General features: G+C 48.3%; 1 protein-coding gene across 1 annotated transcript; it reads left to right on the top strand.

The window, feature by feature from the left end:
* Positions 1–30,285: 30,285 nt before the first annotated feature.
* On the top strand, positions 30,286–106,728 carry LOC139269136 (uncharacterized). Its single transcript, XM_070888237.1, has 5 exons — positions 30,286–30,384; positions 65,623–65,853; positions 73,274–73,432; positions 91,192–91,355; positions 106,645–106,728. Exons 2-5 carry the CDS (start codon positions 65,652–65,654, stop codon positions 106,726–106,728), a joined length of 609 nt encoding a protein of 202 aa, XP_070744338.1. The 5' UTR covers positions 30,286–30,384; positions 65,623–65,651.
* Positions 106,729–119,515: the final 12,787 nt, after the last annotated feature.

Raw genomic sequence — 119,515 nt, forward strand, 5'->3', positions numbered from 1 at the left:
TGTCTTCGTCGGGACATTCATTTTTTGTGACCAATTGGTGGAAAACAGAGAGCTACTGCAATGGGGCCTGTCCTTTCTCACCCTCTCTTGATGACCAATTACATGCAGCAGACTCGAGATCGCCGAAGGTACGCTCCACAGCATTATATGATCAATGTAAGATGTGCCAGACTGATGAGGAGGACCAGACGTTACACTCCCCGCAAGTAGAGGGAGAAGCATACTTACCTCGACTTGCCCGACACCACCTGCCTTCAGAGACTGTGCTTCCACAAAGAGGTTATCACTGAGGCATGCCAGCTGATAAGGGGAGATCTGCAGCGTGCCAGCACCATCAGTACTGCACTGTCTATCAAGGTCAAAGTCACCGCAGCACATTCATTCTACGCCTCAGGTTCTTTTCAGGCCTCAGCTGGCGACATTTGTGGACTTTCTCAGCATGCCACACATTGCTACATTAGACAGGTCACTGAAGCCCAGTACACATACAGGAGGGACTTGATCAGCTTCCCTATGGCCAGGGAGGCACAGAGTGAGAGGGCTCTAGGATTCTCCAGAATTGCAAACTTCCCCAAGGTGCAGGGAGCAATAGACTGTATGCACATCGCGATGCGGGCACCTTTTCAGGATGCAGAGGTTTTCAGGAACCGCAAGGGATTCCACTCCCTGAATGTCCAACTCGTTGTCGACTACCAGCAAATTATACTGGCGGTGAATGCTCAATTTCAGGGCAGCATCCATCATGCTCACATCCTGTGTTCGAGCACTGTATATGACTTGTTTAACAATCAGCCACAAGGTCAATGCTGGATGCTTGGTGACAAAGGATATGGCCTCGTCACCAGGCTGATAACCCCCCTGCATGACACCCACACCGAAGCCAAGAGGCGATACAATGAGCGCCACAGAGCCACTCGCAATATCGTGGAGAAAACCATTGGAGTGCTCAAGCAGTGCTTTAGATACCTGGACCACTCAGGAGGTGAGCTCCAATACTATCCTGAGCAAGTAGCTCAATTCGTGTTGGTGTGCTCCATGCTTCCCCAGTTGGCTATCAGGAGGGGCAAGAATTGCCTGATGAGTCTGACAGTCCACCTCACCAGAGAGAGGAAGCGGAGGACAAGGAGGTGGACGCTGACATTGGCCCAGACAATCAGGCTGACGCTGAAGCCATGCCCCCGCCCCCCTGTAGACCACATGAACGGGACAATGGTGGCATGGTAGCTGCAACAGCCTTACATCAGGAGCTCATAGAAACATAGAAAATAGGTGCAGGAGTAGACTATTCGGCCCTTCGAGCCTCCACCACCATTCAATAAGATCATGGCTGATCATTCACCTCAGTACCCTTTTCCTGCTTTCTCTCCATATCCCTTGATCCCTTTAGCCGGTGGGCCATATCTAACTCCCTCTTGAATATATCCAATGAACTGGCATCAACAACTCTCTGTGGTAGGGAATTCCACAGGTTATCAACTCTCAAAGTGAAGAAGTTTCTCCTCATCTCAGTCCTAAATGGCCTACCCATTATCCTTAGACTATGTCCCCTAGTTCTGGACTTCCCCGACATCGGAAACATTCTTCCTGCATCTAACCTGTCCAGTCCCGTCAGAATTTTATATGTTTCTATGAGATCCCCTCTCATCCTTCTAAACTCCAGTGAATACAGGCCCAGTTGATCCAGTCTCTCCTCATATGTCAGTCCAGCCATCCCAGGAATCAGTCTGGTGAACCTTCGCTGCACTCCCTCAATAGCAAGAACGTCCTTCCTCAGATTAGGAGACCAAAACTGAACACAATATTCCAGGTGAGGCCTCACTAAGGCCCTGTACAACTGCAGTAAGACCTCCCTGTTCTTATACTCAAATCCCCTAGCTATGAAGGCCATAATACCATTTGCCTTCTTCACAGCCTGCTGTACCTGCATGCCAGGTTTCATTGATTGATGTACCATGACACCCAGGTCTCGTTGCACCTCCCCTTTTCCTAATCTGCCACCATTCAGATAATATTCTGCCTTCGGGTTTTTGCCACCAAAGTGGATAACCTCACATTTATCCACATTATACTGTATCTGCCACGCATTTGCCCACTCACCTAACCTGTCTAAGTTACCCTACAGCCTTTTAGCGTCCTCCTCACAGCTCACATCGCCACCCAGTTTAATGTCATCAATGATCGCTTTGCCTGAAAGAACATTGGTGTTATTTACAAATCTGACACACTGCTGGGTGTGCAGGTGATACATCAATGGTGGGCATCACCTTGGTGACAGTTAAAGTTTAAGTTGATTGAAGTTAAGTATCATTATACCCTTTGCTGTTAAGGAATCACCAGCGTGTAACATGGCAGCTATCTGAGCCAATGTGCAACAAGGTTTTGTTAAATAAAAACATTTAAACTGAACATTTGTCTGAAATCATCAGTATTTCTGTAAAAACTAACCCTCCCCCCCCCCACCCCTCCGGCTCCCCCCCCTCCCCCTCCGCAGCTGCAGAGATACAAGAACAAATTGTTGAGTAAATGGCTACAGAAGGGAACCAGCAGGCATCAAAGCTCTCTGATGCTGCAGTAGAGGCCTTGGTGCAGGCAGTGAAGATGCGGAGGTGCATCTTTTTTTCCCCTCAGATGGCCAGATGCCCTCCAGGCATCTACTCAGAAGGCAGTAGGAAGGGATTACTGAGTATATCAATGCCAGGAGGATTGCACCAAGAGCGTGGCTGCAATGCCTGAAAAAAAATCAATGATCTAACTAGAATTGTTAAGGTACTCCTCATGCTCACACACTCACAACTATTACAACCCTCACTTACCCTCAACTCACATCTCACACATAGGGCTAGATTTTCCATTATTTTTGCATGCATAATGCCCACTTAATGCCCATTTTACTGCTGAAATAAGGTGTACCACTCAGATATCGCCCATTAAGCCACAAAATGGAAACTGATGCCCATTTTCCGGACACTGATCGCTGAGCATTACTTTCCCCATGTACGTAATGCCGGGAAAAAATAATACCATCCGGCCACTTTTTTGGGGCGGAATCATCAGAATGGGCGAAACCAATGCCCATAATATTGCCCAGCATTACTTTCCGCGCGTAATTAACGCCTAGATTCAATAATAATGACCGCCCACTTAATTTTGTCGTAAAGTTCAAATTTGCCGAAACTAACGCCCAGGATATTGCCCAGCATCACTTTCACCACCTCGCACACATCTCGCACACATCTCACCCACAATATCGCTCGCCCAAAACGCCGCTCAGAAAAAGTGGAACTGTTCTAAACGAATCACAGTGGCGTGGGCGCCATTTTTCAAATCGCAGGTCGCTTCATTCAGGAATTTGGATTGACTCTGGAGTTCTTCTCAGGTGAAGTGACCATCTCAACAGACATCTTTTCAGACTCTGGATGATTGGGGTTTACTGTAGGTGTATTTTAGTGTAGAAATTCTTGCTTCTGATCAATCGCTATTGTACTTTCATTGGAATGGGGCCAGCCATTTCTCAGCCTGCATCAATTAATACGCAGGCGCAATTGGCACAATGTCTAATGCACATGATTATGTGCCCAATTTAAGATGTGCCAGAATGAGGAGGACGTCCAGACCATACACACCCCGCACTTACAGGGAGAAGAGGTCTTACCTCGATGTGTCCGAGCACACCTGCCTTCGGAGACTGCACTTCCGCAAGGTGGTGATTGTCATGTTTGTAACTACAATGTAACACCATTGTATTACTGTATACACTCAACTCAGATGCACACCTTGATCACAGGGGGTGAACTTGTGGGAGGCACTCCTTACCTGATCACACAGGTATGTAAAGGGAGGTCCCACGCAGGGTCACCATTTCTGGAGTCCTGTAATACCGAGTTAAGGTCACAGAGTGGCCTTGTCCTTGGAATGTGCCTCGTGTGGTTTCATGCTGTAAAGTAAGGACTTTACAGTGATCACTGAAATATACGAGCTCATCAGGCCAGATATGCAGGCTGTCATCAGGAGGTCACTGTCGGTAGAGGACAAGGTCAACGCGACACTGTCTTTCTATGCGTCCGGTTCCTTTCGGGCCTCCGCGGTCGAGATTTCCCCTCTGTCTCACCATGCCACACATCACTGCATTAGACAGGTCATGGAGGCCCTGTACGTGCGTAGGATGGACTTTATCAGCTTCCAGACCATGGGGAGGCTCAGACTGACCTGGCTGGAGCATTCTACCGCATTGCTAAGTTCCCCAGGGTGCAGGGAGCTACACAGTGCACTCACATCACCATGCGGGCATCTTCTCAGGACCCAGAGCTTTTTCGTAACAGAAAAGGATTTCACTCCCTGAAAGTCCAACTAGTTGTTGACCACAACCAGATCATAATGACAATGAATGCCAAATGTCCGGGCAGCTTTGATGAGCTCACATCCTGCGTGAGAGCACTGTCTCTGACATGTTTAAGAGTCAGCCACAAGGACAATGCTGGATGCTTGGTGACAACCGATATGGCCTAGCCACCTGGCTGATGACTCCCCTGTGTGACACCCACACCGAGGCCGAGAAGCGATACAACCAGAGCCACAGAGACACACGCAATGTGGTCCAGAAAACAATTAGTGTGCTGGAGCACTCATGAGGGGAGCTACAAGACAACCCTGAGCAAGTAGCTAAATTCGTGGTCGTGTGCTTCATGCTGCACAACCTGGCTATCAGGAGGGGACAAGAATTGCTTCTGGAGTGTGGCGATGCAGATTCCTCGAAGTCCGCGCTCTCATCCGTGGAGAACAGACCCAGCAGATTGACGGGCGAGAATCAGAGCTCCTCAGCACCAGATGTGGGATCGTCCGGAGAGTCGGGCCCCGCGCCCCCACCTTCTGGTCTCTGTGGTCTTGCCTGGGGCCGTGCTGCTGGCTGAGCTGCAAAACACGAATGAGGTTATTAGAGGAGAAGCGGGTGCTAGGGTCACAAGGTGATTCTAGCACTACACACAGCATATGCACAACAAAAGCACCACCGTTATCAAAGTCATCACAGACATCACATTTCATGACCATCAACACATTCTGCATTGCAATGATTTTCATTAGGCCAGCATTATTTATATGACAATTTTAGAAATCATCTATCATATATTACTGTTCGGATATGAGTGGGTGTGGCATCTATTGAATTTACATCACACAATGGTGTAAACGTTACTCACGTCGCAATACTTCAGCGTCTGCAGATGCTTGCATGGCTGTCCGGGGGTGCTTCCCCATGAGTGCGAGCACCCGCTCCTCCATCTCAGTGATGTCGCTGGTGACTGGTGGCCCCCCACCCATTCGCCTCTGCATGGACCTCATCGTCAATAGCTTCTTCTGTAAAAGGTAACAGGACGACATGGCAAGAGAGCATTGCGTGATATCATTGCTAGGTACTGTCACAGAGAGATATAATCATGATTATGATGATAATTATCATTCTTTACCTAAAGACGTATACCGTGACCGCAGGCTTTGAGTGCAACATTCCCGGTAAAAGTGAAACACCTCCCATCTGATAGTCACTCATGACTCTTACAAATCAAATTATGCAAATACATAAGTACATGTAAATAAATGTAATAATCTTGCGGATCCGACAAGGTCGTTCCATTGCTTGCGACATTGGTTGCCCTCACGCTCCTTGTTGGTCGCCGACGAGACCACCTCTGCTATCTCGGCCCATATCTTCTGGTAGGCCTTTGGGGTGAGCTTCCGATGCCCTCACTGGGTCAAATCACCCAGCGTGACTCGACCTCCTGCAGAAGGGATGCATTTACCTTGTCCAAGAACCTCCTCGCTCTTTTGCGCCCTCCAATGTGCTCCTCTTTCAGCTCATTGCTCTCGCCAATGTCAGTCTGCACAGCGTGCAGTGTCACCTCCTCCTCTCCCTCCATTATAGGCACCAAATTTGGGCAATTATGTGGCTGGTTGCTCTAAAGCTCTAAACTCACCCTCCTTCCTCCCAAAGCAGCTACACCACACCCACACACGCCTTCACTCCCTCTCAGCTCCCTCTCTCTCTGTCTCCTCTTCTGCTCATGTCATGATTGTTAAGTATGAAAGAACTCCATAAGACTGAGTACTGTGACCTAAAACTGATGTGATTTTAGCCTCTTTAATACAACTCCAGAGTGCCTAAGCAACATGGCAGACAACCTTTTATACTCCATTGCACGAGGTGTGCAGGTGACATTTGGGCCTCCAACAGTTGTGCCGTCTGGTGGCAAGTCTTACACAGTTATAATATTTACATCCATAACATCACTCCCCCCAAAGTCTTTGATACAGATTATTTACAAGTTGAGACGATCCGGGGCCCTACGCTCCCTGGTTGATCGTCTGAGTTCAACCTCAGGCATGGGTGAGTTGGTCGGACCATTGCTGCACTGCGGCGCGGCTGGTCTGACAGGACTGTTGGGAATGGTGGGTTCATCCTCTTGATTGACAGTGAGGTCGATTGCGGTTGGGTGTGTGTTGGTGGATCGATGATGTCCTCTTCAGGTTGTTCCTGGTTGTCAGTGAACCACAGTTTGGTCTGATCCAAATGTTTTCTGCACGTTTGTCCATTCAGTAGTTTGACTATAAACACTCTATTCCCCTCCTCAGCCAAGACAGTGCCAGCAACCCATTTAGAACCATGACCATACTTCAGGACAAACACAGGGTCGTTAACATCAATGTCACATGATACAGCCGTGCGATCGTGGTATTTATTTTGCCGATGACGCCGGGTTTCCACATGATAATTTAGATCTGGGTGGACGAGGGAGAGCCTGGTTTTGAATGCTCTCTTCGTTAACAATTCTGCAGGGGGAGCCCCAGTGAGCGAGTGAGGTCGTGTCCGGTAGCTGAGCAGAACCCGAAATAAGCGGGTCTGCAAGAAGCCTTCCATCACGTGTTTCAAGCTCTGTTTGATAGTTTGGACTGCCCGTTCTGCTTGACCATTGGATGCGGGCTTTACCGGGGCAGACCTGACATGCTTGATGCCAGTGCAGGTCATACATTTGAATTCCAAGCTGGTGAAACACAGTCCATTGTCACTGACAAGGACGTCGGGCAAGCCATGAGTAGCGAACATAACCCGGAGGTTTTCAATGGTGCCAGTGGATGTGCTGGATGACATGATTATGCATTCAATCCATTTAGAGTAAGCGTCCACTACAACTAAAAACATCTTTCTGAGAAAGGGGCCAGCAAAATCTACGTGGATCTTGGACCACGGTTAGGAGGGTCACGACCACAGACTCAATGGAGCCTCCCTTGCTGCATTGCTCAGTTGTGAGCACGTGTTGCACTGGTGTACGCATAACTCCAAACATGCGTCCTGGCTATAGCCTTCATCATGACTATGCCTGGGTGGATATTGTGTAGGTCGCGTATAAATGATCCCCTGTCTTTTTTTGGCAAAACCATGCGATTACCCCATAAGAGACAATCCGACTGGATGGACATTTCATCTTTGCTTAATTTCATCTTGCATTTCCCGGGAATGGCCGACCAGCTCCCATTGAGGACGTAACTTTTTACAAGTGATAGCACAGGATCCTGGCTGGTCCAGGTCCTGATCTGGCAAGCAGTGACCCCTCCCTCTCAAAAGCATCCATGACCAGAAGCAAGTCTGCGGGCTGTGCCATTTCCACCCCGGTAGTGGGCAATGGTAGCTGACTGAGGGCATCAGCACAGTTCTCCGTGCCTGGTCTATGGTGGATAACGTAGTCATAGGCGGACAATGTTAGCGCCCATCTTTGGATGCGGGACGAAGCATTGGTGTTCATACCTTTGCTTTCTGAAAACAGCGAAATGAGAGGTTTGTGGTCGGTTTCAAGCTCAAACCGAAGTCCAAATAAGTATTGGTGCATTTTCTTAACCCCATGGACACATACTAACGCCTCTTTCTTGACTATACTGTAGGCTCTTTCAGCCTTCGACAGACTTCTAGACACGTAGCAAACGGTTGAAGTTTTCCCGATACATTGGTTTGTTGTAACACACAGCCGACCCCGTACGAAGATGCATCACAAGCTAGCACTAATCGTTTACACGGGTCACACAGTACAAGCAACTTATTAGAACACAGTAGATTTCTGGCCTTCTCAAAGGCTGTCTCTTGAGATTTACCCCAAACCCAGTCGTCACCCTTGCGTAGCAACATGTGCAACAGTTCCAGCAAAATGCTTAACCCGGGTAGAAAGTTACCAAAATAGTGAGGAGTACCAGGAACGAACACAGCTCCATCACATTCTGTGGTCTGGGTGCATTCTTGATGGCCTCTGTCTTTGAGTCTGTGGGTCTGATGCCGTCTGCCGCAATCTTTCTCCCCAAAAATTCGACCTCTGGCGCCAGGAAAACACATTTGGAGCATTTCGGCCTGAGTCCCACTCTGTCTAGTCGACTTAGAACCTTTCCAGGTTGCGCAGGTGTTCGGTGGTGTCACGACCGGTGATCAGGATGTCGTCTTCAAACACAATGGTGCGCGGAACTGATTTCAGCAGACTCTCCATGTTCCTCTGAAAGATAGCAGCAACGAAGCGAATCCCAAAAGGGCACCTGTGGTATATAAACAGTCCTTTGTGCGTGTTGATGCACATCAATCTTTTAGAAGGTTCAGCCAGCTCTTGTGTCATGTAGTCAGACGTTAGGTCCAACTTGGTGAACGACTTCGCCCCTGCTAACGTTGTGAACAGGTCATCTGCCTTGGGTAGTGGGTACTGGTCCTGTAACGAGACTCTGTTGATCGTTACCTTGTAGTCTCCGCAGATTCTGATTGTGCCATCGCTTTTCAACAGCGGAACAATCGGACTGGCCCACTCGTTGAACTCAACTGCCGATATAATTCCTGTCATGTATTCAACTATCATTGTAACCCATGTATAAGCTGACCTAAGTTGTACACCTTGAGAACACTGACCACAGGGGGGAACTTGTTGGAGACACTCCTAACCTGGACTTTCCAGTATAAAAGGGGAAGCTCCACCCACCGTCTGTCTCTTGAGGTCTTGGCAATAAAGGTAACTGGTCACAGAGTGATCTTTTCTCAAGTATGGGCCTCGTGTGCATTTATAATGTATAGTAAGGACATATTATTGGCGACGAGAAACTGGGATTTAAACCACGCAATCATGGCTACTAGCAGCACAGAAGAGAGGTACTGTGTTGGTGATGATGTGACGACTTTATTGAGAGACTACAGCAAAGTTTTGTCACTAAGGAATGGTTGGGACAGGATTCGGCCGACAAACGCAGGGCTCATCTCCTGACGGTTTGTGGATCCAGAACGTACTCCCTGATGAAGGGCCTTCTAGCGCCAGAGAAGCCGGCGGACAAGACGTTCGAAGAGCTCAGTAAGTTGATTGGGGAACACCTTAAACCGGCGAGCAGCATGCACATGGTGAGACACCGGTTTTACACGCACCGGCGGCGAGAAGGGCAAAGCGTTCCTGACTTCGTGGCAGATCTCCGGCGACTGGCGAGCCTATGTAAGTTCCCAGATGCATGCAGAGCGGAGATGCTGCAAGACTTTTTTATTGAGGGCATTGGGCATGCTGGGGTTTTCAGGAAACTGATTGAGACCAAAGACTTGACCTTGGAAGCGGCGGCACTGATAGCCCAGACAATTATCTCAGGGGAGGAAGAGACCAGAATGATGTATGACAAAAATCTTGGCTCAAATGCGGCAAACGACCAGGGAGTCAACATTGTTAACGCAGCACACAGTTCTCTAAGCAGATAAGGGCATGCCCGAGCATGTAGTCGAACCCAAAGGGGGAATTCAACAGAGACAATGGCTAGCTGAACGGCGATTCATGCCATTGCAATGGACAATGCGGCCGGTAATGGGGCCATCAACACCTTTTGTTTCCAACAATGGGGCCTCTAGCTCATGCTGGAGGTGTGGAGGCAAACACCCAGCCAGAGCTTGCAGGTATCAGCAATATACCTGCATAAACTGCAACGTCAGCGGTCACTTGGCGCGTATATGCAGGAAGCCTGCAGCCAGGTTGATGTACGAGGAGGACGGGTCCGATGTAAGCCCTACGAGGCCAAATGAATACTGGAGGAAATCGCTGGAAGCTGAAGTTCAGTGAGTTCATGTGGAGCACGTATACAGTTCATATACCAGGACGCCACCGATAATGATGAAAGTGCTCCTCAATGGCATCCCATTATTAATGGAGCTGGACACGGGGGCCAGCCAGTTCCTGATGAGTATCAAACGGTTTGAAATGTTGTGGGTGTGCAAGGCCAGGAGGCCAAAATTATTGCCGATTGACGCACAGCTACGGACATATACAAAGGAGATCATTCCGGTGCTAGGCAGCGCCACAGTAGTCGTGACCCACAAAGATTCGGAGAACAGGTTGCCACTCTGGATTGTCCCGGGGTACAGTCCCGCACTACAGGGAGGAGTTGGCTTGCTGTCATGAACTGGAAATGGGGCGATGTTAATGCAATTTCTTTTGTGGAGCAAGTATCATGCTCACAGGTCCTGGACAAATTTGACTCATTATTTCAACCCGGCATCGGCACTTTCATGGGGGCCAAGGTAGTGATTCACATAAACCCGGACGCCAGGCCAGTACACCACAAGGCCAGAGCGGTGCTGTACGTGATGCGGGAAAAGATAGATTGCGAATTGGACCCCCTGTTGAGGGAAGGCATCATCTCGCCAGTCGAATTCAGTGACTGGGCGAGCCCAATCGTGCCGGTGCTCAAGGCGGATGGGTCGGTCAGGATATGTGGCGATTACAAAGTCACCATCAATCGGGTGTCACTCCAAGACCAGTACCCGCTACCGAGAGCGGAGGACCTCTTTGCGACGCTATCCGGTGGCAAGCTTTTTTCAAAATTGGACCTGACCTCAGCTTACATGACTCAGGAGCTGGCGAGTGAGTTGAAGAAGCTGACCACCATCACGACACACAGGGGGTTGTTTGTGTATAACAGATGTCCGTTCAGGATTCGTTCGGCCGCCGCAATCTTTCAGCAAAATATGGAAAACCTCCTCAAGTCGATTCCAAGGACGATGGTTTTTCAAGACGACATCCTCATCATGGGTCGCGATACTGAAGAACACCTCCACAACCTGGAGGAGGTGCTACGCAGACTGGACTGGGTAGGGCTGCGACTGCAAAAGGCGAAGTGCGTCTACTTAGCTCCAGGGTAGAATTCCTGGGGATGAGGGTAGCAGCAGACGGGATCAGACTTAATGCGTCCAAAACGGAAGCGATCCAGAGAGCACCCAGACCCCGTAACACGACAGAGCTGCGTTCGTTCCTGGGGCTCCTGAACTATTTTGGTAACTTTCTTCCCAAATTGAGCACGCTGTTAGAGCCGCTACACGTGTTCCTACGCAAAGGTCGCGATTGGGACTGGGGGACAGCCAGGAAAGGGCTTTTTATAGAGTACACAACTTGTTATGCTCCAACAAAATTTAACCTTATATGATCCGTGTAACAAACTTGTTTTAACGTGCAATGCGTCATCCTATGGGGGCGGGTGTGTGTTGCAGCATGTGAATGCCAATGGCCGGTAGCTTATGCCTCCAGAAGTCTGTCTTGGGCAGAAAGGGGCTACGGGATGGTAGAAAAGGAAATGCTAGCATGTGTATATGCAGTAAAAAAAATGCACCAGTACCTGTTTGGCAGGAAATTTGAGCTGGAGACAGATCACAAACCCCTAACGTCCCTTTTGACCGACAACAAGGCCATAAATGTGAATGCATCAGCCCGCATACAGAGGTGGGCACTTACGTTAGCCGCCTATGACTACACAATTCGGCACAGACTGGGCACTGAAAACTCCCCCCACTGAGGGGGCAACTGAGCATGATGCTGAGATGGTCATGGCTTTCAAAAGCGAAGGCTCACCTGTGACAGCCTGTCAGATTAAAGTCTGGACAAATAAAGACCTGTTACTGTCTTTAGTTAAGAAATGTGTCCTGAATGGGGACTGGGCAGCCACGTACGGGGCTGAGGAGTTTAAACCATTTCATATGCGCAAGGATGAACTCTCGATTCAGGCCGATTGCCTACTGTGGGGAAACCGAGCAGTCATTCCCAGAAGGGCAGAGAGGTGTTTATCAGAGAACTCCACAATGAGCCCTACAAAGCCGCTTATCATGCCTCCTGTTGGCCAATAGATCCCGACCAGACCCGCTCACAGGGGTTCCACCCGCAGAGCTGCTAATGAAAAGGATGCTCAAAACCAGGTTATCCCTCATACAACCTACTATGAAATAAATTGTTGAGAGCAGGCGTCAGTCACAATGTGACTACCCATGACAGGAATGCGAGGATGCGATGTATTGATGACAATGACCCTGTTTTTGTCCTTAATTACGGTGCGGGGCCCAAATGGCTTGCAGGCACTGTGATTGCCAAAGAGGGGAATAGGGTTTTGGTAGTTAAACTTACCAGTGGACAAATCTGCCGCAAACACGTGGATCAAACTAAAAGGCGGTTCAGCAATCCCATAGAAGAAGCAGAGGAAGAACACGACGTAGAGTTTACTCCACCACAGGTGACCGAACACCGGAACCAAGTGGAGGAGAGCCCAGTCACTGTGGGCAGCCCGGACAGGCCTGAGGCACCGCAAACAGCAGACACTCAGGCCACGCCCAACAACCGGAGCCCCAACTCAGGCACTTTACAAGGGAGCGTAAACCACCAGAGAGACTTAACCTGTGATCCCAATAAGACTTTGGCGGGGAGGTGATGTCATGTATTCAACTATCATTGTAACCCATGTATAAGCTGACCTAAGTTGTATACCTTGAGAACACTGACAACAGGGGGCGAACTTGTGGGGGACACTCCTAACCTGGACTGTCCGGTATAAAAGGGGAAGCTCCACCCACCCTCTGTCTCTTGAGGTCTTGGTAATAAAGGTAACCGATCACAGAGTGATCTTTTCTCAAGTATGGGCCTCGTGTGCATTTATACTGTATAGTAAGGACATATTAATTCCCTCTTGTTAAAGTCTGTCCAGTTCGATCTCGACTTTCTCCCTCATCATATATGAAACCGCTCGAGCCTTGTGATGAATGGGTCTTGGATCGAGGACTAGCTGGATCTGCACCTTGGCGCCTGTGAAGTTGCCGATGCCTGGTTCAAACTTGCTCAGCCCTTGGGCACACGAGACATCATCCACTGAAAATAGTGCTTTGATGTCATCCCAGTTCCATCAAATCTTTCCCAGCCAGCTTCTGATAAATCATGCACAGCTCCATTGTACGATACCTTATGATTGGTATGAGCTCTTTGGTGTAGGTGCGCAGCTTTGTCTAAATCGGGCTCAGTTTGGGCCTTTGTTGCTTGTTACCCCACAGTTTCTCAAAAGTCTTCTGGCTCATAATTGACTGACTCGCCCCCGAGTCCAACTCCATTGATACCAGAATACCATTCAATTTGACTTTCAGCATAATAGGAGGGCACTTGGTGGTGAAGGTGTGTACCCCATACACTTCTTCCTCGGGTTGAGTTGCCTCTCTTGTTTTCTCTGCGTGATCCACGCTGGATCGATCATCCTTTGCCACGTGGTGAGCCGCAGCACTCTTGCACATTCGCTAGAGGTGCCCCATTGTTTCGCAGCCTTTGCACACGTAGTGCTTGAATCGACATTGATGGGCTTGATGATTACCCCCGCAGTGCCAACATGGTGCTAATGGATTTGCATTCACACCCAATGGCGGACTCTGAGTCATCCTAGGTCTTGCAGCTGCAGACGTGTACAGCCTGCTAGCGACATTATTTTCTGCACAGTACTTGCTGGTGAGCTTCGATGCTGGGAAGATATCTGTCTGGTATTATCGCTTGTGGATATGAATGCCTGGGCTATCGTGATGGCCTTTCTCAGGTCTAGGGATTCGGCAGACAGCAGCTTGCGAAGAATGACCTCGTGGCCGATGCCAAGCACAAAAAAGTCCCGCAGCATTTCCCCCAATAATCCAGCAAATTCGCAAGTTCCTGCAAGGCGTCTCAGGTCGGTGACATAACTCGTAACGTCCTAGGCCTCGGAGCGGTGGTGCGTGTAGAAGCGATACCTGGCCACTAAGGCGCTCTCCTTCAGCTTAAGGTGTTCCAGAACCAGCGAACACAACTCTGTATATGTCGTCACTGCTGGTTTCTCCGGTGCTAGCAGATTCTTGATGAGTCCGTATATTGTGGGAACTTGCGAATTTGCTGGATTATTGGGGGAAATGCTGCGGGACATTTTTGTGCTTGCCATCGACCATGAGGTCATTCTTCACAAGCTGCTGTCCGCCCACACATGTTGAGGAGAATTGCCCTGCGTTTGATCGCTGTATCGTCCCCATCTAGTTCGTTGACCACGAAGTACTCGTCAAGACGCTCAACGAAGGCTTCCCAATCATCACCCTCTACAAATCTCTCTAAAATACCAAAGGCAGCCATGATGGTGTGAAAGTTTGTAATCTGTTACTCATCGCCAATTGTTAAGTATGGAAGAATTCCACAAGACTGAGTACTGTGAGATAAAACTGATGTGACCTTAGTCTCTTTATTACAACTCCAGAGTGCCTAAGCAGACAACCTTTTATACTCCCTTGCACGAGGTGTGCAGGTGACCCTTGGGCCTCCAACAGTTGCGCCCTCTGGTGGCAAGTCTTACACAGTTACAATGTTTACATGCATAACAATGTTGACCCTTGATCTCCTGAATCGCGGGAATCGAGTGTTGCCATGCTGTTGCTAAGGATGGCGACACTTTACGGCAGAAATTCAGAGAGATTTAACACTACCGGCCATTTTATATCACTAGCAGTAACGCCCAATTTCAAAAATGGAGACCAAGGGCTTTAAGAATGGGTGACAAGCCGGCGATCTGAAACCCCATTTTTACCGCCCACGCCAGAAATACCACCCATTTTTGGGCGATCTGCACAAAAGCGTAAAATCTAGCCCCAAATGAATTCTCTGAACCCTGCTTAGTATTTGCGTCACATTTCAGATAAGAAAATTGGTAAAATAATTTCTGCCAGATTTTTGCTTTGTTTCTCAATTGATTTTTTTAATGAAGATTTGTTAAACATGCATAACTGCAAGTACAAGAGTCTAACTAGAAATAGAAATACAGCCTCAGCTTTAAAACTTGTCCCATGAACAAGGTATAAACTGAATAATGGTACTTCGTCCCCAAAAAACCCATTGGGAATTAGATAACTTAGAGCACTAATTTCTTTTTCTATTGCGAAACCCAGGTGATGGCCAAGGACTGTAGTGCAGGGCACCAGTAATTGAAAAGAGTAGGAGAAAAAACAAGGCAAATCGAGAAGTAGTGGTTAGATAATGACAAGGTTGAGTTATTCACAGTTTATAGATTATAGGAGAAAGTGAATACTGAGGGAGCTGAAGGGTTGCATGGTTTTGAAGTCCTGCGATCTCCTTCTCAGCAGTCAAACTTAACTTTCCAGTGTCAGAACATATGACATTCAGAGATTAACCAGCAGCCTGAAATGACAAACCATCAACTAACCTGTAATTATGCCTGATCCCTTTAAATAGCTCTGTCAGCTATGGCTCAGTGCATAGACCTCTCATGTCTGAGTCAGAAAGTTGTGGGTTCAAGTCCCACTCCAGAGACTGGAGCTCCAAAATCTAGGGAGTGCTGCACTGTCGGAGGTGCTGTCTTTTGGTGGACGTAAAAGATCCCATGGCACTATTTCGAAGAAGAGCAGGAGAGTTATCCCCAGTGCTCTGGCCAATATTTATCCCTCAGTCAATATCACTAAAGCAGATTATCTGCTCATTATCACATTGATGTTTGTGGGAGCTTGCTGTGCTCTAATTGGATGTTGCATTTCCTACATAAAAACAATGACTAAACTTCAAAAGTACTTCATTGGCTGTAAAGCTTTTTGGGACATCCCAAGGTTGTGCTATATAAATGCAAGTCGAGAGCTGGCACGGGCTTGACGGGCCGAATGGCCCTCTTCCGTGCTATAACCATTCTATGATTCTATGAAGCCTTTCCTTCTTTCTCTGGTGATGGGTCCTTTCTGCCTGTCAGCACCACGAGCTGACATCAGTTGTAGGCAAAATGCTAGAATCTATTATTAGAGACGTGGTAACAGAGCACGTAGAAATGTGTAATATGATTAGGCAGAGTCAACATGATTTTATGAAAGGGAAATCGTGTTTGACAAATCTGATAACAAATGAGTTTTTTGAAGATGTAACTAGTAGCACATAAGAACATAAGAATTAGGAACAGGAGTAGGCCATCTAGCCCCTCGAACCTGCTCTGCCATTCAATAAGATCATGGCTGATCTTAGGATGGATAAAGAGGAACCAATGGATATAGTGTATTTGGATTTTCAAAAAGCATTCGATAAGGTGCCTCACAAGAGATTATTACACAAAATTAGCACTCATAGGATTGGGGGTAATATATTGGCATGATTCAGGATTGGTTAATGGACAGAAAACAGAGAGTAGGAATAAACAGGGCCTTTTCGGGTTGGCAGGCTGTAACTAGCGGGGTACTGCAAGGATCTCAGCTATTTACAATGACTTAGATGAAGGGATTGTCTGTAACCTATCCAAGTTTGCTGATGATACAAAGTTAGGTGGGAAAGTAAGCTATGAGGAGGCACAAAGAGGCTGCAGAGAGATATAGACAGGTTGACTGAGTGGGCAAGAACATGGCAAATGGAATACAATGGGGGAAATGTGAAGTTATCCCCTTTGGTAGGTAAAACAAAAAAGCAGCATATTTTTATAATAGTGAGAGACTGGGAAATGTTTGCATTCAGAGGGATCACAGAGGGATCACATTGCATGAATCACAGAAAGTTAACATGCAGGTACAGCATGCAATCAGGAAAGCAAATGGTATGTTAGTTTTTGTTACAAAGGGACTGGAGTATAAGAGTAAAGAAGTCTTACTACAATTATACAGAGCATTGGTGAGGCCACACCTGGAGTAATGTGTACAGTTCTGGTCTCCTCACTTAAGGAAAGACATACTTGCTTTAGAGGGAGTGCAACGAAGGTTCACTAGACTGGTTCCTGGGATGAGGGGATTGCCGTATGAGGAGAGGTTGAGTAGACTAGGTCTGTATTCCTTAGAGTTTAGAAGAATGAGAGGTGATCTAATTGAAACATATAATGGTATTAAGGGGCTTGACAGGGTTAATGCTGAGAAGATGTTTCCCCTGCTTGGGGAATCTAGAACACGGGGTCACAGTCTCAAAATAAGGGATCGGCCATTTAGGACTTAGATGAGGAGAAGTTTCTTCACTCAAGGGGCTGTGGAACTTTGGAATTCTCTATCCCAGACAGCTGTGGATGCTCAGTCGTTGTTTGAGTATGTTCAAGACAGAGGTAGATACATTTTTGGGAATGAAGAGATTTAAGGGATATGTGGATAAGGCGAGAAATTGGAGTTGAGGTAGAAGATCAGCCATGATCTTGTTGAATGGCAGAGTAGGCTCGAAGGGCTAAATGGCCAACTCCAGCTCCTATTTCTTATGTTCTTATGAGCTGCTGGGCAAGTTTAACATGTGGCGAGTCAGGCAATGGGCCATACTGTACTAAAATCAGACAAGGGTCCTCCAACAAGTGGAGGAACTTTATTTACAAAAGTTAAGTTCTGGCGTGCATCTGCATCTCTGCAGAGAAGCCCAATCCAGGTTTGCGGGTAGAGCACTTACGGCTTGAAATGAGAGCACGTTTCCTACCTGCCATAATGGTGCCCCTCTGACTACCTTTTATTGTGTTTCTGAACCTTCCTATATGAACCCCTTCACCTTTCACCCTGTAGGATTTGTCATATTTCCTCATTATTTCATTGATAATCAGTTTGTTTATCCTTTTAGGGGCATAGTCTCAGGATAAGGGGTCAGCCATTTAGGACTGAGATGCGGAGGAATTTTCTTCACTCAGAGGGTTGTGAATCTTTGGAATTTTCTGCCCCAAAGTGCTATGGATGCTGAGTCATTGAGTATATTCAAGGCTGAGATAGATAGATTTTTGAACTCTAGAGGAATCAAGGTATATAGGAATTGGATGGGAAAGTACAGTTGAGATCGTAGGTCTTGTTGAATGGTGGCGCAGGCTTGAGGGGCTGTATGGCCTACTCCTGCTCCTAATTCTTATGTTCTTTCGATCTTAATCTTGTCTGAGATCCATTATCCTTCCTGCACTCTCTCCTCGCATATGTAGCTTAAATAATTCTCATTAGCTGCCTCAATGTTCCTCACAAGTCTCATTTTTCTGCTTTGTTCAGGTGCAAAACATTTCCTCTCCCAGTCATTTTTGTCCTGAAAATATTTCCCAGTTACTTAGTAGCATCATTATTTTCACACCAGGTTGCAAGCCATTTATTTACTTTCTCAATTTTCTTGCTACGTTTCTCTCCTTTACCCAGCACCAGAGGTTTTCCAAAAGCGTTAATTTGCAATCATTTATCTTTGACTTTTGAGATGATCCTCACCTTTTAAATTCCCTATATTATTTCTCCCTCTGTCTCGGGTTTCGCCTCCAGTCTGTGTTGAATTAGCTGAAGTCAGCTGGGGCAGCAGTGATATTATTAGTCCTTGGTTTGGGTGAGGGAGGGTTCCTTCTCCTGATCGCTATCCAGTGACCAGCACTGGAAAGTATGTCTATGTATGGAATGTGGATTGAGCTCTGATGTGATGCCTTCACAGTCGAAGTGCTGCCAAGACTCACTGTCAAGGCTCAAAACTGAAAAATAGACACTTGGATGAGGTACTGGAGAGCTGTTGGGATTGTGCCCCAACAAGAGGCAATGTCTTCAGACAAGGACAGAAGGAAAGGAAGAACATTGAAGAATTGATGATGTATGAAAGAGTTTAAAAGGTCATATTCTCTGAGATTAAGCTTGGACTTAACCCTGGAATCGTTGCTATTTGTTTAAGACTCCTTCAAGAAGCAAGGGAGGAAATAGCAGAGGCTCTGACCATCATTTTCCAATTCTCTCTGGCTACGGGTGTGGTGCCGGAGGACTGGAGGAATGCTAACGTTGTACCATTGTTTAAAAAGGGAGAAATGGATAGACCGAGTAATTACAGGCTAGTCAGCCTAACCTCAGTTGTAGGGAAATTATTGGAAAAAAAATCTGAGGCACAAATTAATCAAGGACAGTCAGCATGGATTTGTTAAGGCAAGGTGATGTCTGACTAACTTGATTGAACTTTTTGAGAAATTAACAAGGAGGATCGATGAGGGTAGTACATTTGATGTAGTCTACATGGATTTTAGTAAGGCATTTAACAAGGTCCCACATGGAAGACTGGTCAGAAAAGTAAGTGACAGGAAGCAAAATGTAATGGTCAACGGGTGTTTTTGTGACTGGAAGGCTGTTTCTAGTGGGGTTCCGCAGGGCTCGGTACTTGTCCCTTGCTTTTTGTGGTATATATCAATGATTTAGACTTTAATGTAGGTTCTTAATTAAGAAGTTTGCAAATGATACAAAATTGACTGTGTGGTTTATAGTGAAGAAGAAAGCTATAGACTGCAGGAAGATATCAAAGAACTGGTCAGGTGGGCAGAACTGTGATAAATGGAATTCAATCCAGAGAAGTGTGAGGTAATGCATTTGGGCAGGGCTAACAAGGCAAGGGAATACAGAATAAATGGTAGAATACTGATAAGTTTAGAGGAACAAAGCGACCTTGGAGTACATGTCCACAGATCCCTGAACTGTATAAAACTCTAGTTAGGCTGTAGCTAGAGTACTGCGTACAGTTCTGGTCACCACATTACAGGAAAGACGTGTTTGCACTAGAGAGGTCACAGAGGAGATTTACAAGGCTGCTGCTAGGACTGGAGAATTTTAGCTATGAAAAAAGATTGGATAGGCTGGGGTTGTTTTCTTTGGAACAGAGGAGGCTGAGGGGAGACTTAATTGAGGTGTATAACATTATGAGGGGCCTAGATAGAGAGCATGGGAAGGACCTATTTCCCTTAGCAAAGAGGCCAATAATCAGGGAACATAGATTTAAAGTAATTAGTAGAAGGATTAGAGGGGAGTTGAGGAGAACCTTTTTCACCCAGCGGGGGTCTGGAACTCACTGCCTGAAAGGGTGATAGAAGCAGAGACCCTCATTGCATTTAAAAAGTACTGGGATATGCACTTGAAGTGCCGTAACCTATAGGGCTACGGACCAAGATCTGCAAAATGGGATTAGGCTGCAAAGCTCTTTTTCGGCCGGCACAGACACAATGGGCCAAATGGCCTCCTTCTGTGCCATAACTTTCTATGATTCTCTGAAAATAACTAAATATCCTACCAACTGTCAAAACCCCCCACAAACATTTAGTTACCAAAACTAAACTTTTCTCCAGACAACTTGTTTACATGCTTATATTTATATTGATATAGTTATTAACTTGGTGATAAAGAAGTACCTTTAATTTTGTTTGGCACACAAATCTATTAATTGTTTTAGGAGCAAAAGTTTAACTTGTTCTGTTTAGTTTGTACCCATGTAGGATCCTCCAGATGACTTTACTAAGATGACTAAGATATTTAAAGTGAAAGCTCAAGATTTATGTGGAGAGGTTAGAAAAGGGGACTCAGTGGTGTTGAGACACAATCTGGGCTCTGACATGACCTGATGTGATGGGATGTGGGTTTGCCTTTATGGTCCCTTCCATACGCCAATTTATTAATCTCAGTCACACCACTTGCTAAGATGCCGAGCGGAGGTGAAATCAGTGGGAGGGTAACATTCAGGCACTGCCTCCGCAGGGCATTTGCAGGGCATTTGGAGCAGGCTGCCCATCTGCCCACTTCTTGCTCACCGATGGTCCTTGTCATGGGGTCAAAATAACTGAGAAAATAGTCTTCCCCTCAGTAAACAAAATGCAAGCAGTCTCCATTTTTACATCTCATTTCTGATGCTGAATTTACAGTTGTTTCCATAACGTTCCCCTCCCTTTCCTTTCCGTTAAATTCCCTTGCCATTCTATTACATTATGGGAATTCCTCTTTGCAGCGTGTTGAGGCACTATGCCAGTCCCATCATTTAATCTGTGTGTGTTTAACTATGTCAACCCTGTCCTACAGTGTCAGGACTAATTCCACCTCTGGAGATTTTTTAAATTTCATTTTTTCGCACCCTGGGAACAGTTCCATGGGCAATAGCTGTTCCTTGTGTTCAAACCATGGCACTGAATGTTAAAAAGTAGGAATATCGCAGCTAATCCTGTCAAATGCACATTTTCCAGCAGGAGTTGCTGGATAGCAGTCCGGAGTGCTAACAATGGCTGACCCCCCTCCCTCCCCCTATCCTGGCATACTGAGGTCAATTATAGCACCTTTTTTGCTGCCCTGGTTTACAACAACCAACTCGGCAAATACCAGGGGATCCATACTGAGACTTTCTTCAATTATGTACCATTGAGGAGGCATTTGCTCAGGATCATAATGGGGGTCATTTTAACCTCAAAAATGGCTGGTTTTGGTTCCGGTGGATGGTTAAAAAGCCAGGAGGAGTGTGAGTGTTTCCATCAGGCCCAACAAGCTAACCATGTAAATCCCCCTCCCCACTGCTCCCCACCCCGCCACAATCGGATCAGGTGAGTGGTGAGGGGGGCGGGGACTGGGTGCGAAGGCAATCGAGGGGAGGGAGATGGAGAGGAGTTGTGGGGAGCTGTGATTCAGTGTATTACTCCAGATTCTGTATGAACAGCACTATCAGTGGAAGTTTATCTATTGAAATGCCCCTATAATCCTAGACATTGTAATAGATATCTCTACACATCTTAATGAACTCTTGTTGCCCCATTTTATGTTTATAACTGGTAAGCAGACAGCTTGGGAACAAAATGTTTGTGTAGAATTTTGGTGAATGGGAAATTCTACCCACAATGTTAGCTATTAATTAGATAGTGATTGTTAAATTAGTCTGAGTACTACCTGGAAACAATTTCCAAATTCATTTAAGTAACTATCGGTAATAACTTCTCAAACTCACTATCAGCTAGTTGCAACTGCTGAATAAGTTTGATTGTTAACTTGTAGCAAGCAATGATTTGGGACCAAGCATCATCAAACTTGTGGCAAATAATTTTTGTATACACATACATTAGTTACACAGCCAGTGTCCATACTTTACCTGATAAGACAACAGCAGACAAGTATAGGAGTGAGTTTCAAATGGGAGGAAATTTGAAATATCCGTGTGTGTTGCCTCTGCTCAGAAAGGAGGGAGACTGTGGGAGTTAGACTGTGTAATTTTATCACCATCCAGTGAATATTGTTAAAAGTTACATTAAATTAACTTTACTGCTACAATTATCTGTCCTAATATTTCTGACTCCAAGAACAGGAACATTTTCTGCAATCCAATTTTCACCTTTTATGAAACAAAAATGAAATCAAGCTGCTGAACAGATTTGTTTCTGTTCCTGTAGCAGGTTAATACTGCTACTGTATGGTGCTGTGCTATCTCTAATAAACCGTTCTCATAACTCAGAGTCCTTGCTATGGACTGATTTTTGTTACAAATGAATTCTTTCATTGATAGCAGAAAATCACTTTTATCAACCAAAGTTCCCTCTCCTCCTGCGGAGGTTTGATTCTTAATGGGTAAACATTCGTAGGTGTTGATTAACGAGAAGGTAAGGGCCTCAAAATGATGTTGTGGCCTTACCACCATGTTAACTCCAACACTCCAGCAGCCTTCATTTTGCAAGGGGCCTACCCCAGGGTGGATGGAGCACCTGCCTGAAACAGGCCTCTTTCCTATGCAAACTGGGGTCTTTACAACATAGCTCGGGACCAGATTGCAGTTTTAAAGGCCACATGAGTAGAGCTTACATTGTGCACACTTTGCCCATGTGCATTGGCATTCCAAACAGGAAATGGCCTGATAAATTAATTGTTTTGTGGAACCGGATGTAATGTATGCACCTGTGAGTATGCTCACAGGTTTGTTGAGTGGGAGCACAACTGTAACCTCCTCGGGGAAATCCCCTCCGTGCCTTTCAGTTCTGCGCGGAGGGGTTTCCTGTACGGGCTGCTCCTGCACACTCTCAACCTTGCCATCCTCGTCTGCTGTCCGGACACGCCATGACGTACCATCTTGCCGTCTGGAGGAGGCGGGGGTCCCCGATGGAGTGCACTCTACGCGGGAGTCCTCCCACTATTTATCGGGGACTTGGCCTGGAGGGTGGTGCACGGAGCAGTCCTGTGCAATAAATTTTTAAGCCGGTTCACGGGCTCCCAGGCCACCTGCAATTTCTGCGGTCTGGAGGAGTCAGTGTTCCATGTTTTTATGGAATGTGCGAGGTTGCAGCCCCTGTTCAACTATTTAAAGAGGCTGCTCCTGAAATTCTGGTTGCACTTCAGTCCTGATCTTTGGGAACCCTGTGTGGAGGGGAGCGGGTAGGTCCGAGGGCTTCCTCGTAGGACTGCTCCTGGGCACAGCCAAGGGTGCCATCAGCCGGTCCAGGCAGCGGGCGGTCGAGGTGTTCGTTCAGCCTGACGGCCTGCCTCTCTTCCGTTCGTACATCCGTGTCAGGGTGTCATTAGAGATGGAGCACGCTGTGTCCACCGGTATGCTCGTGGGCTTCCGCGAGAGGTGGGCGCCGGAGGGACTGGAGTGCATCGTTACCCCCGGCAACCAAATTTTAATTTGATTTTATATGTTTTAAAGTTTAATTTGTTTTAATTGCCAGTTTTAGTGTCCCTCTCCCCTTTTATAGGGGGCACTTGTGAATATATGGGGCCAAGTTTCGGCCTGAGTTGCTCCTGTTTTTTTGGAGCAACTGGTTTAGAATGGAGTATCTTAGAAATTTGAATTCTCGGCATTTAGTTTGCTCCAGTTCTAGTCAGTTAGAACAGTTTCACTTTGGAACAGAATTTTTTTTTCAAAACGTGGCGTGTCCGGCCACTTACACCTGTTTTGAAAGTTTAGGCAGTGAAAACTTACTCCAAATATAACTTAGAATGGAGTAAGTGAAGATTTTTGTACGTTCGAAAAAACCTTGTCTACACTTTAGAAAATCAGGCATAGGTTACAAATTAGGCGTAGGGAATTGCGGGGGGGGGCGGTTTAAAAGGGAAGTTTACAAACATTAAACACTTCAGTTTTACAAATAAAGAGCCATCATCAATAATAAATGATAAATACATCAATAAATCAACCAATAAATCAATCAAAAAACATTAATAAAAAATTTTAAAAAATTTAAAAATCAATAAATAAAACATTTTCTACTTCCCGACTGCAGCACCGGGAGTCCTCCAACAGCATGCTGGGACGGCCCCCCCCAGTGTGTCTCTGTCAGTGTCTCTATCTCTCAGTCTGTCTGTGTGTGTGTCGCTCACTCTCTGTCTGTCAGTGTCTGTGTTTCTGACAGCGAGAGGAGGGGGAGAACGGGGGTGGGAGGGGGAGGGGGAGAAGGAGGAGGGGGGGGAAGGGGGAGGGGGAGAAGGGGGGTTGGAGGAGGAGAGGAGAGGGGCGAGGAGAGGGGGGGAGAGGGGGGGAGAAGGGGAGAAGGGAGAAAGGATGGAGGGAGGGAAGGAGAGAGGAGGGAGGGAGGGGAGGAGAGAGGGAGGAGAGAGGAGGAGGGAGGGAAGGAGAGAGGAGGGAGGGAAGGAGAGAGGAGGGAGGGAAGGAGAGAGGAGGGAGGGAAGGAAGGAGAGGAGGGAAGGAAGGAAAGCTGGGAGGGAAGGAAGGAGAGGAGGGAGGGAAGGAAGGAGAGGAGGGTGGGAGGGAGGGGAGGAGAGAGGGAGGGAAGGAGAGAGGGAGGGAAGGAGAGAGGGAGGGAAGGAGAGAGGGAGGGAAAGAGAGAGGAGGGAGGAGAGAGGAGGGAGGGAGGGAATGAGAGAGGAGAGAGGAGGGAGGGAGGGAAGGAGAGAGGGGGGGGAAGAGAGAGAAGGTGGCTGAACGGCTGGGCCCAAAGGTGGAGTCGGGTCTCGGGGTGGGGAGTTGTGGAGGTCCGGGGAGGGGGGGGGGGGGGGAGAGTCGCGGAGGTCCAGGGGGGAGAGTCGGGGGGGGTGAGAGAGTCGCAGAGATCCGGGGGGGAGGGGAAGAGAGAGTCGCAGAGGTCCGGGGGGGGGCGCGGAGGTCGATTCGGGTCGGGGGGGCCGGGAGCGGAGGTCGGGTCACCGGGGGGGGGGTAGAGCGGGGGTAGGGTCGGGTCCGGTCGGGTGGGAGGAGCCTTATCCACGCAGCCCCAGTGAGGCCATTCGGCCAGGGCTAGGGGCTGCATGCTTTGGGCCCCTCCCACAGTTTTGGGCGCCTGGAGCTACTGCACATGCGCGCCCACTGTAGCGCGCATGTGCAGAGGTCCCGGCACTGTTTTCAGTGCAGGGACCTGGCTCCACCCCCCACAACTCGTACTGCGCCGCGCCCAGCTCCAGAGGACCTGCAGGGAGCCGGAGAATAAGTACGTTTTTTTTAGGCGCACTTTGTGGCGCGAAAAACAGGCGTCCAGGTCCGGGCTGCCGCCATTTTAGGCACGGCCCGAAACTTGGGCCCTATATATCTGTGGTTTTACTGCCCCCAAAAAAACTAAAAAAACATAAAAATCACCACAAAAAAAACAAAAAAAAAACAACAAAAAACCCCCCAAAAAAGGGCACGTGAAAAGTGTTTGGAGTGTCCCCCAGATTGGGGGGCACGATTTCATGTTTATTTTGCTTCCCTAAAAGAGTTGTTGAGTAGGAGCACAACTGGAGCCTCCTTGGGGAAATCCACTCCGTGCCTTTCAGTTCTGCACGGAGGGGTTCCTGTACGGGCTGCTCTTGCACACTCTCCACCTTGCCATCCTCGTCTGCCGTCCGGACACGGCATGGCGCACCATCTTGCCGTCCGGAGGAGGCGGGGGTCCCCAATGGAGTGCACTCTACACGGGAGTCCTCCCCTTTTTTATTGGGGACTTGGCCTGGATGGTGATGCACAGAGCAGTCCCGTGCAATAAGTTTTTAAGTCGGTTCATGGGCTCCCAGGCCGCCTGCAATTTCTGCGGTCTGGAAGAGTCTGTGTTCCAAGTTTTTATTGAATGCGCGAAGTTGCAGCCCCTGTTCCATTATTGAGGACCTACCCGCTCCTCAATTTCTGGCTGCATGTCAGTCCCACACTCCTGATCTTTGGGCACCCTGTGCGGAGGGGAGCGGGTAGGTCCGAGGGCCTCCTCGTAGGACTGCGCCTGGGCACGGCCAAGGGTGCTTGAGCCGGTCCAGGCAGCGGGCGGTCGACAGGGTCGTTCAGCCCGACTGCCTGCCTCTCTTCCGCGCCTACATCCCGGCCAGGGTGACCCTAGAGATGGAGCACGCGGTGTCCACCAGTACGCTCGTGGCCTTCCGCGAGACGTGGGCGCCGGAGGGACTGGAGTGCATTATCACGCCCGGCAACCGAATTTTAATTTGATTTTATGATTTAAAGTTTAATTTGTTTTAATTGCCGGGGTTTTTTGTGTCCCCCTCCCCTTTTATAAGGGGCACTTGTAAACTTTATGATTTTATTGCCCAAAAAAAAATCACACAAAAAAAACAAAAACAAAAATTTAAAAAAAAAGAGGGCAGGTATAAGTGTCTGGAGTGTCCCCCAGATCGGGGGGCACTCGATCTAATGTTTGTTTTGTACTCCCTAAAAGAGTTGTTGAGTGGGAGAGCAACTGGAGCCTTCTCGGGGAAAGCCCCTCCGTGCCTTTCAGTTCCGCGCGGAGGGGTTTCCTCTACGGGCTGCTCCTGCACACTCTCAACCTTGCCATCCTCGTCTGCCGTCCGGACACGCCATGGCGTACCATCTTGCCGTCCAGAGGATGCGGGGGTCCCCGATGGCGTGCACTATACGCGGGAGTCCTCCCACTGTTTATTGGGGATTTGACCTGGAGGGTGGTGCACGGAGCAGTCCCGTGCAACAAATTTTTAAGCCGGTTCATGGGCTCCCAGGCTGCCTGCAATTTCTGCGGTCTGGAAGAGTCCGTGTTCCATGTTTTTATTGAATGCGCGAGGTTACAGCCCCTGTTCCATTATTTAAAGGGGCTGCTCCTCAATTTCTGGCTGCACTTCAGTCTCACACTCCTGATCTTTGGGCACCCTGTGCGGAGGGGAGCGGGTAGGTCCGAGTGCCTCCTCGTAGGACTGCTCCTGGGCACGGTCAAGGGTGCCATCAGCCGGTCCAGGCAGCGGGCGGTTGAGGGGGTCATTCAGCCTGACTACCTGCCTCTCTTCCGCGCCTACATCCGAGCCAGGGTCTCTCTGGAGATGGAGCACGTGGTGTCCACCGGTACGCTCGCGGCCTTCGTGAGAGGTGGGCACCGGAGGGACTGGAGTGCATTATCACCCCCTGCAACCAAATTTTAATTTGATTTTACATGTTTTAAAGTTTAATTTGTTTTAATTGCTGGGTTTTTAGTGTTCCCCTCCCCTTTTATAGGTGGCACTTGTAAAATGTATAATTTTAATGCCCCCCAAAAAAATTTTTAAAAACACAAAAAAATATATATATAATAAAAGAGGGCAGTTAAAAGTGTCTGGAGTGTCCCCCAGATCGGGGGGGCACTTGATCGGATGTTTATTTTGTTCCCCCAAAAGAGTTGTTGAGTGGAAGCACAACTTGAGCTGCCTCGGGGAAATCCCCTCCGTGCCTTTCAGTTCTGAGCGGAGGGGTTTCCTGTACGGGCTGCTCCTGCAAAATCAGGCGTAGGTTACAAATTAGGCGTAGGGAATTGGGGGGGGGGGCAGTTTAAAAGGGAAGTTTACAAACATTAAACACTTCAGTTTTACAAATAAAAAGCCATCATCAATAATAAATGATAAATACATCAATAAATCAACCAATAAATCAATCAAAAAAAATTAATAAAAAATTACAAAAAATTTAAAAATCAATAAATAAAACATTTTCTACTTACCGACTGCAGCACCAGGAGTCCTCCAACAGCGTGCTGGGACGGCCCCCCCAGTGTGTCTCTGTCAGTGTCTCTATCTCTCTGTCTGTCTGTGTGTGTGTCTCTCACTCTCTGTCTGTCAGTGTCTGTGTTTCTGACAGCGAGAGGAGGGGGAGAAGGGGGGTGGGAGGGGGAGGGGGAGAAGGAGGAGGGGGGGAAGGAGGAGGGGGGAAGGGGGAGGGGGAGAAGGGGGTTGGAGGAGGAGAGGAGAGGGGGGAGAGGGGGGGAGAAGGGGAGAAGGGAGAGAGGATGGAGGGAGGGAAGGAGAGAGGAGGAGGGAGGGGAGGAGAGAGGAGGAGAGAGGGAAGGAGAGAGGAGGGAGGGAAGGAGAGAGGAGGGAGGGAAGGAGAGGAGGGAAGGAAGGAGAGGAGGGAGGGAAGGAAGGAGAGGAGAGAGGGAGGGAGGGGGAGGGAAAGAGAGAGGAGGGAGGGAGGGAAGGAGAGAGTGGGGGAAGGGAGAGAAGGTGGCTCAACGGCTGGGCCCAAGACTTTGGGCTGGATTTACAGGTAGGTGGCGTCGGGTCTCAGGGTGGGGAGTTGTGGAGGTCCGGGGAGGGGTGGGGGGGAGAGTCGCGGAGGTCCGGGGGGGAGAGTCGCGGATGTCGGGGGGGTGGGAGAGTCGCGAGGTCCGGGGGGGGAGAGAGAGTCGCGGAGAACCGGGGGGGAGAGTCGCGGAGGTCGGGGGGGGTGGGAGAGTCGCGGAGGTCCGGGGGGGAGGGGGAGAGAGAGTCGCGGAGGTCCGCGGGGGGCGCGGAGGTCGAGTTGGGTCGGGGGGGCTGCGAGCGGAGGTCGGGTTGCCGGGGGGAGGGTGAGCGGGGGTAGGGTCGGGTCCGGTCGGGTGGGAGGAGCCTTATCCACGCAGCCCCAGTGAGGCCATTCGGCCAGGGCTAGGGGCTGCATGCTTCGGGCCCCTCCCACAGTTTTGGGCGCCTGGAGCTACTGCACATGCGCGCCCACTGTAGTACGCATGTGCAGAGGTCCCGGCACTGTTTTCAGCGTAGGGACCTGGCTCCGCCCCCCACAGCTCGTGCTGCGCCGCGCCCAGCTCCAGAGGACCTGCAGGGAGCCGGAGAATAGGTAAGTTTTTTTTAGGCGCACTTTGTGGCGCGAAATACGGGCGTCCAGGTCCCCGCGGCCCGAAACTTGGGCCCTATATATCTGTGGTTTTACTGCCCAAAAAAAAACCTAAAAAAACATTAAAATCACCACAAAAAACCCCCAAAAAATCCAACAAAAAAACCAAAAAAAAGGGCACGTGAAAAGTGTTTGGAGTGTCCCCCAGATCGGGGGGCACGATTTCATGTTTATTTTGCTTCCCTAAAAGAGTTGTTGAGTGGGAGCACAACTGGAGCCTCCTTGGGGAAATCCACTCCGTGCCTTTCAGTTCTGCACGGAGGGGTTCCTGTACGGGCTGCTCTTGCACACTCTCCACCTTGCCATCCTCGTCTGCCGACCGGACACGGCATGGCGCACCATCTTGCCGTCCGGAGGAGGCGGGGGTCCCCAATGGAGTGCACTCTACACGGGAGTCCTCCCCTTTTTTATTGGGGACTTGGCCTGGATGGTGATGCACAGAGCAGTCCTGTGTAATAATTTTTTAAGTCGGTTCATGGGCTCCCAGGCCGCCTGCAATTTCTGCGGTCTGGAAGAGTACCTATTCCATGTTATTATGGAATATGCGAGGTTGCAGCCACTATTCCAGTATCTGAAGGGGCTGCTCCTCAAATTCTGGTTGTACTTCAGTCCCACACTCCTGATCTTAGGGCACCCTATGCCGAGATGAGCGGGCATATCGGAACGCCTCCTCGTAGGACTGCTCCTGGGCATGACCAAGGGTGCCATCAGCCGGTCCAGGCAGCGGGCGGTCGAGGGGGTCGTTCAGCCCGACTGCCTGCCTCTCTTCCGCGGTCACATCCGAGCCAGGGTGTCCCTGGAGATGGAGCACACGGTGTCCGCCTGTACGCTCGTGGCCTTCTGCGAGAGGTGGGCGCCGGAGGGACTGGAGTCCATCATTACCCCCGGCAACCAAATTTTGATATGATTTTATATGTTTAAAGTTTAATTTGTTTAATTTGCTGGTTTTAGTGCCCCTCCCCCCTTTTAGCCAGGGGGCACTTGTATAATTTGTGTTTCAGTGCCCTCAAAAAAAAAAACAAGGGGACACTTGTTTGAAAATGTTTGGTGCCCCACCCCCCCCCCTTTAATCAGGGGGCACTTGATTTAATTGTATGCAATAAGATAGTTGTAGAGTGGGAGTGGCTTAGCCACTTGGGAGCTGTGAGCCTGTGGAGGAAATGTTGCAATTGCTGTCTGCCTGCAACCAGAGGGACAGTGAGTCTACAGGAGACCTACTGATATCAACACCTTGAGAGGGAGGAGAGGAAGAGCTACACTACTGCTACAGAGTTTGAGAGAGGGGAGAAACAAGCTGCATCATCTGTGTGGAAGGAGGGAGAGCCATTTGCAAGATCTACAGGTGGGTATTTTGGTGCACTCTCCCAAAAAGACGTTGATTTGTAGGGAGGAGGGGGGGAGGAAAGAAAAGACAGAGAAGGCCGGAATATCGTGTATGTGTATACGCACTAGGCCCCACACACTACTAAAAACAACCCTCCCCCATTGCCTGGCCCGGGACAGCTGAAACTGCCTGGGTGAAGTCTAACACATTAATTGACATTGTTAAGACTTGGTGGAGGACAGTGTCTGGGTGGTTCCCGCTATCCCGGGTGAAGAAGTCTTCTCCCCCTGCCAGAAGATTATAAAGACTTTGTTTTTGCCATCAGGAGAGTGCACACCTGCAAGCATCCACCCAACACTGTGAGCCCTCACCCCTCTCTGGTCCTCCTCTCTCTCTCTGAGAGGCCCCTCCTTCTCTTCTTTTTACTGATAAATTAAATTACTGAGCAGAGGGAAAAGGCCCCTTCCCCATTGTTAACAAGCAGGGGAGAGGGGTGCTTCATTAAGTGCTCCTTCTGCTCAATTAAAGAGGTCATTAAGAGCTTTAGGCCTGTGATTTGTGGTGAGTGTAGTTCTTAAAGGGACCCTGATAAGGTGAGTCCACTTCGCCGGTGGTGGGGCCAACAAAAACCTATGCAGGCGTCACAGCCACAGCGGCTGCTGCCGTTCCTGCTGCCCTGCCACCATTCAGGTTATTAACCAAAAAGAATGGGGTCAAGAGCTACACTCACCCCAACATGACCATCGAGGAGTGTGTGAGGGCAGTAGCTGGGGTAGTCGACCATTGTCACTGACTCCAAAATGTACGGGAAGGCTGTGTTGTTCCTGGGGTTGGAGCGGGCGGTGACCCTGGCCCTTAATTAAGGGCTCACGGTGGGCGGGACCTTCCTGCCGGTGGATCCCCCCGAGGCCACCGCGCAGAGACTCGTTATTTCCAACGTCCCGCCCTTTGTTCCCGGTGAGCTCCTCCTCCCCCACCTACGTCAACTGGGGGAGGTGAGGTCAGGGATAAATCTGATCTCGCTCGGCTTCAGGGAGGCCAGCCTCCGTCATGTGTTCTCCTACCACCGCCAGCTTTTTGTTCAGCTGGCGCAGGAGGAGGTGACAGAAGGGGCCTTCAACGTGGTCCACGAGGGGACTGCCTACTGCGTCTTCTGGGTGTTGGAAGGCATGCGGTGCCATGTCTGGAAGGAGGTGGGGTATGTCTGCAACAACTGCCCTGCCTCCAAGGCTGCAAAAACATCGAAAGTGGCCGAGGCTCATGCCATCGCCACTCCTCCTCCTCCCCCCCCCCCCCCCCCGTTACCATCCGCGTGTCGGGAGCCATAGATATGCGGGCGTCGTCGGGGGGGCCAATGCCATCTCGGCCTCTGGCGGGGGAGGGGGGCGGGGAGAATGTCCGCGCGGAAGGAATACGCGGAAGAAAACGAAACACCTACAGGCGAGTCCCCTCAGTGAGCCAAACAGCCGCATCACTGTGCTCGGCCCTATAACCCCACCGGCGAGCGCGGGGCATTCCGTGCCCGAGCCCTTGACCACACATGCTTCTGCGGATGGTATGATACCCACAGTCGGGCTCGGGCATGGGAATGAAATATAGAAGGAGGGAGCGGAGTCAGAGGCCTCGGTAGACATGGAGGTCTCCCTTCCTCCCTGTTCCTCCGGACAAAAAAGGAGGCACCACTCCGGGGAAATGAAGGAGGACCAAAATCCCTCTGTGCAGGAGGAGTTGGTGCCTGGCGTGGGTCCCGTGTCTCCCACCACCGCTCCCAACGTGTGTCGAAGGCGGGGGGGGGGAGGGGGGGAGACTGTCCCTCGGGAGGGTGAGGTAGCCAAGGCTATCCAGCCTGGGCCTCCCGAGGATGGGAAAGAAGACCTACCTGTTGCGGGGACGCCAAAAGAAAATATCGCCGCCGGGTCGAGCGTCCTGGGGACTGAGGCGGGCAAGGCCGAGGGGACTAAGGTGGGCGAGGCCGAAGAGGCCGAGTCCGAGCCCGCCCAGTCAAACCTCAACATCCCCCGGGATCTGCTCGACCTGGCGGAAAACAATTGCCAGGAAATCCCGCCCGCTGGGTCGGAGGGTGGTGGCGGGGAGGGTGAGGAGCCCTAATCTCCGTCCCTGACGTTGGCGTCGGGTGTCTTGGAGGAACTGGAGATGTATTTCGGCCCAGTTTCTCCATTCACCCCGGTGCTTGGGGTGGAGGGGATCCTCCGTCCGCTGCCGCTTCCAGACCCGGCACCCCAGGAGGAGCCCAGGGAGGACTCTGCCGTCGATCCTGGGGGTGTGATTGTGACAGAGGTAGGGCCGGATGGTGCGGCCGGGCTGTTTGCTGCACCCCATGTGGTCGACGGACTGGCCGTTGGTGGCGACCTCCCGGAGGAAGATGGTGGCTCGGTAGTGGGCGCGGGAGAGGATTTAGCTGGCGATGGTTCTCCTTGTGCCCCCCGCTGAGTCCCCCCTCATTCCCGCCAAGGAACTCCGGGACTTTATGGCAGAATGCCAAGGTCGCAGCAGTAAAGCCCAGTTGGCCCTGGTCAAATGCTCCGAGCCGGCGTTGCTCATCAGGTCCGTAAGCGCCGTCGTCAAAACCATGGGCACGGGCAGGGCCTTACCCAAAAAAGACAACCTTGAGCTGCACCGGCTCAAAACTTTCGTCGCTGGGTTGCTGAGGGAATGGAGGTCATCGCACGACTCCGCTCCCTCCCCACAGTAGTGTTAGTTAGCGGTTGCACTATGCTCTTGTCATGAAGATAACCATAGCCAGCCTCAACATCAACCGCGGCAGAGAAGCGCGCCATAGATTTAATAACTTTTCGCTCCTAAGGGAGGAGAAATATGCGGTGAGCTTCCTGCAAGAAACCCACACTATTCCTGGAGACTAGGCCACGTGGTTCCTGGAATGGCAAGGAGAGGTCTGCATGAGCCACCTCACCACCACTTCTTGTGAGGTGGCCATCTTGCTGGCCCCACATTTTCAGCTGGAGGGCGGGGGGGGTGTGGGGGGCCTGGGGGGAGGGGGGGGGTGTGGGGGGGCTGGGGGGCGGGGGGGGGGGTGTGGGGGGGCGGGGGGGGGGGTGTGGGGGGGCGGGGGGGGTGGGTGGGCTGGGGGGTTGGGGCGGGGGGATTTTAGCTGCACCCTCGAGGCGAGGGACCCCTCTTGCTTCGCTTCACTCCGTGTGCGGGTGGGGTCTGCGTACTGGCATTTTAACAACCTGCTGCTGGAGGACGAGCGGTTCTGGGATTCGTTCCATCGGTTCTGGTCCGACTGGAGAAGGAAGCGGGGGGCTTCCCCTCCTTGAGGTTATGGTGGGACATGGGCAAGGCTCATGTCCATCTCTTCTGTCAAGCATACGCGAGGGGGTCGACCAAGAGGCGGGAGGCCAGGGTGGGGCACCTGGAGAAAGAGGTGCTCGACCTGGAGTCCCGTCTCGGTCAAGTTGTCAAGGACCCAGCCCTGTGGACGGTGTACGAAGAAAAGAAGGGCGCGATGAAGAACCTGCAGCTTGTCGGGTCCCGAGGCGCATTCGTGAAGTCATGCATCCGGTTCCTCCGGGACCTGGACCTTGGCTCCCCTTCTTCTACTCGCTGGAAAAAAGACAGGGGGTCCGTAAGCAGCTCTTGACGCTACTGGCCAATGACTGATCTCTGGTCTCGGATCCGGAGGGCATCAGTAACAGGGCCCGAGACTATTATGCGGCTCTGTTCTCTCTGGATCCGTCCAGCGAGGAAATGCACAGTTTTGTGGGAGGACCTGCCAAAGGTCGGCCCGGAGGGCGCCAAAAAACTAGACTTCGCGGAGCTGACTGGTGCCCTTGACCAGCTCTCTAGGGGAAAGTCCCCGGGGCTGGACGGGCTGACCATGGAGTTCCACAGGGCATTCTGGGGGGAGACTATGCGCGGGTCCTGGGGGAAAAGTCTGATGACCGGGGAGATGCCCCTCTCTTGGCGCAGGGCAGTCATCGTCCTGCTGCCTAAGAAGGGCGATTTCTGCCGACTTAAGAACTGGCATCTGGTCTCCCTCCTCAGCATGGATTACAACATTTTTGCCAGGGTTATGGCTGCTCGCCTTGGCGCCATGCTGGACCACATTATCCACCCCGACCAGTCCTACATGGTCCCGGGCCGGACAATCCACGATAACATCCATCTGGTCCACCATTCCCAGAGGGCTGGTTTGTCGGTCGCCTTCCTTTCCCTGGATCAGGAGACGGCGTTCGACAGGGTGGATCATGAGTATCTTTTCAGGACTCTGAGCGCTTTTTGCTTCTGGACGCATTTCATTGCCCGGATCCGACTTTTGTATGCCGTCGCTGAGTGTCTGATTAAGGTTAATGGGTCTTTGACGGTGCCCCTTCGCTTTGGGAGAGAGGTGCGCCAGGGTTGCCCCATGTCCGGCCAGTAATATGCCATTATCTGTGGAATTCTCTGCCCAGGGAAGCAGTTTTGACTAGCTCATTGAATGTATTCAAATCACAGATAGATAGATTTTTAACCAATAAGGTAATTAAGGGGTATGGGGAGCGGGCGGGTAAGTGGAGCTGAGTCCACGGCCAGATCAGCCATGATCTTTTTGAATGGCGGAGCAGGCTCGAGGGGCTAGATGGCCTACTGCTGTTCCTAATTCTTATGTTCTTATATGCGTGGAGCCTTTCCTGCGCCTCTTGTGGAAGAGGTTGACTGGACTGGCCCTGCAAGGGCAGGGCGTGGAGGTCGTCCTCTCTGCTTACGCCGATGACGTGCACCTCATGGTTGAGGATCCCATTGACCTGCGGAGGATGCGTGAGTGCCAGAAGATTTACTCGGCCGCATCCTCCGCCAGGATCAACTGGGAGAAATGTTCCGGACTCCTGGTGGGTCAGTGACGGGGTGGACTCCCTGCCGGAGGAGTTCAGACCTTTTGCCTGGAGCACCACCCATCTATTCTATCTGGGAGCCTACCTTAGCCCCGACGAGGAAGCCTGGCCGGCGAACTGGCAAGAGCTGGAGGCCAAAGTCGCCGCTTGCCCAGGTTGCTGGACAGGACTGCTCCGAGTGCTGTCCTACAGGGGTCGAGCACTAGTCATAAACCAACTGGTGGCCGCTATGCTGTGCTGCCGCTATGCTGTGCTACCGGTTGGTCACTTTGATACAGAAGAAGCTGGTCAACTTCTTCTGGAACAACAGGAAGCACTGAGTCTCTGCTGCAGTTCTGAGTCTCCCACTTAGGGAGGGCAGTCAGGCATTGGTGTGCGTGAGCACCCAGGCTGTGACTTTCCGTCTTCAGACCCTGCAGAGATACCTGTACGTCGACATCCTCCTGGATGGTATGCGCTGACGACGTATTTCTTCTGCCAGCAGTACTGCCTCAATTACGACATGCAGCTCCTGTTTGTGAGCCTGGGAGGTGTCCGGATCGCCATGCGGGGGCTGCCTGTCTTTTACCAGGAACTCATCAGGGTTAAGTATGGAAGAACTCCACCAGACTGAGTACTGTGAGCTAAAACTGATGTGACCTTAGTCTCTTTAATACAACTCCAGAGTGCCTAAGCAGCATGGCAGACAACTTTTTATACTCCCTTGCACAAGGTGTGCAAGTAACCCTTGGGCCTCCAACAGTTGCGCCCTCTGATGGAAAGTCTTACACAGTTACAATGTTTACATACATAACATCACTCCCCCGCCTCCCCCCCAAAATCTTTGATACAAATTATTTACAAGTTGAGACGATCCGGGGCCCTATGCTCCCTTGTTGATCATCTGAGTTCAAACTCTGGTATGGGTGAGTTGGTCGGACCATTGCTGCACTGCGGCGCGGCTGGTCTGACAGGACTGTTGGGAATGGTGGGTTTATCCTCTAGATTGACAGCAAGGTTGATTGCTGGTTGGGTATGTGTTGGTGGATCGATGATGGTAATGTCCTCTTCAGGTTGTTCCTGGTTGTCGGTGAACCGCAGTTTGGTCTGATCCAAATGCTTTCTGCACGTTTGTCCATTCAATAGTTTGACTATAAACATTCGATTCCCCTCCTTGGCCAAGACAGTGCCAGCGACCCATTTAGGACCATGACTGTACTTCAGGACAAACACGGTCGTTAACATCAATGTCATGCGATACAGCCGTGTGATCGTGGTACATGTTTTGCCGGTGACGCCGGGTTTCCACATGATCATTTAGATCAGGGTGGACGAGGGAGAGCCTGGTTTTGAGTGCTCTCTTCATTAACAATTCTGTTATGTATCCTACGTGGCTACTGTTTGTAGTATCACAAGGTGTGCCACCAGAGGGCACAGCAGTGGGAGACTTGTAGGTTACCTGGCCTAGTATAAAAGGCAGGCCCCCAAGTGTGATCCTCACTCTGGAGTTATCAAATAAAGGACTAAGGTCACTACAGTTCAAGCACAACACATTGCCTCGTGGAGTCATTATTGGAGCATCCAAGGACATAACAATTGGCGACGAGATTACGGACTTTCACGTGTAAATGGCTACACTTGGTACGTTGCAGCAGTTCGCCAATGGTGATGATTGGGATGCCTTTGTGGAGAGGCTCAACCATTTCTTCACAGCAAACGATCTGACAGGAAACGACCCGGCCACACTGACTGGCAAGCACAGAGCTATCCTGCTAACCAGTTGTGGGCCCACCTTTCTATAGCCTCGTCAGAGACTTGCTGGCACCAGCGAAGACAACGACCAAGGTGTACAAGGAGCTCGTAACACTGATCCATGAGCAACTCAAGCCCAAGGAGAGCATCCTCACAGCCAGACACTGGTTCTACACCCACCAACGGCCCGAAGGCCAAGAAATCGCGAAATACGCCGCAGACCTCAGGAGGCTAGCGGCAGCATGTGATTTTGGTGACCATCTCAACGAAGTGCTGTGGGACATTTTGTCATTGGAATCGGCCATGAGGGCCTCCTTCTTAAGCTACTGTCGGCGGATACCACAGTCACACTGCAGAAGGCCATCTCCGTGAGGCAGGCATTCATGACCTCGACCTGTAGTTCCAGGCAGATGACTCGCCCTCAGGACTCAAACCCGGCAGGTACTGTGCACAGAGTGGCGCCTTTTAGAGGCTGGACTGTAGAACGCGAACCCTCTCAGGGAAGAGAGAACAGGTCCCTGAGTCCCTTAACTCAGAGTCCGCTGAGGGGGGCTAATCGAGTAGCTCCATGCTGGCGTTGTGGAGGGAATCACAGGGCTCACCAGTGCTGCTTTAAAGACTATGTATGCAAGGGCTGCAGCACAAAGGGCCACCTCCAGCGAATGTGTCAGAGAAATATGTGTCGATAAAGAGTCTGCAGATGGCCATGAATCCAGTGCGGATTATGAAACGATAGGCAGAGAGGCAGCTCAGCCCCACGATGAGGTATATGGCATGTTTACCTGCACCACCGAGTGTTCCCCGTTGAGGATGGAAGTCGAGATAGATGGTGTTCCAGTCTTCATGGAAGTGGACACGGGGACGAGCCAGTCAGTAATGAATCAAGAAGCCTTTGAAAGGCTATGGGACAATCCAAGCTGAATGACCCAAGTTGATCCCGGTTCAGGCAAAGCTGCGCACTTACACCGATGAACTTATCTCAGTCATTGGTAGTGCAAATGTAAAGATACTTCATGATGGCACGGTGCACAAGTTACCTCTGTGGATTGTCACAGGTGATGGACCAACACGACTCGGAAGAAGGTGGATGGAGAAGATCCATTGGAAGTGGGAAGACTTCAACCCTCCAGCGATCGACGTCCTTCGCGTTTGGAGGCACAGCAAGCCCTCACTTGAGGGTGGACCCGGCACCAGAGAGCAGACCAGCACAGCGCCTGAGGCACAGATTGCTCAGCATGACTGCGTGGAGATGATCCAGCTGAGACAACTTTAAGCACCTTCCAGGCTCCAGTGGCAGGACTCCGGAGGAAGAAAATTGGATCCAAAGGCGACTTCCCAGCTTCGGTGGCAGAACCCGGGGAGAAGAGGAGCACCGCAGTCAACATCGTGAATGGAGGAATGATAGTACCCAACCATGAGGTGATGCACTGAAGAAAAAGATGGCCCCTGTAAAGTCCTGTCCCCTCAGTACAGATTCACACGAGGCATGTAGTGAAGTCAAGGTCACTCTGGACCTGCACCTTTATTTCACAGCCTTGGAATGCTGCACTTGCCTGAGACCTGTGCTTATATACTTGTCCCTTGCAAGTGCACCCCCGGTGGTAAGGTATGCTGGTGGTTACAGGTCATATCTTATTACAGTCATGTATAGCATGTTGGGATACAGTTATATATAATAATGTAAGATGCATGACATCACCCTCCCCCAAGGTCTTATTGCCTTTATAAGTTCAGTCTTTCAGGTGGTCTCCGCTCTCGCGTGGAGCGTCTGAGTTGTGGTTCAGTTGTTTGCCTTGGTGTCTGTTTTTCTTTGGGTGTGGTGGCTGGTATCTCGCCTGGGCTGTCTGTTTTGATTGGTGTGACTGTTGTTGACTCGCCTGGGCTGTCCCTTTCCTTGGATTGTTCCCTCTGTCTGTCCACCAGGTGTGGTGCGAGTTCTACATTGTAGTCTGCCTCTGGTTCCGCAGTACTGTTGGTAAATCTGCTTTTGACTTGGTCTACATGCCTCCGGCAGGTTTTGCCATTGTCCATTTGTACTACCAGTAGCCTGTTTCCTTCCTTGCCCGTTTCTGTCCCTGCAAGCCATTTGGGACTCCTGCCATAGTTTAGTACAAACACTTTGTCCCCTATCTCATTCCATCTCCCCCTCGAATTTCTGTCATGGTACTCAGTCAGCTTACACCGCTTTGCCTCAACGATTTTGTGCATGTCTGGGAGGATTAATGAGAGCCTTGTTTTTAAAATCCTTTTCATCAACAGTTGCGCGGGGGGGGATCCCAGTCAGTGAGTACGGACGAGATCTGTATGCCAACAACAGTCGCGACAGGCGACCCTGCAGCATGGGACCTTGGATTTTAAGCATGCCTTGTTTAATGATTTGCACTGCTTTCTCCGCCTGGCCGTTGGAGGCCGGTTTGAACGATGCCGTCCTGACGTGATTTATGCGGTGGTCAATTATAAAGTCTTGGAATTCTGCGCTGGTGAAGCACGGACCATTGTCACTGACCAATATGTCAGGGATTCCGTGCGTTGCAAACATGGTTGCGAGGGTCTCCACAGTGGTGGAGGTTGTGCTCAAGTTTAAAATGGTGCATTCGATCCACTTTGAAAATGCATCTACAACTACGAGGAACATTTTGCCCATGAATGGGCCCGCATAGTATACGTGCACCCACGACCACGGTTTGGTGGGCCATGGGCTCAGTGGAGCCTCCCTGGGGGCATTGCTGAGTTGGTCACAAATGGTGCACCTTCGGACGCAGAGCTGCAAGTCCGCGTCAATACCAGGCCACCAGACGTGGGATCTGGCTATGGCCTTCATGAGAACGATCCCCGGGTGCTCGCAGTGGAGCTCCCGGACAAATGCCTCTCTGCCTCGCAGAGGCATGACTACTCGGCTGCCCCACATCAGGCAGTCTGCTTGTAGTGATAGCTCATGCATGCGCCTGTGAAAGGGTTTTAATTCCTCGGGGCAGGCATCGCGAGCCTCTGCCCAGTCACCGGTTAGGACGCATCTTTTTACTAAGGATAACGTAGGGTCGCTGGTCGTCCAGGCTCTGATTTGGCGAGCCGTTATGGTCGAATCTGTGGACTCGAAGGCATTGATTGCCATGACTATCTCACAGTCCTGTTCATCAGACCCTTCCGTGGTCGCCAGGGGTAGCCTGCTGAGCGCGTCGGCACAGTTGTCTGTGCCTGGTCTGTGACTTATGGTATAGTCGTAGGACGCCAGCACGAGTGCCCACCATTGAATTCGTGCCGAGGCGTTGGCATTTATTGCCTTGCTCTCGGATAGGAGGGACGTGAGGGGCTTGTGGTCGGTTTCTAATGCGAACTTGCCCCTGAAAAGGTATTGGTGCATCTTTATGACACCATACACGCGAGCGCCTCCTTCTCTACCATTCCGTACCCACACTCTGCCCGCGAAAGTGACCTGGTGGCATAAGCTATGGGTTGTAATTTGCCCGCACTATTGACATGTTGCAAAACGCACCCGACCCCATACGCTGACGCATCGCATGTGAGAACTAGCTTTTTACCTAGGTCAAAGAAAGTCAAAACATAATTGGAACACAGAAGGTTGCGTGCCTTATTGAAGGCGCGTTCCTGGGCGTCCCCCCAAAATCAATCGCACCCCTTCCTGAGTAGCACATGGAGAGGCTCCAGCAGCGTGCTTAAGTTCTGCATAAAGTTCCCAAAGTAATTGAGTAGCCCGAAAAAGGCGCGCAGTTCTGAGACATTCCGGGGCTTGGGTGCCAGGTGAATTACTTCTGTTTTGGACTTTGTTGGGCAGATTCCATCAGCGGCAATCCTTCTACCGAAAAATTCAACCTCGGTTGCGAGAAACAGGCACTTGGATTTCTTGACTCGTAGGCCTACCCCATCCAACCGCTTTAGTACTTCCTCCAAATTACGGAGATGGGAGTCGGTGTCCCTGCCAGTGATAAGTATGTCGGCTTGAAATACAACTGTCCCCGGGATGGACTTGAGCAGACTCTCCATGTTGCGCTGGAATATGGCAGCTGCCGACCTGATGCCGAATGGGCATCGATTGTACATGAAAAGGCCTCGATGTGTGTTGATGGTGGTGAGTAGCTTGGATTCCTCGGTCAATTCTTGCGTCATATACGCAGATGTGAGGTCTAATTTTGAGAAAAGTTTACCTCCAGCCAATGTGGCAAATAAGTCCTCTGCTCTGGGCAGCGGGTACTGATCCTGTAGGGAGACTCTGTTTATGGTAGATTTGTAGTCCCCACAGATTCGTGCGGATCCATCAGGCTTCATGACTGGGACGATGGGACTTGCCCAGTCGCTAAATTCCACAGGTGATATAATGCTTTCCCGCAGAAGCCTGTCTAGTTTGTGTTCAATCTTTTCCCTCATCACATAGGGTACAGCTCTGGCCTTGTGATGGACCGCTCTAGCATCCTGTGTGATGTAGATTTTGACTTTGGCCCCTTTGAAAGTGCCCACACCTGGCTGAAAGAGATGTTCAAATCGCATTATAACTGTTGAGCAGGAGGTCTGTTCCTCTAATGACATGGCATGGACATCATCCCATTTCCAGTTTAGTTTTGCCAGCCAGCTTCTCCCCAGCAGTGCTGGGGGGTCTCGGGGGACAATACACAGGGGAAGTCGGTTCACTGTCCGTTTGTGTGTGACAGAGATCATGGCGCTGCCGAGGACTGGTACGATTTCTTTGGTATAGGTCCTTAGTTTGGTGTCGACCCTTGTGAGTTTTGGTCTGTCTCTTTTATGCGGCCACAGTTGTTCAAATTGTTGAGCGCCTATGAGAGATTGACTCGCTCCTGTATCCAGCTCCATGTTGACAGATATCCCGTTGAGTAGGACCCTCATCATTATAGGAGGCGTCCTGTAGTAGGAGCAGCGGCCATTGATTGTGTTGACCCGCTATACATCGGTGTCCCGGGTACTGTCCCCACCATCTTCTGGTCCGCTTTCCGACCCATCTGATTGGTATACCAGCCAAGCTGCCGTTTTTTTGCACATGCGGGCCAAATGCCCTGTATATTCACAGTTCCTGCAAACAGCCTGCTGAAATCGACATTCCCTTGACGAGTGCCCACCCCCACACCTCCAGCACAGGCTGCTTGCAAAGAATGAGCTGCGTCTGGCTGATCTCTCTTGAGCTTCTCTCAGTTTGTAGTTGATGAGGTGTGAACGGCCGTTCCTGTGGCCCTTGATGGCTTCTGTTGCCACTGCTTTCTGTCGAAAGCCTGTTCTGCCGGTTTTGTCTGTGGGGGGTAGCAGCTTTTCTAATGCTGTGAACTCCTTGTTCCATTATTTCGTTAGTTGTCGTACCTGCATTGTAAATCAACCTCGTTTCTTCTTCCCCTACCAAGAATGTCTGTGCAACCAGTGCTGCTGCCTCTAAGGTCAGGTTCTTGGTCTCTATGAGCTTTCGGAATATGCCTGCGTGGCCTATTCCTTCAATGAAAAAGTCTCTCAGCATTTCTCTCCTCAGTTCATCGGAGAACTCACATAAACTAGCCAACCTCCGAAGTTCCACCACGAAGTCGGGTATGCTCTGGCCCACACAGCGTCTGTAGTTGTAGAACCTGTGTCTGGCCATGTGTAGGCTGCCCGCTGGCTTCAGGTGGTCTCTTACCAGTGTGCTCAATTCTTCAAACGACTTGCTTGCTGGTTTCTCAGGTGCCAACAGATCCTTCATTAAAGCCTATGTTTTCGAGCTACAGCTGGTCAAGAGATAGGCTCTTCTCTTGTCTGCCGTATCGTCGCCTAACCAGTCTTTGGTTACAAAGCTTTGCTGGAGCCTTTCTATAAAGTCCTTCCAATTGTCTCCCGCATTGTACTTTTCATCTGATCCGTTTGCCATTCTGTGGATTCTGTAATCCCATAACTCGTCGCCACTGTTAAGTCCTGTCCCCTCAGTACAGATTCACACAAGGCATGTAGTGAAGTCAAGGTCACTCTGGACCTGCACCTTTATTTCACAGCCTTGGAATGCTGCACTTGCCTGAGACCTGTGCTTATATACCTGTCTCTTGCAAGTGTACCCCTGGTGGTAAGGTATGCTGGTTGTTACAGGTCATATCTTATTACAGTCATGAATAGCATGTTGGGATGCAGTTATATATAATAATGTAAGATACATGACAGCCCCGGTCAGACCATGAGGTGCAGCGCTGATGGAATAACACGTGGCACCAAATGGAGAAGAGGATTGGGGTAAAAGAAAGCAAGGTTCTCTTAAAGGAGGCCTGCAATCCACTACAATTAAAGGGACAGTTTCACACACTCGAACAACGTAATAGCAAACTGTAAGTTATAGATAAAATGTGTAACTGATGATCAGAGTTGTGTACATGCAATAAGCAAGGAAAAGTTGTGTGATCATGTAAAATGTGTAATTGATCAGAATTGTGTACATGCAACCAGCGCGGAAAAGCTGCGCGATCTCGATCGGAGCCAGATTATTCACAATAAGTAATGAAAAGTTGTGCGATGTAGGATTTCAACTGCACACAGCCAATGCAGTGGGCAGACACCCATCGGGAGCACACGGGTCCAGTGAGCTACCCAATGCTGTAGCCTGTGTCCTGGGGACCAGAGTCATGCACCATGGAGTGTGGCCACAAGCAGCCAATACACAAAAGCTGCAGAGCAAGCGATCTCAGGAGAGCATCGGTATCGATACCCTGCCCATGATCGGCTCCACCTCTCAGACACCTGATGGCACTAACCGCCACGAGCCTGAAAGAGCAAAATGTGCTCAGGCGCAGCCCCCAGTCCCCATCGCCACCAAGGCCATACCCAGAAACAAAGGGTCACACGCTACAGTCCTCCCAAAGGGGACCGGGACCAGCCAGGATCCTAAACCAAACCAGGCTAGCGAGTCAGCAGTTCCCTGTGCACTGCTAGACGACAGCCCCTTAGGGAGCAGCAGCGACCCAGGCCGCAAAGAAAGGACAGGAAGGTCACAGGCATCTGTGAACCTGCCCGATGCTAGGAAACATGGCAACAGCCCCAAGAGCAGGCAACATGAGCCAACTGGGTTCCCACTGCCAGCACTGGGCACCGCGTCACCACCAGACTGCCTGGACACCATCCAACAGTCCTGGAACTAGTTTCTTCTAGCACACCGGTCACTGATCCCCAGCATGCATCGATAATATATATCACCAGTCTAACGCACCAGTCTCCCAACTGAACCACAAATAAATGCAAACTTGTTTTTCTGAACTTGAATGTATATGAACGCACTGAGCCTCCGGCACAACCTATATGTGGGAGGGGGAGAATGGAGTGGTCAGAGACACACACAAACAGCAACCACCAGCACTCTACTGCACCAACCACTCACCCAAGATTGAAATGACCTGCCAAGGGTCAACCAGATTGACTCTGCTCTGGGCTTAGCTCTATGTAGAGGCAATGTGTACTAAATGCTTGGGGGAAGAGTGATGTCATGTATCCTACATGGCTACTGTTGGTACTATCACAAGGTGTGCCACCAGAGGGCACAGCAGTGGGAGACTTGTAGGTTACCTGTACAGGTGTGCCTGGCCTAGTATAAAAGGCAGGCCACCAGGTGTGATCCTCACTCTGGAGTTATCAAATGAAGGACTAAGGTCACTACAGTTCAAGCACAACACACTGCCTCATGGAGTCTTTATTAGAGCATCCAAGGACATAACAAATGCAGCAAGGGGAACCCCAGTGAGCGAGTGGGGTCGTGTCCGGTAGCTGAGCAGAACCCAAGATAAGCCGGTCTGCACGGAGTCTTCCGTCTCGCGTTTCAAACTCTGCTTGATAGTTTGGACTGCCCGTTCCACTTGATCGTTGGATGCGGGCTTGAACGGGGCAGTCCTGACATGCTTGATGCCGTTGCGGGTCATAAACTCGTTGAATTCTGAGCTGGTGAAACATGGTCCATTGTCACTGACAAGGACGTCGGGCAAGCCGTGGGTGGCAAACATAGCCCGGAGGCTTGCAGTGGATGTGCTGGATGACATGATTACGCACTCAATCCATTTCGAGTAAGCATCCACTAGAACTAAAAACATCTTTCCGAGACAGAGGCCAGCAAAATCTACATGGACCCTGGACCACGGTTTGAGGGCCTTGACCACAGACTCAATGGAGCCTCCCTTGGTGCATTACTCAGTTTTGAGCACGTGTTGCACTGGTGTATGAATGACTCTAAGTCGGAATCAATTCTGGGCCACCAAACATGCGACCTGGCCATAGCCTTCATCATGACTATGCCTGGGTGGGTATTGTGTAGGTCGCGTATAAACATTTCCCTGCCTTTTTTTGGCAAAACCACGCGATTACCCCATAAGAGACAATCCGACTGGATGGACATTTCATCTTTGTGTCGGTGAAACGGATTAATTTCATCTTGCATTTCCCTGGGAACGGCCAACCAGCTCCCATTGAGGATGCAACTTTTTACAAGTGATAGCACAGAATCCAGGCTGGTCCAGGTCCTGATCTGGCAAGCGGTGACTGGTAACCCTTCGCTCTCAAAAGCATCCATGACCAGAAGCAAGTCTGCGGGCTGCGCCATTTCCAGCCCGGTAGTGGGCAGTGGTAGCCGACTGAGGGCATCAACACAGTTCTCCGTGCCTGGTCTGTGGCGGATAACATAGTCCGAGACGGACAATGTTAGTGCCCATCTTTGGATGCGGGACGAAGCATTGGTGTTTATACCTTTGCTTTCTGAAAACAGCGAAATGAGCGGTTTGTGGTCGGTTTCAAGCTCAAACCGAAGTCCAAATAGGTATTGGTGCATTTTCTTAACCCTATATACACATGCTAACACCTCTTTCTCGACCATACTGTAGGCTCTTTCAGCCTTCGACAGACGTCTAGACGCGTATGCAACCGGTTGAAGTTTGCCCGATACATTGGTTTGCTGTAACACACAGCCGACCCCTTACGAAGATGCATCATAAGCTAGCACTAATCGTTTACATGGGTCATACAGTACAAGTAACTTATTAGAACACAGTAGATTTCTGGCCTTCTCAAAGGCTGTCTCTTTGGATTTGGAGTAAATCTCGTCGTCACCCTTGCGTAGCAACATGTGCAACGGTTCCAGCAAAGTGCTTAACCTGGGTAGAAAGTTACCAAAATAGTTGAGAAGTCCCAGGAACGAACGCAGCTCTGTCACATTCTGTGGTCTGGATGCATTCTTGATGGCCTCTGCCTTTGAATCCATGGATCTGATGCCGTCTACCACAAACTTTCTTCCCAAAAATTCAACCTCTGGCGCCAGGAAAACACACTCTGAGCATTTCAGCCTGACTCCCACTCTGTCTAGTCAACTTGGAATCTCTTCTAGGTTGTGCAGGTGTTCGGTGGTGTCATGACATAGAAACATAGAAAATAGGTGCAGGAGTAGGCCATTCAGCCCTTCGAGCCTGCACCACCATTCACTACGATCATGGCTGATCATTCACCTCAGTACCCCTATCCTGCTTTCTCTCCATACCCCTTGATCCCCTTAGCCGTAAGGGCCTTATCTAACTCCCTCTTGAATATATCCAATGAACTGGCATCAACAACTCTCTGCGGTAGGGAATTCCACAGGTTAACAACTCTCTGAGTGAAGAAGTTTCTCCTCATCTCAGTTCTAAATGGCTTACCCCTTATCCTTAAACCCTGTCCCCTAGTTCTGGACTTCCCCAACATCGGGAATATTCTTCCCGCATCTAACCTGCCCTGTCCCGTCAGAATTTTATATGTTTTTATGAGATCCCCTCTCATCCTTCTAAACTCCAGTGAATAAAGACCCAGTCGATCCAGTCTCTCCTCATAGTTCAGTCCTGCCATTCCTGGAATCAGTCTGGTGAACCTTCGCTGCACTCCCTCAATAGTAAGAACATCCTTCCTCAGATTAGGAGATCAAAACTGAACACAATATTCCAGGTGAGGCCTCACCAAGGCCCTGTACAACTGTAGTAACACCTCCCTGCCTCTGTACTCAAATCCCCTCGCTATGAAGTGATGAATGGGCCTTGCATCGGGGACTAGATGGATCTGCACCTTGGCGCCTGTGAAGTTGCTGATGCCCAATTCGAATAGCGACTTGGGTGCACGAGGCATCATCCACTGAAGATAGTACTTTGATGTTGTCCCATCGAATCTTTTCCAGCTAGTTTCTGCCGAGTAGAGTTGGGCCATCGCCTGCTACAATCCACAGTAATAAATCATGCACAGCTCCATCGTAAGATACCTTAACTGCCACACTGCCAATGACTGGTATGAGCTCTTTGGTGTAGATGTGCAGCTTTGTCTGAATCGGGCTCAGTTTGGGTCTTTGCCTTGTTGTCCCACAGTTTCCCAAAAGCCTTCTGGCTCATAATTGACTGACTCGCCCCCGTGTCCAACTCCATTGATACCGGAATACCGTTCAATTTGACTTTCAGCATAATATGAGGGTTCTTGGTGGTGAAGGTGTGTACCCCATACACTACTTCCTCGGGTTGAGTTGCCTCTCGTTTGTTCTGCGTGATCCACGCCGGATCGATCATCCTTTGCCGACTCTGCCACGTGGTGAGTCGCAGCACTCTTGCACATTCGCTGGAGATGCCCCATTGTTTCGCAGCCTTTGCACACATAGTGCTTGAATCGAAATTGATGAGCTCGATGATTACCCCCACAGCGCCAACATGGTGCTAATGGATTTGCATTCACGCCCGATGGCGGTCTCGGAGTCATCCTAGGTCTTGCAGCTGCAGACGTATTCTGCCTGCTAGCGACGTTATTTTCTGCACAGTACTTGCCGGCGAGCTTCGATGCTGGGAAGATATCTGTCTGGTATTATCGCTCCATAGATATGCATGCCTGGGCTATCGTGATGGCCTTGCTCAAGTCTGGGGATTCGGCGGACAGCAGCTTGCGAAGAATGACCTCGTGGCCAATATCAAGCACAAAAAAGTGCCGCAGCATTTCCCCCAAAAATCCAGCAAATTCGCAAGTTCCCACAAGGCGTCTCAGGTCGGCGACATAACTCGTCACGTCCTGGGCCTCGGAGCGGTGTGCATGTAGAAGCGATACCTGGCCATTAAGATGCTCTCCTTCAGCTTGAGGTGTTCCCGAACCAGTGTACACATCTCTTATATGTCTTCTCTGTTGGTTTCTCCGGTGCTAGCAGATTCTTGATGAGGCCGTATATTGTGGACCCACACACTGAGGAGAATCGCCCTGCGTTTGATCGCTGTATCGTCCCCATCCAGCTTGTTGGCCACGAAGTACTGGTCGAGATGCTCAACAAAGGCTTCCCAATCATCACCCTCTACAAATCTCTCTAAAAGACCAAAGGCAGCCATGACCACGTGAAAGTTCGTAATGTGTTACTCATCGCCAATTGTTAAGTATGGAAGAACTCCAAAAGACTGAGTACTGTGAGATAAAACTGATGTGACCTTAGTCTCTTTATTACAACTCCAAAGTGCCTAAGCAGACAACCTTTTATACTCCCTTGCACGAGGTGTGCAGCTGACCCTTGGGCCTCCAACAGTTGCGCCCTCTGGTGGCAAGTCTTACACAGTTACAATGCTTACATACATAACACCACCAAGCGCAGTTCTCTCCCGTCTGGAGTGTCGGCTGTCCTTCGAGAGCTACTGCTCAGGAATCCATACTTCTACGAGCGCGGTTTTAAGTGGCAGGCAGATGAGAGGGCTGTGTTTGGCAAGATGACCAGGGTCAGGGACCTATCGATGGCGGAGGAGCGGGCTGGATGGCGCCTGAGGAGCTGGCATGGCGCCTATCCTGGCCCGACATCCGGCGCAGCCAATGCCATCGAGTCGCTAAAAACAGCACTGGGCCCTGACTCCATTTAGGTGTGTCGAGGATGCTCAAGGACATGGGGCGATCCCGTCCGAACTGACCCCCATCCGGAAGGAATTCCTCATCGGTGCCAAGTCCCGAAACTTCCCTCAGGAGCCGGCGCCTCATAACTTGAGCTTCCTCGGGGAAATACGCCCCGTGCCTTTCAGTTCTGCGTGGAGGGAATTCCTGTACGGGCTGCTCTTGCACATTCTCTACTTTGCCATCCTTGTCTGCCATCAGGACACAACATGACGCACCATCTTGCCGTCCGGAGGAGGCGGGGGTCCCCAATGGAGTGCTCTCTATGCGAGAGTCCTTTCTTTATTTATTGGGGACTTGGCCTGGAGGATGTTGCACAGAGCAGTCCCGTGCAATCGGTTTTTAAGTCGGCTCATTGACTCCCAGGCCTCTTGTAATTTCTGCGGTCTCGAGGCGTCCGTGTTCCATGTGTACACTCTGTGAGGTTGCAGCCCCTCTTCCAATATTTGAAGGGGCTGCTCCTCAAATTCTGGTTGCACTTCAGTCCCACATTCCTGATCTTTGGGCACCCTGTGCGGAGGGGAGCGGGCATGTCAGAAGACCTCCTCATGGGCCTGCTCCTGGGCATGGCCAAGGTGGCCATTAACTGGTCCAAGCAGCGGGCGGTCGAGGGGGTCGTTCAGCCCGACTGCCTGCCTCTCTTCCGCGGTTACATCCGAGCCACGGCCTGGAGCTCGTGGCTTTCTGCGAGAGGTGGACACTGGAAGAACCCCCGGCAACCAAATTTTAAATTAATTCTTGAATGTTTAAAGCTTAATTTGAGTAATTTTGTCGGTTTAGTGCCCCTTTAATAAGGGGGCACTTGTATGTTCAACCAAAAATAGTTGTGGAGCTGTTGACCCTTACAAAAGGGGGCACTTGATTTTAAAGTTATACTTAAAATAGTTGTAGAGCTGTTGCTGCACGGAGGGGATTCCTGTCTGGGCTGCTTTTGCACACCCTCCATTTTGTCATCCTCACAACCGGAACGGGTGGCTGCCGCGTTCCACCTGTCAGCCACCCAAAGGTCAAAATCGGGCCCCATGTGTATATTTGCTGTAATAAAAACAGAAAATGCTGGAAATCTCAGTGGGTCAGGCAACATCTGTGGACAGAAAAACAAAGTTAACGTTTCGGGCTGGCTGTTTTACGATAGGAGGCGACCACAGCTGTGCCCAATCTTGTCTGTACTCAACATCTACACATCTTCATGTTCCGTTACAATAACAACTTGCATTTATACCCTTTATAATGCTTTTAGCGAAGTGAAACATCCAAATGTACTTCACAGGAGCGTGATTAGAAAAAACTTGGCACCGAGCCAAAGAAGGAGACATTAGGGTAGGTAACCAGAGAGGTAGGTTTTAAGTAGCATTTTTAAAGGAGAGGTGGACAAGTGAAGAAGTTTGGGGAGAGAATTCCAGAGCTTAGGGTATAGATGGCTGAAGGCATAGCCGCCAATGATGAGGCGAAGGAAATGGACGATGCACAAGAGGACAGATTTGGAGGAACACAGTTCTCGGAAGGTTGTTGGACTGGAAGAAGTTAGAGATAGGGAGTGCCAAGGCCATGGGGGATTTGAACACGAAGATTTGTATGTTGGTAGGCTGTTTTTTTTTAAAGTTTAAACCATAAATCAAGTGCTCCCTTATTAAAGGGGAGGAGGGCGCTAAAACCGACACATTAAACAAATTAAACTTTTGACAGTAAACTTAATTCAAATTAAAATTTGTGGTAGGCTGTTTTACAGTGGGAGGATATCACCGCTGTGTCCAATCTTGTCTTTACTCAGCAGCTGCATGTATTTAGGTGTCATTAGCCAATAATCAAACTCTGGCTGATTTTGTTCCCGAGCCCAGGAGCATCGGGATCAATTACAACACTGTTGGGGATAGAACCTGGAACCTTCTGAGCCTATTGGCTGAACTACAGGCTGCATTTACCAAATAAACTATCTGGGAAACTCAGGAAAATTACCTTGCCATAAATTGGTCTGAAGTTCCCTGCTACTTTAGTCATTAATGGTTAATAAATCAAAATAATTTTCATTAATGGGATTTGTACATTTAAAAAAAAAGAGGGCTGTCAGGTTGGCTACAAATCAGCCAGCACTAAGCATACACTATTGATGCACTTTTGTAAAGCTACTAGAATACCTCCCATGGTGTTGCTCACGGTACTGGATACAGCGGCCTGGAAATCCCTGCCTCCCTGGGTCCGTACGAAGTTTCTATGGATCCGGGAAGACATTGGAAAAGCTGGTTTTCAGTGCACAATGCAATGCACATGCGCTGTAAACCGGCTTTTCTGATCTGTCAAGCTGGAGCTGTGACGGAGCTTGACAGATGATCTGCATCTCGGGAGCAAGGACATTTGCTTGGGTAAGATTGCGGTATTTATCCAGCTCTTGCCCAGCAAATGTCCTCAAAATTCTTGCGCCTGAAAAAGCTGGCGCATAGCCTACTTTTACAGGCATCAGTGTTTAAAAACATACACAAATATAATTAAATTAAATAATCACGTTTTATTGTTTAAAAACTCTGCCCAAACCTAACCTTAAGGTAAGTTTATTTTTAACCCAAATTACAAAACGTTTTTAAAAATCGGGAAAATATTGTTTTTTTTCTAAGGCATTTATTAACTTTAATTTTAATTATGTGAGGTCTGTTTTTTATTTTTTATTAGTGTGTTTGTTTTTTTTCCCCATTAATAGCAATGAGAACTCGTGGATACGGAGTTCTTATTGCTATTAATGAGAAAGTTGTGGAATACTGTACCTGATTGGCTGAGCAGTCACACGTGACTGTATCTTCTGCGTGGGAACCCTCCGGATGGGAGCGTGCTTCACAGTGCAGGAAGAGAAGGCCTCCCCAACGAAATCACAGGTTCCTCCTGGACCACCAAGTAATTCCGTAGAAATGTTTCAGGTCGGAGGCAATTGCCTGCGGGAAGCCTCCGACCGCAATTTCAGCCCCAATGCCATCCAATACTGCAGTCTATAACTACAATGTCACAAGGACCTATTTACATAGTGAATGATAAATGTTGACATAACAAGTTGCACTAAAAATGGTGACAATAAGTAGTGAGGCTAGTGAACAGGAAATATGATCATACATAAGATTTTTAATATAATAATAGATGTGCAGATAGATTTCTCATATTAGTTGGGCAATGATAAACTGAGTAAATGCAGCATTTATACAGGTGAGTACCACAGGTTTTGTTTTAAATCAATGTCTAGATAAAGGGGCAAGGCCCATATATAGGTCAACATCAAGGTTGGGAAGAAAAAACAAGTAGTAATGGCTGGATGAAAACAAGGTAGTGTTTTAAAAGTCTTTGGGGGGCAAAAGTCAGTAGCGCCTATATGGGACATTAACTTTTTAAAGTTTGAAGCCAGGCACAAATGATTCTCAACTTCAGCTAAATTGGGATTTAGTGCAAGGAAGGGGCATGGTAAATGAGGTGCTAATGATCTCAATGGGGTGCTATTTGGAGAGTGCTACCCAATTTCAGCTGACTTGCATTCAGCAATCATCCTTCAATCCTTCACATTGGTTGATTCCAGCTCTTAAAGGGGTGGTAATATCAAGCTGCACCTGCTCATTTTCAGCATTGCTGTACTTGAGTGAGGAACATGCGGTGTCCACCAGTACGCTCGTGGCCTTCTGCAAGAGGTGGGTGCTGGAAGGACTAGAGTGCATCATCCCCCCCCACCCTCCCCCCCTCCCCCCCTCCCCCCCTCCCCCCCCCACCCAGCAACCAAATTTTAATTTGAACCACATAATGTCTAAAGTTTAATTTGTTTAAGTTAGTCGGTTTTAGTACCCCCCCCCCTTGAATCAGGGGGTGCTTGATCTAATGGTTTATTGTTTTACAGATGCAACTAAAATAGTTGTAATTGAGTGAGACGTCGGAGCTGAACTACTGAGAGAACTTTGCTGAGCTACTGAGAATTTTATGGGATGGCTGGGGCAAATCCTGCTGCAAGGCAGAGGGCCACGTGCTTCAACAATGTGGCATTGGAGACATTGGTGGGGGCAGTTGAGAGATGGAGGGGATCGCAGTTCCCTGCATCTGGAAGGAGGCCATTGCCACAGGTCTTCAGGGCGATGTGGCCCGAAGTGGCTAAGGAGGTGTCATCCAGCACTGTAGTGGATCGAATACTCACACAGTGCCGCAAGAAGTTCAACGACCTCAATCAGGTGGTCAAGGTGAGTACATGCTCCTACATACCAGCCTCTGAACCTCTGTCCGTGCACACTGAGCAAACCACCACTCCCCCACCACTCAACCACCAAACATGCAGCTACTCAGACTCACGCCTTGCCTATATTCATAGCTATTCAACCACGGCAGGCATATCTTCCAGATACATAGCTGGACTCTTACTCACACACAAGTTCCTTTCTTTTGCAAGCAAAGATGGCACATAATAGGAGGGGAGCAGAGGACTGGAGGGGGTGAACCACAACTGCAGTGACCTGGAGGAGCGCGTACTGCGACTCATTCGCCTGCGGGTGGTGGGCGCTGTGGCTGGCAGAGACGTCGACCCCGCTGGGGGCAACAACGGTATCTTTATCCCCTCTACTTTTCTCATCCCAGTTCCCCGTCAAACCAGAAGGCTTTATCTCTTTCCACCTCCTGATACTGTCTGCCTTCCTTGCTCCATTCCTGCCCCTGTGCCATCACCTTAACGTGAGTCTTGTGCCACTTATGCTTTCAAATAATCAGCCAGCAGATGTGCAGCCTGTACCTGAGCCCCCCAAGCAAACTCAGGAGGAGGAGGAGGAGGAGGAGGAGGAGGAGGATGAGGACACAAGTACTATATCATTGAGCTGGTGCCTGCGGGTGAGAAATGCAGAGACTGGCCCTACACGGTCCTTAAAGGTTAGGTTAGCAGAGGGGTCAGCACTGGGCGATGCACGGGGCCTAACGGGCTGCAGCAAGGTCAAGGGGAAAGGGTAGCTTGGGAACCAGTTTCCCGGAGGGCAGGTTTGTGCGTGAGTTCTGCTGCACAGGACTCCGATATGAGGACCTCGATAGGGAGGCGTTCATAAGAAGGATAATGGCCATGCACTCCGACATGATAGGTGCAATGGCAAGGGTGCCTGACAGCCTCTCCGCCATGGTAAGGAGCGTGGAGGAATCTGCCTCCAACATTGTACAGAGCTCTGCGCACACCATGGAGCCCATCATTTCCAGTCTGCAGACAGTGAAGGACTCGCAGAGAGACCGTGCAGATCCAGACCTCATGAAGTGTGTCATGGGCAATGCGGCAGCTTCCATTGCAGCACAGGTGGAAGCAATGCAACATCTTGTCTGCATTACAGCACCAATAGTTGGTGCCATCGAGTCTTAGACTGCTCTCATGCAATGCTCTGACTGCCATCGCCGTTGGGTCCACCACAGTTCATCGGGGACCTCACGGCGTCACAGCAGCCCACCAATCTGTGCTTCAGCAGATTGGTGGGGATGCTGAGGTGTTTCCCCGGGGGAGTCGCAGTGGGTCAGTGGAGCAGGAACCTGCTGTCCTCTCAGGATGACCGCATTCCTGATCCCACCACTGCCACTCTGCCATTGCACTTGTCGCTGCCTGTCACCCAGCCAACCCGGATTGCTGCCGCCACCCAGCCTGAGGTGGTGTAGTCTACAGCTGGGCCTTCCAGGCCCAGAGCTGGTAGAGGACATCCTGTAAGGTCATCTGTAGTCTCGCCCTGACTTACAGCAGTCTTCCACCAGCCGTGCTGCAGCCACAGAGGACACACTGCGGAGGAGTTGTAGAATATTTAAACCAAAGAGGGGATATAGGAAATGCACAAGGGTGATTCATAAATACATTTGTTCTTTATGATACTGTTAATTGATATCACACAAATTTGAATTGGTATGTTTCATCTTTGCTGGTGTCTCTCATTTCAGTTTTGGGGCATTGATGTGGTGATGGGGATGTCCAGAGGAACCGGGAAGTGGGATGGAATTCACTGGAACCAAAATCTGATGAGATGGTCGTGGACTGCCCTTCCAGAATCCCGATTGTTTGCCTGCCTCCTCCATTGCTGGTGTTGCTGCTTCTGCCATTCCCCTTCCTCCTCCTGCTCCTCCTCTTCATCCTCCTCCTCCTCTTGCTCCTGGGGTGGTGGAGCTATGCCTGATGGCAATGGCTGCACCTACATGATGGCCAAGTTGTGCAGCTTGCAGCAGATGACGATGAATCGGAACACCCGCTCAGCTGAGTATTGGAGGAAAACTCCTGAACGGTCCAGGCAACATTTAATGAGTTGGTCACACTGCAGGTAAGGGTTAGGACAGCTAGTGAATGGGTGACCAAGAGATAAGGCAAGAGCAGGAAGGTAGTGCAGGAGCCCCCTGCAGTCATCTCCCTCCAAAACAGATATACTGTTTTGGATACTGTTGGGGGAGATGACTTACCAGGGGAAGGCACCAGCAGCCAGGTTCATGGCACCATGGGTGGCTCTGCTGCACAGAAGGGTGGGAAAAAGAGTGGGAGAGCTATAGTGATAGGGGACTCCGTTGTAAGGGGAATAGATAGGAGTTTCTGTGGCCGCAACCGAGACTCCAGGATGGTATGTTGCCTTCCTGGTGCAAAGGTCAAGGATGTCTCGGAGCAGGACATTCTGAAAAAGAAGGGTGAACAGCCAGTTGTCGTGGTGCACATAGGTACCAATGATCTAGGTAAAAAAACGGGATGAGGTCCTACGAGACGAATTTAGGGAGCTAAATTTAAAAAGTAGGACCTCAAAGGTAGTAATCTCCTGGATTGCTACCAGTGCCACATGCTAATCAGAGTAGAGGGAGCAGGATAGTTAGAATAAATATGTGGCTTGAGCAGTGGTGCAAGAGGGAGGGATTCAAATTTCTGGGACATTGGAACCAGTTCTGGGGTCAGTGGGACCTGTACAAAAGGGATGGTTTGCACTTGGGCAGGACGGGAACTGATGTCCTAGGGGTAACATTTGCTAATGCAGTTCAGGAGTGTTTAAACTAATATGGCAGAGGGATGGGAACCTATGCAGCGAGACAGGGCGAAGTAATATGGAGTCAGAAAAAGATGGTAGAAAGGTAAAAAGCAATAGTAGAGGGCCGAGTAAACAAAGGCAAGAAACAAAAAGGGCCACACTACATCATAATTCTAAAAGGTCAAAGGGTGTTTTTAAAAAAAAACAAGCCTCAAGGCTTTGTGTCTTAAAGAGTATCCGTAATAAGGTGGATGAATGAACTGTGCAAATAGATGTTAACAGATATGATGTGATTGGGATTACAGAGACGTGGTTCCAGGATGATCAGGGCTGGGAACTCAACATCCAAGGGTATTCAACATTCAGGAAGGATAGAATAAAAGGAAAAGGAGGTGGGGTCGCATTGCTGGTTGAAGAGGAGATTAATGTAATAGTTAGGAAAGACATTAGCTTGGATGATGTGGAATCTATATGGGTAGAGCTGCAAAAAATATTAGTGGGAGTTGTGTACAGACCTCCAAACAGTAGTAGTGATGTTGGGGAGGGCATCAAACAGGAAATTAGGGGTGCATGCAATAAAGGTGCAGCAGTTATCATGGGTGACTTTAATATGCATATAGATTGGGCTAACCAAACTGGAAGCAATACGGTGGAGGAGGATTTCCTGGAGTGCATAAGGGATGGTTTTCTAGACCAATATGTCGAGGAAACAACTGGGGGGGAGGCCATCTTAGACTTGGTGTTGTGTAATGAGAGGGGATTAATTAGCAATCTCGTTGTGCGCGGCCCCTTGGGGAAGAGTGACCATAATATGGTGGAATTCTACATTAGGATGGAGAATGAAACAGTTAATTCAGAGACCATGGTCAGGAACTTCAAGAAGGCTAACTTTGAAGGTATGAGGCATAAATTGGCCAGGATAGATTGGCGAATGATACTTAAGGGGTTGACAGTGGATGGGCAATGGCAGACATTTAGAGACCGCATGGATGAACTACAACAATTGTACATCCCTGTCTGGCGTAAACATAAAAAAGGGAAGGTGGCTCAACCGTGGCTATCAAGGGAAATCAGGGATAGTATTAAAGCCAAGGAAGTGGCATACAAATTGGCCAGAAATAGCAGTGAACCTGGGGACTGGGAGAAATTTAGAACTCAGCAGAGGAGGACAAAGGGTTTGATTAGGGCAGGGAAAATAGAGTACGAGAGGAAGCTTGCAGGGAACATTAAGCTGGACTGCTAAAGCTTCTATAGATATGTAAAGAGAAAAAGGTTAGTAAAGACAAACGTAGGTCCCCTGCAGTTAGAATCAGGGGAAGTCATAACTGGGAACAAAGAAATGGCAGACCAATTGAACAAGTACTTTGGTTCGGTATTCACTAAGGAGGACACAAACAACCTTCCGGATATAAAAGGGGTCAGGGGGTCTAGTAAGAAGGAGGAACTGAGGGAAATCCTTATTAGTCGGGAAATTGTGTTGGGGACATTGATGGGATTGAAGGCCGATAAATCCCCAGGGCCTGATGGACTGCATTCCAGAGTACTTAAGGAGGTGGCCTTGGAAATAGCGGATGCATTGACAGTCATTTTCCAACATTCCATAGACTCTGGATCAGTTCCTATGGAGTGGAGGGTAGCTAATGTAACCCCACTTTTTTAAAAAAGGAGGGAGAGAGAAAACAGTGAATTATAGACCAATCAGCCTGACATCGGTAGTGGGTAAAATGATGGAATCAATTATTAAGGATGTCATAGCAGCACATTTGGAAAGAGGTGACATGATAGGTCCAAGTCAGCATGGATTTGTGAAAGGGAAATCATGCTTGACAAATCTTCTGGAATTTTTTGAGGATGTTTCCAGTAGAGTGGACAAGGGAGAACCAGTTGATGTGGTATATTTGGACTTTCAGAAGGCTTTTGACAAGGTCCCACACAAGAGATTAATATGCAAAATGGGATTGGGGGTAGTGTGCTGATGTGGATTGAGAACTGGTTGGCAGACAGGAAGCAAAGAGTAGGAGTAAATGGGGACTTTTCAGAGTGGCAGGCAGTGACTAGTGGGGTACCGCAAGGTTCTGTGCTGGGGCCCCAGCTGTTTACATTGTACATTAATGATTTAGATGAGGGGATTAAATGTAGTATCTCCAAATTTGTGGATGACACGAAGTTGGGTGGCAGTGTGAGCTGCGAGGAAGATGCTATGAGGCTGCAGAGTGACTTGGATAGGTTAGGTGAGTGGGCAAATGCATGGCAGATGAAGTATAATGTGGATAAATGTGAGGTTATCCACTTTGGTGGTAAAAACAGAGAAACAGACTATTATCTGAATGGTGACAGATTCGGAAAAGGGGAGGTGCAACGAGACCTGGGTGTCATGGTACATCAGTCATTGAAGGTTGGCATGCAGGTACAGCAGGTGGCTAAGAAAGCAAATGGCATGTTGGCCTTCATAGCGAGGGGATTTGAGTACAGGGGCAGGGAGGTGTTACTACAGTTGTACAGGGCCTTGTTGAGGCCACCCCCTGGAATATTGTGTACAGTTTTGGTCTCCTAACTTGAGGAAGGACATTCTTGCTGTTGAAGGAGTGCAGCGAAGGTTCACCAGACTGATTCCCGGGATGGCGGGACTGACATATCAAGAAAGACTGGATCAACTGGGCTTGTATTCACTGGAGTTCAGAAGAATGAGAGGGGATCTCATAGAAACGTTTAAAATTCTGATGGGTTTAGACAGGTTAGATGCAGGAAGAATGTTCCCAATGTTGGGGAAGTCCAGAACCAGGGGTCATAGTCTAAGGATAAGGGGTAAGCCATTTAGGACCGAGATGAGGAGAAACTTCTTCACCCAGAGAGTGGTGAACCTGTGGAATTCTCTACCACAGAAAGTTGTTGAGGCCAATTCACTAAATATATTCAAAAAGGAGTTAGATGTAGTCCTTACTACTAGGGGGATCAAGGGGTATGGTGAGAAAGCAGGAATAGGGTACTGAAGTTGCATGTTCAGCCATGAACTCATTGAATGGCGGTGCAGGCTCGAAGGGTCGAATGGCCTGCTCCTGCAACTATTTTCTATGTTTCTAACCGTTGCTTCAACACTCCAATGGTCTGTTCACTGATGTTCCTGGTGGCGGCATGGCTCTCATTGTGTTAATGCTGGGCAGGAGTGTTGGGCAGTGGGGTCATGAGCCAGGTGGAGAGCGGATAGCACTTGTCTACAACCAGCCAGCTGCGAACTTCATGCGGTGACTGGAAGAGAGCTGGCACAGGATGAAGGCATCTTGGCTGTTGCCAGGATAGTGGGCATTGATAGTAAGGATTCTGCATGTGTGGTCACACACCAACTGCACATTCAGTGAGTGGAAGCCTTTGCAGTTATGGAATACGTCAGGATTGTTATGCGGTGCTCGCAAAGTGACGTGGGTGCAGTCAATGGCGCCCGGCACCATGGGGAAGCCCGCTATCTTGGCAAAGCCACATGCCTGCTCCAGCTGCTTCTCTCTGGTCATCAGGAACCAAATGTATTCCTTCTCCTTTTGTACAGAGCATCTGTGACTTGGCGGATGGAGCAATATATGGCAAACTGGGAGATGTTGGAGATGTTCCTGTTGCACCCTGGAAGGATCCATTGGCGTAGAAATTGAGCGCGATGGTAACCTTGACTGCCACTAAGAGCCTTCTTCACCCTGGTCTGAGGATTGAGGTCTGGTTGCAGCAGATGGCAGAGCCCTGTGACCATGTCCTTGCTGAAGCGCAGCCTTTGAACACACTGTGAAATTGATGTAGGAGAACTGCTGCTGGAATACCCTGGGAGGGTAAGATCTCCTGTTTACAGCCCTGTTTGGCCTCCTCCCTCTGGCTACATTTTGCTGCCTTGCCCCCTGCATTTCTTCCTGTATTTCTCTATGCGTAAGTTGCCTCCGATCGTGGCGTCTGAGCAGGAGGTCGAGTGCCAACACAGACCCCATGAAACGATTAAATGTTGTCATTTCAAATCTGCCCTCAATGAAAAACAGGAATGGTTAAGAGGCAGAAAACTCCTTCAACTGAAAATCACTCAAATATGTCCAACAGCAAGTCTGTCTATGTGTTAGTAAGCTGCAAACATTATTTTTAAAGATGGTGCCTTTTAAATAGTGCTACCCTCGCCGACTCCCGACTGAAATGCGACAGCTGAAGCTGTCATTGTCAGCGCCAGGCGGTAAGTCAGGGGGCGCAACTGAATTTCTCTTCGGGGCGGTAACGGGGCATTGCGCACGGCAATGACATCGTTGCCGGCCGCAGCTGAGCGGGCTGCTACCTTTTAGTGCCTCCGCAAAACCCCCACCAAATTTAGCGGGCAGGGCACTGTTCAGGCTGGGTCTTCCGATAGGACTCGCAGCAAATGCTCTATTTTACAGCAAATAAAGTCTATTTATTCAGCAGTCTATTTAAACAATGCACTGCAGCAAGCAGTCCATATAGTCTATTTAAAAGTCTCTACAAACTACAGCAAACAGAACTCATGATTTAAAAAGTACAGAAATGTATCCTGATAAAAGCTGCGTTATTTCTCCAGCAAAATGCAATGAGTGGAGGATAATTATATGTAAATTATGTGTGTAAAATCCATCTCAATCACTTACATCAGTGTGATTGATGGGGGAATGACCTAAACATCTTCATTCTGGCCGGGAATAGTGGTGTCACTATATGCAGCCTTCTCTGAATTGGGTATTTGTATCCATCTGGGCAAAGATACTAATAATCATTGTCTGCCCATCCCTATCTCTAACCTCCTCCAGCTGTACAACTCTGAGATCTCTGCACTCCTCCAATTCTGGCCTATTGCGCATTCATAATTTTAATCGCTCCACCATTGGTGCCTTCAGCTGCCTGGGCTCTATGCTCTGGAATTCCCTCTCTAAACCTTTCTGCCTCTCTACCTCTCTTTCCTCTTTTAAGATGCTCTTTAAAACCTACTGTGTCACCTGTCCTAATATCTCCTTGTGTAGCTCAGTGTCACATTTTGGTTGCTCATCATCATAGGCAGTCCCTCGAAATCGAGGAAGACTTGCTTCCACTCTAAAAGTGAGTTCTTAGGTGACTGAACAGTCCAATACGGGAATTACAGTCTCTGTCACAGGTGGGACAGACAATCGTTGAAGGAAAGGGTGGGTGGGACAGGTTTGCTGCACGCTCCTTCCGCTGCCTGCACTTGTTTTCTGCATGCTCTCGTCTGAGACTCGAGGTGCTCAGCACCCTCCCGGATGTTCTTCCTCCATTTAGGATGATTTTTGGCCAGGGACTCCCAGGTGTTGGTGGGGATGTTTCATTTTATCAAGGAGGCTTTGAGGGTGTCCTTGAAACGTTTCCTCTGCCCACCTGGGGCTCACTTGCCGTGAAGGAGTTCCAGGTAGAGCACTTCCTTTGGGAGTCTTCAGTCAGACATGCAAACAATGTGGCCCGCCCAACGGAGCTGGTCAAGTGTGGTCAGTGCTTCGATGCTGGGAAGTTGGCCTGATCAAGGACGCCAGGGGCTTTGCAGGATCTTGCGGAGACATCGTTGGTGGTATTTCTCCAGCGATTTGAGGTGTCTACTGTATATGGTCCACGTTTCTGAACCATACAGGAGGGCAGGTATCATTACAGCCCTATAGACTAAGAGCTTGGTGGCAGATTTGAGGACCTGATCTTCGAACACTCTCTTCCTCAGGCAGCCGAAGGCTGCGCTGGCGCACTAGAGGCAGTGTTGAACCTCGTCGTCAATGTCTGCCCTTGCTGATAATAGGCTCCCGAGATATGGAAAGTGGTCCACGTTGTCCAGAGCCGCATTGGATCTTGATGACTGGGGGGCAGTGCTGTGTGGCGGGGTCAGGTTGGTAGACGACCTTTGTCTTACAGATGTTTAGTGTAAGGCCCGTGCTTTCATATGTCTCAGTCAACATCTTCACTATGACTTGGAGTTCAGTATCTGAAAGTGCGCAGATGCAAGCATTGTCCGCGTATTGTAGTTCAACGACAGAGGTTGGGATGGTCTTGGATCTGGCCTGGAGACAACGAAGGTTGAACAGGTTCCTACTGGTTCTGTCGTTTAGTTTCACTCCAGCGGGAAGCTTGTTAGTATGAGGTGGAGCATTGCAGCGAGGAAGATCGAGAAGAGGGTTGGCGCAATAACACAGCCCTGCTTGACCCCTGTCCGGATGTGGAATGGGCCTGTGATGGATCCGTTGGTCAGGATCACAGCCTGCATGTCATCGTGAAGCAGGCAGAGGATGGTGACAAACGTTTGGGGGCAGCCGAAACGGAGGAGGACGCTCCATAGTCCCTCGTGGTTGACAGTGTCAAAGGCGGCCATGTACAAGGGTTGGTGCTATTCCCTGCATTTTTCTTGCAGCTGTCACACAGTAAAGATCATGTCCGTTGTACGCCGTAGTGGACGAAATCCGCACTGTGACTCCGGGAGGAGCTCCTCAGCCACAGGGGGAAGACGGTTGAGGAGAATTCTAGCGACGACTTTCCCAGTGACTGATAACAGGGAGATTCCTCTGTAGTTTCCACAGTCGGACTTGTCCCCTCTTTTAAAGTTCGTCACTATTACTGCATCTGAGATCTCCTGGCATGCTCTCCTCCTTCCAGATAAGAGAGATGAGGTCATGCATTCGTACCAATAGTGCGCCTCCGCCATACTTTAGTGCCTCAGCGGAAATTCCATCTGCTCCTGTTGCCTTGTTGTTCTTGAGTTGGAGAATGGCCTTTTCTACCTCGTGTCGGGCTGGGGTTTTGCTGAGATGGTGGCGGGTAGCATGCTGTGAGATGGAGTCGAGGCCACTTGAGTCAAAGACAGAGCCTCGGTTAAGGAGATCTTCGAAGTGCTCCTTCCAGCGGGACCTGACTGCCTCAGTGTCCTTGATGAGTGTCTCCCCATTCTTGGCCAGCAGTGGGGTGGGGCCTTGGATGCTTGGGCCATAGGTGGCCTTGACTGCGGTGAAGAATCCTCGCACATCATGGTTGTCGGCCAATTGCTGAATCCTCCTGTGCTTTCTTCACCCACCATCTATTCTTTAGGTCACGGGTTTTTGTTGGACCTCGGCCTTAAGCCATCTGTAATGCTGCTTTGCTGAGTTCCAAGCGTCTCTTCGCAGGCACTGGTAATGGTGGCCTGGAGGACAGACCAAGCGCTGTGGGCATTCTGCGTCTCTGCGTCATCGAGGGTCATCAGGATGGCAGTGAGGCGCTGGCTGTATAAGGCTCTCTTAGCTGGGTCTTTGAGTGCCCCAGCATTGATTTTTTTTTTTTGCGGCACGGCTTCTGCTGCCATCGCCGCTTTGGGGCTATATTGATGTTGATGATGGAACGGATTAGGTGGTGGTCTGTCCAGCAGTCGTCCGTTCCTGTCATGGAGCGGGTGATGCACACATCCTTGCTATCCCTGGCTCGGATGATGACGTAGTCGAGCAGGTGCCAGTGTTTGGAATGAGGATGTCTCCACGATGCCTTGTACCTGTCCCTCTGGCGGAACAAGGTGTTAGTGATGACAAGGTCATGTTCTAGGCATTTTGTCAGGAGCTGGAGTTGTTTTTCCTTACCCCCTCTCTGCCAATCACGCCTCCCCAGAGGTCTGTGTCCTTGCCGACGCTGGTGTTGAAGTCGCCGAGGAGGATCAGCTTGTTGTCCGTAGGGACGCGTGACAGGGATTTTTCGAGGCTGGAGTAAAAACCCTCTTTGGTCTCATCTGTTACATTGAGCGTGGGGCTGATGACTGTGGCGCACTGGTTCCGGGATAGGGTGAGTCGGAGAGTCATAAGACATTCGTTAATCCCGCAGGGGGAGTCTCTGAGGCGGTCGACCAGCTCGTTCTTGATAGCGAAATCGACTCCGTGGAGGCGACGTTCTTCCTCTCGTTTGCCTTTCCAGAAGGAGGTGTAATCTTGTTAACATTCTTATGAAGCACCTTGGGCTGTCTTAATACGTTAAAGGCACTATATAAATGCAAGTTGTTGTTGCCTAGAAAACTCAGGGAATCATGCACATACGCTATTTTGAAATAAGCTATTTTCCGGTACTAAAAATCAGAAGTTTCTATCTTCTAGATCTATTGACCTCGAGAAAATCTACTTTTCACCAAGAAAACCCTTTGGATTCTAATCAAAAATGTCCTTTCAATTGTCACTAATGTTTATTGAATAGAAGTTAATGGTTCTTTAGTCTTTTGGATTGAATGATCTCCCTTTTGAAGCAGTGTTATATAAACTCATTCTGCATTTGCCCTTTAGCTGCTTACAACTGAAATAAGATGAGAGCACTATTTTCATATTTTATTCCAAATAGACAATTAACTAATAGATTGAGTCTTGGTTTTTGTGTGTGGAACCAGCCTCTGAATGGGGACTAATTTCAGCAGTGGCAGAAAGAGCCAAATGGCCTATTCTTGTGCTAAAATTCTGTTTCTATGCAGCTTAATTAGACAAATGACTAAAGGAGCAGATTTAAGGACAGAAAAGGTCAGATTACAGGGTATAAAGGTTATCTTGGGTCATTGGGATGTGGCAAAGGAAAACAAATTGAATGAAGTAGATTGCTGCCAAAAAAACCTGAGATGTACTGCTGCCTGAATCATTATAGAGGCAATCCATATCTGAATCGTGCTAACTGTTGGATAGACTAGGCTCTGGAATTCCCTCCCTAAGCCTCTTCACCTCTCTTTCCTTCTTTAAGACACTCCTTAAAACCTACCTCCTTGACCAAGTTTTTGATTACCTGTCCTAATATCTCCTTATGTGGTTTGGTGGCGAATTGATAACGCTCATGTGAGGCGCCTTGGAACATTTTATCACGTTAAAGGCGCTATATATATAAATGCAAGTTGTTGTTGAGTAGCCTCTGTGCTGAAGCACTATGCGTACCACTACAAACTGTTAAGGTAATTTTATACAAGCAATTTGAAACCAGAGTGCTCTGAATTTCTCGCAATTCAGTTTTGAAATGCAAGTGATGATGCTGCTGACTAAAACCACGAGCAGTGCTCAAAGTACCTTTCCACACAAGACAAGACGATCACATTGCTGAAAAATGTAATTGCATTTAAGGTGTAACATTTTCTTCCCTCTCATTGAGAATTACATTGTGAATTGGTGGATTTTGAAAAATACCTTTCCATGCATAAAAAATTGCATTGGTGTAGGAGATTTCACAAGTTTGGTAGGAGATTGGAGCGTCACACAAGCAGAGGCGAACATATGAAATCAATTGAAACAGACGACAGAGATTGCTGCTGTTAAATGTTTTTAGGAAAATTGTGGAGAAACTGGATTCAGTGAAACTAACTGGTTTATACCAGTTCTTGCTCCTCTCCACATCCTTACTGTGATAAAAATCAAATTTCTCCCTTTCACAGAATCTCGAGAGGGCTCAAGATTCGGCCTGAGTTATTTTTTTGGAGCAACTAGTTTAGAATGGAGCATCTTAGAAATTGCAATTCTCGGCATTTAGTTTGCTCCAGTTCTAGTGAGTTAGAATAGTTTTATTTTAGAACAGTTTTTTTTTCCCAAAAGGGGGCATGTCCAGCTACTTTCACCTGTTTTTCAAGATTAGGCAGCGAAAACTTACTCCAAACTAACTTAGAATGGAGTAAGTGTAGATTTTTGTACGCTCAGAAAAACCTTGCCTACACTTTATAAATTAGGCGTAAGGAACGAGAGATGGGGGTTGGGGGGAGGGAAGTTTACAAGCATGAAACATTTCACTTTTACAAATAAAGAGCCATCATCAATAATAAATGATAAATAAATCAATAATTCAACCAATAAATCAATCCATAAAAATTCAATCAATAAATAAAAAATTACGTTTCTACTCACCTTCTGCAGCACCGGAAGCCCTCCAACAGTGTGCTTGGATGAGCCCCCCCAAGAGATGCCGGTCGGGCGGGCCCCGCCACCGACCACGTCGTGTGGGGCCTGTTGCCGACCAGTACTTCAGGCGGGGCCTGCCCCCAGCAGATGATGGACCACCGCCCAGGACTTCGGGCGGGCCCCGACGCCGAGGACTTCGGGCAGAGCCTGCCCCCAGGAGATGCCGGACGAGCCGCCATGGTAGAGGTAAGTACTGTTGGGCCACTCGGCCTCAGATAGGGGCGACGTCCCTTCGGCCAGGGATAGGGTCGTCGCCCGGAGACAGGACACGTTGGGAGGGCTAGGAGCTACTGCACGCGCGTGCAGCTGCCGGCACTGTTTTTGGCGCAGGGCTATAGCTCCACCCTCAGCAGCTCCTGCTGCGCCACATCGAGCTGGAAACTGGCCTACAGATATCAGAGAATCGCGAGGTAAGTATTTGACGCTTTTTCAGTTCTACAAATTAGGCGGGCCTTTCCGATGTGCGCCGTTCTAGCGGAGGTCCGAAACTTGAGCCCATAAAACTGTGGAATTCCTGACCTCCCTTGTCAAACTTGCCTTCCTTCTACAATCGACAAGCTTTTAAAAACCAAGCTTGGTATTCCCAAACCGCAATGACATTTCATCTCATCTTCCACTCAGTTTAACTACTCTCCTATTCTTTTCAGTGTTAGTGTTGGTCTGCAGTCGTGGTCCGGGTTTCTCAATCACAAAGAGTCCCAGGCAGTTGAATTAATATTTATTGAGACATTACACAGATGCTGTAGTCTCACCCGGTTGTGTGTATACTGTGGATGATAATTTGAATTGAGTTTCCAATTCACAGTCAGCTAAGCTGACAATACAACACACATGGTTTCTGACTGCATTTGAACTGATCCCAGAGTTAATGGGCTCAATTTTAGTCACTAGAGATTTCTGGAGTACTTACCAGAGCTGCACCAGTTTTCCACGCCCTTTCCCAGGCCGAATGGCCTCCTGTACAGGCTGGCCTGCTGCCTTCTCCTGCCGAGTTCAATTCAAGGTAGGATTCACTACAATTATTTATTTGTTATTCAATTGTTTACTGGAGTTCTTTATTTTTGAGTTATTTCAACTTTTATTTGCAATGTTTGGTGCTTGGATGCAGGCCCTTACTTACTTACCTGCACTGATTTCTTAACTGCCCGCAAGGTTTTTCAGAGCTGGCCACATACGCTGACCTAAGTGGATTTGGAGTAACTTTTAGCTGGCCAGAATTGCCTAAATGGCCAAAACTGGCTAAGTGGCTGGGAATGCCACCTTTTGGGGGAAAAAAAAACCTGAACTAAAAAAAATCGTACCTAACTGAGTTACTCTGGAACAAGTTGATTGGGGAAAATGGTGTTTTTTAACTTATGCCAGAAAAACCAACTTGCTCCAAAAAATTTGGAGCAAAGTCATGGCCTAAATTGAGCCCATTAACTTGACTATAGAGTATTAAACCAAACTGGTGGCTACAAATAAACTGGAGCTTGTTTATGATTTTGCATAGTAGCCTTATGAGCTTCCATTGTAGCAGTTTGTGTCAAAAGACACTTCATCATGGGGTACTGCGTGGTTGAGGGATCCAACTACTTGATCTTTGTGGAAAGAATGGTCTCCATTTTCTGAGCAAAACCTTGAGACAAGTTGGAGCTGTACAACTCCATGCTCCGCAACATTTTGCGCAAGCTATCTGGCAAGCTGCCCATGCATCTAGAATTTCCCGATGCATGACTGAGAGTCATCTTCAGTTGACTAGGTCAGCATCTGAGTATCCTGCAGCAGAATGAGTGTTCGACCTCAAACCTCCGGCGAGCACCTGTGACATCCTATCCCCGTACCCACCTCCTGCTCGCTTGTGCCGAGTGAGTCACCACATGCAGATCCCTCATAAGAACATAAGAACATAAGAATTAGGAACAGAAGTAGGCCATCTAGCCCCTCGAGCCTGCTCCGCCATTCAAAAAGATCATGGCTGATCTGGCCGTGGACTCAGCTCCACTTACCCGCCCGCTCCCCATAACCCTTAATTCCCTTATTGGTTAAAAATGTATCTATCTGTGATTTGAATACATTCAATGAGCTAGTCTCAACTGCTTCCCTGGGCAGAGAATTCCACAGATTCACAACCCTCTGGGAGAAGAAATTCTTTCTCAACTCGGTTTTAAATTGGCTCCTCCATGTTTTGAGGCTGTGCCCCCTAGTTCTAGTCTCCCCGACTAGTGGAAACAACCTCTCTGCCTCTATCTTGTCTATCCCTTTCATTATTTTAAATGTTTCTATAAGATCACCCCTCATCCTTCTGAACTCCAATGAGTAAAGACCCAGTCTACTCAATCTATCATCATAAGGTAACCCCCTCATCTCCGGAATCAGCCTAGTGAATCATCTCTGTACCCCCTCCAAAGCCAGTATATCCTTCCTTAAGTAAGGTGACCAAAACTGTACGCAGTACTCCAGGTGCGGCCTCACCAATACCCTGTACAGTTGCAGCAGGACCTCCCTGCTTTTGTACTTCATCCCTCTTGCAATGAAGGCCAACATTCCATTCGCCTTCCTGATTACCTGCTGTACCTGCAAACTAACTTTTTGGGATTCATGCACAAGGACCCCCAGGTCCCTCTGCACCGCAGCATGTTGTAATTTCTTCCCATTCAAATAATATTCCCTTTTACTGTTTTTTTTCCAAGGTGGATGACCTCACATTTTCCTACATTGTATTCCATCTGCCAAACCTTAGCCCATTCGCTTAACCTATCTAAATCTCTTTGCAGTCTCTCTGTCCTCTACACAACCCGTTTCCCCACTAATCTTTGTGTCATCTGCAAATTTTGTTACACTACACTCTGTCCCCCTCCTCCAGGTCATCTATGTATATTGTAAACAGTTGTGGTCCCAGCACTGATTCCTGTGGCACACCACTAACCACCGTTTTCCAACCTGAAAAGGACCCATTTATCCCAACTCTCCGCTTTCTGTTAGCCAGCCAATTCTCTATCCATGCTAATACATTTCCGCTGACTCTGCGTATCTTTATCTTCTGCAGTAACCTTTTGTGTGGCACCTTATCGAATGCCTTTTGGAAATCTACATACACCACATCCATCGGTACACTCTATCCACCATGCTCATTATATCTTCAAAGAATTCCAGTAAATTAGTTAAACATGATTTCCCCTTCATGAATCCATGTTGCATCTGCTTGATTGCACTATTCCTATCTAGATGTCCCGCTATTTCTTCCTTAATGATAGCTTCAAGCATTTTCCCCACTACAGATGTTAAACTAACCGGCCTATAGTTACCTGCCTTTTGTCTGCCCCCTTTTTTAAACAGAGGCGTTACATTAGCTGCTTTCCAATCCACTGGTACCTCCCCAGAGTCCAGAGAATTTTGGTAGATTATAACCAATGCATCTGCTATAACTTCTGCCATCTCTTTTAATACTCTGGGATGCATTTCATCAGGACCAGGGGACTTGTCTACCTTGATTCCCATTAGCCTGTCCAGCACTACCTCCCTAGTGATAGTGATTGTCTCAAGGTCCTCCCTTCCCACATTCCCGTGACCAGCAATTTTTGGCATGGTTTTTGTGTCTTCCACTGTGAAGACCGAAGCAAAATAATTGTTTAAGGTCTCAGCCATTTCCACATTTCCCATTACTAAATCCCCCTTCTCATCTTCTAAAGGACCAACATTTACTTTAGTCACTCTTTTCCGTTTTATATATCGGTAAAAGCTTTTACTATCTGTCTTTATGTTTTGCGCAAGTTTACTTTCGTAATCTATCTTTCCTTTCTTTATTGCTTTCTTAGTCATACTTTGCTGTCGTTTAAAATTTTCCCAATCTTCTAGTTTCCCACTAACCTTGGCCACCTTATACGCATTGGTTTTTAATTTGATACTCTCCTTTATTTCCTTGGTTATTCATGGCTGGTTATCCCTTCTCTTACCGCCCTTCTTTTTCACTGGAATATATTTTTGTTGCACTCTATGAAATAGCTCCTTAAAAGTCCTCCACTGTTCCTCAATTGTGCCACCGTTTAGTCTATGTTCCCAGTCTACTTTAGCTAATTCTGCCCTCATCCCACTGTAGTCCCCTTTGTTTAAGCATAGTATGCTCGTTTGAGACACTACTTCCTCACCCTCAATCTGCATTACAAATTCAACCATACTGTGATCACTCATTCCAAGAGGATCTTTTACTAGGAGATCGTTTATTATCCCTGTCTCATTGCACAGGACCAGATCTAAGATAGCTTGCTCCCTTGTAGGTTTTGTAACATACTGTTCTAAGAAACAATCCCGTATGCATTCTATGAATTCCTCCTCCAGGCTACCCTGTGCGATTTGATTTAACCAATCGATATGTAGGTTAAAATCCCCATGATTACTGCCATTCCTTTTTCACATGCCTCTATTATTCCCTTGATTATTGTCCGCCCCACTGTGAAGTTATTATTTGGGGGCCTATAAACTACGCCCACCAGTGACTTTTTCCCCTTACTATCTCTAATCTCCACCCACAATGATTCAACATTTTGTTCATTAGAGCCAATATCATCTCTCACAACTGCCCTGATATCATCCTTTATTAACAGAGCTACCCCACCTCCTTTCCCTTCTTGTCCATCCTTCCGAATTGTCAGATACCCCTGTATGTTTAATTCCCAGTCTTGGCCACCCTGCAACCACGTTTCTGTAATGGCCACCAAATCATACCCATTTGTAATGATTTGTGCCGTCAACTCATTTACTTTATTTCGAATGCTGCGTGTGTTTAGGTAGAGTGTTTTAATACTAGCTTTTAAACCATGATTTTTAGTTTTGACCCCTCCTGCAGCCCCTTTATCTTCATCCATATTGTCCCTTCCTATCACCTTGTAGTTTACACTTACCCCAGTGCTACTCTGCTCTGTTGCCTCCTGCCTTTTGCATTCTTTCTTGGGGTCCTGTTCATCTGCGCTCTCACCCACTCTAACTAGCTCAGAGCCCTCTCCTGGGTTCCGAATACTCCTCGCATTGAGGCACCGAGCTTTCAGGCTTGCCTTTTTATTACATTTTGACCCTTTAGAATTTTGCTGTACATTGGCCCTTTTTGTTTTTTTGCCATGGGTTTCTCTGCCCTCCACTTTTATTCATCTCCTTTCTGTCTCCATTTTGTTTCCCTCTGTCTCCCTGCATTGGTTCCCATCCCCCTGCCATATTAGTTTAACTCTTCCCCAACAGCACTAGCAAACACTCCCCCTAGGACATTGGTTCCGGTCCTGCCCAGGTGCAGACCATCCGGTTTGTACTGGTCCCACCTCCCTCAGAACCGGTTCCAATGCCCCAGGAATTTGAATCCCTCCCTGCTGCAACACTGCTCAAGTCACGTATTCATCTGCGCTATCCTGCGATTCCTACTCTGACTAGCATGTGGCACTGGTAGCAATCCCGAGATTACTACTTTTGAGATCCTACTTTTTAATTTAGCTCCTTAAATTCGTCTCGTAGGACCTCATCCCATTTTTTTACCTATGTCGTTGGTACCAATGTGCACCACGACAACTGGCTGTTTTCCCTCCCTTTTTAGAATGTCCTGCACCCGCTCCGAGACATCCTTGACCCTTGCACCAGGGAGGCAACATACCATCCTGGAGTCTCGGTTGCGGCCGCAGAAACGCCTATCTATTCCCCTTACAATTGAATCCCCTATCACTATCGCTCTCCCACTCTTTTTCCTGCCCTGCTGTGCAACAGAGCCAGCCAGGGTGTCATGAACTTGGCTGCTGCTGCCCTCCCCTGGTGAGTCATCCCCCTCAACAGTACTCAAAGCAGTGTATCTGTTTTGCAGGGGGATGACCGCAGGGGACCCCTGCACTACCTTCCTTGCACTGCTCTTCCTGCTGGTCTTCCATTCCCTAGCTGGCCGTGGACCCCTCTCCTGCGGTAAGACCAACTCGCTACACGTGCTACTCACGTCATTCTCAGCATCATGGATGCTCCACACTGAATCCACCCTCAGCTCCAATTCCGCAACGCGGTCCGTCAGGAGCTGGAGGCGGATACACTTCACGCACACGTAGTCGTCAGGGACACCGGAGGCGTCCCTGAGTTCCCACATGGTACAGGAGGAGCATAACACGCGACCGAGCTCTCCTGCCATGACTTAACCCTTAGATACACTTAAATTAGTGACAACACTGTTAACAGGTTACTTACTGATATAAAAAAGAAAAAGAAAAACTACTTACCAATCCTCTAACCTCGCCTCTAAAGTTCACATGGTGTCAGTATCGGAGCTAGTGCTTGCGAGAGTCAAATTAGGTGACGGTGCATCTTCTGCAACACTGCGCTCCTCTTCCTCTACTGGCTGAGGGGCATCAACATTCTCAGCTGCTGAAATGAAAGAGAGGAACAGGATTAGCTTGTGTGAAAGGCATCTGTAGCTTGTCATGCAGACTGTGTTGGGTGAGAGAGAAATCAGAAGAGACAAAGAGGATTATGTATAAAGAAATCCTGCGTTGCGTTTCCTCCAGTGTCACCAATGACCACGGCCTCCACTCAGCCCCTTCCCATGATGACCAGCACACTCTATTCTAGGGTGAAGAGGGCTCTATCTCCTTTGGTGGCAGCCTGTTGCTTTGTATTGTGCACGACTTTATCCTTCAAAAAAGAGGAAATTGTGTTAGTGAAAGCCTTAAGATGTGTTTGGAGAATGTGGCTACCATGATGGAATAGCTGAAAGTCTGTGGGCTAGATTTTACACTTTTGTGCAGATCGCCCAAAAATGGGCGTTATTTCTGGCATGGGCGGTAAAAATGGATTTTCAGATCGCCGGCTTGTCACCCATTCTCAAAGCACCTAGTCTCCATTTTTGAAATTGGGCGTTACCGCGAGCGATATGAAATGGGCGGTAGTGTAAAATCTCTCTGACCTTCTGCCGAAAAGTGTCGCCGTCCTTAGCAACGGCATGGCAAAGCATGATTCCTGCGATTCAGGAGGTCAGGGGTCATCATGACGTGCAGAAGAGGAGACTGAGAGGGAGTGAATACATGTGTGGGTGTGGTGTAGCTGCTTTGGGAGGAAGGAGGGAAAGTTTAGAGCTTTAAGCAAATTGGGGAAACAAAATTAGCTGTTACCAGCCAGATATTTGCCCGAATTTGGTGTCTATAATGGAGGGAGAGGTAACACAGCATGCTGTGAAGACTGACACTGCCGAGAGCAGTGAGCTGGGAGTGGAGCACATTGGAGGGTGCAAAAGAGCGAGGAGGTTCTTGGACGAGGCTAATGCCTCCCTCCTGCAGAAGGTCGACTCTCGCTGGGGTGATTTGACAAAAGGAGGGCATGGGAAGTCCACCCCAAAGGCCTACCAGAAAATATGGGCTGAGATAGCAGAGGTGATCTTGTCGGCGACCTACGAGGTGCGCGAGGGCAACCAATATCGCAAATTATGGAACGACCTTGTTGGATCTGCAAGAGTAAGTATTACATTGATTTGCATTTACTTATGTATTTATATCATTTGATTTGTAACTGTCATAAGTCTCTGTCGGTTATGTGTTGTATCAGTCCCTGTGACAGTACCTAGCAATGATATCACGCAATTATCTCATGCATGTCGTCCTGTTACCTTTTATAGAAGAAGCTATTGACGATGAGGTCCATGCAGAGGCGAACAGGTGGGGGGGGCCACCAGTCACCAGCAACATCACTGAGATGGAGGAGCGGGTGCTCGCACTCATGGGAAAGCACCCCTGGACAGCCATCCAAGCATCTGCAGACCCTGAAGTGATGCGACGTGAGTAAAGTTTACACCATTGCGTGATGTAAAGTCAATCGATGCCACACCCACTCATATCCGGACAATAATGTGTGATAGATGATTTCTTAAATTGTCCTATAAATAATGCTGGCTTAATGAAAATCATTGCAATGTAGAATGTGTTGATGGTCATGAAATGCAACGTCTGTGATGATTTTGATAGCGGTGGTGCTTTTGTCGTGTTTATGCTGTGTGTAGTGCTGGAATCACCTTGTGACCCTAGCATCCCCTTCTCCTCTAATAACCTTGTTGTGTATGTATATACCCTGTACACTCAATGTACAGTTACATTAGACCACTTAATCTTCACACTGTATACACTATGCCTGTACCACCAGAGGGTGCAACTGGTGGAGACCTAGAGGTCACCTGCACACAGCAGGTAACCAAGTATAAAAGGGAGCTCATCTTACTGTACCTTCATTCAGGAGCTACAATAAATGGACTAAGGTCACAACAGTTCAAGTTCAATACCTTACCTCGTGGAATCATTATTAGAGTGCTTACAGACGGTGTTTCAGTCTCGATGGCGACGAGATTACAAATTTCCACGTGCGAAATGGCGAACTTTGGCAACTTTCAACAATTCGCTGATAGGGAAGATTGGAATGCCTTGGTGGAAAGGCTCGAACACTTTTTCATCGCAACCGACCTGGCTGGAGACACACTGACCTCGCTGGCTGATAAGCGCATAGCCAGCCTGCTCAGCAGTTGTGGGCCCACCGTTTATGGCCTTGTCCAAGAGGATGATGACTCACCCCAGGACTCTAACCCGGTAAGTACCGTGAACCGACTGGTGCCTTTTAGAGGCAAGACTGCTACCATGAGTCCTGCAACTGAGTCCGCCACATGGGGCCAACCGGCCAGCCCCATGCTGGCACTGTGGGGGAAATCACAGGGCCCACCAGTGCCAATACAGAGATTATACTTGCAAAGGCTGTAACACTAAAGGCCATCTCCAGCAAATGTGTAAAAGAAATTTTACTCACCGAGTCGCTGAAGAGTTGGCCGATCACCCGGGCTCCAGCACTGATGAAGACCTAAGAGAGAGTCCAGGAGGCAGTTCAGCCCCAGGAAGAGAGTTCTTCGTTGAAAATGGAAGTCGAAATCAACGGTGTGCCAGTCTCGATGGAGGTCGACACAGTGGTGACCCAATCGTTGATGAACCAGGCAGCCTTTGAGAAACTCTGGGACAATCCCACCAAACGACCTAAAATGCTCCCGATCCAGATGAAGCTGCTCACTTACACAAACGACACCATCCCAGTTGTTGGCAGCGTGGATGTTCAAGTCTCCTACAGCAACGCGATGCAGAAGCTACCTTTGTGGACACAGTCCGGTTACTCTGGAACTAGCATCCTCACCCACCTGCACCTACACCCCAGGGGCAAGACTGTAATACCATGTATGTAATATGTACTTGTTCCACTTCTGCTAAACCCAAACAGTGATGTAATTAATCCTATTTTTTATTCTCTGTACATGTATGTAAATACAAATGTCGATCCACACACATGGTCTATGTATTGGGGGTGGGGGGGGGGAATGGATTTATGTAGCCATGGATCACACCCAGAATCCACTCAAACCCTACTGCAACCTCCAACCATCCACTGCTGACCATTTCCCAATGTCGTGGCAATAAGGACTTGGGAGTCCACAGGGAGAGAGCCATTCCCAAGCAGAGACAAAGTGCAAGGGCTTTGGGCACTCAAGTCAAGGGCCAGAGCACACAGTGCAAAGGCCAGTGGCACAAGACTTAGGGGGATGTGATGTTGTGTATGTATATATCCTGTACACTCAATGTACAGTTACATAAGACCACTGAATGTATCTTCACACTGTATATACTATGCCTGTACCACCAGAGGGTGCAACTGGTGGAGACCTAGAAGTCACCTGCACACTGCAGGTAACCAAGTATAAAAGGGAGCTCACCTTACTGTACCCTCATTCAGGAGCTGCAATAATGGACTAAGGTCACAACAGTTCAAGTGCAATACCTTACCTCGTGGAGTCATTACTAGAGTGCTTACAGACACAATAAACCTCATTTGTGTTTTGCAACTCAGCCAGCAGCACGGCCCCAGGCAAGACCTCAGAGGCCAGACTCGCTGGACGATCCAACATCTGGTGCTGAAGTGCTCCGATTCTCGCCTGTCAATCTACTGGGTCTGTTCTCTATGGATGAGAGCGCGGACCTCAAGGAACCTGCATCGCCACGCTCCAGAAGCCATTCCACCCCAAGGCTATCTACTCCTCCGGCCATTCCCGCCTCCACTCTGGAGGTACCGGGCCCAAGCACCTCGCCACAGGGGACCCCATTTGTCCCCAGGATGGCGCCAAACCCGCAGAGGTTTTGTGGACGTGGCAGGTCCGTTCCATGAGCGCCACATGAGAGCGGAGAGATGGTACAGTTGTCCAGGAGGACCGTAGACATTGGTGACCAGATCCTCGATGCATTGGGGGGCATATCCTGACGGGGGGCATATCCTGACAGCTGGCCACCATGACTGAGTACGTTCTGCGGATAGTGGAGGTCCTGGAGGCGATAGCCAGGAACACTGCTGGCACAGGCCTCCCTGTGGTCCCGGAGCGCAGCACTCCACCTCTAGGTTCCGCACCACCAGTGCCAACAACAGATGAGAGGCAGGACCAAGATCCTGTTTCTGGATCCGAGAATGTTCCCACCTCAGCACCGCCCCCACCCCCCCGGTCCTGTACCCGTGCAAACACTGCCTCTGCCTTCATCCCCTCCCCAATGAGGCACTGCCTGAGGAGCTCTTCGGCCAGGCGGCATGGAGTGAGGAGGGGTAGAGGTGGGGGGAAGGAAGAGCGGTTTCTGTGAGGTTGGTGTGCAAAATTAAAGCACATGGTATTAGGGGTAATGTACTGACGTGGATAGAGAACTGGTTGGCAGACAGGAAGCAGCGAGTCGGGATAAATGGGTCCTTTTCAGAATGGCAGTTAGTGACTAGTGGGGTGCCGTAGGGCTGAGTGCTGGGACCCCAGCTATTTACAATATACATTTTTGCTTTAGATGAAGGAATTGAGTGTAATATCTCCAAGTTTGCAGATGACACTAAGTTGGATGGCGGTGTGAGCTGTGAAGAGGATGCCAAGAGGCTGCAGGGTGACTTGGACAGGTTAGGTGAGTGGGCAAACGCATGGCAGATGCTGTATAATGTGGATAAATGCGAGTTTATCCAGTTTGGTGGCAAAAACACGAAGGCAGAATATTATCTGAATGGTGGCAGATTAGGAAAAGGGGAGGTGCAACGAGACCTAGGTGTCATGGTACATCAGTCATTGAAAGTTGGCATGTAGGTACAGCAGGCGGTGAAGAAGGCAAAATGATATGTTCGCCTTCATAGCTAGGGGATTTGAGTATAGGAGCAGGGAGGTCTTACTACAGTTGTACAGGGCCTTAGGTGAGGCCTCACCTGGAATATTGTGTTCAGTTTTGGTCTCCTAATCTGAGGAAGGACGTTCTTGCTATTGAGGGAGTGCAGCGAAGATTCACCAGACTGATTCCCGGGATGGCAGGATTGAACTATGAGGAGAGACTGGATCGACTGGGCCTGTATTCACTGGAGTTTAGAAAAATGAGAGGGGATCTCATAGAAACATATAAAATTCTGACGGGACAGGGCAGGTTAGGTGCAGGAAGAATGTGCCCGATGTTGGGGAGGTCAGGAACCAGGGGACATAGTCTAAGGATAAAGGGTAAGCCATTTGGGACTGAGATGAGGAGAAACTTCTTCACTCAGAGTTGTGAACCTGTGGAATTCCCTATCGCAGAGAGTTGTTGATGCCAGTTCATTGGATATATCCAAGAGGGAGTTAGATATGGCCCTTATGGCTGAAGGGATCAAGGAGTGCGGAGAGAAAGCAGGAAAGAGGTACTGAGATGAATGATCAGCTATGATCTTATTGAATGCAGGGTTGAAGGGCCGAATGGCCTATTCCTGCACCTATTTTCTATGTTTCCATGAAAGTGAGGTGCATGTCCGCAGGTGATGGCTGTGTTATATCTCGATCTGGGTGTATGCAATTTGTTGTAACGTATGGGGAGAGGGGGCCACCCTCCTGCTTTGCATTTGTATTCTGTGTTGCTGGACATGTTGATCATTTAATTAATGTCAATGGTCGAAAAAGTGAGGTGGGGGTGGGGTGTTTTTGCCCGTGATACTTATGATTTCAAACTAATGGTCGTATAAAATGTTTTTTATTCAACATAACCTTGTTGCGCATTGTCTCAGATAGCTGGACCGTTACACATTGGTGATTCCTTAACATGAAAGGGTTAAATAAAACTTAACTTGAATCAACTTAAACTTTAACTGGCACCAAGGTGATGTCCACCATTGATGTCTGAGCTGCACACACACAGAGCAGTGTGTCAGTGTTGTCAATCACAGCAACGTTCTGTCAGGCGAATCGTTCAGTTCTGAGCTCCTGAAGTAGGAGTCTTGCAGCTATGTAGCCACCACGGGCCCTTTCTTGTGGTCTGGAGGGGGGCATGGGCATGGTTGCACAGTCAGCCTGATTGTCTGGCCCTCGGTCAGCGTCCAGTCCTTCGTCCTCCTCTTCCTATTTCTCCTGAGGTGGACCATCAATCCCAACTGGCAATTTGTGTCCCTTCCTGACAGCCAGTTTGTGCAGCATGGAGCACACGACCACGAATTTAGCTGCTTGCTCAGGGTTGTATTGTAGCTCTCCACCTGAGTGCTCCAGGCATCTAAAGCTCTGCTTAAGCACAGTTATTGTTTTCTGGACCACATTGCGTGTGTCTCTGTGGCTCTGGTTGTATTGTGTCTTAGCCTCGGTGTGGGTGTCATGCAGGGGGATCATCAGCCAGGTGGCTAGGCCATATCGGTTGTCACCAAGCATCCAGCATTGTCCTTGTGGCTGACTCTTAAACATGTCAGAGACAGCGCTCTCACGCAGGATGTGAGCTCATCGAAGCTGCCCGGATATTTGGCATTCACTGCCATTATTATCTGGTTGTGGTCCACAACTAGTTGGACCTTCAGGGAGTGAAATCCTGTTCTGTTACGAAAAAGCTCTGGGTCCTGAGAAGGTGCGCGCATGGCGATGTGAGTGTGTACTGTCTTGCTCCCTGCACCCTGGGGAACTTAGCAATGTGGTAGAATACTCCAGCCCTGTCAGTTTGAGCCTCCGTGGTCATGGGGAAGCTGATAAAGTCCATCCTACGCGCCTCCGTGACCTGTCTAATACAGCAATGTGTGGCACGGTAAGACAGAGGGGAAATCTCGACCGTGGAGGCCTGAAAGGAACCGGACGCGTAGAAAGAAAGTGCCGAGGTGACTTTGACCTCGACGGACAGTGATGTCCTGATGGCAGGCTGCATATCTAGCCTGATGATCTCGCATATTTCAGTGATCACCATCTTGTTGAAGCGCAGTCTCCGAAGGCAGGTGTGTTCGAACATGTCGAGGTAAGACTTCTCCCTGTAAGTTCGGGGTGTGTCTGGTCTGGACCACCTCCTCATTCTGGTACGTCTTAGATTGGGCACATAATGATGTGCATTAGACGTTGTGCCATTTGCACTCTGCAGCATCTGCGTATTAATTGATGCAGGCTGAGAAATGGCTGGCCCCATTCCAATGAAAGTATAATAGTGATTAATCAGAAGCAATAATTTCCACACTAAAATACACCTACAATAAACCCCAGTCATCGAGTCTGAAAAGATGTCTGGCTGATACATACCGACAGATCACTTCACCTGAGAAGAACTCCAGAGTCAATCCAAACTCCCCCGAAGTTGAAGCAGCCTTTTGAATGAAGCGACCTGCGATTTAAAAAATGGTGTCCACACCACTATGATTCATTCAGAACAGTTCCACTTTTTCTGAGCGGTGTTTTGGGCGAGCGATATTATGGACGAGATGTGTGCGAGGTGGGGAAAGTGACAATGGGCGATCTCCTGGGTGTTAGTTTCAGCAAATTTGATCTTTACGACAAAATAAAATGGGCGATCGGTATTATTGAACCTCGACGTTCATTACTTGTGGAAAGTAACACTGGGCGTTAGTTTCTGATGATTCCACCCAAAAAAATTGGGCAGGCAATATTATTTTTTCCCGGCATTACAAACATGGGGAGAGTAACATTTGGCAATAAGTGTCTGTAAAATGGGCGTCAGTTTCCATTTTGTAGCTAAATGGGTGATATCTGGGCGTTATACCTCATTTCAACGGTAAAATGGACATTAAGTGAGTGTTATGCATGCAAAAATAATGGAAATCTAGCCCTATGTGTGAGATGTGAGTTGTGGGTAAGTGAGGGTTGTAATAGTTGTGAGTGTGTGAGCATGAGGAGTAGGAGGCTTAGTGAAGTGTGGTTCAGGGTAGTGGGGAAGCGAAGTGTTGTGAATGTTGCAATTAATAGGCTGTGAGTGGTGCAGCTGCAATTAAAGTATTTTAACAGTCTTCTTACCTTAACAACTCTAGTTAGATCATTGATTTTTTTTTCAGGCATTGCAGCCATGTTCTTGGTGCAATCCCCCTGGCATTGATATACTTAGTAATCCCTTTCTACTGCCTTCTGGAGGGCATCTGGCCGCCTGAAGGGAAAAAAAGATGCACCTCCGCCTCTCCACTGCCTGCACCAAGGCCTCTATTGCAGCATTGGAGAGCTTTGATGCCTGCTGGCTCCCTTCTGTAGCCATTTACTCAACAACTTGTTCTTGTGTCTCTGCAGCTAGAATACACCTCTTTTTAGAGCAGCTGGCTACCTTTAAGTAGTGTCCTGGACACTCAATACTGGGCCACCCCTATAGGCATGCAGCAAATGAATAGCGCGAGTCATGCTGGCTGCATGCACAAATGGTTGTAATTAGCAGTCAGCATGGATACCTGCATCGAGAGCATTTGGCACGGTTAGTCTTGCCCTACCCCCAACGCACCCATTTCCAGGCGCAATCTGATTTCTAGGCCCTTGTCCTTTTGAACCACAAACACTGGGCTGATGAGGAAAGAAAATATTATGCTCATAATAAAGTGATACAACTGAGTACTGTATGCAATGAGTAAGTGTGACCTTGGCTCCTTTAATTAAACTCCAGTGTGTTGGTACAGCATGGGAGGCCTGCTTATATACGGTGCTCCCAAGGGATGCCAGGATTCCTTGGGACTCCAACAGGTAGGCCCTCTGGTGGTGGTGTGATACAGGTTATCAAGGGTTACATACATAACATCACTCCCTCCTAAAGTTAATAGTACACTTATTTATAGGCTGAGACTATCTGGGGCTTTTCGCTCCCTTGTCGATCGTCTCGGTACAAATGCAGGTGTGGGTGAGTTGGTTGGTTCTTCACTGGGCAGCTGGCCTTGCCGGGCTGCTGGGGATGGTGAGTTCAGCTTCATGGTCAACCGTGATGTCAGTTGCCACTTGTGTGTGTGTTGGAGGGTCGAAGTTGGTGGCGTCCTCTTCGGGTTGCTCGTGGCTGTTTGTGAATCACAATTTGGTTTGGTCCAAATGCTTTCTGCATGTTAGTTCATTGGCCAGTTTGACCTGAAACACCCTACTCCCTTCTTTGGCTATGACCGTGCCAGAAAGCCATTTGGGACCATGTCCATAGTTGAGTACAAATACAGGGTCATTGACTTCAATATCATGTGACAAGTTTGCGCAATCATGGTACATGCTTTGTTGATGCCGCCTGCCCTCGACGTGATCATGGAGATCAGGGTGGACAAGAGAGAGCCTTGTTTTGATCGCCCTTTTCATGAGCAGCTTGGCTGGGGGAACCTCGGTGAGTGAGTGGGCTCTGGTACGGTAGCTGAGCAGGACTCGGGACAGATGAATCTGCAGGGAGTCTTCCAACACACGTTTCAAGCTTTGCTTGATGGTTTGGACTGCCCGTTTTGCCTGGCCGTTGGATGCGGGCTTGAACGGGGCAGATGTTACGTGCTTGATCCCATTGCGGGTCATGAATTCCTTGAATTCAGCACTGGTGAAACACGGCCCGTTGTCGCTGACAGGGACATCAGGCAGGCCGTGTGTGGCAAACATGGCTCATACTCTTTCGATGGTGGCAGTGGACGTGCTTACAGACATTATTACACATTCAATCCATTTTGAATAAGCATCCACGACAACCAAAAACATTTTGCCAAGGAATGGGCCTGCAAAGTCAATGTGGTTCCTAGACCACGGTTTGGAGGGCCATGACCACAAACTTAGCAGTGCCTCTCTGGGTGCATTGCTCAGTTGAGAGTAAGTGTTGCACTGGTGCACGCATGACTCTAAGTCTGAGTCGATGCCGGGCCACCACACATGGAATCTGGCTATTGCTTTCATCATTACTATGCCTGGGTGGGTACTGTGTAGGTCGCATATGAATATTTCCCTACCTTTTTTAGGCAAAACCACGTGATTGCCCCACAAAAGACAATCCACCTGTATGGACATTTTGTCTTTGCACTGCTGGAACAGCTTGATCTCTTCATGCATCTCCGCTGGGAAGCTGGACCAGCTCCCATGGAGGACACAGTTTTTTTTTAACCAGGGACAGTACAGGATCCTGGCTGGTCCAGGTGCTGATCTGGCGGGCTGTGATGGGTGACTTTTCGTTTTCGAATGCATTCATCACCAAGAGCAAGTCTGCAGGCTGTGCCATTTCCACTATAGGTGGTGGGTAATGGTAGCCGATTGAGAGCATCAGCACAGTTCTCTGTGCCTGGTCTGTGGCGGATTACATAGTTGTATGCAGACAACATGAGTGCCTATCTTAGGATGCGGGCAGAGGCATTGGTGTTGATCCCTTTGCGCTCTGAGAATAACGTTATGAGCAGATTATGGTCAGTTTCTAGCTCAAACTTGAGACCAAACAGATATTGGTGCATTTTTTTCACCCCGTAAACGCACGCCAGAGCTGCTTTTTCAATCATGCTGTAAGCCCTTTCAGCCTTGGACAAACTCCTGGACGCATATGCGACCAGTTGCAATGTTCCCGATTCATTAGCCTGTTGTAACACACATTCGACCCCGTATGACCACACATAGCAAGCTAGCATTAATTGTTTACATGGGTTATACAGAACAAGCAGTTTGAGGAGGAGTTAAACTAATATGGCAGGGGGATGGGAACCAATGCAGGGAGACGGAGGGAAACAAATTGGAGACACAGGCAAAAGACAGAAAGGAGATGAGTAAAAGTGGAGGGCAGAGAAAAACAAGGGCCACTTTGCAGCAAAATTATGAAGGGTCGAAGTGTGTTAAAAAGGCAATCCTGAAGACTCTGTGCCTCAATGCGAGGAGTATTCGGAATAAGGTGGACGAATTAACTGTGCAGATAGCAGTTAACTGATACGATGTGGTTGGCATCACGGAGACATGGCTCCAGGGTGACCAAGGCTGGAAACTCAACATCCAAGGGTATTCAGCATTTAGGAGGATAGACAGAAAGCAAAAGGAGGCAGGGTGGCGTTGCTGGTTAAAGAGGAAATTAAGGCAATTGTAAGGAAAGACATTAGCTTGGATGATGTGGAATTGGTATGGCTGGAGCTACGGAATACCATGGGGCAGAAAATGCTAGTGGGAGTTGTGTACTGACCTCCAAACAGTAGTAGTGATGTTGGGGAGGGCATCAAACAGGAAATTAGGGGTGCATGCAATAAAGGTGCAGCAGTTATCATGGGTGACTTTAACATGCATAAAGATTGGGCTAACCAAACTGGAAACAATACGGTGGAGGAGGATTTCCTGAAGTGCATAACGGATGGTTTTGTAGACCAATATGTCGAGGAACCAACTAGGGGGGAGGCCATCTTAGACTGGGTGTTGTGTAATGAGAGAGGATTAATTAGCAATCTCGTTCTGCGAGGCCCCTTGGAGAAGAGTGACCATAATATGGTGGAATTCTACATTAGGATGGAGAATGAAACGGTTAATTCCGAGACCATGGTCCAGAACTTAAAGAAGGGTAACTTTGAAGGTATGAGGCGTGAATTGGCTAGGATAGATTGGCGAATGATGCTCAAGGGGTTGACAGTGGATGGGCAATGGCAGACATTTAGAGACTGCATGGATGAACTACAACAATTGTACATCCCTGTCTGGCGTAAAAATAAAAAAGAGAAGGTGGCTCAACCGTGGCTATCAAGGGAAATCAGGGATAGTATTAAAGCTAAGGAAGTGGCATACAAATTGGCCAGAAATAGCAGTGAACCCAGGCACTGGGAGAAATTTAGAACGCGGCAGAGGAGGACGAAGGGTTTGATTAGGGCAGGGAAAATAGAGTACAAGAGGAAGCTTGCAGGGAACATTAAAATGGACTACAAAAGCTTCTATAGATATGTAAAGAGAAAAAGGTTAGTAAAGACAAACGTAGATCCCCTGCAGTCAGAATCAGGGGAAGTCATAACTGGGAACAAAGAAATGGCAGACCAATTGTACAAGTACTTTGGTTCGGTATTCACTAAGGAGGACACAAACAACCATCCGGATATAAAAGGGGTCAGAGGGTCGAATAAGAAGGAGGAACTGAGGGAAATCCTTATTAGTCGGGAAATTGTGTTGGGGAAATTGATGGGATTGAAGGCCGATAAATCCCCAGGGCCTGATAGTCTGCATCCCAGAGTACTTAAGGAGGTGGCCTTGGAAATAGCGGATGCATTGACAGTCATTTTCCAACATTCCATCGACTCTGGATCAGTTCCTATGGAATGGAGGGTAGCTAATGTAACCCCACTTTTAAAAAAAGGAGGGAGAGAGAAAACAGGGAATTATAGACCGGTCAGCCTGACATCGGTAGTGGGTAAAATGATGGAATCAATTATTAAGAATGTCATAGCAGCGCATTTGGAAAATGGTGACATGATAGGTCCAAGTCAGCATGGATTTGTGAAAGGGAAATCATGCTTGACAAATCTTTTGGAATGTTTTGAGTCGAGTGGACAAGAGAGAACCAGTTGATGTGGTGTATTTGGACTTTCAGAAGGCTTTCGACAAGGTCCCACACAAGAGATTAATGTGCAAAGTTAAAGCACATGGGATTGGCGGTAGTGTGCTGACGATTGAGAACTGGTTGGCAGACAGGAAGCCAAGCGTAGGAGTTAATGGGTACTTTTCAGAATGGCAGGCAGTGACTAGTGGGGGTACTGCAAGGTTCTGTGCTGGGGCACCAGCTGTTTACACTGTACATTAATGATTTAGACGAGGGGATTAAATGTAGTATCTCCAAATTTGTGGATGACACTAAGTTGGGTGGCAGTGTGAGCTGCGAGGAGGATGCTATGAGCTGCAACGTGATTTGGATAGGTTAGGTGAGTGTGCAAATGCATGGCAGATGAAGTATAATGTGGATAAATGTGAGGTTATCCACTTTGGTGGTAAAAACAGAGAGACAGACTATTATCTGAATGGTGACAGATTAGGAAAAGGAGAGGTGCAACGAGACCTGGGTGTCATGGTACATCAGTCATGCAGGTACAGCAGGCGGTTAAGAAAGCAAATGGCATGTTGGCCTTCATAGCGAGGGGATTTGAGTACGGGGCAGGGAGGTGTTACTACAGTTGTACAGGGCCTTTGTGAGGCCACACCTGGGGTATTGTGTACAGTTTTGGTCTCCTAACTTGAGGAAGGATGTTCTTGCTATTGAGGGAGTGCAGCGAAGGTTCACCAGACTGATTCCCAGGATGGCGGGACTGACATATCAAGAAAGACTGGATCAACTGGACTTGTATTCATTGAAGTTCAGATGAATGAGAGGGGATCTCATAGAAACGTTTAAAATTCTGACGGGTTTAGACAGGGTGGAGACAGGAAGAATGTTCCCAATGTTGGGAAGTCTAGAACCAGGGGTCACAGCCTAAGGATAAGGGGTAAGCCATTTAGGACCGAGATGAGAAGAAACTTCTTCACCCAGAGAGTGGTGAACATGTGGAATTCTCTCCCACAGAAAGTTGTTCAGGCCAATTCACTAAATATATTCAAGAAGGAGTTAGATGTAGTCCTTACTACTAGGGGGATCAAGGGGTATGGCGAGAAAGCAGGAATGGGGTACTGAATTTGCATGTTCAGCCATGAACTCATTAAATGGTGGTGCAGGCTCGAAGGGCCAAATGGCCTACTCCACCTATTTTCTATGTTTTCTATAACCGATTTCTGGCTTTCTCAAAAGCAGCCTCTTGTGATTGCCCCCATACCCAGTCATCTCCCTTGCGCAGTAGCATATGTAGGGGTTCTAGCAAGGTGCTTAACCCATGTAGGAAATTACCGAAATAGTTGAGGTGTCCCAGGAATGACTGCAGCTCCATCACGTTCTGTGGTCTCGGCGCATTCTTGATGGCCTCCGTCTTGGCGTCGGTGGTCTGATTCTGTGATGCTTCTTCCTAAGGACTCGACCTCTGCCGCCAGGAACACACCCTTCGAGCATTTCAACCCGAGTCCCACGCGATCTAGCTGACTTAGAACCTCTTCCAGGTTCTGCAAGTGGTCGATGGTGTCCTGACCTGTGACCAGTATGTCGTCCTGGAAGACCACGGTGCGCAGAACCGACTTTTGCAGGCTCTCCATGTTCCGTTGGAAAATTGCCGCAGCTAAACGAATTCCAAAGGGCATCTGTTGTAGATGAACAGACCTTTGTGCATGTTGATGCAGGTGGGGCCTTTCGAAGATCCCTCCAGCTCATGCGTCATGTAGGCCGAGGTCAGGCCCAACTTGGTGAACGTCTTTCCTCCAGCCAGGGTCGTCTGACTTGGGTAGCGGGTACTGGTCCTGTAACAAGAAATGGTTAATCGTTACTTTATAATGCCCACAAATTCTGACCGTGCTGTCGCCTTTGTTCTGGTTCTCAATCGGACTGGCCCACTCGTTGAACTCCATCGGCGCGATGATGCTTTCTCGCTGCAGCCTATCCAGCTCAATTTCCAGTTTCTCTTGCATCATATATGGCACTGCCCATGCCTTGTGGTGGATGGGCCGTGTACTGGGAACCAAGTGGATCTGCACCTAAGCCCCCAAGAAACTTCCAAAGCCTGGCTCAAACAACAACGGGAATCTGCTCAGAACCTGGGCACATGAGGCGTTGTCGATGGACAAAAGCGCTCGGATGTCGTCCCAGTTCCAGCGGATTTTTCCCAGCCAGCTTCTGCCGAACAGTGTGGAGCCATCCCCAGGCACAATCGATAGTTCGTGCACTGCTGCATCATAGGAGAGTTTTATTTCTGCGCTGCCAATAACAGGGATCAGCTCTTTGGTGTAAGTTCTTAGCTTGGTGTGAATGGGGCTAAGCTTGGGCCTGTGTGCCTCGTTGCACACAGCCTGTCGAAGGCCTTTTTGCTCATGATAGACTGACTCGCACCCGTGTCCAGTTCCATGGATACTAGAATTCTGTTCAGTTCAACTTTTAACATGATCGGTGGACATTTCGTGGTGAAGATGTGTACCCAGTACACTTCTGCCTCCTTGGTTCGAGTCTCTAGTTCAGCCTGATCCACCATGGATCGATCTTCCTCTGCAACATGGTGGTTTGCAGGGTTTGCAGCTCATCCGTACATTCACTGGAGGTGTCTCATTGTTCCACAGCCTTTGCACACAGAGTGTTTGAAGCGGCATTGATAGGCTCGATGATCATCTCCGCAGCGCCACCAAGGTGTTAACTGCCTCGCATTAACGATTGATGGCGGACTCTGGGTCATCTGAGGTCGTGCAGCTGCCGGCGTGTACGTTTTGCCATATGCATTCCTGCCTGAAAACGACGTTACTTTGTTTATAGTACTAGCCGAAACATGTTTATGCTGCGAAATTTGTTTGGTGTTATCGCTGGTGGACATAAATGCCTGGGCTATCGTTGTGGCTTTGCTCCGATTCAACAGTCAATAGTTTGCAAAGGATAACCTCATGGCCAATGCCAAGCACAAAAATGTCTCTTCGCATTTGCTCCAGGCCAGGAATCCATCGAATTCGCAATGTCCTACAAGGCAACTTAGTTCGGCGATGTAGCTCGCCACTTCCTGGTCTTCCGACTACTGACACGTGTAGAACCGATACATTGCCTTCAAAACGCTTTCCTTCAGATTTAAGTGCTCCAGGACCAGAGTACACAGGTCTTCATAGGATTTGGTTGTTGTTTTCACCAGAGCTAGAAGATTCTTCATGAGGCCATCGGTTGTTGCCCCACAGACAGTGAGGAGGATCGCACTTCGTTTGGCAGCGTTCTCGTCCCCTTCCAGCTCGTTGGCCACAAAGTATTGGTCGAGTCGCTCCACGACGGCCTCCCAATCATCTCCTTCTGAGAATTTCTCCAGGATACCAACAGTTCTTTGCATTTTCGCGTGGCTGTTCGTTATCTCGTTGCCAATTGTTATGCTCATAGTAAAGTGATACAACTGAGTACTGTATGCAATGAGTAAGTGTAACCTTAGCTCCTTTAATTAAACTCGAGTGTTGGTACAGCATGGGAGACCTGCTTATATACAGTGCTCCCAAGGGATGCTGGGATCTCTTGGGACTCCAACAGGTAGGCCCTCTGGTGGTGGTGTGATATAGGTTGCTAAGGGTTGCATACGTAACAGAAAACAAAGTTATTGTGGATAAATTTAGGAAACCACTAGTATAGTGCTTGGCTGCAGTACTGGATGGGTATGACTGATCCAGTCTCATGCTGGATAATTGCCCCAATATATCTGCTGCTGATCTGTAACCATCCTCACCCCCCACCTCCGTCCCATATCCATTCACATTTCCCATCACAGATGGCTGGCACAGAATACTGTCGATGCATCGGTGTGTTGGGGAGGTGGGGCTCTGAGTTAAGCAATGACTCAAATTACAAGAATGTTGTGTGGATTGGAGTCAACAGGGTACATTGAAATAAAGGAACAGTGTTAGGTTCATCTTGCGCGTCCTGGTCCAAAAGCAACATTTTATTTCTGTTTTCTAATTTCACGTTTTGTGTTGTATGTTATATTTGCAGTAGTCTTTCTCACATGTCCAAGTTTCAGGGAGAGTTGCTCCCGTCTCTGTTTTGACCAGCCTGCCACTTTCCCACTAGCAGTGCTTGTGGATTTATAAACCAGGCCACAGCTGCTGCCTATCCTCAACATTGAAATGTCAGAAGTGTTATCTGTCATCATGTGCACAGGCCTCTTATGGTCACAGTGCATAATCATTCCAAAAACATAGCTGAAGCCTGCTATAGGCCAGATTCTTTAATGTCACTTATAATACTTAAAAATAGCACAGGGCAATCATTTAAAGGCTGAGGTGATGCTTCCTTTATTTTCTCTGTTCCAACAGTGAAAACATTTCAACAACACCTCTATTAAAGGCTCTCTATTTCCCTTAATTGTGATCTGGAGAAAATATTTCCTGTTTGCTTTACTAGACTGCAGTTTAACACACAAGCATGGCATATAAGATTTGTATCTTTAATTCAAGCATCTAATTTACAGATTAAAATAGCAGCAATAATTAACATTTGCATAGCATTCTTCACTTAACAAATATCTAAGTGTTTAACAAGAAGGAAAATTGGATACTCAACAAGAAGGAAAATTGGATACTCAACTAGAAAGGTGGATGGAATCTTTGGTGAGGAGGGGGTTGGTAGACTAAAGGCACAAGAAGAGAATGGTTTTTGAAGGGACAGACATGGCAAGGTTAAGTGGTTTTGGTAGGGAATTTCAGAGAGTAGGGAATTAATGGTTGATAGCATGTCCTGTGATGCTGGAATGGAAGGCACAGGGAAGATACTATTCCATATTCAGAGGTACAGAGAAGGACGTATGCTGGAAGGGACCATTCAAATAGAATGGAACTCGGCCATGGAGGAATTTAAAGATAAGGTTAAGGAGCCTGAAATTAATTTACTGAGGCATTGGATGCCAGTGGAGCCTGAGCGCGATGTGGGTGTGGCAGAGCATATGACTTAAGGTGTTTCAGATAAGCTAGAGTTTGTGAAGGGTGGAAGCAGAGAGGCCAGCAAGGAGACCACTGGAGAAATCAAGCCTTGAGTTGAAGGCTTGGCAACGGCTTGAAGGGGAAATTGCTTTATTATGGTGGTGGTGACATTACAGTTGGCCTCAGTATTATTCGGCGAGTGAACAGAAAAATAACTAAATAAGAAAAAGATGTAAGTTCCTACCACTGTCTGGTGATTGTTGCTGAAAGTGGATGCCAGATGAGAATTGTAGTGTATGTAGACAGCTTTAGTAATGACTCCACGAGGCAGGGTATGGTACTTAAATGGTGCAGACCTGCAGTCCTTTATTAGCAGCTCCTGAGTGATGACAACAAGCTGTGCGTTCCTTTTTATACTGGGTTACCTGCCGTGTGCAGGCAACCTCATGGTCTCCAGCAACAGCACACTCTAGTGTACCGGTAAGATGTGTACAGTACAAGGGTACATTCAATGTTGCATGTCAGTGTTACAAACATCACACAGTGAACAGGCATGCCTACACAACAATACTCCCCTCTAAGCATTTTTCATATCCAATTGTCATGACCAGGGGAGGTGATCAGTGGTGGGCTATGGGAGGTTGTGGTGAGGGTTGTGTGGTTGCCAGCTGTGACCCCTGTGCTTGAGGCTGGCCTCGTACATTTCCCCTCCCTCACACAAACCAAGTGGGTGTCACTGTTGTGGGATCCCTCAGAGGTAGCCACGGCAGCAGTGGGTGGTGTGTATACACTGTGATGTGGATAGTTGTGGGATGGTGGGCAGGGCCACAAGACTGGTGAGCTCCTTGTCCACCAATGGGGATGAGGGTCAGGTAATCCCAGGGTTTGCCAGGGAAGCTGGAGGGTATTGACCTCATGCTCCTGGTGTTGACCCTGATGGCCAGGGGTTGTAGGGCTGGTTTGGTGCAGGTTGCCATTGATGGTGGCTGGGCTGCTCATTGACCACTGTCCCTGTAGTGGGTCTGCTCGCACTGCCTGTGTGTGTGTCCTGCAAGGGGCATCACATTCGTTCCAAAGGTCCAGGCTATATGGTCAGGTAGCCTGCTGGACCTGGGGGTCTCCCACAGGGGGATTCCATTGGCATTAGATTGGGTCCTGCAGGACCCAATGTCCTTTGGCAGTGTCCTACCGGTATACATGACACCTTGGCTCTGATCACACATAGTCGAGTCTGCATTATACATTCTAACACTTGCATCACTTTTGGGTGTCCTGGTTTCAACAGACATGGTTACATTAGGCATTTCACATTCTCTCTCATTATTGTTAAGCAAACCTTACTGACACCTGTATTCATCTCATTAGTCACATTAGTTAAACCAGCATCACAATTCATGGTTACATTGCATACATGTTCATACTTGCACTCTTTAATTGCATCTTTAGCTTTAAAGTCCATGTACTCAAATAGTTGGAACTTCCCCTTTTAAAATTTTTTTGGTTACCGGTCTCCTTTAAGGGAGTTTTCAAATTCGATTGGCCGCTCGATGTCACATGATGCTCCTCCATGTTGACTCGTGGCATGGAGGAGGCCATTTTGAATGCCGGTCTGCTGCTTGTGCTGCAGCCATTTTGTGGTGCTCTTTTCTTCCACATGCTTGTGGTGCTGCAGGCAGGCTGTGGTGCTCTTTCCTTCCACAGCACCACTTCGCCTGATGTGGACCCGGTTCATTCAATTCCTGCCCAGCAGCGTGGGACCGTCACCGGCTACAATCCACAGGGGGAGTTTGTGCAACATGCCGCCCTGGGAGACCTGGATATCTACACTGCCAACGATTTGGATTTTACCTTTGGTATAGGTGGGCAGCTTTGCCTGAACAGGAGACAGTTTTGGTCGAGTGGCAGGATTCCTCCCAATTTTTTCAAAGGTCATCACAGACTGGCTCGCTCCTGTGTCGATCTGCATGGAGACTGGGACCCCGTCGATGTCCACTTCCATCATCCACGGAGAACTTCTGGTGGAGCAGGTAAAGATTCCATACTCTTCTCCCAGGGTTAGAGCAGCTTCATCTTCATCTGTGTTGGAGCCCCGGTGATTAGCCAACTCATCAGAGACACAGTGAGTACAGCCTTTTCTGCACATTCTCTGAAGGTACCCTTTTTGTTTGCAGCCTTTGCATGCATAGTCTTTGTAGTGGCACTGGTGGGCCCTGTGGTTTCCTCCACAGCGCCAGCACGGGGCCACCCAGTTTGCCCCATGTGGCGGACTCAGGGTTGCGGGACTCGGGGCAGCATTTCTGCCTTTTTAGAAGTGTCAATGTGGTGCACTGCACTCGCCGGTTTAGAGTCCTGGGTCAGTATTCGCCTGGAGTTGCTGGCCAAAACCATGTAGGCCTGGCTCACTTGAATTGCTTTCTGCAGGGTGACCTTGAGGTCAGCCGAGAGCAATTTGTTTAAGAGGTCTTCGTGGCCGATTCCGATGACAAATATGTCCCTTAGTGCTTCAATAAGGTGGTCGTCAAGCTCACACAGTGCAGCTAGTCGTCTTAAGTGTGCAGCATACTTGGCAATTTCTTGGCCCTCTGGTCGCCGGTAAGTGTAGAACCGGTGCCTGGCTGTGAGGATGCTTTCTTTCGGTTTTAGTTGTTCCTGTATGATTGTTACAAGTTCCTCATAGCTCTTGGTGGTTGTCTTCTCCGGGACTAGTAAGTCCCTGACGAGACCGTAGATGGTGGGCCCACAACTGCTAAACAGGATGGCCCTGCGTTTGTTCGGTAGTGTAGCCGGTGTGCCCCCATCCAGGTCATTGACTATAAAGAAGTGTTCCAATCTTTCCACAAAAGCATCCCAATCTTCCCCCTCCGTAAATTGCTGAAAGTTGCTGAGGTTAGACATGTTGAGCGTGTAGTTCGTGATCCCGTATTCCCGTCGCCAGTTGCAGTGTATGTAGGCACCTTTAGTAATGACTCCACGAGGCAGGGTATGGTACTTAAACTGTGCAGACTTGCAGTCCTTTATTAGCAGCTCCTGAGTGCTGACAAGCTGCGTGTTCCTTTTTATAATGGGTTACCTGCCATGTGCAGACAACCCCTGGGTCTCCAGCAATAGCACCCTCTAGCTTACCGGTAAGGTGTGTACAGTACAAGGGTACATTCAATGTTGCATGACAGTGTTACAGACATCACTGTGAACAGGCATGCCTACACAACAAGAATGGGATTAGGTTAATTTGTGATGGTGTACCCAATCCCTCTATTGCTAAGAGGCCCAGCTGTGGTATAAAGAGCTTTATTGTGTCAAGCATATTTGCACCTTATGGTCAAGTTGTCACTTAGTTTCACCTTTACATTCAAAAGCATTGACGAAACAGCCATAGGTAACTGCAGACATACAAAAGTCTTTCTTCAGTCCCACGTGAAATAATGTAATTGATTATCATTGTGAACTTGAAGATTATCTGTACAATAATAACTTAAGTAACAGTGGTTAATTTGGGTTTAAAGGAGAAGACCCACTCCTTGACGACTTTGAGGAAGTGACATCCCAAGTGCACTGTAGAAAGTCTGCTGTATTTAGACTTCCAAAAGACATTTAAAAGTTTCCACAAGAAAGGCTATTAGTAGGAATTTCAGGTAAATCTTGGGAATAGAAAAAGAATTGACTAAAAGTACAAAATAATGGGTACTTGTAAATGGAGCTGTGTCCATGAGATGTGCTGATTGGGATGCTCCAGGAATTGGTGCTGAGACCACTACTGTTTCTAGTTTATATCATTGGCCTGCAAATTGTTAAAATTTTCAGGTGATATCAAACTAGGAGCGGTGCAGTGGAATTGCAAAAAGTGGCTCAGAAATTACAGAATGAGGTAGACAAAATATGTAATATGGAATTTAATGCAGACAAGTGTGAAGTACTGCAGACAAGGACAAAAAATGGATGACACATATACTCAATGAAAGTAGTTGAAATAGCTATAGGTGAAGGTGAAAGGCCTCGGAGTAGACTTGATTCTCAGTGTGTCCAGCCAAAGCAGAACATGAATCGACAAAACCAATAGAATGATGAACAATATAACCAAAAGATTAGATTAGAAGGAAGAGGAAGTCACGATGAAACTCTTGTTAGACCACACCTTGAATACTGTGTCCAGTTCTGGCCACCGAGACATGAGGGAGACATTCAAACACTGGAAGCAGTGGAGAGAAGAGCCAATTTTCTGATCCCTTGTATCAAAGGTGTGAGTGACATCGAGTCTACAACAACAACATTTTGTATTTATATAGCACCTTTCAGTACTGAAACATCCCAAGGCACTTAACAGAAACAGACCATTCGGCCATGAGAGAAGATTGGAGAAATCTGGGCCTTTCAGCATTGAAAGAAGACAACTCACAGGTGATCTATTAGAGCTACATAGATAGTTAACGGTATAGAAAAAATAAATCCAGAAAATGTTTCAAAATAAATTTATAAGAGTGTCACAAGAAACACAGGCAAATGTAGGAATGGTATCAGGAAGTTCTTTTTCACACAGAGAAAAAAATCTCGAATAATTTAAGAATTAAATGCTGCAGTGGGATTTTAGGATCTTGCTGGATGGATGAACTAAGGTGGGCCGAATGACCTTCCTCATTGTAATTATTGTGTAACCTCAGAGGCAGGAGAGTGGGAGGTCTGCTGCTACTGCTTTATTTTTTGTTGTGTGGCCTGTGCCTCTGAGGTTTAGAGGACAGTTTGGCAAATTCTTTGTTGATTTTGAGGCCCAGCAGTTGCAGGGAGCAGCGGCAGCGTTGTCTGAGGCGGAGCAGGACGTTGGTGAGGCCTACAATGATATGTCCTTACTATACAGTATAAATGCACACGAGGCCCATACTTGAGAGAAGGTCACTGTGTGACCAGTTACCTCCATTACCAAGACCTCATGTGATGAAGGTGGGTGGAGCTTCCCCTTTTATACCTGAAAGTTCAGGCTAGGAGTGTCTCCCACAAGTTCACCCCCTTGTGGTCAATGTTCTCAAGGTGTACAACTTAGGTCAGCTTATACATGGGTTACAATGATCATTGAATACATGACGTACAAGAGGCCCAGCAGTTGCAGGGAGCAGCGGCAGCATCGTCGGAGAGACCAGCTGGTGCAGCTGCAGCAGGGAGGCAAAAAAGAAGTAGAAATAAATCGAAAGGTGACGTCACAGCCAAGGGGGTAAGTGATTGGCTGGTGATTGAGAAGTAGTTTTTCTTCTTTTTCTTTATCAGTAAGTAACCTTTATCATTGTTGCCAAATTAAGTTAATCTAAGGGTTAAGACATGGCAGGAGAGGTCGGACATGTGTTATGCTCCTCCTGTACTATGTGGGAAGTCAGGGACGCTTCCGATGTCCCTGACGACTACGTGTGCGGGAAGTGTATCTGCCTCCAGCTCCTGACTGACCGCATTGCGGCACTGGAGCTGCGGGTGGATTCACTCTGGAGCATGCACGATGCTGAGAATGATGTGAATAGCACGTTTAGCGAGTTGGTCTCACTGCAGGTAAAGTGTACACAGCCAGATAGTAAGTGGGTGACCAACAGGAAGAGCAGTGGAAGGATGGTAGTGCAGGGGTCCCCTGCGGTCATCCCCTGAAAAACAGATACACCGCCTTGGGTACTGTTCAGGGGGATGACTCATCGGGAGGGCAGCAGCAGCCAAGTTCATGGCACCGTGGGTGGCTCTGCTGCACAGGAGGGCAGGAAAAAGAGTGGGAGAGCGATAGTGATAGGGGATTCGATTTGTAAGGGGAATAGATAGGCGTTTCTGCGGCTGCAACCAAGACTCCAGGATGGTATGTTGCCTCCCTGGTAGCAAGGGTCAAGGATGTCTCAGAGCGGGTGCAGGACATTCTGAAAAGGAAGGGTGAACAGCCAGTTGTCGTGGTGCACATAGGTACCAACGATATAGGTAAAAAAACGGGATGAGGTCCTACGAGACGAATTTAGGGAGCTAGGAGCTAAATTTAAAAAGTAGGACTTCAAAAATAGTAATCTCAGGATTGCCACCAGTGCCACGTGCTAGTCAGAGTAGGAATCGCAGGATAGCTCAGATGAATACGTGGCTTGAGGAGTGGTGCAAAAGGGAGGGATTCAAATCCCTGGGACTTTGGAAACGGTTCTGGGGGAGGTGGGACCAATACAAACCGGATGGTCTGCACCTGGGCAGGACCGGAACCAATGTCCTAGGGGGAGTGTTTGCTCGTGCTGTTTGGGAGGAATTAAACTAACATGGCAGGGGGATGGGAACCAATACAGGGAGATAGAGGGAAATAAAATGGAGGCAGAAGCGAAAGACAGAAAGGAGAAAAGTAAAAGTGGAGGGCAGAGAAACCCAAGGCAAAAAGCAAAAAGGGCCACATTACAGCAAAATTCTAAAGGGGTAAAGTGTGTTAAAAAGACAAGCCTGAAGGCTCTGTGCCTCAATGCGAGGAGTATTCGGAATAAGGTGGACGAATTAACTGTGCAGACAGCAGTTAACGGAAATGATGTAACTGGCATCACGGAGACATGGCTCCAGGGTGACCAAGGCTGGGAACTCAACATTTAGGAAAGATAGGCAGAGAGGTAAAGGAGGCGAGGTGGTGTTGCTGGTTAAAGAGGAAATTAATGCAATAGTAAGGAGGGACATTAGCCTGGATGATGTGGAATCGGTATGGGTGGAGCTGCGGAATACCAAAGGGCAGAAAACGCTAGTGGGAGTTGTGTACAGACCACCAAACAGTAGTAGTGAGGTTGGGGACAGCATCAAACAAGGAATAAGGGATGCGTGCAATAAAGGTACAGCAGTTATCATGGGCGACTTTAATCTACATATTGATTTGGCTAACCAAACTGTAATAATGCGGTGGAGGAGGATTTCCTGGAGTGTATTAGGGATGGTTTTCTCGACCAATATGTCGAGGAACCAACTAGAGAGCTGGCCATTCCAGGTTGGGTGATGTGTAATGAGAAGGGACTAATTAGCAATCTTGTTGTGCGAGGCCTCTTGGGGAAGAGTGACCATAATATGGTAGAATTCTTTATTAAGATGGAGAGTGACACAGTTAATTTGGAAACTAGGGTCCTAAACTTAAGGAAAGTTAACTTCGATGGTATGAGGCATGAATTGGCTAGAATAGACTGGCAAAGGATACTTAAAGGGTTGACGGTGAATAAGCAATGGCAAACATTTAAAGATCATATGAATGTACTTCAGCAATTGTACATCCCTGTCTGGAGTAAAAATAAAACTGTGAAGGTGGCTCAACCGTGGCTAACAAGAGAAATTAAGGATAGTGTTAAAACCAAGGAAAAGGCATATAAATTGGCTAGAAAAAGTAACAAACCTGAGGACTGGGAGAAATTTAGAATTCAACAGAGGAGGACTAAAGGTTTAATTAAGAGGGGGAAAATAGAGTACGAGAGGAAGCTTGCAGGGAACATAAAAATGACTGGAAAAGCTTCTATAGACATGTGAAGAGAAAAAGATTAGTGAAGGCAAATGTAACTGGTAGAGTGAACAAGGGAGAACCAGTGGATGTGGTGTATTTGGACTTTCAAAAGGCTTTTGACAAGGTCCACACAAGAGATTGGTGTGCAAAATTAAAGCACATGGATCGAGAACTGGTTGGCTTACAGGAAGCAGAGAGTCGGAATAAACGGGTCCTTTTCAGAATGGCAGGCAGTAACTAGTGGAGTGCCGCAGGGCTCAGTGCTGGGACCCCAGCTCTTTACAATATACATTAACGATTTGGATGAAGGAATTGAGTGTAATATCTCCAAGTTTGCAGATGACACTAAACTGGGTGGCGGTGTGAGCTATGAGGGGGATGCTAAGAGGCTGCAGGATGACTTGGACAGGTTAGGTGAGTAGGCAAATGCATGGCAGATGCAGTATAATGTGCATAAGTGTGAGGTTATCCATTTTGGGGGCAAAAACACGAAGGCAGAATATTATCTGAATGGCGGCAGATTAGGAAAAGGGAAGGTGCAACGAGACCTGGGTATCATGGTTCATCAGTTATTGAAGGTTGGCATGCAGGTACAGCAGGCGGTGAAGAAGGCAAATGGTAAGTTGGCCTTCATAACTAGGGGATTTGAGTCTCTGAGTAGGGAGATCTTACTGCAATTGTACAGGGCCTTAGTGAGGCCTCACCTGGAATATTGTGTTCAGTTTTGGTCTCCTAATCTGAGGAAACACGTTCTTGCTATTGAGGGAGTGCAGTGAAGGTTCACCAGACTAATTCCAGGGCTGGACTGTCATATGAGGAGAGACTGGATCGACTGGGCCTGTAGTCACTGGAGTTTAGAAGGATGAGAAGGTATCTCATAGAAACTAATAAGATTCTGACGGGACTGGACAGGTTAGATGCGGGAAGAATGTTCCCGATGTTGACGAGGTCCAGAACCAGGGGACACAGTCTTAGGATAAGAGGTAGGCCATTTAGGACTGAGATGAGAAACTTCTTCACTCGGAGAGTTGTTAACCTGTGGAATTCCCTGCCGCAGAGAGTTGTTGATGCCAGTTCATTGGATATATTCAAGAGGGAGTTAAATATGGCCCTACGGCTAAAGGGATCAATGGGTATGGAGAGAAAGCAGGAAAAGGGTACTGAGGGAATGATCAGCCATGATCTTATTGAATGGTGGTGCAGGCTCGAAGTGCCAAATGGCCTACTCCTGCACCTATTTCTATGTTTCTATGATTTAAATGGATTGCTGGTGATCTCACTTGATTCAACTTGATACAGTGGCTCTGTTCTGTGTCTGTTTGTACAGAGTATATTGAAGCAGTTTCCCAAGTTTGACTCTCTGCTCATTGTATTAGCTTTGGTACAATGCAGCTTTGTGGTTTTTTTTGCTGAAGCATAGACTCTTATGTGGACGGGACTCTGAGGACTGATTTGACACTTTCTCAGTGCAGTGGTGGTGAGTTGTCAGGACTCATTCTCTGAAATGAATTGGCTTGTGTGTGAAGGCTGGAAATTTATGTTTAAATGGGGGGATGGTTTGGACATTAACTGGAGGGTGACAGATTGACGGTTGGAGCATTTATAGCTCCAGTCCAACAGCTTTCAATACATGGCAACGAGGCTGCTTCAGGAAGTAGTAGTCTAGCCTGGAGCATGACTTGTGTGATTTAGAGTGGAAAGTTAAATCTTTCTACTGTTGAGTGCAAGTCACAACATACATCTACAAAAGGCCCAGCGGGAGATCGAGAGCCAGCGGCAGTTGGTGAGAGGGGAGCGACCTATAAAAGCCCAGCGGGAGATCGAGAGCCAGCGGCAGTTGGTGAGACGCGGGAACGGCCTATAAAAGCCCAGCGGGAGATCGAGAGCCAGCGGCAGTTGGTGAGACGCGGGAGCGGCCTATAAAAGCCCAGCGGGAGATCGAGAGCCAGCGGCAGTTGGTGAGACGCGGGAGCGGCCTATAAAAGGCTAGCGGGAGATCGAGAGCCAGCGGCAGTTGGTGAGAGGGGAGCGACCTATAAAAGGCCCAGCGGGAGATCGAGAGCCAGCGGCAGTTGGTGAGAGGGGAGCGGCCTATAAAAGGCCCAGCGGGAGATCGAGAGCCAGCGGCAGTTGGTGAGACGCGGGAGCAGCCTATCAAAAGGCAGCTACAGCAGGAGAGAAAGCAAAATAGAAGTAGAAAGTAATCAAAAAGTGACATCACAGCCAATGGGGTAAGTGATTGGCTGGTGTTTGGTGAGTAGCTTTTCTTTATTTTTTATATCTGTAAGTGAACTGTAACATTGTTATTACCAATTTAAGGGTATCTAAGGTTAAGACATGGCAGGAGAGCTCGGCCATGTGATATGCTCCTCCTGTACCATGTGGGAACTCGGAGACACTTCCGGTGTCCCTGGGCGCTATGTGTGTGGGAAGTGTATCCGCCTCGAGCTCTTGACGGTCCGTGTTGCGGAATTGGAGCTGAGGGTGGATTCACTCTGGAGCATCCACGATGCTGAGAATGACGTGAGTATCACGTGTAGTGAGTTGGTCTTACCGCAGGAGAAGGGTCCACAGCCAGATAGGGAATGGAAGACCAGCAGGAAGAGCAGTGCAAGAAAGATAGTGCAGGGGTCCCCTGTGGTCATCCCCCTGCAAAACAGATACACCGCTTTGGGTACTGTTGGGGAGGATGACTCATCAGGGGAGGGCAGCAGCAGCCAAGTTCATGGCACCGTAGGTGGCTCTGCTGCATAGGAGGGCAGGAAAAAGAGTGGGAGAGCGATAGTGATAGGGGATTCGATGGTGAGGGGAATAGATAGGTGTTTCTGCGGACGCAACCGAGACTCCAGGATGGTATGTTGCCTCCCTGGTGCAAGGGTCAAGGATGTCTCGGAGCGGGTGCAGGACATTCTGAAATGGGAGGGAGAACAGCCAGTTGTCGTGGTGCACATTGGTACCAACGACATAGGTAAAAAAAGGGATGAGGTCCTCCGAAAAGAATTTAAGGAGCTAGGAGCTAAATTAAAAAGTAGGACCTCAAAAGTAGTAATCTCGGGATTGCTACCAGTGCCACGTGCTAGTCAGAGTAGGAATCGCAGGATAGCGCAGATGAATACATGGCTTGAGTAGTGGTGCAGCAGGGAGGGATTCAAATTTTTGGGGCATTGGAACCGGTTCTGGGGGAGGTGGGACCAGTACAAACCGGACGGTCTGCACCTGGGCAGGACCGGAACCAATGTCCTAGGGGGAATGTTTGCTAGTGCTGTTGGGGAGGAGTTAAACTAATATTGCAGGGGGATGGGAACCAATGCAGGGAGACAGAGGGAGACAAAAATGAGGCAAAAGCAAAAGACAGAAAGGAGATGAGGAAAAGTGGAGGGCAGAGAAACCCAAGGCAAAGAACAAAAAGGGCCACTGTACAGCAAAATTCTAAAAGGACAAAGGGTGTTAAAAAAGCAAGCCTGAAGGCTTTGTGTCTTAATGCAAGGAGTATCCGCAATAAGGTGGATGAATTAACTGTGCAAATAGATGTTAACAAATATGATGTGATTGGGATTACGGAGACGTGGCTCCAGGATGATCAGGGCTGGGAACTCAACATCCAGGGGTATTCAACATTCAGGAAGGATAGAATAAAAGGAAAAGGAGGTGGGGTAGCATTGCTGGTTAAAGAGGAGATTAATGCAATAGTTAGGAAAGACATTAGCTTGGATGATGTGGAATCTATATGGGTAGAGCTGCAGAACACTAACGGGCAAAAATCGTTAGTGGGAGTTGTGTACAGACCTCCAAACAGTAGTAGTGATGTTGGGGAGGGCATCAAACAGGAGTGCCATGCAATAAAGGTGCAGCAGTTATAATGGGTGACTTTAATATGCACATAGATTGGGTCAGCCAAACTGGAAGCAATACGATGGAGGAGGATTTCCTGGAGTGCATAAGGGATGGTTTTCTAGACCAATATGTCGAGGAACCAACTAGGGGGGAGGCCATCTTAGACTGGGTGTTGTGTAATGAGAGAGGATTAATTAGCAATCTCATTGTGCGAGGCCCCTTGGGGAAGAGTGACCATAATATGGTGGAATTCTGCATTAGGATGGAGAATGAAACAGTTAATTCAGAGACCATGGTCCAGAACTTAAAGAAGGGTAACTTTGAAGGTATGAGGCATGAATTGGCTAAGATAGATTGGCTAATGATACTTAAGGGGTTGACTGTGGATGGGCAATGGCAGACATTTAGAGACCGCATGGATGAATTACAACAATTGTACATTCCTGTCTGGCGTAAAAATAAAAAAGGGAAGATGGCTCAACCGTGGCTATCTAGGGAAATCAGGGATAGTATTAAAGCCAAGGAAATGGCATACAAATTGGCCAGAAATAGCAGCGAACCTGGGGACTGGGAGAAATTTAGAACTCAGCAGAGGAGGACAAAGGGTTTGATTAGGGCAGGGAAAATGGAGTACGAGAAGAAGCTTGCAGGGAACATTAAGGCAGATTGCAAAAGTTTCTATAGGTATGTAAAGAGAAAAAGGTTAGTAAAGACAAACGTAGGTCCCCTGCAGTCAGAATCGGGGGAAGTCATAACGGGGAACAAAGAAATGGCAGACCAATTGAACAAGTACTTTGGTTCAGTATTCACTAAGGAGGACACAAACAACCTTCCGGATATAAAAGTGGTCAGAGGGTCTAGTAAGGAGGAGGAACTGAGGGAAATCTTTATTAGTCGGGAAATTGTGTTGGGGAAATTGATGGGATTGATGGCCGATAAATCCCCAGGGCCTGATGGACTGCATTCCAGAGTACATAAGGAGGTGGCCTTGGAAATAGCGGATGCATTGACAGTCATTTTCCAACATTCCATTGACTCTGGATCAGTTCCTATCGAGTGGAGGGTAGCCAATGTAACCCTACTTTTTAAAAAAGGAGGGCGAGAGAAAGCAGGGAATTATAGACCGGTCAGCCTGACCTCAGTAGTGGGTAAAATGATGGAATCAATTATTAAGGATGTCATAGCAGTGCATTTGGAAAATGGTGACATGATAGGTCCAAGTCAGCATGGATTTGTGAAAGGGAGATCATGCTTGACAAATCTTCTGGAATTTTTTGAGGATGTTTCCAATAAAGTGGACAAAGGAGTACCAGTTGATGTGGTATATTTGGACTTTCAGAAGGCTTTCGACAAGGTCCCACACAGGAGATTAATGTGCAAAGTTAAAGCACATGGGATTGGGGGTAGTGTGCTGACGTGGATTGAGAACTGGTTGTCAGACAGGAAGCAAAGAGTAGGAGTAAATGGGTACTTTTCGGAATGGCAGGCAGTGACTAGTGGGGTACCGCAGGGTTCTGTGCTGGGGCCCCAGTTGTTTACATTGTACATTAATGATTTAGACGAGGGGATTAAATGTAGTATCTCCAAATTTGCGGATGACACTAAGTTGGGTGGCAGTGTGAGCTGCGAGGAGGATGCTATGAGGCTGCAGAGTGACTTGGATAGGTTAGGTGAGTGGGCAAATGCGTGGCAGATGAAGTATAATGTGGATAAATGTGAGGTTATCCACTTTGGTGGTAAAAACAGAGAGACAGACTATTATCTGAATGGTGACAGATTAGGAAAAGGGAAGGTGCAACGAGACCTGGGTGTCATGGTACATCAGTCATTGAAGGTTGGCATGCAGGTACAGCAGGCGGTTAAGAAAGCAAATGGCATGTTGGCCTTCATAGCGAGGGGATTTGAATACAGGGGCAGGGAGGTGTTGCTACAGTTGTACAGGGCCTTGGTGAGGCCACACCTGGAGTATTGTGTACAGTTTTGGTCTCCTAACTTGAGGAAGGACATTCTTGCTATTGAGGGAGTGCAGCGAAGATTCACCAGACTGATTCCCGGGATGGTGGGACTGACCTATCAAGAAAGACTGGATCAACTGGGCTTGTATTCACTGGAGTTCAGAAGAGTGAGAGGGGACCTCATAGAAACGTTTAAAATTCTGACGGGTTTGGACAGGTTGGATGCAGGAAGAATGTTCCCAATGTTGGGGAAGTCCAGAACCAGAGGTCACAGTCTAAGGATAAGGGGTAAGCCATTTAGGACCGAGATAAGGAGAAACTTCTTCACCCAGAGAGTGGTGAACCTGTGGAATTCTCTACCACAGAAAGTAGTTGAGGCCAATTCACTAAATATATTCAAAAGGGAGTTAGATGAAGTCCTTACTACTCGGGGGATCAAGGGGTATGGCGTGAAAGTAGGAAGGGGGTACTGAAGTTGCATGTTCAGCCATGAACTCATTGAATGGCGGTGCAGGCTAGAAGGGCTGAATGGCCTGCTCCTGCACCTATTTTCTATGTTTCTATGTAATCTATTACATCATAATGGACTACCACAACACACTGACTCTGAAAATCTGTGACAACAGTTTGTCTAGATATGGGTTGGCGACAGTTCAAGTCTTCCCCCACTATCCGAGCCCTCCAGATGATGTCTCGAGTGTTATGAGGGTTGCTCTGGGAAATGTAGAGCAGTCTATGTTTAGGTATTTCAGATTATGATTAGCTCACCAGATAACAGCCATCCTCTCTTGGAATGGTCATCTCCTATAAAGAGGACAGATGTTTGTTGATCTGGGCTCCTCTGCTTTCAGATTATAATGAGGCAGCTCACATTTGGCCCTCGTAATTAAATTGTTGAGCCCGTGATTCAAGGGTATTTGATGTCAGTCGTGTGGACATTGAATTTGACTTATTGTGTTTGTAGTACATTCCCCTCTGCCGCCTTTACAGCTATTTTATGGTGCTAGGCAACATGGTTAGGAATAAATCTTTTTCAATTGCTAGGTAAAGGAATGAGGCTAAATTTAGCTTAACTCTCTCCTTTAAACACAGTCTGGTTTGCCTGGTGAGCTGAGATATGTGTGAGATCAATAAGGCTGATGGTGGGCATTAGGACCCTGGTTGCTGATTTAATTTTAGTTAGACACCAATTCCAGCTGTTCTGTTACAATCTTACCTAGACAAGGAGACTATGAAGGTATGAGGGCTGAGTTGGCTAAAGTGGACTGGGAAAATAGATTAAAGTTTAGGACAGTTGATGAACAGTGGTGTACATTTAAGGAGATATTTCACAACTCTCAAGAAAAATATATTCCAGTGAGGAGGAAAGAACGTAAGAGAAAAGATAGCCATCCGTGGCTAACTAAAGAAATAAAGGACGGTATCCAATTAAAAACCAAGGGCATACAATGTGGCCAAAACTAGTGGGAGGACAGAAGATTGGGAAGTGTTTAAAAGCCAACAAAGAATGACTAAAAAAAATGATTAAGAAAGGGAAGATAGACTATGAAAGTAAACTAGCACGAAATATAAAAACAGATAGCAAGAGTTTCTATCGGTATATAAAAAGGAAAAGAGTGGCTAGAGTAAATGTTGTTCCCTCAGAAGACGAGACCGGGGAATTAGTAGTGGGGAACATGGAGATGGCAGAAACTCTGGACAAATATTTTGTATCAGTCTTTATGGTAGAGGACAGTAATAATATTCCGGCGGGGGGGTTGGTGGGGGGGGGGGGGGGGAAGAACTTAACACAATCACTAAGGAGGTGGTACTCAGTAAGATAATGGGACTAAAGGCAGATAAATCCCCTGGACCTGATGGCTTGCATCCTAGGGTCTGAAGAGAAGTAACATAGAAACATAGAAAATAGGTGCAGGAGTAGGCCATTCGGCCCTTCTAGCCTGCACCGCCATTCAATGAGTTCATGGCTGAACATTCAACTTCAGTACCCCATTCCTGCTTTCTCGCCATACCCCTTGGATCCCCTAGTAGTAAGGACCTCATCTAACTCCTTTTTGAATATATTTAGTGAATTGGCCTCAACAACTTTCTGTGGTAGAGAATTCCACAGGTTCACCACTCTCTGGGTGAAGAAGTTCCTCCGCATCTCGGTCCTAAATGGCTTACCCCTTATCCTTAGACTGTGACCTCTGGTTCTGGACTTCCCCAACATTGGGAACATTCTTCCGGCATCTAACCTGTCTAACCCCGTCAGAATTTTAAATGTTTCTATGAGGTCCCCTCTCAAGTAGCGGCAGAGATAGTGAATGCATTGGTTGTAATTTACCAAAATTCCCTGGATTCTGGGGAGGTCCCAGCAGATTGGAAAACTGCAAATGTAACGCCCCTATTTAAAAAAAAAAAGGAGGCAGACAAAAAGCAGGAAACTTTCAACCAGTTAGCCTAACATCTGTGGTTGGGAAGATGTTGGAGTCCATTATTAAAGAAGCAGTAGCAGTAGTGGAAAAGCAAAATTCGGTCAGTCAGAGTCAGCATGGATTTATGAAGGGGAAGTCATTTTTGACAAATTTGCTAGAATTCATTGAGGATGTAATGAACAGGGTAGATAAAGGGGAACCAGTGGAAGTGGTGTATTTGGACTTCCAGAAGGCATTTGACAAGGTGCCACATAAAAGTTCGCGGGGTTGGGGGTAATATATTAGCATGGATAGAGGATTGGCTAATGAACAGAGAACAGAGAGTAGGGATAAATGGTTCATTCTTGGGTTGGCAATCAGTAACTAGTGTGGTGTCGCAGGGATCAGTGCTGGGACCCCAACTATTTACAACCTATATTAACGACTTGGAAGAAGGGACGGAATGTAATATAGCCAAGTTTGCCGATGATACAAAATGGGAGGAAAAGCAATGTGTGAGGAGGACACACAAAATCTGCAAAAGGCTAAGTGAGTGGGCTAAAATTTAGCAGATGGAGTATAATGTTGGAAGGTGTGAGGTCATGCACTTTGGTAGGAAAAATCAAAGAGCAAGTTATTATTTAAATGGAGAAAGATTGCAAAGTGCTGCAGTACAGCGGGACCTGGGGGTATTTGTGCATGAAACACAAGGTTAGTATGCAGGTACAGCAAGTGATCAGGAAGGCCAATGGAATCTTGGCCTTTATTGCAAAGGGGATGGAGTATAAAAGTAGGGGAAGTCTTGCAACAATTGTACAGAGTATTGGTGAGGCCACACCTGAAATACTGCGTGTAGTTTTGGTTTCCATATTTATGAAAGGATATACGTGCTTTGGAGACAGTTCAGAGAAGGTTCACTAGGTTGATTCCAGAAATGATGGGGGTTGACTTTTGAGGAAAGGTTGAGTAGGTTGGACCTTTACTCATTGGAGTTCAGAAGAATGAGAGGTGATCTTATCGAAACGTATAAGATTATGAGGGGGCTTGACAAGGTGGATGCAAAGAGGATGTTTCCACTGATAGGGGAGACTAGAACTAGAGGGCATGATCCTAGAATAAGGACTGCCCATTTAAAACTGAGATGAGGAAAAATTTATTTTCTCAGAGGGTTGTGGATCTGTGGAATTCATTGCCTCAGAGAGCTGTGGAAGCTGAGACATTGAATAAATTTAAGACAGAAATAGACAGTTTCTTAAACGATAAGGGGTTATGGAGAGTGGGCAGGGAAGTGGACCCGAGTCCATGATCGGATCAGCCATGATTGTATTAAATGGCGGAGCAGGCTCAAGGGGCCATATGGCCTCCTCCTGCTCCTATTTCTTATGTTCTTATGGGTTAATGCCAGGGGCAGAGTGGTGGTTACCCATGTTTGGGAACAACAGCAAAGTGACGAGCTAAAGACAATAATATCAGATTACAGTTCCTGTTACCATGTGGCAGGACTTATTAGGCGGGAGCCCTTGTGTGTGTCAGCTTGGCTTAGAATGCAGAGGATCCCGCCTGGGGTTAGTGGGAAATTTTTAAGCACAGTCTTCAATTTCTGTTGCGGTGCCAACTGTTGTGACCATTTGTTGCATTGTAGTGTTTTTGGTTGTTGTCTTTTCCTTCCAGATGTCCATAATGGCTGATGTTGTCAACGGTTCCTTCACCTCAGGCACTTTCTCCTTCAAAATCATTATTATCTCCCTCGACTAAAAGATCTACTCTCAACCATTTTGTCCACACTAATTGTAATGTATTTGCTTCATAGGTTCTTTGTTTAAGAATTCATAGCAACATATTGCTATTAAGAACTAATTGGCTTATTAACAAAGATTTGACAATCATATTACACATTACCAGTTCATCTACTAGGCTCACAACGGCATACCTCATTGTGACCCAACTGACTGGGGTTTTATTGAATCTTGTGAACATCACAATGCAACAGTTCCACAAACCTGTGAGCATTCTCACAGGTGCATATATTACACCAATCACTACTCCATCTTCGAATTCTGTTTCCTCTCTATGGTCTTTGAATGTGCCTTTGCCTCCCAGCTCTGTGTCTATCTTTCCCATAATTCCATGTTCAAATTCCTCAAGTCTGGCTTCTGCCTTTCTCACAGCACTGAACAAGCTATAATCAAAGTCATGAATGACATTTCTTATAACAGTAACCATGGTCCTTTAGCCCTCTTCATCCTTCTTGGACTCTCCACAGCGTTCAACATAGTCAATCACACTATCCTCCTCCAATGCCTCTCCTCTGTTTATAAGCTCCATGGAACTGCCTTTATTGGTTTCACTCTTAATTATCTAACTATAACCAGAGCATCTCCTGCAATGTCTACTCCTCATCCCCCTACTCTGTGCCCACTGAGCCTTCAATGGTTTATCCTTGGCTGGCTTCTCTTCCTCATGTACATGCTACCCCTCAATAACATCATCCAAAAACATGAAGTCAGCTTCCACATCTATAACAGTGGCACACAGCTCTATCTCTACCATCTTTCTCAACAACTCCACCACCTCGTGTTGCCAGACTACTTGTTCGATCTCCAATCTTGGATGCACTGCAGTTTCCTCCAGCTCAACATTGGAAAGACCAAAGCTATTTTTGCTCCCTCCTGCTCTGCTCTTTTGCTACTGATTCCCATTCTCCTCCTGGCCACTCAGACTGTATCACACCATTTGCAACCTTGATGTCCTGTTCAACTCTGAGCTGTTTTTTAACCTCACATTCTCCTCAATATTGTCCACCTTCTCCGCTTCAGCCTTTCTGCTACTGAAAACTTTGTACATGCCTATATCACCTCCAGACTCAACTACTACCTTGCTATCCTTGGCCTCCTCTCACCCTCCACCCTCCATAAACTCCAGCTCATTCAAAACTCTTGCCCATAATCAATCTTGCACCAAGTTCTGCTCATCCATAAACCCTTTTGTTATGTCTGTAACACACTTATGAATGACTCCACGAGACAATGTGTTGTACTCAAACTGTAGTGACCTTGGTCCTTTATTCGTAACTCCAGAGTGAGGCACAAGCATGGTGGGCAGCCTTTTATACTGGGCCCTGCACACCTCTGCAGGTGATCCTGAGGTCTCCCACCGCAGTGTCCTCTGGTGGACAGCCTCTGCCACAGGGGTAGGAAACCCCGGTCTCCACCAGTTGCACCTTCTAGTGGTGCCAGCATAGTATATATACACAGTGTAAATCTTATAGTGCATCAGGTAACAAGTCTCCATCTTATGCAACTATACAGTGACTACATAGAGAGTATATCTATAGTCTGCATATATAACTTCACTCTCCCCAAGTCCTTTGTGCCAATTACCTTTGCACTATGTGCTCTGGCTTGGCTCTCCCCAGACTGAAGTGCCAATAGCCCTTGCACCTTGGCTGTACTTTGGCTTGGCTCTCTCCCTGTTAACCCCCAAGTCCTTTTGCCACAACATTGGGTTACCAGTTACCAGTTTGGATGGTTCGATGATGCAGTGGAGGTTCCAGTCGGTTCTGGGTGTGATCCATGTGTGTGTCCATGGCTACATCCATCCATTTCCCCCCCCAGAGCGAGATCGTGCAGCAGGCCCGTTACATTAACACACAGGATGAGACACAGTGCAAGTACAAAGAAAGGAAGTTACAGTTTGTATTGTCACACCTTGGTTCAGTGACTTACATTCGTTATGTTTTGCGGTTGTGCGCCAGGATTGGGTAGATTGCATTCATGGTTCAGTCACGGTAAATACTGAGGTAGCAGTACAGGTATGCAAGGACGCAGGTTCCAGAGCAACCGGATGGGGTCCTAGTCGTCTGATAATGGTGCTGCGCCCCCTGCTAGCGGGGTGGGCTTGGTTCGCTCACCTAACCAGGATTCAGGGCCTTCGCCGTTGCCTAGTGGTGGGCAGAGCCACACATGTCTGTGGCCACCCTGTCCTTTGAGGACTGCAGAGTCTTCTGCCTGCTCTTTAACGGTGTTGTGAACCTGGCTGTTCCAGGTCCCGTTTGGGGAACTCGTTGGTTCTGACCTTTCCCTTCCGGACATGGCCGAGGTAGCGACTGGGGTTGGGGGCTGCGCCGTCTCCACCCGGGTGGTGAGCAATGGCGGCCGACTGCGCGTATTGGCGCCGTTTTCGTTTCCAGGTCCGTGGCGAATAGCGCCATTGGGTGCCTGCAGCATGGGATAGATCTGGGGCAGGGTATCAGGATCAATACCTTCACCCTCCTGAGGTTGCTGGCCTATAACTTGTGTGGACACCTGGGGCAGGGCATCAGGGTCAGCGCCTTTACCTTCCCGAATTCGCTCACTTGCTAATTTTGGGGACACTCTATTCCCGACATCTCACGATAACATTTTGTTCTTTACATTAGGAATAATACCGACATCTCGCAACAACATTTTGTTCACCATCTTAATCAGTCTGTTACATTGATCGCCATGCATACAATGTCTCTTCAAGTTCAGTTGGTTGCAGGTCTCCTTTAAGAGAACCCTGCTGGCTTTACCCCAATCAAATCCTTTGTTAGACACCACGTGCTGGTCCCTCAGCGCTGCACCTCGTGATATGGCCGTGGCCATCTTTTTTTTCCAGCCACGTTGCACCTCGCTGCAGCAGGGACGCCATTTTACCTCTGTCCTCGAGGTTGACTGCCTTGATCCTTCTCTCCCGCAATTCTGCCACAAAAGCTGGAAGAATGTCTGTGAATTCGATCTTCCTCCCCAGGAGTCCTGTCACTGGAGCCGAGAAGGTACTTTTAGGTTGTTCTGGTTGAATCATTGCCACGCAGTCATGATGGACGGTCTGTGCCTCAGGTGCTGTGCTGGTCTGTTCTCTGGTGCCTGGCCCAGGTGAGGTTTTGCTCTGCCTCTGAGCATGGGGGACATTGATTGCTGGAGTGAAGAGGTCTTCCCATTTCATTGGATCTTCCCCATCCACCTTCTTCCGAGTAGCGTTGGACCATCACCTGCAACAATTCACAGAGGTAACTTGTGCATCACGCTATTATGGATTACACTTACATCCGCACTACCAAGGACTGGGATCAGCTCTTTGGTGTAGGTGTGCAACTTTTCCTGTAAGTTGGAACCAGCTCAGGTCGTTTTTCATTCCATAGCCCCTCAAAGGCATCCTGGCTTATCACTGACTGGCTCGCTCCCGTGTCCACTTCCATGAAGACTGGAATGCTGTTTATCTCGACTTCCATCTTCACTGGAGGACAATCGGTGGTGCAGGTATACACTCAATACACTTCTTCTTGGGGCTGAGCTGCCTCTCTGGCCAAATCATCATACTCCCCGCTGGATTCAAAGTCGTCTACCGACTTCTGTGCTAGACTGTGAATCGTATTTCTTTTACACATATGCTGGAGGTGACCCTTCGTGTTACAGGCTTTGCATACATACTCGGCAACCGACACTGGTGAGCCCTATGGTTTCCTCCACAATGCCAGCATGGTGCTACTCGATTAGCATCCCTCGGCGGACTCTTGAGTTCTGGAACCCTAAGGTCTGTGCTCTCTGCCCTGGGCAGAGCCATGTTCTACAGTCTTGCCTGTGAAAGGCACCTTTCTGTGTATAGTACTTGCTGGGTTTGAGTCCACAGGATGAATAATTTGCTTGGTGCTGCAGTCGAAGTCATGAATGCCTAATTGCTCTCTGCCCTGGGCAGAGCCATGTTCTACAGTCTTGCCTGTGAAAGGCACCTTTCTGTGTATAGTACTTGCTGGGTTTGAGTCCACAGGATGAATAATTTGCTTGGTGCTGCAGTCGAAGTCATGAATGCCTAATTGATGCTGATGACCTCCTGCAGGTTGACAGTGGTGTCAGCAGATAATAGCTTGTGAAGGAGGCCCTCGTGGCCAATTCCCATAATGAAGATGTCTCATAATGCTTCATTGAGGTGCGTGCCGAAATCACACGGTGCTGCAAGTCTTCTGAGGTCGGCAGCATATTTTGCAATCTCCTGGCCCTCACGTCTGCGATGTGTAGAATCTGTGCCTGGCCATGAGGATGCTCTCTTTTTTTGGTTTTATTTGGTCGCGAATTAGTTCAGTCAGCTCATCGTATGTCTTATCATTGGCCTTCGTGGGTGCCAGCAGGTCCCTGACAAGGCAGTAGACCTTGGGCCCACAACTGGTCAGCAGTATAGCCTTGCGCTTCTCCGCCAATGTGTCCGTCTCTCCTGCCAAGTCGTTTGCCACGAAATATTGCTCGAGCCTTTCTCTGAAGGCATCCCAATCATCTCTCTCTGCGAAGTCTTTTAGTGTGCCAAAGGTAGCCATAATCGCATGAATGTCCGTATTCTCATTGCCAGTTGTTATGTCTGTAATGCACTTATGAATGACTCCACGAGACAATGTGTTGTACTCAAACTGTAGTGACCTTGGTCCTTTATTCGTAACTCCAGAGTGAGGCACAAGCATGGTGGGCAGCCTTTTATACTGGGCCTGAACACCTATGCAGGTGACCCTCAGATCTCCCACCACAGTGCCCTCTGGTGGACAGCCTCTGCCACAGGGACAGGAAACCCCAGTCTCCACCAGTTGCACCCTCTCGTGGTGCCAGCATAGTATATACAGTGTAAACCTTATTGATAGTACATCAGGTAACAAGTCTCCATCTTATGCAACTATACAGAGAGTATATCTATAGTCTGCATATATAACATCTTTCCTTGCTGATTTACATTTGACTGTTTGATGCCTCAAAATTAAAATAATTTCAATGTCTTTAAATCCATCTACGATTTTATTCCTCCACAATTTCCATACCCTTTTCAGCCCTACAACCAAACCCCCAACCAAACTCTGGTGGGAATATTAACCCCCAAAAACAGGTGGGTTTGGGTTGGGTGAGATATAAAGGTTTTAAAAATCTCAAACCTGATCCCAACCAGCCTCCTACCCATCCACTTCCGGTTTTATTGGAGGCAGTATGGGGGAGGTGGGGGCTGGCAGGGGTGCGGGCAATCAACCCGCTCTCAGCAGGTGATTCGGTCAATTAAATGTTATAATAAGGCCGCATGCCTCAGATTTAACCTACCTTCCAGGTTTAACCCAGCAGCTAAAAGGCAAGGACTGTTTTGTGGAAGAGGTAAGTGCTTTTACAGCACTGCTAGAAGGAGTGGGAGTGCTTCTTCCCCTCCCACCACCCCCCCACTCTCACCATCAGAACCCCTCCCCAGCATCCCCCCCCACCCCCGCACACTTCAGGATCTGAGTCCACCCACGGCATTGGATCGCCATGATTAGACAACACCCTGCCATCAGACCCCCCCTGAAATTGGACCTCCTCTGCGATCGCCGACCCCCTCTGCAATCAAGCCCCCCCACGATCAATGACCCCCCTGCAATCACCAACCTCCCACCACCTTCGGGCCACCCCCTCGCGATCATCATTCACTCCCCGGGAATGTTGATTTCCCGCCCCCCCGCCTCCTGATCAACGAGCTCTCCTGCAATCACCGACCTTGCCTGCCTTCAACCCCCCCCCCCCCCCGCCCCCTCATGATCAGTCCCCACCCCCAGGATCACCGAACCCCCTCTCCCCTACACCCCCCGCGATCAGACCCCGCCCCTAAGATCCAAACTCCACTACCCCAGTAATCCAGCTGCAGGCTCTCTACCTTCTCCTGGCCTGCAGCTTTCTCCGGGGTGTTCCCCGCCCGACAGGGGGCCAAGCCTATCAATCAGGCGGTGAACCTGCTGGGAAAAATGTGTGTATGTGAGCGAGTGAATGCCTTGTGTTTACATTGTGCAAATAAAGAAAAACATACATAAATCTTTTTAATACCCATTGATTCTCTCTGCACCATAAGTGTTTGGGTGCATGTTTACAGTCATCTCTGAGCAACTGCAATCAAATAGATACCCTTTTCTAAAACAAAATATAGTTTAAATTTTCTAGAAAACAAAAGTTCAAAAACAGACAAAAAATATTAGAAATATGAACAGAAAAAATCCTGGAAATACTCAGATCAGGCAGTATCTGTGGAGAGAGAAAAAGTTAATATTTCTGCTTGATGAATCGATATCATTGGTTTACAAAGACTGAATGAATACTTTAAAGGGGGTAGTGTTTCTGCTCAGTTGCGCTGTTTTTTTCAGCTCAATTCGCCCAAAATCAGCGTAACCCGCACAAGATTGTGGAATTTTACATGCAAATTACGTTCAGCGCAAATCGAGTTTCCGTGATCTTTTGTGCTAATTTAGAAAAGACATGTTAGAAGACACCCTGCCCCAATAAACTGGCCACACCCCCTGGGTGAATTAATCACCATTGGGAGTTTCTGCTAATTGTGTTCGTTTGCAGGCCTTCAAGGAGGCTCTCAAAATTAAGTTGGTTCTTTTGGCTCAAGGACACTAATAGGAAAGTTATAAAAGCTTGTTAAATGTAATTTATTTAAAATGTTCTAAGAAATTGACTACTGTACCCCAACATAACCATATAACTAGGAAATGGTTCTGTACATTTTTTTTAAGTCATGTTCAGTAATTTAAAATCGGTTACTCGCTGGTGGTGGATGGACATTGTAAATAAAAATGCTTATTTTTTGGGATTACCCATTTTCAGCTGTATTAGTAAAATTGCACCAATGTACCACTCTGAAATGGACGTCCTTATTTGCAACAGAAAAATGCTCTGATTGGGTCCCCTTGATCACATGACCTGATTGCTAATTGGTCCCCTTGGAGGATAAGACACACTTAGCAGTCTCTCTGGAATGTGTAATTAAAACCACCCAGCCCAGGTTTTCAGTAACTTTGCAAAGTGTAATTTGAGCCATTCTGACTGCTGACTCCAGACAAGAGAGAGCTTCTCCCCTCACGCCCAAGTTCATGCCCCATCCCTGCCGAAGTTCCTGTCACCACCCTCCCCCCCCCCCCCCCCCCAAGCTCCTGTCATCACTGCCCCCCAGCCCAAGTTCATGCCCCATCCCAGCCCAAGTTCGTTGCTTTTCGAAAGCTAACCCAATAAGCCCTAGGACCCGGCTATAGTCACTGACCCAAATGATGCAGAATGAATCAAACACATGACGCGGAAATAATGTAACAAATGTAATGAAATTTATTGACGCGATCAGCAGCAGCTCCGGGGTCTTTCTCGCAAAGCAATGCGATCGGCAGCAGCACGGCTCCTCACGATACAGTCCCCACTTCCGGTTTCGGGTTCGAGGAGTCTGTGTATGCGCAGGGTGGAGGGGAGGTGGGGCGGAGTCCAGGATGGTTGTGTGCATGCTTAACACATCGGGGGCGGAGTCTGGGGTGCGCATGCACAGAAGGACACAAAAAACTGTTGCAAATAATCACTGCTCTTAAATATAGCAAAGAATTTTTTTTAAAGCATTTTTTTCAAATTACATTGTAAAACGCTGCCCGATGGCGCTGGTTCATGGCAGATTTTGCGTTCAGCAATATGCAAATGATTCAAGCAGAAACTGGAGAGTAAAAAATCACTTCTCAAAACAGGTGCAATTTTGGGCGCTATTTGCGTCCAGATCGCCGATTGTGTCCAACTCTATCCCATTGAATTTCGTTTATATTATGAGAGTTGTACCTCCGTTTTAGCATCCATTTTCTAGGATGTTGCCCATTGGCTGTGAAATCTAAAAAATGAAAACCACTGGCTTATCCTATTAATATAGGGGGTTTGCCATTCTTTAAAATCTGGGCCACTGGTTTACAGTCACTGGATTAAATTCCATAAACAAAGATCAAAAAACTGTAGATTCTGGATATCTGAAGCAAAAATTGAGTGTGCTCCAGGACCCATTCATTACAGGCGGTGTTAAAATTTCAAAAATCTGGAACCCAACCCCAACCCGCCTCCAATTTTTAACAGAGGCGGTTTGGGGGGGGCTGGCGACTAACCTGCTCTCGTGAGGCGGGTCAGTTATTTAAATTTGCTAAAGAGACTATGTGCCTCAAATTTTAACAGACTTTTAGATTTAATGACTACGGGCCAGATATCCAAGGGCTCAGGAAACCTAGCAGCTGATGGGAGGTGAGGATGGCTGGATCTAGCAGGCTAAGTGCCTTTCCAGCACTGCTTGTGGACCAGGAAGAGCAGGAATGCTTCCTCTCCAGCCCCTCAAACAAACCTGCTTCCCTCCCCGAGATCCAATACCCCACTTGACCCACACTCCGATCTCACCGCCCCCTCCCCGACCCGCGATCTCACCTCCCTCCCTTCTCTCCATTCCCCGACTGCGGCCTAGCAGTGCAGGCTTCCCGCCTGATAGCCAACCTCTCAATCTGGCTGGCTGCTGACCGGGATACAGAGAATAAAAATTCAAACATTAAATTCAGCCGGACCAGCACGTTACCTACATTTCTGGGTTACTCGACCGCTACGACCACCCCCCACTTATCTTCACCACATCCCCATAAATATCTGGCCCCAGACTCGCAAAGAATGCAAATTGGTCAAATTTGCTTAAGATACCAAACTGGGAAGGGCAGTTGACTTGAGAGCAGTTCAAAACATGCAGAGCAAGTTACATAAAATAAGTATGTGGGCAGATGAAAGTTAATGCAAGCAAGTGCAAAGTACTGCACATAAGATGGTTAATAGGCAACACATGTACTGTATGAATGGTGTTTAAATAACTAAGAATAAAGGAGACCTAGGAATCTTAGTAGACTGTACCCTAAACATATCCAGCTAATGCAAAGCAACGATCAGCGGATGTCATGTTGAAACTGTACAATGTTGAGGTCAGATCAAAGTTATGTGCTGATTTATTTTAATGGAAAACAAATGCTTGTACTGAGTGCAGTTCTAGTCACTGAGATTAAAGGAGACATTCTCGCACTGGAGGCAGTGCAAAGAAGAGCCACAAGGCTGATCCTTGGTGTCTTGATCTAATATATGTCGAAAGACTGGAGTGACTTGGATTTTACAGCTGGAAAGGAGGCACCTGAATGCTGATCTTCTAGAGGTATACAGATAGTAAATGGTAAAGAAAAGTTTACTTCCCGGAATATTACTTTCAGTTAAATTGTGGGAGTAGGACAAAGGAACATAGTTTCAAACATGCACAGAGTGATTAAGACTAGGAATGGACCTCCAGACAGTGTGATGGAGGTGAAAACTCTGGATGCATTTATGAAACAATTAAATGCAGTAATGGGGGGATTGTCGGGTGCTACCTAGGGCTCTCCTCCTTTATGCCTCCTGCTCCGCTCCTGTTCCGCTGCTGTTTCCCTTCAGGTCGGCTCCTGCCGATGCCGCGCTGGGTCCTGGGGCTCCCCTCCTTTATGCCTCTTGAGTCCCAATGAGCGATGAGCTGATCCTCCTTGGCAACTTCAAGGCCAGAGTTGGAAAGGACACTGACCTCTGGGGAGGTGTAATCTGTAGGGAAAGCCAACTCCAATGGCACCCTCCTCCTGACAATACCCTCGCTCCAAGCACTGGCATTTGCTAGACTACGTCATCGTCCGAGCGAGGGACCGCAAAGACGTACACATCAACTGCGCCATAACAGGAGCTGACGACTGCTGGAAGGACCACCGCCCAATTCACTCTGTCATCACCATCAACATTGCCCCAAAACAGCGACGACAACAAAAACAATGCTGCAGGAAAATCAACGTTGGTGCACTCAAAGATCCTGCTAAGAAAGCCCTATTCAGCCAGTGCCTCGCTACCAACCTGATGACTCCCAGTGACCCAGAGTGTCCACAGTGTGCCTGGTCAACCCTCAAGGCTTCCATAAACTGCACCTGTGAAGAGACGCTCGGTCACTCGACCAGGAAACACCAAAACTGGTTCGATGAGAACGACCAGGAGATCCAGGGGCTAATATGCCGCAAGCACAAGGCATTCTTGGACTGGAAACAGCAACACAACTCGAGGGCAAGAAAGCAGCTCTACAGAGGTCCAACAGAAAACCCGCGACCTAAAGCACAGATGATGGGTGGAGAAAGCTCAAGAAATCCAGCGGTTACCCAACAACCACGACGTGCGAGGATTCTTCAGCGCAATCAAGACGACCTACGACCCAAGCACCCAAGACCCTACCTCACTACTGGTCAAGAATGGAGAGGTGCTCATCAAGGACAGAGAGGCAGTCAGTGCCCACTGGAAGAAGCACTTCGAGGATCTCCTCAACCGAGACACTCTCCGACGTGAGTGTCTTCGACTCCATCCCAAAGCATGCCCACAACCCCAGCCTGGCACAAGGTTGAAAAGGCCATCCGACAACTGAACAACAAGTCATCAGGAGCAGATGAAATCCCCGTCGAAGCACTAAAGCCTGGCGGAGGAGCACTACTTATGTGGATCCATGACCTTATCTCTCTTTTATCTGGAAGGAGGAGATCATGCCAGGAGATCTGAGACACTGTAATCATGACCACCTTCAAGAAAGGTGACAAGTCCGACTGCGGTAATTACGGAAGAATCTCCCTGCTGTCGACCACCGGGAAAGTCATTGCAAGAATCCTTCTGAATTGCCGCCTTCCTGTGGCTGAAGAACTCCTTCCAGAGTCGCAATGTGGATTCCGCCCACTAAGCGGCACAATGGACATGATCTTCACCGCGTGGCAGATTACAAGAGAAATGCAGGGAACAATACCAACCGCTGTACATGGCCTTCATTGACCTCTCAAAAGCCTTTGACACTCAACCGTGAGGGATTATGGAACATCCGCCTCAGATTCGGCTGCCCTCAAAAGTTTGTCACCATTCTCCGCCTGCTCCATGATGACATGCAAGCAGTGATCCTGACCAACTAATCCACCACAGACCCATTCCACGTTTGGACTGGGGTCAAGCAATGCTGTGTCATCGCACCAACGCTCTTCTCAATCTTCCTTGCTGCAGTGCTCCATCTCACCCTCGGCAAGCTGCCCGCTGGAGTGGAGTTAAATTACAGGACAAACAGGAATCTGTTCAACATCCACTGCCTCCAGGCCAGATCCAAAGTCGTCCCAACTTCCGTCATCGAACTACAGTACGCAGACGATGCCTGCGTCTGCGCACACTCGGAGGCGGAACTCCAAGCCATCATCTACATCTTCACTGAGGCGTACGAGAGCATGGACCTTGCACTAAACATCCGTAAGACAAAGGTCCTCTACCAACCTGTCCCCGCCAAACAGCAATGCCCCCCAATTATCAAAATCCATGACGAGGCCTTGGACAACGTGGACCATTTTCCATACCTCGGGAGCCGACTGTCAACAAGGGAAGACATCGATGACTAGGTCCAACACCGCCTTCAGTGAGTCAGTGCAGCCTTCGGTTGGCCATTGGCAGGATAGGCGCACTAACGTTGGTGTCCTCACTGATGCCAATATCCCCAGCATCGAAGCACTGACCACGCTTGATCAGCTCCACTGGACGGGCCACATTGCCCGTATGCCTGACACGAGACTCCCAAAACAACTGGTCTACTCGGAGCGCCAACACGGCAAGCGAGCTCCAGGTGGGCAGATGAAATGCTTCAAGGCCACCCTCAAAGCCTCCTTGGAAAAAAATGCAACATCCCCACCGACACCTGGGAATCCCTGGCCCAAGACTGCCCGGAGTGGAGGAAAAGCATCCAGGAAGGCGCTGACCACCTCGAGTCTCGTCGCTGAGAGCAAGCTGAAGCCAAGCGTCGACAGCGGAAGGGGCACGTGGCAACCCAGGCACCCCACCCACCTGTTCCTTCAATCACCGTTTGCCCCATTTGTGACAGAGACTGTAGGCTTCCGCATTGGACTCTTCAGTCACCTGAGAACTCATTTCTAGTGTGGAAGCAAGTCATCCTCGACTCCGAGAGACGGTCAATGATGATGGTAGGGTGCTACCAATGGATGAACTAATATGGGCCAAATTGGTCTTCCTTAACTGTAATTATCTTGCATTCTTATGGAAAACAAAAAATGCTGGAAACATTTAGACCAATTAGTACCTACGGCGAGTACAGTAAAGTTAATGTTTTGTTATTGAATAACTTTTATTATTATTTTGTTTTGGCGCTCGCTACGTTCCTGCAGAAGAATCATAACCGTTCCCAGTGTGCACTTCGTTGTCTCTTTGTTAGAGAAACATAATTCCAATCAAGGTCACTAAAACAGGTGAACCCAGGCAGCTTGCAACTTCTGCTCCACCTGTTTTGCCTATTTTAAATAAACCAATAGAGGTGACACTGGGTTGCTCCAGTGCCACTACCAGAAAGCCAACTGCACAAGTGCCCTCATTAAACATAAAACCTAATTAAACAAAACTCCCAATTTAAACCACAACATTATTATCAGTGTTGTTACTATCTATAGTTGTATTTTTGGACTCTAGGAATTTGGGGATTCGGTGGGAAAGTGGAGTTGAGGTTGAAGATCAGCCATGATTTTATTGAATAGCAGAGCATGCTCGAACGGCTGTATGTACTCCTGCTCCTAATTCTATGTTCTTATAAGACACTCAATGCCCCATGGTGCCCACTGGTCGTGGAAGGCCTTAAGCGTACCAGTGATCGCTGCATGTTCTCTTTCCAAGGCTACTCGGGC

The sequence above is a fragment of the Pristiophorus japonicus genome, chromosome 8 (assembly GCF_044704955.1).
Source record: "Pristiophorus japonicus isolate sPriJap1 chromosome 8, sPriJap1.hap1, whole genome shotgun sequence".
Lineage (NCBI taxonomy): Eukaryota > Metazoa > Chordata > Chondrichthyes > Pristiophoridae > Pristiophorus > Pristiophorus japonicus.

Excerpts from the sequence above, each read along its gene's own strand:
- LOC139269136 (XM_070888237.1), top strand. The coding sequence starts at position 65,652 with ATGAGCCCCCCCAAGAGATGCCGGTCGGGCGGGCCCCGCCACCGACCA. Across the intron at positions 65,854-73,273 it reads GACGAGCCGCCATGGTAGAG|AAGAAGCTATTGACGATGAG; the intron begins GTAAGTACTGTT and ends TACCTTTTATAG. Across the intron at positions 73,433-91,191 it reads AGACCCTGAAGTGATGCGAC|GTGGGCAGCTTTGCCTGAAC; the intron begins GTGAGTAAAGTT and ends CCTTTGGTATAG.